Source organism: Rhinolophus sinicus, linkage group LG06, assembly GCF_036562045.2.
Source record: "Rhinolophus sinicus isolate RSC01 linkage group LG06, ASM3656204v1, whole genome shotgun sequence".
Lineage (NCBI taxonomy): Eukaryota > Metazoa > Chordata > Mammalia > Chiroptera > Rhinolophidae > Rhinolophus > Rhinolophus sinicus.
Window position 1 is genome coordinate 68,113,241 of NC_133756.1, and position 144,179 is coordinate 68,257,419.

The window sequence follows — 144,179 nt, forward strand, 5'->3', positions numbered from 1 at the left end:
TATGTGAGGTTCCCATACATATGTATGTAATGAAATTTGGTTATTTTCTCTTGTTACTCTGTCTCATGCGTATTTGATTATTAGATCAGCTGGAAGAAACTTGAGGAAGACTTCCTTCTCCCCCACACAATCAAGGCCCTGTGGACTCAAGAGAAACTTTTACCTCTCCCTGAAAGAATTTAAATTAGGGGCCTTGCTGATAATAAGAGTTATTACCAAAAATGACTCTTTTTGTGAACTATCTATAGGGCAGGGCAAAGATCTAATTACTGAATGTCTGTTCTTCTTATTGTCCTGTGAATGACTTTCCTCCCCTCTGAAGCCCCAAGGTAACTTACCTCATGTTTAGCTCAGAATGTCATATATACCTCATTTTCCCTTTCGATCTCTGAACCTCACATGTATGTGGGGTGGGGTCTCTGACTGTCTCATGCATGTGGGTTTCCCGTATGTATGTATGTAATTAAATTTGGTTATTTTTCTCTTGTTAATCTGTCTCATGCCGATTTAATTATTAGGCTAGCTGAAAGAACCTGGAGGGTAGAAAAAATTTTCTTTGCCACCCACAATGTCAAATCATTTGGTTCAGTTCTTCATTCCAAAGCTTGTTATCTGTGTGACAATGTCAACATCTATAAAGGGAAAATCATAATTGGCCCTGTTGCATGGGATTGTTCTGATGATTAAATGACACGGTCCATAAAAAGCAGTGAGTGCAGTACCTGGCACACACTAAGAATTCAATAAATGATAATTATTGATGTTTTTGCTGATGTTATTACATGGATGCAAATCATTATCTCAAGTCCCTTTAACCTAGCAACAATCTTGGACCTCACAAGTGACTCTTCTGTATATATCCAAAACTCGATCTGGAGTAATTCTAGTTTCTTTCTGAATATGATCATGAATTCTGTGGAGTCATATAGACCTTGTAGTTAATCATAGTTTAAGAGCGTGACATTAAGCTTTTGGATTGTAATATAAGTGCATGACATTAAGCTTTTGATTGCAGAGCATCCATTTCAGAAGACATTCATCTTAAACAAGCATATTGCCAGCTGAGTGACACAGCTACTAGCAAAATAACCAGATGAAGAATCAGGCCACCTCCACCCATGACGTCCCCTCTTTCAGAAAGCCCTGTGTAAACTAGATAACTGACATCTTGAGTGACCCCACTTCTCCCTTCTTGTACCCTAATTCTGCCCTTACACTTTAAATTAGCCAATAAAGAGTGAACCCATGAAACCCGAGACATTCCACTTTTGGATCCTAATAAAGGCAGAGCCCCAGGTCCGTGTTCTTTCTCTACCTGTGACCTCTCTGTGTGCCCTTTGGGCATGCCATGTACCCTCCAAGACTTGTGAGTAATATGTCTGTTGCTCAAAGTTAAATGATGGTTTTTGCAAAAGTGATTCCTGCGATTATAAAAGCAACAAGGGCCAGTCCAGCCACAACATTGGGCCCTGTGAGTAATATGGTTGGGCGAGCACTTTAGCTTTGCTAGCCAATAGCAACATTATCAATAAGCTGGGACTGACACAACAGTAACACTTACTACAAATATTGGCCCAAAGCCTCCTGAGCACCATTGCTCTAATCTGTGAAATACTGGATGGTAAATTTTTCTTATGTCTCACATCAGACTAAGATTATTAGTACAAAACTAAATGTCATATGTTAAACATTTAAATATACTTGAATAAAGAAGAGCTAGAAAAGACAGTACTACTTATTTATAGTTTATTCAAGTGTTTAGTATTACCTATAAGGGAAATTTATTTTACTGTTTAATTTAACTAAGTATAAGGAATTTAGGCATTGAATAAAACTCAATCTCTTCTAAAAGGATTCCACCTGGATATGAAGAGAAATAGCCATGACATTTTTAATGTGATGAAATCCAAACATAAAGGGATAATAAAAGCGATATGGGGCTAGAGGAGGCGGAGCGATTATTCTGCCCGAGAGAGTCAGAGAAATGAACCTGTGTCCTTAGATAGTTTTGTGTATTTAAAACCTGCTCACATAACTCTATTATGGAGGCTTCTCTGGATAAGGCAGTGTGGTGTGAATGAATAGGAGGGGTCTGATGTAAGAAATGTTCCTTGTTTAAAAACTAACTTGAATGTGGAAATCAATGGAAAGGGAAAATTACAGGATGTCTCAGAACATTCTGTCTTGAACAAACATGAATAAAGAAGGAAGGGCGGCTTGGGAGTGTGTGGGTGGATTCTCCACACGGGATATATTCAGGGACAGTTAAAAGAAGTGAATCTGTCTGAAGTCACTTACGCATTTTAGTCTCCCTAAAAGGGAGACAACCAGATATTATATGTATCCTGATTCCATGCGAGAGTGTCCTCTTATCCTCCTGGCCAACTGAAACTTAATCACGCTTTTTGGATCTAATTTCCAGTCTACAAGAAATGTGTGGAATAGAGAAGTAACTTAAAAACAAAACAAAAAGCAATCAGAAAAATCTAGAATGTGGGATTTTTCTACATGACAGAAGAGCTATTCCAGAAGAAACAATTTTTAAAAGAGATTTAAGTGATATTATAAGCAAATTTAACCTGTCCAGATCCTTATTTCAACAATCTAACCACCTGTTTCAATTTTTTAGACAATTATGAAATTTGAATTTGAATTGAGTATTTAATTATATTAAAGGACTATTACTAATTTTGTTACATGTGGTCACTTATGGTGAGTGAGAAAATTGTGAGTGTTTTTTGAGATGCTTACTGGTGTTTCTAAGGGCGAAAGACATAATGGTTCAGGATTTGCTTTGAAACATTGAAGTTAAAGGAAATGTTGAAGGCAATAATTGAATCAAATATAGCATTTTAGGGATGATTGTTAAAGTTGATCGATAGGATTATGGTGATTCATCATATTCTATTTTTAAATTATGTTTGGAAATTTTTATATTAAAACATTAAAAATAATTGCACCAGAAAAATATCTGGACATGGAGCTGAGGAGAGAGTTGGAGCTAGTGACAGAAATACAAATTTGCATGCTGTCTCAGGGAGGAGTTCTTCACATTCATAATATGCTCATGCCACTTAAAGTGGACAGCTGCAGCTTTACAGCACAAATCACGGGTGACCCTGAAGGAGAGTGGTGAAGGAAAACCCTCCAATAGACAGAACTTTGAGTACACTTTGAGTTCACTCTGTCTGGAGGGAGAGATAGCCAGAAGTGTGGACCTGCATTCACTATGTGAACAGTTGTGTAGTTGGGCTAGATGTTAGGGACTTGGAAGAAATAGGATTGGAAGACTGGTGACAAGGAAATCTGGGAAAGGTGTGTGGATGTGTCTCTCCGAATGGGTATAGACTGTGAAGATATTTGTGTCTCACGTAAAAGCTCACAAAGCAGCATGTACTGCACAGGAGGCTCTCTCTCTCTCTCTTTTTTTTAACTATTTGGTCCACTGGTTTTATTTATTTTTTTTTAAATTCATTTTTTATTGGGGAATACTGGGGAACAGTATTTTTTCCAGGACCCGTCAGCTCCAAGTCAAGTTGTTGTTTTCAATCTAGTTGTGGAGGGCGCAACTCACTGGCCCATGTGGGAATAGAACCAGCAACCTTGGTGCCATGAGAACCGTGCTCTAACCAGCTGAGCCAACCAGCTGCCCCTAGAAGACTCTTAACTCTCAGGTGAAGCAAACGACACATTTGTGTATGTCAACCAGCCACTTCCCCAGTCACCCCAGTCCTTCCTCGATGGGCCCACGAACAAGTGGCTGTGGTGGCAGGATGAAAGCTGTGCCTGGGCTCAACAATAAGGCCTTCTCATTGCCGCGGCTGACCTGGCCAGTGTTACTGCTGAATGCCTAGTCTGCTAACAGCAGAGAACAGCACTGAGCTCTGAAATGGTCCTACTCTCTAGGGGACCAGCCAGCCATCCCATGCTAGATTGATTACATTGGATCTCTTTCATCATTGAAGGAGCAGAGATTTGCTCTCATGGAAAAAACACACATTTTGAATGAGAAATATGGATTTGCCTTCTCTGCCCATAATGCTTGTGCTAGCAGCATAATCCATGGACTCAGCGTAACTTATCTATGTTGTACAAAGATGGAGGAACTCATTTTGATTGTTCAAATCAAGAAACTCATCTTATAGCAAAGGATGTTTGGCAATTGGCTCATTGTCCATAGAATTAACTGGTCTCGCCACATACCTTATCAAGTAGAAGCGTCTAGTCTAATTGAAATTTGTCATGGCTTTCTGAAAACCCAGTTCCAGCTGCAGTTGAGAGACAGAACCTTGGAAAAATGGAGTTCTCTAGTACAGGATGCCATATATACTCCAGAAGGAATGAAAAATCTAAATAGACATTACTATGGAAAAAGTAGTGAAAGAAAGCTACCTCTTTCACTAACAATTATGAAATCACCAGACACACACCTAGAATATTTCTTATAAAAGTTAGCAACGTGGTAATTCTCTTACCAATACTATTATTTTTATATTATTCTGGAGGTAGTTGTTAACAACTTAGATAAGATAAAGAAATTAACATAATTGGCAATTTGGTAAATTTATCATTTACTTGCAGATTATGATTGAACAAATGGAAAATCCAAGAGAATCAACTAAAAACTGTTAAATGAAAAAATTTAGTAACATGGCTGCGTTCAAAAAATAATATGCAACAATTAATAGACTTCATAAGTAAAATACACAACATAACTGAAGATACAATCTCATTTACAGTAACTGGAAAAACAATAAAATATCTGGCATTAAAGTTTAAACTCTTTACTTTAGAAAATTTCAAACACATAAAATACACATAAAATAATTAATCTTTGTATAAAAAGAAAACCAATCATGATTTACTTCCCTACTTTCAGATTATTTTGAAACAAATGTGTGCTGTCATATTATTTAATTGTTAAATATTTCGGGATGTATCTTTAAAAGGTAAAAACCTAGATTCTATGGAATATAGGCTAACATTGGAGTGGGGAAGAGTATTCCTAGGCTAAGAGCTTGACAACAGGCTTAAGGGGAGAAATATTTTAATTGGGAGGGAAAAGGAACTGGTAAAGAGTTCAACACTTGAAAGATAATCATATTTACTTGACAGATTAAACATTTTGCAAATATTATATATATATATATATATAATATATATAAAACTGAGGCAATTGTTAACCTCAGGAAAAATAAAATGTTTAAGAGAAAGTAAATGTAATTGTAGTAGATGCTTGTCAGCTGTAAATTATAGCTTCATAGTTATAACATAAATGTTGACTATTGACTTAAAATCATGGTATTAAAAGGATGAGTAAAGAAAATTTGTGGGTAAAGGATGAAAACCTAATTCTCAACAATTATAACAGGACATTGATACTTAATATTAAAATTTGATATGTCAAGAAATGGTAGTATAGGGGCAGCGGCTGGTTAGCTCAGTTGGTTAGAGCGCGGTGCTCTTAACAACAAAGTTGCCAGTTCGATCCCCACGTGGGCCACTGTGAACTGTGCCCTCCACAACTAGATTGAAACAACTACTTGACTTGGAGCTGATGGGTCCTGGAAAAACACAAATAAATAAAAGTTTTGAAAAATAAATAAATAAAAAGAGAAATGTTTGCCAACATTAAAAAAGAAAGAAAGAAAGAAAGAAAGAAAGAAAGAAAGAAAGAAAGAAAGAAAGAAAGAAAGAAAGAAAGAAAGAAAGAGAAATGGTAGTATAAACATTATTTACATAGAGGTAAACAACAGGAAAAACAGCTAAAAATATAGTTAACAGTTGCCTTTGGTAACTGGGACCGCATGTGGGGAGAGGCATGGCCCTCAATTCTTCATTATAATAAGCCTTTTAATATTGATTTTAAAACCATAATGATATATTGCCTTGATTAAAAAATAAAAATTAATAATAAAAGAATGGAAACCACACTCACCTGGAATCTTAAGTGTAATTCAGAAAAGTTTATGGGGACTGTAGGTATATGGGGACCATTGGAGTAACTCAATAGCTATTTTATTTAAAAAGAGCAAAATGGACAAATTCCCTTGTAAGGGCAACATAAGCTGAAACAAAATGGATTTTGAGTTGATTTGGCAGGGGCTCTTCTTTTTACATCTTTTTTGGACAAAAGTGTATGTTTTGGTTCTCTGCTCTCTGTGGCATATTTGATCCTTTCAGTAAATTTCAAAGTGGACACTAAGTGAGAAGTAATGTTTTTTCCCATTCAATGTTTTAAAATACTGCGCTATCTCCTAATTTGTTTTTAGGGGGAAATCATGGCTACACATTTTAATGCTGTATCTCCATTGAACATCTAAAGCTAGATGATCTCTCATGCAGGCCAGGCCAGCCTGGAGTCTGGATAGTCCCCCATGAGTAATATACTCACACTTTAAGGATTTAAAAGTATTTGGGATACAGTTCAATAATTGTCCCATGATTGGTGTCAGATGGGTAGTAGACTTATTGGGGCGAACACATCGTAAGGTATATCAATGTCTAACCACTATGTTGTACACCTGAAACTAATATAATATTACATGTCAACTGTCACTGAAAAACAAATTTTAAAAAATTTCCCCATGACAATTTTAAACTTATTTGTGGTCTTCTTATCTATGTGAATACTGTTGACATTTTGAAGCATGTAAATAGCTTGTAAGAGCCTTTCAAACATATCAAATATCTTGATTGATGGTCATTACATAGGCCTAAGGGAAAGCAGCTTCTTCTCTAGACAAAGGAATTGTGACATAGTGGCTCTCCATCACACAAGGAGAGCAAGGATCTATTCCAAATACTGTGGATGATGCACTTAGCAACATAAGCACTGTCTTCCCATTTAGGGCTGCATTACAGGCTTGTGGGAGGGAAAGAGCTTGACCTTCACCATCAACAGCCTCCCTTGTGACCATGATTGTAGTTTGAGCAGTAATGATACAAAGATAGCATCTCCAAAACTTTTTGTTTTTGACACCATAGGCTGGGGGTGGAGGGATGGAATCCTTCTTAGAGGATTAAAAAAATAATAATAATAACTCCTAAAACATTTCACTTCTCTAGAAGTCTCTAAATTTGGCCACACTATGAGTTGCCAAACTCACTTTCCTAGCTCTAATTTGCCTGTTTCTCTTCTGTGTTTTGATTCCAGGTTATTCCTTGGTTGAGCATCGTTTTGTGATATTTCTAACTTCTTACTCTGTGCATATTCTCATCTCTTTTGGTCAACATGCCCTCGTACAGGCTGAGATACCAAGGCCACACAGCATCACACATCTTCCCTTTCTATTTAATCTGGCTCTAACTGGGGAAAATAGAGTAGAAGGTTAATTTTCATTTCCTGTTTCTATTGCTGAATCAGCTAATTTGTCATAATTGTGTTCAGTTACATACCCTTCTGTATCCTCCTCTTCTTTTTAGCTAACTTCTCCCTGAGTATGCCCATCTGGATATATTTTAGCAATTTTCCATCTATGTTACCTCTTCCAAACTTTTAAGTGAGAGGATCCTTCCAGGTTTCTGTTCTTTTGGGTTAGAGTATGCCAGTAGGCAAGGCTGGGTCTCAAGGGTTTTTATCTAAAGTGCTCAGCATAATACCTGGCATGTTTGGACACTCAACAGATTCTTCTAATGAAAATGTGAATAGGTTGACTCATTCTCCTCATTCATTTAGCTTTGCAGGGTCCCTGGAAACTTTGAATAGCAAAATCTCCCCATAACCTGCTGTGGATTTTGGAGGATTGAGGACTAAGTTTTAACATTATGATATATTATGCATATATATTAATACTGTTGAATATTCATACATTTTCCAATGATTGCATTCACAAGTAATTTCACATATCCTCATTTATTACTCATTACTGAATTTCCTAGATAATTGAAGCACATTTCCAACTCTCTCTTTTGTTAAAAATCAACATGCTGTCTGTCTTCTTTAATAAGCTGTATTAAAAATGATATATGCTTTTTGATGACCCCGAGAATCACATAGGAATATTATTTTGATCATATTATTATAACTTCTGCTCTCTTCCTATCCTTTTCATTTGCAGCCATTTTTATCCCCTTTGTGTGCCTTCTGACCCTTCCGTGATATTGATAATGGCAAAGACAACAACACATTCACTGAGTTATTTCTAGGAGCCAGATACTGTATCAAGGAAGCAGAAACTGGACATGCACAAACAAGGTCATGGGTAAGCTTCAAGGCCTCCATAACCACCTGCTTTGGACTCTGACTTTCATCCCCCAGCCCAGGGTTCGGCAAACTCTGACTCACAGGCTGACTGTCTGTTTTCTGTACATGAAGTGTTACTGAAATACAGCTACACTTATAAGCAATATGTATTTTCTATGACTGCTTCTTTAAAAACCTTTTTGAATATTTTCTTGATTCTCAAAGCTTTGTTTTGACCAGAAGATGCTGATCACTAACTCCATTAACAACCTCATTGATACTCTTTTTTGTTATGGTTGCATATATTTTGTAAAACTTCCCATCTTAACCATTTTTAAGTGTACATTTCCATAGTGTTAAGTATATTTACATTGTTGTGAAACAGATCTCCAGAATGTTTTCATCTTACAAGTCTGAAACTATACCCATTGAAAGAACAACTTACCTTTTCCCCGTCCCCAGCCCCAAGTAGCCACCATTCTACTATCTCTAAGAATTAGCATATTTTAGGTACCTCATATAAGTGGAATCATATAATATTTGTTCTTTTGTGACTGGCTTATTTCACTTGGCATGATGTCCTCAAGATTCACCTATGTCGTACATGAATTTCCTTCCTTTTTAAGGCTGAATAGTATTCCATTATACGTATATACCACATTTTGTGTATCCAGTTATCTGCCAATGGACATTTGGGTTGTTTCCATCTCTTTGAGTATTATGAATAGTGCTGCTATTAACACAGGTGTACAAATATCTCTACTCTAACTGCTTTGGCACCACAGTGGCAGACTTGTAAAGTTACATCAGAAAACCAGAATCTATAGCCTGCAACCCTAAAATGCTTATCTGGACTTTTAAGGAAAAGTTTTCAGAGCTCTACCCTAGCGCAGTCAGACCGCCAAAGCCTCTGATCAGCCTCTCAGCTGTTTTCCCCAGGCTGGAAATCTCTGGATTTCTATTTCTCTGATATCTTGTCTGAGTAATTCCTCACTATCTTGCCAGCTCTTTGATGCTGTCAGGGAGGGTATTTTTATATTTCATCCAGCTTTCTTAGTTGTCTTCAGGACAGGGGTCAGTCTGAATTGCCAAAAGTAAAAGTCAGCTCTATAGTACCTTTTAATAAATCAGCCAGAATCAGTTTCCATTGATTGCTGTTAAGAACTTTGTATGATATATTTTTTTTCTATTGAGAAATAGAAAAACAATTCCACTGAGAAAAATACTCAGCTGTTTTGGATGTTTAATGCGGCTGGGAAAATCAGCAAAAAGAAAGATTGGCTAGATTGATAAGCACTGATTATGCAGGATAAATTAGGTTTTGTCTGCGCTCTGAGAGCAGAGAGGATTATGCTTGGAACTTGGCTTCCACTCCTGCCTTATCCAGGTCCATGTTATAGGAGCTCGGCCCCACCTTGTGCGGCTGTGCCATGAAGCTGAGTTCCTTCAGGAAAGATGGGTTCAGCCACACACAGATGAAGACGCTTAACTGACTGAGGTTTGGGTTGTGCATGTTTGTTTGGTTAGTTGGTTGATATTTTTTTGGTAACTTTTCATATTGATATAATTTCATATTTGCAGAAAAAATAAAATAATAAATAGTACAAGGAACTCCTTTATGCCATTTACCCGGATCCATTAATTGTTTGCATGCATCCCATTTGCTTTACCTCAGTGTGTGTGTGTGTGTGTGTGTGTGTGTGTGTGTGCAGTGTGTGTGGTATGTGTATATGTGGTGTGAATGTGGTGTGTGTGTGCACGGTGTGTGTGGGGTGTGTGCGATGTTTGTGTGATGTGTGTGTGTGTGTGATGTGTGTATATCTGTGTGCAGTGTGTGTGTGCGGTGTGTGTGATGTGTGTGTGTGTTTGTGTGTGGTGTGTGTATACAATTTTTGAAACATTTGAGAGTATGTTGGAGACATCATGGTACCTTACACTCTAAACCCTTTGGAACTTCCTAAGTACAAAAACACTTTCTTATATAATCCTGAAATTTTCCATTGACTCAATAGTATTATCTAATCCATAGTCTGTGGTCTGTATTTTCCTTTTGTTCCAGTACTGTCCTTTATAGCTTTTCTGTGTACCTCCAATTTAGGTCTAGTCCAGCATCATGTATGCATTGATTTCCATTTCTTATTAATCTTCTTTAATCTAAAACAGTTCTCCAGTCTTACTTAATTTTGATAGCCTTGAAGGCTACAGGACAGTTATTTTGTACAATGTTGACCAAGTTTGGTTTGTTCGGTGTTTTCTCATGACACCAATTCCGTCTATGCAATGAGGGTAGGGATGCCAGGAAAGTGATGTTTCTGCTTCTCATCAGGAGGACGAGTCAGTGGGTCCCAGTGTTAGTGATGTAACTTTGATCACTTGATTACAAGATGTCGCAAGGCTTTTTCCACACTGTAAAGTTACAATTGTATGTTTATAATTAGCAAGTAATCTGTGGGGAAATATTTTGAAACTACGTAAATATTCTGTTCCTCATCAAATTTTCACCCACTAGTTTTAGCAACCATGAATGATTTCCTAACTCCATCATTCCTTCTGCACTGATCAGTTGGCCTTTTACTGTAAGAGCTTTTTCTTCTCCTCCATATATGCATGTATGACTCATCTTATACTTTCCGTTCCCACGCTCTGGCACCAGCTTTTTCTCCAAGGAGCTGAATTATGAACAAACCCAGGAGTACGTTGGTAAAGGCGAGTCCTAACATCCACCTACAGCCTTTGTGATGAGTGGCAGATAGCAAACTGTAGTTTCAAAATGTCGCCTCTGCAGAGAGGTTTCCCGGGCAGCCTAATCTGAAGGAGCCCCTCTGCCTCCACACCTGTTGACCTCTATCACCTCTCCTTGTTTTATTTTCTTCACAGCACTTAATCACTATCTGAACTTATCTTGTTTGTTGGTATATTTTTGTAATTTTTCTATCCCTTCAGCTAGCCTACGAAAGATAGACCAGTCTTGAAGCATAGCTATATCCCCAAGACCTGAACCTGTCAGTTTGTTTGTTTGTTAAATATATAAATGAATGAATGGAAACTTTCTGCTCAAATATCCTATGAAAACACATTTCTTTACCCCATTTCATATTTGTGGAAGTTTCTCAAATGACATCTGCCCAGATTGCCACCATTCCTCAGAAAAGTTTCTTGATCACATATCCAGATAGGAAAATTTCCACATATGGTAATGACTACAACATCAGGGTTTTGGCAAACGTTTTACATTTTCAAATATTTCTCTACCAGTCCATAGTGTATTTAAGTCACTCTGCTGCTTTTCTTAACTGTTATCCCAAAAGAATCTCAAGCTATTACTGTGGTCACTCTTTAAACTATTCTTCTTTCCACTGGCTAATCTCTGATGCAATGGTGCCATTGGAAAATCTCATTCAAGTACTTCCTACTAAGTCACCTGTGAAAGCCACCATGTGACTGCTAATTGTGTAATTACCATGCCTCACCCGCTCAGAGGTATGTGGAAGGGGATCACCAAAGGTGTTAAGCACCGGAGTTTAAATATTTAGACATGGCAGTAATCAGTGCTTTTCCTCCTAGCTCGTCATGACCCATTAAATTTATTTAGTAAAATCGTGAGAATATGCATCTAAATTAGAGTTTTCCAACCAGTGATCTGTAAAATGCAAGACACTTTTTGACTGCCATACACCTGCTTTTCCTCCACGACTTTCTTAGTGATACAATTATGAATCTGCTCTCCTCTCTTATCCCTTTCTGTTATCTCATTTCCGCAGACCGAAATAGAGAATGCACAGAATTTTCCTTTCTGTAGTACAGTTTTCATCAGAAAGTATCATTTGAGACCAGTCCCTTGCTGTCATTTGGTCTGATGTGATGGCACTACATGTTATTAGGATTTGTCTTACCCATCTGGTTTGTCATGGACAAAAGTGAAAGGCAGCTGGCCCCAACTCTCAACACACAGCCAGCACAGAAATAAAGACCAAACAAAAATTTTGTGGTTTTTTTTAAAAGAATAAAATGTATGTATTTGTGGGGACAGAGCCAGGAGTACTGTTTCCAGGCTCTCAGCCTCATGTGGAAAGTTGCTCACTCAGGTAGTAAATGGCCATCAACTGTGACTGGATGGCCATCAGCTGTGGCTAGTTGGCCGTCAGCTGTAACCAGTGAGCCATTGGCCACTAATATAACTGCTGTGGCTACACTAGCAGAAAATGGGAGCTAGCAAGAAGATGGTGGCTGAGCTAGCAAGAGCAGATTACAGTTAGCACGGTGTAGTCAGGTTGAGGATTGCAGAGAAGCGGACAGCAGGTTGCAGATAGTGTGGCTCCTGCTTCCTGTGTCTCCAACCCAGCGCCAGTGAGAATACAGTGGTATGACTCCCCTACCTATGGCTCCGTGGGTGTTCCTTTTTGGCCTCACCATATCCTGTGTTCTTATGTGGAGAGCGGGACTAGAGACCCCAGAAGAGACCCCGGCTGAGTCCCTGCATGACAGTATTATTTATTACACAGAAAAGTTCCAACCACTAATAACCATGCCTTTTGGCTTAATCCTATTAAGAACATTAATTTGCATACAACACAGTTTCCTAAATACAACAGATACATTATTTTATATATACATTTTAAACATATTATGTATCTATGATTCCAAAGTAACCTTGAACATTTTTAATCAGTAAATATATACAAAATACTTACAAGTGGAAATAACACTGGTGAAGTGCCCTGTGTTTTTATCCCAGAGACACATCATAGAAATCTCAGGTTTAGAAAACTTCAAAAAATGTTGTGTCGTATATTAAGAATGTATTTTGGGGAGTGGAGAGAATAACAGTGTTCCCTTTGGCTTACAACAGTCAAGAGACTGAACTCATTGAACTTAAAATTGGAAGGCAGCAGCCCCCCAAAGGAGTGAAAATTCTGAGATGTGGAATCCAATATGGGAGCATACTATTGTTTCTTTACTTAACCTGTTCTTCTCAATGCTTGGCTCAGGTTCCCACTTTAAAAGAGCTGCTTAAGTCAATTCTGTTTCAGAAGGGTAATCATTTAATGGTATTGACTTTTTCCTCGTATTAATTACAAGGAATGATAATTTGTGAAATGTTTTTCCACTTTAAAACATAAGATTCTGTATCCCAACAGACGAAGCAGCAGGCATGTTGGGGGTCTGAGGGTAACATCTGCACCCCACCAGTCTGTGTGCCCTCTCTAAGCAGGAAGCATGCAGGGTGTGGAGCAGCCTGGAGTTCAGCGATCAGTGACACCATGGGGTCGATTTTAGTCACCTTTCTACCATTAATTATAATCATAACTGTACCCTTTTTCATTGGAGGCTTTTCACGACCACCTTATTCCTATGAACACATCTGGGGCACAACATATTGTCCTCCAGGTCCAGGGGTGGAAAGTTGCAGGCAGGTAGCAAGAAGAGTATGCACACTCTCCCTTGTATTCCAGAAACCCAGGTTGGCCCAGCGTAAGATGAGCTGGACCCAGCCCTCTGTCTGCAGGGAGACCTCGCCGTGGACCACACACCACCTGACACCAGAGGCCTCTTGTGGTGATTCCACTGTCTCCACGTTCCCAGCCCAGGCTGCAATTCTGGTCCAGGAAGCAAACACAGCATCTGGGGTGGGAGTTGTCACAATGACATTGTCCACTCCCTCAAGGAGAGCAGTAGACCCTTCAAGAGCAGGTGCCCCCTCCTCAGGGGGAGCAGTCACTTCAAGAATATTGGAACTTTCCAGAGTCATTTCCTCCTTTTCCATCTTTAATTTTCTTTGTGATTTTATCAAGATCTTGGCCTCCTTTGTTGCGATAGGAATATCCTTTTGATTAAGGTAAGCATTTTCACAGAGTCTTCTATATGCTTCCAATTCCAAGCCTCTGGGACACAGCTGTAACCGCTGGCACCAGGCCCTGATGATGTCTCAGTGAAGTAGGTTGACTGATGGCAGTTTAGGGAGTAATGAAGGAATTGGTATCTTCTTCCAAAATCCTACTCTTTTATTGTCTTGTGGCATCTTTTGTGGACGGGAAGCTTCAGCATCTTTCATAGATCTTTGCCGTCTGGTCCCCTTCCCTGAGGTTCTTTGTATACTTGGTTCACCAACAGCCGGCTGTCACTTTTCAGCTTCTACTGACACAGGTTGGAAATTGGCAGTCATGTTTTCCTCCCTTGACTTCTTTGTGGAGCTCCACAGACTCTTATCTTTCATTCCAGCTTCTTCTCCATTGTTCTAACAAAACTGATTTTGATCATTGAACTTTGGTTATGTAAGATGTTAACATTAGGAGCAGCTGGGTGAAAGATCTATAAGAACTCTCTGTAATGGTTTTGTAACTTTTCTCTAAGTCTAAAGTTATTTCAAAATAAAACTCTTTTAGAAAGCCCTCTAGAACCCTACATTTTTGCTGTGTACCACTGATGGTCTGAATTTCACTAATAATTTATTTTAACTGAAATAAATAGCCTGAAGTTCATAAATAACTCACTCTAAATCTTGCACTAACTTTTTGAACCAGTTCTCCTAATATCCTCAATTCCTGATCACATTATGCCTGAGATTCACTTCTATCGTTTGACACTTTATGAATTTTGTCTTCTTTTCTTAAGAATCTTTTACTATCAGGTTATTCTAATACAACCATTTAATACAGCCCCCAGGATCTTTCCCAAGAGGTAGGCCAGGCTTCCTGGGCTTACAACAGGACTGGTCAAGGTTAACCTTCCACCGTGGATGCCCACCACTTTTAAAGCTTGTAGGTGTTCCTTGTGGAAAAGCGAATGTAGTCAGCTTCGCCTCTGACCCTCCTCTCAGAGCCATCACTGTTAGTCTTCTTTCCAAGGTCAGAACTTAGCCTTGGGAGGTTGACCTCTAGTGTCTTTCCCATTGACCTGACCGCTTAATCCCTAAGCCATCCTGAGCAGAAGAGGGGTGAGTTACAAGGGGAACATTCCTCACGGGCATTCGTCTTTCCCAACTCCCAACTGTTTGCCAAGTCTGTTCAAAGGGACCCCTGCTCCAGTTTCCCACTTGATAGAGACTGCTAAGCTACATTCCTAGTGTTTAAAATGATTAGGAGTTGTGACCTTTTCCTCTCACTTTCTGAAGTAACATGTGCAAAGAAAAAATTTAAAAACCCAAATCACCCATAATTCCATCAAGCAACAAACAAGAGATAACAACGGATTTTTAAAAAATAGATTCATGATATATTTTGACATATATTTATTTTCTGGTATTCTGATTCTGAACTCAATAAGAGGTATTTACCAGAAACCTACAACAAACTTCCAACACCATGCAGAAGAGTTTAACATGCCCTATAATGTTGGGAACAACTCAAGGATAGCTGCTATCATTGCTACCACTTAAAATTGTATTGTAAATTTATACCAATGTAAGGAAACAGGAAAAAGAAATAAAATGACTAAATATTGAGAAGGAAAAGTCAAAACTTATTTATAGATAAGTACCAGAAAACGTGAGATGTAACACATTGAGAAACTATTAAAAATCATGAAAAAGTTTCATAAAAACCACATACAGGATCAAAACCAATTGTTTCCCTTTACACTATCAATAGTAAAATAAAAATAGTCTTTAAAAATCCCATTCCCAATAAGCACAAAGAAGTCTATAACATACATGACAATAAACATAACATGACATGTGCAAGACTTACATAAGAAAAACTGCATTAGTGAAGGATATAAAAGAGGACCTGAATAAATAGACATATTGACAGCTCGACATTGTCAAGGCTTAATTACCCTAAAATTAATCAACATGAATTCTGTACAAATTCCATAAAAATCCCAATGGGATTTTTCAAAGAATTTAATAAGCTGTTTCTAACATTTGTCTAAAATTAAATGAGCAAAAATAGTCAAGAAAATTTTGAAAAAGAACAGTAAGAGATTCTTTGTCTTGCCACATATCAGAGATCTATAACAATTTTTAAAACATGGTTTTGGCACATGAATAGATCAAAAGATTGATAGTACAGAATAGAGTCTGGAAAAAGCATAAATATATGTAAATTTAGAACATGATCATGTTGGCATTTCAAATCAATAAGGAAAACATGGTATTGGGATAATTGGCTTTCCGTCACAGAATTAAAAATTTACCTCCCTACCTGAAATCATGTGACAAAATAAGTGATAGATGATGTGAATGCTAAAAAGTTAAATATAGGCGGGAAGAAACTATGAAAGTTAAAGAAGAAAATATAGGTGAATTTTTGTATCATCTTTGGGTGGGAAACATGTTACAGGTAAGGTTCTCCAGAAATCAGGCTCGAAAATGGAGATAAACGTACAAGGAAGCACTTCAGATTCAATAATTCTGTGGGAAGAGAAGGAATCAGGATTGAGTAGAGTTGTGCGGCCATGCAATCATGAAAAGGCCTCAGCCCACCCTGCAGAGAGCTCATAAGCTGCGATGGGCCCAACGTAAAGTGAGGACATTGCCTTTATAGGCCCAAATCATTCAGGCATTGGGTGCAGGCTGACCCGAGATGGGATGTGACCTTGGTTGAGTCTCAGGGTAAATTCTTACAGAAGGCTGATGGCCTGAGTCCTGGAGAGATCCCATTTGTGCAGTGCAGCCCCCACTGGAGCAGCTTCCATTTTTTCCTTTAAGTTTAGGAAACAGCTCCTCCAAGATCTGGGATCGAGTTTCCTTGGGGACAGCTTAGTGGAATGACCTACAGCTTCTACCATTGCATGTGGTCTTGAAGTCATAACTGATACCCAGTGTCTCCTTCTTCTCTTCCGCATTTCAGAGTCCCCTTATCCATCACTAGCACCTCTGCTGGCCCAGATGGCTTGCTTGGTAAGGTGACCCAGACCCTCATCTGAGGGTCTGAGCCTCTGATCACCATGTACTTCTCAGGCCATGGCTACTGTCATTTGTCCTCGAAACTGAGTAAGAGACAGCAAGAGACGCTCAAGTGGAGCATTTTGTAATGCCAGAAAATAAGAGTGTTCATTAACCCCCACCATGATGGGAGTAAGCCAAAGAGACTCAGGGGCCAACTGAAAGAGATACCCAAGGCCAAAGCTGGACACTTTGAGGAAAAAAAAAGGATTATAACCCAGAGTATAAAATAAATATCCATGAGTCCACATTGATACAAATAAATGATTGAATAAATAAATACATTGGAGAAAAGAACAAATCTCCTGTAAAAAAGAATTCCAGGTAATTTATGTAGATGCTCTAAAGGAGGGGGAGCATAATTCCTCACTCCTTACGTATGAGCTGTGAATAGTGACTTCCTTCTGAAAAGTACTGTGTGGAAAGGTAAAAAAAGAGCCACTTCACAGTGGAAAATCTTGACAAACACTGCCTAAGAGAGGTGATCAAGGTCAGCATCAACTGTGGTAAGTCATGTTGGTAGTACATAGGTATGAGTACCTTTGATATGTGATGAAAATGGCACTTTCCCTCTGTGGTCTTCTGCCTCCAAACCACAAAATCCAATCTGATCTTGAGAAAAACATCAGACAAAACCAACTGGGGAGCACTTTCTAAAATACCCAACAAGTACCCCTCAAAATTGTCAAGGCTATCAAAAACAAGGAAAGTCTGAGCAATAGTCACAGCCCAGAGAAGCCTGTGGAGATATGATGACTAAACGTAGTGTGGTATCCTATATGGGATCCTGGGGGAGGAGTGGGGGAAGTAAGTAAAAATTAAGGAAATCTAAATGAAGGATGAATATTAGATAATAATGATAATGTATCAATATTGGATCACTAATTATAACAAATGTACCATACTAGTGTAACATTTTGATTATAGTGGAAACCGAGTGTGGAGTGTATGGTACTATACTTGGTAGTACCTGAAATTTTTCTGTAAAACTAAAGCTATTCTAAAATTAAGAATTTGTTTTTAAATGGCCCAGAAAAGCAAGTTGCAAAAATATGTAATTTCTATTATATACCTGTATGATCAACTAATTTTTTTAAAAGTCAGTGTGTTTGTATTTCTACATACACATATATCACTGCATTGAAAAGGCATTTAGAAATATACACCAAATAAGTGGTTACCTCTGGGGAGAGTTCACTTTTTATTCCATAGCCTTCTGTATTAATTCACTTTTTATTCTATATTCTCTATATTCTATTTTCATCATATTTTTTTTTATTATTTGTGGTTTGAAATGTTTTTCGATGGAAGAAGAACTGACTCTGGGTGGTGAACACACAATGGGATTTATAGATGATGTATTACAGAATTGTACACCTGAAATCTATGTAACTTGACTAACAACTGTCACCCCAATAAACTTCAATAAAAAAAAATGTTTTTCACTTTAGTTTTAAAATACATTTTTTTAAATGATGTAGAATATGTCCTTTAAATGAGTTTTTTCCCTTAGTATTTCTACCACTTTCCATTTGTCTAGTAAGGGCAAGATTTGTTTAGCAAAACTTAGCACTGAAAGGCTTCTCCGAAACTTTGGCATTTGATAATCAAGTAATTATGATCATAGTAACATGAGTTACTAACTTTTCCTAAGATGTATCTTGATTTTTTTAAAAAATGAATAAAGCAGGCAAATACAGAAACATAATTTATTCCTAACTCAACTTTTAAAATAGTTGTACCCAATTTAAATAAAACTGATCTTCCATTATACTCTCTTCCCTATCATTCTCAAAACTGTCCCCAACATCCCAAAAAGGGAATGTTTAGTTATTTTTCAGTGGATGGAACTTTTTTAAAACAGGTATGTGTGTATCTATTAATGTGCTTACTCGTATTTTTTTTTTTAATGCTAGGAGAATCATCTTGTTAAACGTGCTCTTTAGTGCATATTAACCAACCATCAAATAAAAATACACAACAGCCCCAAAGGTGGAAAACAATATATTAATTTATTTCCAAGAAAACAATATGGAACATCACGGAAAACAAAGATAGATTCAGTAGTTACCGGGCATCTCCATGGGCTAGCCAAAACCCACTCGCCCAAACACTACACTCTTCCAATATTAAAGTATTTAAGACATAGGAGGGATGACCAGCAATGGACATGTAAACATCTTCTATTCCAAAGGATTTCCCATTCTACATGCGAAAGATCCAGTGTAAAACATTTCTTCTTCACAGGTGGCGTCATTCAAATAAGTTGAAAAATGGCAATTTTTAGACTCTGCCATGAGCTCTTGGTGTGCCCCCTACCCCTGAGCCCTTTACCACCTGATATAGTTCCATCTTTTTCAGTAGCAGAAAAAAAAAACCCAGCTTTATTTCAGAGTCATTCCCTTTAAATATGATTAACATTCAACAGGCACAATTACATAAAAAAAGAAAAGAATGTGTTCATTAAATGCATCATTAGTTATAGTAACTGTTTTCATTTGAATAAATAAATATTAAGGGACTCAGTAGATCAGAGGAATACAAAAGTAGACTTCACATTTTTCTGAGGTGACAGGACTTTTTCTCAGACCATTCTTAAAACCCAACTTCTCGGGTATGCTAAATATGACTTTATTTCACCTTCTCTAATATTACACCTCAGGAAATGAACTGAGACCAGTAGGAGAATGCCAATTGTCAGACAGAGAGCTTGTTTCCTAATGCTTAGTAACAGCCTCTCTAGCCTCACTTACTTCATTTGCAAAATGGGGATAATAATGAGGGTCATGAGTACTGTGAAGTTTGAATGTAGTGAGCTAGCAGAATGCCTAGAACACAACAGGCTTTAGCTTCTGTCTCCTCCTTCCCTTCTCTCTCTAGGATAATCTCTGATTTTAACCTCAACTTGTAATTACTGAGATCCCTGGTCCGATATCACAATCTACAATCCTGCATGTAAATGTATTAAAGTATAACCAATCTCTAAGGTTCTCTAGAGCAGCCTTTCCAATGATAACATCATTACCAAGATTTTTAGAGTACAAAAATCTGTCTTACTTTTCATGCTTTTCTCAGCACGTGTCTCATGTGTAACAAATACTCAAGAAATATTTATTGACGCATACCGAATAAATTGGATGAGTGAACGGACAAAGGGTAAGGACAGAGATGCTCAGCCACAATTGAAAGCTCTTAAAAATCTAGGCATTCTCATCAGCACCAAGCATTATCAAGCCACTCGAGAGCATTATGGAGTTGTGAAAAGCCTCACATGGTAGAATTTGGTCTCCATTTTGCAAGCAAGATAACTGGTTGAGATGGAGGGTGGTGACAGAAGTGGAAAGTGATCCATTCTGAGGTGTTAGAGACTTGAGACTAGATCCATGCAATACCACCTCTTCGAGGAATACCTTCCTTCTGAGAGAACTTTTCAGTGTTCTCAATGAAAAATGATGGAAGAGGGATCAGAGCACATCAGACATAATCGAGAAACATTGTTTCCCCGGGGTCCTTTTTACCGAAGCAGCAGGCAGTGACTGCTGTCTTAAAGCACATCCTGTGTATTCTATACAGATTTCAGACGAATAAACTGAAAAGGTTAGTGTTGAAACTCAGGAACAAGATCTAGTTCTCAGTTCTAGTAGCTCAAGTTTTAAAGGAGACTGATGAGTTACCCAGAAAGCTGCTTGCATGTCTGTGAGGTTGAGCCAAGAAGAGTGGTGTCCATGAATATATGGCTATAGATCTGTTATAGGAGATTCCCTCTTCAAAGAAACCCAGTTCTTCTTTTCCTAAATCACATTATCTATAATTCTCCTTTTCATTTGAACATTTATATATGATGAGTATCTAGCACAAAGATCTGGCGACAGTTAGACTTAAACCATTGATCCGAACAACACACTGACAGAGGTGAGCATCAGGAAATGGCCAGAGTGGCCAAAGTGCTAGGATTGCTCTGTGCAGCCTCCTGGTAATGTACTTCACAGTGTCCAGTGGATTTTTTAACATACAATAGTGTAGCCAGGTCCTGAAGTCATCACCTCAGTCCTGAAGCCGTTATCCAGGGCAAAGTTCTGTCATAAAGAAAGGCTCTTCTTCCCAGCTGCGATATTCCTTCAGTCATGAGTTGCGGTGGATCAAAAATACCAACTGGGCTGTATTGCAGTTTCACTCTGATTTAGGGTCCTTTCTCGGAGTCTCAGTTCTAGGCATTCCACAGTAAGGGGGTACGTAGCAAGCTCAAATTTGTTAGCAAAAAGGCTTTGCGAATTAATCAACCACTTTAAATCTCCGTTTCCATAGATACAAATGCCATGTACGTAGTGGCCTGCAAAGGTGAGAACAAGAAATAGTCAAAACATGCTTGTTTTCAAAAGTCAGGGGTAGTGAACTTGCACAGTGGTAGTTATTGCCTGACTACTGAGTAGCCAAACTCTGCCAAGTGCTACGGGATTCTAACGAAATACGATGGTGTAGGCCTACCCCACAAGGGAGTGCAACTGTTTACAAGAAGACAAAGCATACAAATATGTATTTGAAGAAAATGAGAGTTAAATAATACAAAGCAAGAACACACTAGGCACCACGAGACAATTCATGTAACATCAAATGAGAGTTACGGATGAGAAGTTCTAGAAGTGGACAGGTGGGAGAGGTCTTTATGGGTTACACTGGTCCGTCGTCTCCCCTGAGCTCTGGCCTAGGTATCCAAGTGCCTAGTTTATATGTCTGCTGAGATGAGTAATAAACCCAACCAATATAACATGTCAGCACTTAACTCCTTAATCTTCTCAAAGGCTTCCCCATCGGAATCCATGGCAATTCGATTCCTCAGTGCCCTGCGCACTACTGCCCTGTCTCTCACACTGCACATCCAATCTGTCAGCAATTCTGTCTGCTCACCCTTCAAACTATTCATAGAATTTGACTACTTTCCACCACCTCCACGACTACCATCCTGGTCCAAGCCATCTCCATCTTCCTGTCTGAGTTGTTGCAACAATAACTGGTTTCCACTGCCTTCACCTTTGCCTGTTAGCATATTCGCAGCACAACAGCCAGAGTAATTGTTTTAAAGGTAAGCAGAACATGTCTCCTTTGCTCAAAACCCTCTAATGGCCTCTCATCTCATGTGGAGTAAAAGCCAGAATCCTAGCAATAGCATTCAGGACTCCTCAGAGTTTGGCCTCTTATAACCTGAACTTACCTCCTGCCACTTGCTCATTCACTCATAATCCTTAAGAACCCTTGCTCATTCATTTCGGCCACTGTCCTCCGTGCTGGTCCTAAGCACACCTGCATGCTCTACCTGAGATTCTGTGTTTGCTCTTCCTCCCCTGTACCTCTGCCTTCTCAAGGCTCCCTCTTGGACCACCCCACATCTCTGCTTCAAGGCCATCTTCTCAATGAGGCCATCTTTGACCTCCTTTCCTGATTCATTTTTCTTTTGGCATTTATTACCAACTGACTATATATAGACAGAGGGTGCCAAATATATATATATATATTTAAGAAAGGAAAAAACTGTATTAAAATTGTAATACTCAATATATACCGATAACAAAAGATGAATACAAGTCACACTTGACTTCTGCCATTATAAAAGGTTCTCAAAGTGGTTACCATCAGGGTAATATTAATACAGTTTCTTCCTTCCTTAAAATGTGTATACATTTTTTTGGCACACTCTGTGTATATATCATGAAGGAAAATAATATTCTGCCTTTCTTTCCAGACAACTGTTTATTGTTTTTCTTCCCAGATTAGAATATAAACTCCAGAAGAGCTGGATTTTGAGACCATATTGTTCATGTCTGTGTCCTTGCACCTGGAAGCATGCCTGGTAAATATTAAGTGTTAAATGAATAATTGTTGAATAAAAGGATGGAGAAAGATGAGTAGAGAGTTAGTGAATGGGTAAAGTTAGCAAGCATCAGGTAAAATGCTGCTGGAAAAACTGTAGAGATGGGAATTTTCTGCTAGAATAGGGAGTTTTAGGGGGAAGAAGTTAGAAACAAGAATGGTAAGAAGTTGTAACTCTTTCTCAGAGGTTGCTTGGCATATAGTAGAATTACTATGGATGACTGGCTTAAAATTTATCCTATGATTAGAGTCTTTGAAGATTTTTTAATAGAAGAATCAAATGATAAAATTGATTTCAGCAAAATTAATTTTGCAGAACTTTGCAGGGTACATTAGAAATCAATAAGGAGACTACAGTAAAAACCTAATGTAAACCAAAGAGCTTGTTCAGTTAATGGATGCCATGAGTGGGAAGGGAAGAATATTAGAGACAATACGAAATGACTGACAGAATTTGATGATTAATTTAACATGACTGAGAGGAAGTACAATAGAAGTGAAATCACTGTGGGGGAAAGCCAGATTTATGGGAAGTTAAAGAATAACTGGGTGAGAAGTTTAAGAATAACTGGGTGATGAAAAGAACTGAACACGCAGGCGGCATGCCCACGCTTAAGAAAATGGAAATGAACAGGAGAGAACATTTCGGTCTGGATCAAGCAGATGGTGCGTGGACAACGTGGTCTCCAGGTCAGAGGTAATTTACATGATTGCAGAGAGAAGGAAAAGAACCAGCAGAGGGGAAGACACTGAGAATGTAAATGCAAGGAGCAAGGGGACCATGGGAGAGACCCACACATAACTGAGACCACAGGTGGTGACCTCGGTTGTGAGGATGGGTAACTTTTCCCTTGAAACAGGAAGGAACAATGAGAGAATGTGTCCAAAATATTCTAAGGTGGAGGAATGGGATGACATGAAAAAGGAATTGGTAAGGGGATTTTGATCAAATGTCTTGAAAGTTCTTGCTAGAGTTGAAATTATCATCTTTTGAGAGTAGAAAGGCTGTTTTAGCATAAGATTGAGAGCTTAAACATGAGCAGGAAAGCTGAAAAGGTGTATACTGGGAAGGGCACCAGGAAAATAATGAGGTGAATAATACGTAGGTGGCCGGGAGCATCCAGCTGAAGTTAGGTGGCAGGTCCCTACAGCAGGTGGGTTTAGGACAGTTTTGTAATGACTCTCCAGCAATGTTCTGCTTAGGGAAACACAAATGGCAGAAAGCAGATGGTGGTAATGATTAAGCATAGGAATCAGCCTTGTAGGGTCAGATGGCAAGGGAACCTAAAATGTTAGCATGAAATGGCTGATAGGGTACACAGGCTGGACAAGGACGCCTCGGAAGGAAACTAGTAAAAGGCAGAAGCTGCAAAAGTTAAACCTCTGGAAGCCCCAATTTTAAAAAATCAAACACATTAAAAAACAACAACATATTTTAGGTGGGGGGACATGGCAGCGAACAATTTGGTCAAAAATCCTAGCCCTCTCGGTGCTTCTCTCCTGTTCTCGGGAGACAGTAAATAAATATAGTATATAAAATGATAAAGGAAATTAGTAGTGTGACAAAGAGATTGTAATCAGAGATGGGAGCTCTAAGTTCAAGACCATAGAGCTAGAATGGTGCTCAGTGATTCTAAGTGCTAAGAGGGCTTAGAAAGCAGGTACACTCACATGGGGGAAAGGTGCAGATTGTATGACTGACTTGCAGGTTTGGAGTGCAATGTTCTGCTCCTCTGGATTATGTGTTTTTCTTTTCCCTCTATAGTGGTTGGAGCGGGGGTACAAACAATTTTTATGCTCTGAACCTGGTAAGGCTTTCTGATGTTCATTGGCATAACAGGTACCAAGAGAAGAAAAATGCCACATTTGTCTGAGAGGGGCTTGGGCTCCCCCAAGTTTTTTACCCAATGTAGGTTCCTGGCAAGGGGCTACTGTCATGGGCCACACCTGTCATGTGATCAGTAAAGGTTCCTACAAAAAGGCAGACCTGACTAGCCTATACCTTCTCTACTGGGATAGGGCCTGGATGGAGGTGATCACAAGGAAGCAAAGGTAAGGCTCTACTTGGGATGGTGGGTGGGGGGGCTGCTGCACGGTGGAATGGGACCTTCTGTGGTGAAGGAGGAGGGCTAGAGCTGCAAAGGAATGATGTCGCATGGGTCCCTTTTGTGGACGTCGCTGCTGAAGAGGTGCTGGAGAAACAGATCAAAGGAGAGGGGCAGGTGACAGGGGTTATGGAACGATGTGGAGAAGATGACATATCCCCAATATTGGGACCCTGACTGATGGTGATGGTCTGTTTTCTAAAGAAGACCCAGGAGGTCAAAGAGGAAAGCAACCTCTTCTTCACCGTCCTCCTTCCAGGAGGAGGGCAGGCCATGATAAGAATGCAGGCAGGTACCATGAGCTGTCCCTTGGAGAAAATGTGGGCTGACTAAGGTAAAATAGGAATAAGCTTCAGAATAGATTGAAATTTCTGTACAGTGACGTGAGGATGTTGCCGTCCACAGTGGTAGGGGACTGTCAAGAGGAAGACATGAGAAGGAGAGTGAGCGTCATGGAGAGCTGTAGAGAAGCAGCAATTTGGAGGTTTTCATCTGAAACACTAAGTGTAGACAAGATAGACCAATGAGTGAAGCCGTAGATTGAGTAGAAGAGTGGAGTGAAGAAGCTAAAGCCTTGTTATCACAGGGGAAAAGGTCAAACTCCCATATTCACTCACTCCTTCATTCACTTAATCACTCACTCACTGAATAAATATTAATTGTGTGCTATTATAGGCTGAATTGTGTCCCCCCCAAATTCACATGTTGAAGTCCTAACCCCCAGTACCTCAAACTGTTACTATATTTGAAAGAGAGCCTTTACAGAGGTAATTAAGTTAAAATGGGGTCATTAGGGTGGGCTCTAATCCAATATGACTGGTGTCCTTATAAGAAGAGATTAGGACACAGATGCCCAGAGGGAAGACCATGTGAGGACACAGGGAGAAGACAGCCATCTACAGGCCAAGGAGACAGGTCTCAGAAGAAGTCAAACCTGCTGATACCTTGACTTTGGATTTCCAGCCTCCAGGAAAGTGAGGAAATAAATTTCCTTTATGTAAGCCACCCGGTCTGTGGGACTGTGTCTGCTATGTTAGCCTTAGCAAACAAACACACCTGCCCACTATGAACCAGGCAATAGTTTGAATAAAATGTATACCAGAACTGACAAAACAAACAAATTAAAAAAAAGAAAACCTTCTTCATAAGGTTCTATAGAAATGAAACTCCTTAGGGTTTCTAGTTTTTGTTCACTGGAAAAGAAATCTCTCTTGTTAGCGTGACCTGCCATCATGCCAGAAGTGCAGCAAACACCTCCAAACCGGAAGCCAGTCTGTGGAGGGAGCAGAGGCTGACATGAAGGATGGGGGTCCAGCTTGCTCTGTGGTGAGAACATGACATCCCCTGACCACTTTCCCCTCCACTCCCAAAAAGAACAGAAAGAAGACACAGTAAGAAAGCAGAAACTAGCAAGAAGAAAGTACCTTTATAATTTGAACCTACCTCTACATTTTCCTAGGCTTTTATGAGCTGGAGAATGCCTACGAGATGCTTAAATTTACTTCTCAAGGACTGTACCTTAAAGCCTCTTAACTACTCTATTGAATAACTCACAGATCAATCTAAATATACCAGCACTTCTCTCCGTGAAAATCCTATATTCCACAACTACCTTCATGCCAACACCAACAAGCAGTATGGTCTCAAAATGTAAAATGAATGCCTCACCATGGCAGCCTCCGTGTTTATCTTCCATGTCAATCCACTTTATAGCTCTGAGGTTACCAGTCCATGATGCATTTGGCATGGCGCCAGGAACACCTGCAATGTTGACCAAGAACAAAAGCAGAAATGAGAACCAAGAGAAAATGGTACCAATTTTATCAATTAACCCTCCAAATTATGCTTATTTTCTTCCAGTATATTATCTTTCACATCAGATTTTTCATCATTGATACAAGACCACAAAGGCTTATGGTTTGAATAGTTGGTGGTTATGAGCCTTACCTTGCCACTAAAAAGAATTGGTTGATTTTTTCATAGTGTGTGACTAAGCCTGAAAAGTAGAGCTTAAGACATACCATAGTGTAAAACCATAATGCAGAAGAGAAAGCTGGGGACTTCTGGTCTCTCAACAGCCTTTAATTAAATTTACTTTCACTCTTAACATTAAATATTTTTAGCTCTTTCCAGATGACATCTGTCTTAAAGTGAAAGCTCAGGAAACAGGCTACTCTGGGTTCTTAGTGCTAATAAGTTGAGCGTGATTCCAGGATCGCTCTTATATGAAGTTGCAATATTAGGTATACAGAGGAAAACATCTTATTCACTACATATAGAACTCATAAACAAATCCTTTAACACACTGTACTTTTTGTTAAAATACTTCTTGAGCATTTGGTATTCACAAGCACTGTGCTAGGAACTGGGGACAGAGAGAGAAACCAGACATGCTTCCTGATCACCGGATGAAGATGAATTGTCTACTCCAAGCAGTAGGTTTTTTGTTTTTTTTTAAAGATTTTATTGGGGAAGGGGAACGGGACTTTATTGGGGAACAGTGCGTACTTCCAGGACATTTTTCCAAGTCAAGTTGTTGTCCTTTCTATCTTAGTTGTGGAGGGTGCTGTTCAGCTTCAAGTTGTCCTTTCAGTCTTAGTTGTGGAGGGCGCAGCTCAGCTCCAGGTCCAGTTGCCGTTTTCTAGTTGCAGGGGGCACAGCCCACCATCCCTTGCGGGAGTCAAACCGGCAACCTTGTGGTTGAGAGGATGCGCTCCAACCAACTGAGCCATCCGGGAGCTCAGTGGCAGCTCAGCTCAAGGTGCCGTGTTCAATCTTAGTTGCAGGGGGCGGAGCCCACCATCCCTTGTGGGACTCGAGGAATTGAACTGGCAACCTTGTGGTTGAGAGCCCACTGGCCCATGTGGGAATCGAACCGGCAGCCTTCAGAGTTAGGAGCATGGAGCTCTAACCGCCTGAGCCACCGGGCCAGCCCCAGCAGTAGGTTTTGAGCTTTGAATTTTTCCTAGAAAGATTGGTGTACACTAATCCACTCATCTTCTCTATTTCTTTCGGTTTTTCTTTGACCAAATGCTGCTGCTGATCCATTATCTAATTTGTATATTATCTAATTCACCTTTGAAATGTAAAGAATTAAGGGAGGGGAATTTTAGGTTGTCATCTTGCTAAGCCAAGGTTTCTCTAACGTGACATTATTATTTGTTGTAGGTTCTGTCCTGTGCATTGTATCACGTTTAGCATCACCCCTGGCCCCCACCCACTATATGACAGTGGTACGTACCCTCCATTTGTGATAATCAAAAAAGCTTCAGACATTGCCAAATACAGTGGTAGGCGGAATAATGGCCCCTCTCCTTCCCAACATACTCAAAGAAGTTTGTATCCTAATCCCTGGAACCAGAGAATAAGCTATGTTTTACATGGAAAAGGGGAGTTAAAGTTGCTAATCAACTGACAGTAAAATAGGGAAATAGAGCGAGTGTCCTGACTTATCCAGGTGGGCCCAATGTAATCACAAAGGACTTTAACAGTGAAAGAGGGAGGCAGAAGTGTCCACTGGAGTGGTGGTGAAGTGAGAAGGACTCAACTCATCTTTTCCGTTTAAAGATGGAGGAAGGGGTTAAGGAATGCAAGTGGCCTCTAGGAGCTGGAAAAGGCAAGGAAATAGATCCTGCCCAGACCCTATGGAAAGAACCTTAGCCCCGCCAAAGTGTTGATTTTAGCCTGGTGAGACCCATGTCAAACTTCTGGCCTTCAGAAGTGTAAGACAATACATTTATGTTCATTAAGCTGCTAAATTTGTTGTAAATTGTTATGGTGGCAAGTAGAAAACTAAATACACACTGATGAGAAAAGATTACCCAAGAAGATGGATATTTTTTAATAAGAAAAAAATTGGACAAGACTAATACTTTTAAAGACGTTTAATTGGATTAAGCACATAAAAAATTTCCCTCTTTAAAAACATTAATAAAAACATGTGCATTTTTCAAAACAAAAAGCTCTGTTCTTTTGCCCTGATGTCACACGATAATGATACAATGATCTAAATCAAGAATTGTACCAAGGTTTCCCAACTAAAATTAAATTTTGCACAGCTTTCCTATAAATAGCATGAGTCTTTACCCCCTAAGGACTCTGTATAAGGCAAGATTCTTCTTTTCTTGCTGCCAAACTCGAAAACTTCGCTTACAAATGTTGGATATTCAAGAAAAACACTATTTATTAAGCAATATTTCTTGCTATTGCTTTAATTTGCATTTAACTGCTTTAAATTTTATTTTAGTGCTTGTCTATCCAAAAAGAAGCTTCTTTATTTTGTTCTCAGCACACATTTTAAAAGAATTTAGAATGAAAGTTGCCTGGTTAAGTTGGAGGGTGGGGAGAGGGCAATCTGGGAAGCAAAGAGATGATCTGGTATATTTACTCATGTCAGCAAGATTAGATTAATATTTTGATTAAATAACTACAGCAGAAAAGGGTGAATAAAATATTGCCATGGTGACAAGTTCCTTATCCACCTTTAAATGATTATATGTTTAAAAGGACAAGATGTTTTTCTTCCTCTTTCATTCTCATTAACATTGATCATCACAAACTGATTCTTACTCAGAATCACATCCCATTATTCCAGAGATAAGATCATGACATTTATAATTACTGCTGTCTTTAAAATAAACACATGACACCTATGAACTTCCTGCTAATAAAATTTCAAACATCAACTCCTATGATTTCTGTGATGACAAATCTCAAATATATCTGTTCAACTAGTATTCATGAATCTGCATTAAAAAATGACATTTTAAAAAGCAGAAGCAGGGAGAAGGACAAACACTGACAAAGTTCATTTCTACTTTGTCTCTTTTTGAAAAGAATTCTGAGGCACTGAAATATCTGGCAGAAATGGACAAAAAGCCTTGCTTTTCAAGTGTGGTTCTTGGACTGGGAGCAATCACCTGGGAGCTTGTTAGACATGCAGAATCTCAGGCCCCTCCGGCACCAAAATCAGCATCTTCACACGCCCCCAGAGGATTCCTAGGCAAGATCAAGTCTGAGATGCTCTGGGCTATCATCAACACTGTGAAGAAGACACAGCTTCTTTTTCTCTTCTCCTTTAAGTCCTTTCCTCAGCCTTCATCAAGTTTCCGACTTAGACTCACTCACTCTCCTATTCTCCCTCAAATTCTGCTCTTATGAAGAAATCTGTAAATGCCTTTACATCCTTTGGTTAATGTAACAAACTTGTCCCAACTGTGGGAATATATTTGCATTTTAGTAGATCTCTCAAATCACCTCCTTGAAGACAATCAGCTCACCTGTTGTCGGGAGGAACTTGAGCAGAGGGCCCGTCCTCATGGGGCGCTTAGCATCACAGCCCACAAGAATGAATGAATGAATGTGGTATCCATCCTAGCCTTTAGTGCTGGTGGTGAGGGCTACTTAGCTCCTGTGTGGATCAGACAGGCCTGCTGCTGCCTTGGCTTCCCAATAGGCCACACTAATTTAAGGTGTACTAATGTTCTACTTCTCAGTATCAAAATGTGTTTCTTTTACCCTTTTAGCAAGGGCCAACCTATATCAGGATACCCTACGGCAATAGCCTAGGTGGCCATCAGTCATCTTATCCTCCACATCTGTCCTGCCTGGTACAACCAGCTTAGGGAGGAGATAAACCACTCAAGATTTCTGGTGACCGCTCAATTAGAATACTGTGTAGGCATCACTTGGTTATTATTTTGAAGAGATAACGACAAGCAAAAGATCGAATAGCCTATATGTATAGTGTGCCCACTGTTCAGTAAGTAAGTGAATTTGGCTTGGGTTAATGTACATGGAGACCCCACCGCTACTGATTCCATCATTTTTGCCAACGTTCGGTTGCTGCTACTCCATAAAAGCATCTACTAAGCCCAACTCTGTTTCCTCTTTTTCTCCCAGAGATTGACTTCCAGCGAACCCTCTGATGGAATAGACACTGGCCAAAGAATTGGGGCACTTAGTTCTCATCCCAGCTTTGTCATTACCCAGCTGTGTATCCTAGTGCATTATTTAACATCTCTCAGACTCACCTTTCTAATGAAGTAGGCAGATTAGGTCAGTGGTTTTTCAACCTTTTAGACTGCAATCCACAGAAAAACAATTCTACCCCATCAGACACAAAGACACACATACACACACACACAAATGCTAACAAAAGTTTCACAAAATAACTCTTAGGCTTATTACATGTAACGCACTTGCTTATTTTATGTTACTTTCTGGTCTAGTCTCATGTTAAAAATTCTAGTCAAAACCTACTGAAATGATTTCTGGATCCACTAATGGGATACAACTACTATTATAAAAATACTGGACTAGATGATTGTACTATTGTTGTTGTTGTTATGGTTGTTATTGATTGTCAGGATGCTACGAGTATAGTTATAGGGTATATGGGTAAAAGTCTTCCCTCAGTTCACAGGGATCCAAGGAAGGGTCTGTTTTTCATTCTTTCTAGGATGGGGCAAGAAGAAGACACCAATATTATCAAAGAAAACATTTTTAACTATAAAATCCAATTCTCTCATTTGCTCTTCATAGGCTTATTTAAACAAAAGGTTTGAGATAAAGTTTACAGAGTAACCAGGAATGTTTTTCTTGGGGCTCAGCCTTTATTAGTCAAATAACTGCATTTGTTGAATAAATGAATGTGATTCTTTGAAATACAAGCTTTATTTATACTAACTTGATTTTCTTCTTATTTTTCTTACACAGTGTGGCCCTCATTTGGGGAGACCTATATCCGGTAACAAATTCTGACAATTGCTTATTATTTAAGCTCAGATATATACTTTTAAACTTATTAAATAAATAAGGAATTTTGTTTTTAAATGTCAAAAGTCAACGCTGATGTCTGTGTATTGAAAAGGATTTTCTCACAATTCTTCATGGTGGTGCTGTCAATTGGTACAACTCTGGAAAATCAATTTGGAAACATGTAGGAAAAGCCACCATAATTGCCAATTCCCTTTGGCCCTTTCAACCAATAGTTTCAAAATAAGCTAAGAAAATAATTTTTAACATGTGAAAATCTGTATATGATGTGCATTGTGACATTATTTATACATAATCACTAAATGCACAGGCTTTGAAGTCAGATAGTCAGCATTTCAAATCTCTGCCTTGGCTATTACTGGCTGTGTGACCTTGAACAGTTACATAATCTCTGAGACATAATGTACTAGCCTTCAAAACCTCACAGGATTTTGTTAGTGTGAAATAAGATAACGTATGCATTGTGCTTAGCACAGAGCTTGGCATACATAACTGCTCAGTAAATGGCTGAAAACAATCCCTCTATTAAAATCCTGGGGACATGGAGCTGTAGAAGACACTGGTTTTTTTACTATAATCTAAAGCACGTTTCTCAACCTTGACACTGTGACATCTGGATGGATGGATAATTCTTTGCTGTGGGGTCGCTCTGTGTAGTGTAGGACGTTTATCAGGATCACTGGTCTTTACCCACTAGATGTCAGTAGCCCTTCCACCCTCCATTCCCTCCAACCCAGTTGTGACAATCAAAAATGTTTCCAGATTTTGTTAAATGTCCGCGGGGGACAAAAATCACCTTGTTGCGAACATGAAATCTTACATTATTAATAAAACCATGTACAAATTTCTGTATATGGAACGAAAAATGTTTTAAGTTTATAAAGCTTTTTTTAATGTCATTGTGTTGCTTTTATATTTTTAAAGTTTATTTACATACATCTGAGTCATACTTGCTTCACTGATTTAGCAATTGTGCTTGTGAATATTCTAAGAACAATTCACATTGTTCATTGCTGACTACCTTTGACAATTAAAACAATGGAAAATTACCTTATAACCAGGAAATGCAGTGTTAAGTAACTTGCAGCCTCTTTGTCTCATTGTTAACTGGGGTCACTTTTAGAAATAAAAAGATACCTTATTGTTTTCACCTACCTGTGGTGCATTAATCACTTAGGATTTTTAACAAATGAAACATGCTAAAAGAGACTGTGTTTTGTTAGGTGTGGATTTTTTTTGGAGTTCTGCAGTCCCTGAGATGGTCAATGGCATAACATCCTTAAAATGATATCTCTTCATGCCCCTCTGATAACTGCCAACAAATTCACTTTTCCTTGGTTGTAAAACGAAAAGATGGAGTGAGGAAAGAAAGAATGGGTTTTAGACTCAAGGGGAGTTTAGACATTTTCATGTGTTTTAATATTTTAATATGTTCCCCTCACTGTCAAGCTGTGTAAACTAGAGCCTAGGAAATTTAAGTGAATTGCTCAGGAGTGCGGACATGCTAAATAACTGGCTGATTTTGTTTCCAAATAATTTACTCACTTATTCAAATGGTTTCCCCCATGTTCTAGAGGAGATGCTGGGGTTAAAGTCGTGAATGAGATGTCCTTGGAGCTTTCAGCCTAGTGTATGCAGAAGGGTTTATATTTATCAATATTTTTACTAGCAGCCTGGACACCTCTACTCAAGAATCTTTCCTGGACAGTCTTCCAGTGAAGAACAGGAAAGGTTAGTGGAAGCATTTAGAAAAGAGGGCAGTTCTTATCCTAGAGTAGTTCAGATTCTATTACAATCCTCACCTTGATTCATTGGCCCTCTGCTTGCATTTCTCTGGCCGCTTATCAGTTTTAGCTCTTGGTCAAATACCCCTTAAATTATGGCAAATTTTTCTGAGGCAATGAAGGTCTTCAATTTCACTACTTCCAGACTTGTGGTCTCACAAATTTCCCTTCTTTCCTCCACTAAACCATGACATTCTTTACAATTCTTCACCTTCGTGATTAACCCAAATCTGCTAATTAGTCCCTTCTGTTGAATTTTTGTGCAGTACAGGAGCCCCCACCTCATTTCCAATCTACTGGCACTTCTCCAAGCATACCCTGACTTTTTTATTTTAAAACAATTATATAGCTATTTTTTAAAAATCTACTTTTTAAACTTCAATCTAAAGCGATGAGCATAGAAATCCAATTCCTGAGCGCCATTCCAGGCTGAATCAGAAACTCTGGGCATAAGACCCAGCAGTCTTTATTTCAACAATCCCTTTATTTTAACAAGGCTTTAGAAAAGCCTTCATTGAAAGGTATATGGGTAGAATTTGAGGTGGATCTTAAGTGATGGGTGGCACGTGATTAGCTAAGAGTGTTGCCCAGAAGCCTCACTGTACTGACTATGTGCGGCAGAAATGGTTTTCGGATATGAGAGGGGCGCCCTGGCTTTGACCCAGCCAGTGGGCTGCACCAAAATTATGCTGACAGAGAATGAAAAGAATAAAAATAGCCAACCTTTAAGAACTATTTTCCTTCTAAAAAGTGTTGCTTCTAGTAGTACAATGCAAGTTTCTGAACTCCAGCTCTCTCTCAGAGAACACAGAATTTGTCTTTCAGCATCTTCTCTCTGTACATTCTTTGAAAGAGTTTGATCTGTGTGAGTACATGTTGCACTTTCTGTTTTTAATGTGTCAAAGCAAAGTAAGTTTCTTTCATGTGATTTGCTTGTCTTTAGTGCAAAATTATGCTAATTCAATGTAGAAAAGAAAGAAATATTAAAATGAGCAACTGGGTTATATTTATATGCACTCTTCTGTGTTATTATCTCTCACTGCCCCCGCCCACTAATTCTGTTTCGGGTGTCCTCTACTTGGCATCACACATCTCAAGCAGCCAGAAAATGGCCATTAGTGTCCCTTTGTAAGTTTTCTTAAGTTCCCCTGTTTTCCTGAGAGTGTGAAGTTTCCAGCCTGCCCAGTACACTGGCAACACCACCAGATGGCTCTTTCTATAATCAGAGTTAAAACCCTGTTCCTCTTCTATGTGGGATTACTTTGTATCGTCCACCCTGTGTCTGTTTCCTCAAGCCACTTTGGACGCCCACCAACCACTCACCCTCTGACATGTGAAAGCAAATCAGACTTGTATCATCCCAGACCTCTCCTGCTGGTGCCCATTCCGCCTCTTACTAGAATTCTGACTCCTCACCCCATTTCTCATTTTACATTGCAGCTTCTGCTCCCTCAGGACCCAGCTTAACATTTATTTCCTCCCTCAAAAGCTGCTATAGATCACATTCCAGACAGGAAGATAACAAAATGCTGACCACACACATAAGGATGTTTTGCAATCTTGTCCCCAGACTACAGACAGCTCATAAACCACATCTGATTGGTAGGCCTATTTGGCTTTACCCCCGTGGAAGGGAGTCACTGAAGAAAATGGATTTCCCATGAAAGTCTGGATTGCCAGGGTCCCTCGACAACAATTCACTGGGGCTCTAGGCAGCCAGGGGCTCTCTTCTGCCGCCCTGGTTCCCACCAGGCTTCACTCACTCCTACTGTCTGCCTAACCTGGTTGATGTGTACTTTGCAACACTGGGTTTCCAGGTCTCATCTTTCATCACTGTCTATACACACCCAGGTGTTCTGTCAACCTTTTGGGAATTCCTGAATTGGTCTTCTATTTTCACCTATCTAGTTCCCCATATCTTGGCTTATGCAAATATATGCTATAAGAAAGTAAGTTCAAAATAAATTCTGGAGATATAATGTACAGCATGGTGACTATAGTTAATAATACTGTATCTAATAATAATAATGATATTTGAAAGTTGCTAAAAGAGTAAATCTTAAAAGTTCCCATCACAAGAAAAAGAAATTTGTAACCATATGTGGTGATGGACGTTAACTAGACTTATTGTCGCGATTGTTTTGCCGTATATACAAATCATTATGTTGTACATCTGAAACTAATAACATTATATGTCTATAACTCAATTTAGAAAAAGAAAACAAGCTCAATCTTGTTAAGAATTAAGTTACCAAAGTTTAAATCCTAAAATAGCCTCTCCTCTTTAAAAAAAAGTTTTAAAATAGACTTTATTATTTTTTGTTTAGAGCTGTTATAGGTTCACAGCAAAATTGAGCAGAAGATACAGAGATTTCCCATAGAGCCCCTGCCCCTTTCCTCTTTTCATGCTTATCAAGCTGGCAAAGGTTTAGAAAATGGGGGGAGGGTATAGGGAAATGCATGTCCCAGGCCTGCCAGCGAGAGTGTAAACAGGTGCAGTTTTGGAAAAGCATTATGACACTCTGTATCAAAACCCTTAAATATGTGCATATGCGGGCGGGGCAGCGGTTAGTTCAGTTGGTTAGAGCGCGGTGCTCTAAACAACAAGGTTGCCGGTTCGATCCCCACATGGGCCACTGTGAGCTGCACCCTCCACAACTAGATTGAAACAACTACTTGACTTGGAGTTCAAGGGTCCTGGGAAAACACACTTAAAATAAATAAAAGTTTAAAAAAATATACGTATATCTATGTGTGTGTGTGTGCACGCATGCATCCTTTGACTCAGCAATTCAGGGTATTGGAATTTGTCCTAAGAAAGTTATTTGTAAATTATTATATGAGAGGCAGTGTAATACAGCAGTTAAGAGAGACTCTGATACTAAACTCTGGTCCTCAGTTTCCCTGTCTGTAAATGAGGGTAAAAACAGTGCCCCATTGAGTTGTTGTGGAGTGCACAATATACTTAAAATGCCCTGAATGGCGCTGGGTACATAGTAGGTTGCTGTAAAAGTATGTCATTATTAATTAGCAATTTTATTCATAAAACAATTGATTATTATTACTGGTAAGACCTTGTAAACGCCCATAACTTGAGGCTTTGCTAAATAAATTATAGTGCATTCAAATGATGGTGTGCTACAGAGTTATTAGAAATTACAGTGAAGAATTCTTCATGACATGTAAAAACCATGACATACCTGTTACATGGGGGTAGTCAATTATAAAAACAGTAAAAGCATGTAAAAATATATGCTTTTATATGAAAACAAAGATTGAAAGAAATATACTAACATATTATCTCTGAGTATTGAGTTTATTGATGATTTTTATTTTAATCTGTCATTTTATGTGTTTTTCTCATTTTTTAAATGTTACTTTTATGACAATTGGGGGTAGGTAGCTATTTTAAAAATTACTTAACGACTGTTAAATTTCTTTTAAAATGAAAGTTAAATGTGCATTCCTAAACTTAACTAGAAAAATGTTTTTTTAAAGATCCTAGTAAATATTTTGCTTTATTAAATGTTTTCATTAAAGAATATATTTTGATTTGTTGTGATAGACTGCAAAAAATGCTCATGGATGCATCCCACCGCTATATGCATGCCTTCATTCAATATGACTGCAGCTTTTTCATCAAGGGACAGAGAATATTTCTCTACACCTTGAATGGGGCTTTGGCCATGTGACTTGCTTTGGCCAATGGGACATTAGCAAATGTGACCGAGCAGAGACTTAAATACTATTCATCGACTAGGATTTTACCCTCCCCTGGGGCTGCCAACTGAAGCAGCCTTGGCAAGCCCACTAGGGAATGAGGGACCACATGCCTGGGTCCAGCAAGTGATGCCATCAAGTTCATCCAGCCTTCATGGAGCTGGCGCTGGTAGAACTCAGAATCAGGAAAAACTTTCTTCAAGTCACTGAGTTTTGTAAGTTCTTTTCCTCCCAGCAAAACCTGAACTGATTTTTTTTCCAGTGCAAGTGTTAGCAAATGAATGACGGCAAGTAAACAAGATAATCAGTTCATTCTTCAGTTTTTATCTCTAACGCGAGCCTTCATCTATTTTAGTGTTCCCCACTCTAGCTACACTGCAGAATCACATGTGGAACTTTAAAAAAGTACCCATGACTGTGCCCCATCTCCCAGGTATTCTAATCAACGGGTCAGCGGTGAGGCCCAGGCAGTGTTGTTATTTAAAATGCCCTGCATGTTGGTAATGTGTGGCCAGGGTTGAGAATGCCTGTTCTTCGTAGAATATTCTATTGAACATCCCTTTCATAGGAATAATACTTTTTAGCTTCTAAAACACCATGGATCATGCCTCAGTAAGGAGACATTCTCTATTGTGCCAGATAAAGCAATGTTATTGTTAAGCTTTGGAAGTTTTAAAAGTACAAAAGTTCAAAGAGGAGACCAATTGTTTATTTTCCAACTCCTCCAAATTAGCTAGTGTTAAGCATCTTATAGCACATTTACTTGGTGAATCTTTACTTTTCCTCTTAAAAAACATTATTCTACAATTTGTGAGAAATTGAACACTGTTATTAAAATGGATTCAAATAATGCACAAAAGTATAAAGAACAAAAATGAAAGTTAAAAAAAGGCCAAACACTACAAGATCTTATACCTACAAGTTACAATCATTAAGAGAACATTTCACAAAGCATCTTTTTGTACAAAGAAATACTTCTGTGTTACCTTTAGACTACAATAAAGCTATTAAGTAGTTGACTAACCTGTGTCGAATATAGATTGCAAATAACCTTTCACAACTGGACTTTACCATTGATATATATGGGTTAAGTTTCCTTAAATGTAACCACGTACATCTCTTATGTACATGGTTACCACTTTGATAGGTTTATCAGTTAAAACAACTGTTTCCTTAAGAGTTAAATTTTGTTAGATTACAGAAAGGAGATTCTGAGATTATTTGCAGCACGTGAACATCAAGTAGTCAGTTTTCTTTGTAATCTATTTGTTTAGAGGCGTTTGTTCACAGTTTGAGTTAGGTATTTACATTTCAAGTGGAATTCCCTAGATTTGACTGTTTCAAATAAAAGTATTTACGGTATTGATTTGCCGTCTCACACTGTTACACAGGAAGGGAGACCCTGGCGGCTCCTTCCTTCCTGGAATCCAAAGAACATAACAGGCCCTGTATGTACTGCTTTGTCTGGTGTCTGGGAAAGGTCCTCACTGACTCCATTAGACACATTTTCATCTTGCCCCACATACAGTGCCTTCTTCATCTGCAAAACAAGGCACCGGGCTACATCCAGTTGGGTACAAATCAAAAATCCATTCGCAGCTTGTAAAACATTCCTTCCAAATCCATGTAAAAGCAGCCAAATAAAAATCATGTTTGCTTAGGACTCTTGTCTAAATTTAACCCTTTTACAACCCAAGACAGGTCCAAAGGAGTTAAAGGTCAGTGGTAAATTCCACTTGTTGCTGCATGTACTGGGGTATATATAGGTTGCTAATTCTGGGAAATAAGTGCCTATTTATAGCAAGCCTAATCTTTTATACGGAACAGCAAAAGCTGTTCTTCTGTTTACACTCCTCTTCTGCAAATATGAGAAACATCTAAATAAACTTTGACATACAGGTAAACTACAAAAGAACAGAAGGGAAAAAAAAGTCTAAGAGTACCTGTCCTTGCCGTCCCCCACGGCCTTGGCGGGAGGGAGGGCGGGCCACTCTCAGTGATAAACTCGAGTGCAGGCTGCCGCTGGTCAAGGGGCTGCGATGAAGGGCCTAACTTGGCAAGTCTGGGGTTAGACCTGACCTGTCTTCTTACAAAGTCTTCAGGAAAATCTATTTTAATAAAAATTCATCTGCTACTGCTATAAATAAATAAATAAATAAATAAATAAATAAATAATAAACTTTGAAAAGCGACGCAACATGGGAGAAAGAGCCTAGTGATACGCCCCCGACATGTGGATACTCCCTCCCCGCACACACTCTCCACACCCCCTCCTAGCACCCAACCCTGCCATCTCTGACCCCATGAAGGTTGCAATACTTTTTAGAAATATAGGAAGCCACAGGATCGGCCTAAAATTCCTGAAATATCTATTTAACCTCAACTTTCAGATGAAAAGAACTGGGCTACAATTAGAAGTTACATAACAAAAGCCAAACAAAATAAAAAGACAACCTACTAAACGGGAGAAGATATTCACCAATGATACACTCAATAATATCCAAAATATACAAGAGGTTAATATCCAAAATATATAAGGGGTTAATATCCAAAATATGTAAGAAACTCATACAACACCAAAAAAAACACAAACAATCTGATTCAAAAATGGGCATAGGACTGGAATAGACATTTCTCCAAAGAGGACACACAGATGTCCAATAGACATATGAAAAGATGCTCAATATCACAAATAATCAGGGAACTGCAAATTAAAACCACAGTGAGGTACCACCTCATGCCTGTCAGAATGGCTGTTATCAATAAATCCAAAAAAAAAAAAAAGAAACTGTTGGTGAGAATGTGGAGAAAAGGGAATACACTGTTGTTGGGATTGCAAATTGGTGCAGCCACTGTGGAAAACAGTATGGAGGTCCCTAAAATAATAAAAAATAGAACTACCATATGGCCCAGCAATTCCACTTCTGGGTATTTTTTCAAAGATAACGAAAACATCAATTTGAAAAGATATATGCACCCTTATGTTCACTGCAGAATTATTTACAATAGCCAAGACTGGAAGCAACCTACGTGTCCACCAACAGACAACTGGAAAAAGGAGATGTGGTACGTACAGAGGGTGCCAAAATAAATGTATACACACTTAAGAAAGCAAAAAAAATTGTAATAATATATACAATAACAAAAGATGAATACCAATCACGTGTATACAGTTTTTTGGCACCCCTGGTATATACAAAAGAATATTACGTGGCCATAAAGAATAAAATCTTGTCATTTGCGACAACATGGATGGACCTACAGGATATTATACTAAGTGAAATAAGTCAGACAGAGAAAGACAAATACCACATCATTTCATTTATATGTGGGATTTAAAAAACAAAATAAATGAACAAACAAAACAGAAACAAACTAATAGATATAAGGAACAAACTGATGGTTGCCAGGTGGGAGAAGGGTTGGTGGGGGGGTGACAAAGATAAAGGGATTAAGAACTACAAATTGGCAGTTACAAAATAGTCACAGGATGTAAAGTACAGCATAGGGAATATAGTCGGCAATATTGTGATAACTGTGTATGGTGTCAGATGGTCACCAGACTTTTCAGGTTGATGACTTTTAAGTTATATAAATGTCTAATCACCATGTTGTGCACCTGAAACTAATATAATAGACAGATCCTTTTCTGCATGACTTCTGATAAGAAATCATACTGGGGTGTGGCAGCAAGCTCATTAGGATGCTCTCATACGATCTGATTGATTAAAAGGACTCACGGTGGGAAATTTTGTGAGTGTATCACATGTGTTTTTGGAATAAAAGTGGAACACAGTTTTGGTTATTCTTGTTCTTCCACTTAAGTTTATGAAGTTCCCACTCTTTATTCTGAATGATAGATACTGTCAAATCCAAGGAACCATAAGCATACCAAATCAAGCTGAATAATGATATGATTACATGCTACATTGACTTTTAGTTTATTACCCCAAATGCATATTACTACAAATGACCCTACTTAAAAAAACAACAACAATAAGTCCAACTGATTTATTATTTATGGAGAATAATAAATAACTAACATGAGAAAAGAAAAGTGAGCCAAATGGAACCAATACTCAACAGATAAGAAAGCTGCCAGAGGATCTATATGAAACCACCTTATACACCTTAGAAGACACAAATGAATTCATTAAAAGAAAGGCAGACTAGGAAGCTGCTTTTCCAGACCCCAAAGGCTACATATTCTACGGCAAAACCATAGGGATGGAAAACAGGTCAGGATTTGCCAAGGGTTTGGACTGGGGGTAGGAGCTGACTACACAGAGCAGCGTGAGGGGATTTTCGGTGGGGATTTTTTTCATTTGAGAAATATTAACATTCACTATCTTTTTAAAAATGAATTCTGAACACTTTGTATAGAATCCTGTCATTAAAACCCATTTTTCAATATTAGACTGCTTATAAACCAAAATGCTGTTACTACCCTAGGATATTTCAGAGAGAATTATGAGAAGCACTAAATATATAAAGACTGCTGTATCATGACTTAGAAGTCCCATCTTTGTGACCCAGTTCAGTTGCTAAATCATGCAACCCAAACAATGATTTCACCTTTTTATGCTTGGTTTCTCTAAACTTAAATGATGACAACATGCCTTCCAAGTCCAGTGTGAAATTGCCCATTCCACTTCACAAAATAATTTTGTTATTCTTGAAGTAACTATTCCAAGTTTCTATTCCTTCCAGTATCTTCTACTTAAAAACAACAATAACAACAAAAAAAACCATCATCACATTCAGTGGGCACCGTCTCTGTGTCAGGAGTGGTACTACAAGCTTCAAAGTTACAGTACTAGAGTTCTACGTTACTAGCTATAGAGTTCTAGCATAGAGTTATTACTTCACTCATTTCTCACAACATGTGCTTCCTTTCCCCCCACCACCCAAAGAGTATCAGTCCTTGGCTGAGGAAACTAAGTTTGAGGAGTTGAAGGGACTTGCCCTAGATCACAAGCTAGAAGAAGCCATGATTTGAGCCCCCACCCTACCCGTTCGGGGAGGGGAGGGCGACCCACACTCTTCATTCTACAACAGTTCTCCATTCCACGTCGACCACTGGAGGGCTCTGAAGGTAAATAAGGCACACTCCTTACTGCGCATGTCCCTTTGGGGGCACAAGGGATGGAAGCTGATAGGGAGACAGGCAAGATGCCTCCCGCTGAGGCAGCCTGTTTCAACCTGCTTCACGTGCCTCCTCATTCTGGTGGAAACAATGCTTTTTTTTTTTTTAACTGGGGCAGAGAGAGAAGATTCAGGTTATTTGGAAATTGCTGGTATCTTCAAGAGTCAAGATATCAATACTGATATAAGATTGTTGTTGGCCACTTGTGTTTCCCACTATTTATGTACATGAGTTGGTGCACATGGGATAATCTATCTCACTAATCAGTGTCATATTTTCAGTTACTCTGCTTCTCTCATTTCCCCAAGCAGAATGAGCCTTAGTAGTTTTGGAAGTTGGGGGTACGGAGGATTTCAAGCTGATTTTGTCTGAGTTCTAGAAAACCTTCCAGATCCTTTGTAGTAATTTCAGAAGCCTCTGCATCTTGGGAGATTGCATTTCTCCAGCCCCTGTCGTCCCTCAATGAGGGCAACTGGGTGGAATAAAAACAACTAACAGTTATCGGTACCATGCACCATTCTAGGCACTTGATATATATGATACACGTAAATGGTTTACAATAGTAGGTACTATTGCCATCCCCATTTTACAAATACAGAAACTGAAAGTCAGAGAGATTACATAATTTGCTTCAAATCATATATACTAGGAATCTGCAAAGCTGAACTTGAAGCCAAGTGATCTGGCTCCCATGGACACTCTTCCCTCCAACCCCACCCCCAACCCCACCCCCAGCTAATATACTACACTAGCCTCTGTCCAGCTCAGCACTTATGGGCACATCTAAATGAGGGCAAATGTGTTACATGAAAACAACCAGACAGGAGTGGATACAGCCTGTGGTGACTGGCCTGAGCTCTGAGTCACGGCAGCAGTGGTGGTGGGCATCCAGACTTGACACAGTAACAGTGACAAAGAGGAATTAATTGCCCGGAGGCCATTGTTCCATTAATCCTACTGGTCAGAGTGTAATATAAATAGGAAAATCATGACATTAATATACCATAGAGAGGGAGAGGGGGGAGGGATGGGGATGGTAATAGAATTAACAGTGGCTGGACTGAGAGATATATACCTTTATTGTCATAACAATCCCATGAAGTTGTTGGTGTCTCCACTTTACAGATGACAACACTGAAATCCACGTAGGAGAAATTAATTGCTCAAGATCTGTCTGCCTGTAAAATTTTTGCTCCTTCCATTGTATGCTCTAGAGTTAAAGCAAAATCATGCAGGAAACTTTTTTTGAGATCACCTAGCCCAATTTCCACATTTTACAGACGCAACCAAGATCCAGAAAGGTTACATGATGTGCTCAAGGTCAAACAGCTAGTTAATAACAGGGGCTAGAACAGAGAAAATAATTTTGTAGTGTGCATATCTAGGTCAGTGGCCCCTTTTACACGATCCAGTGGCTGGAGTTTGAAACATTTACAAAAAGGAAAATGAACATTCATACATGGCTCATAATACTTACTACCTGTTTGCTTAATATTCTACTGTTCTTAGCTGTACAGTATGAAGTGTTTAAAAAAATCAAAGTCCACAAACTACTGTTCCAATCCTTGACTGCCTTTTGGGATCATCTGAAACTCACATCCTTAGAGCCACCCATAGATTCTCGGGACTTTCTACAAACGTCTTTGAAAACAAATATTAGCAAGTCATAGTCACTGCCGTGAGACACACTATTCTCCAGACATACACGTTAGGGGGTGAAGCTGAATCAAAAGTGCCTAAACAATTCTTACTTTTTAATAAATTCTTAAATACCTTCCACACTTTCTCTTATGTCCTAAAACCAAAATTAACTGAGGCTCAAGTTTGCTTAAGTAATTTGTCCAGTGTCAGACGAGCTGTTAAATGACAAGGCCAGGCTGCCAAAGTGCATATTCTTCCCTCCACACCACCCTGCAGGATCAGAGAAAACGCATTCAAAGCTACTGAGCTTGATACCCGGGGAATTTCAGATTAAATTACACATGTGAAAAATTAACAAAATGATTGAACCCAACAAAGAAGGCTCTGTGAGAACATGTGGTAATGGAAAATACATTAAGATTTGGCTGAAGGCAAAATATCTTCATGTCAATTACAAAGTCAAACTCAGAGGGGACTCATAAAATAGTAAGACTGCCAATTTGTCCTTTTTTTTTTTAATAGAGGAAGAAGAATATTCAGTAGCGAGAAGAAATGAAAAAAAGATACCACTAAACACTGCACATGGAACAGTTTATCCCACTGATCAATTTACTACTCTTAGTAAGGTACTCTTCCCACCCTCCCTGAGGAAGAGGAAAGGCCAAGAAAATGGAAGTCTTAACAAGCAGAGTTCTGACTCCTGCTTTTAATAAGCTTAAAGAGCTTGTGCTTATAGATTCAGTTTTGTCCATGACAAGGAAAAAAGGAAGACGAAAACTCACGCTGATTGATGTAATATTTCCAAAAAGTGTTAGCTGGGTGAAGAGATCTTCACTTTTGGGAAATTGTCATTACAGGATATGTAGAAAACCTTAGTCTGGAGTATTGAACTTTTGCATTTCCTTTGAAAAGAGGAAGCTACGTATTTCTGAAAATTAGAATGCACGCAAAGATTTGTTATAAACTTCAAGTTGTCTTGCTTTGAGTTTGTTTAGTATGTTGATGGTTATTGAAACTGGCTGATGGGCACAAGAGATTTTGTACTATTCTCAGTGCTGTTGTATATTTGTAAATTTCATAGTAACGGAGTTTAAAAATGGTCCCTGAGTCAGTAGCGAGGAGGGACACTTGTTTTGACATTGAGGAAGTTGCACACCTGAAATGGGAAGGACGTGGCTGGGCCAGCGAAAACCTGGGTGGAATGATCGTGACAAGCTCTCCCCTACTTTCCAGTCTTGGCTGCATTGATTTCCTTTTCCGCAAAATTATATTAGTATTGAACAGACATCTTAAGTCCTTTCTATTACATGGGAGGGTTTAAGGAGATAAAACAACCCATTCATCCCAGTCCTGCTGCTTTCATATGTGATCTCAAAAATGGAGTCCTGAAGACACTATTGTTGTCCTTTGTGATTTAAAGGAAACACTCTTCTAAGGGATAATATGTACTTCACAGCATTATTGTGAGGACTAAGTGAGGCTTTTTAGTAGTTTCAAAAATTACTCCAATAACAAAGGGAAATCAGAATTACAAAGAATAAGTACCCATCACGACACATTAAACTGCTTAAATTTTCCTGTATTTCCTCTTACTCCCCTTTGGGTATAGCTACATCTAGTTTACATGGTTGGGAAGACGCAATGTGGACATCCTTTTGTAGTGAAATGAAATTTAAAATAATTTCATTTCTCACCTTGAGAATCTCATTCGTTTAGGAATACTAGGTCACATTTAGGTTTTCTTAAGATATATTCATGTCAATAAATGGATAAACACTTAACCTCTCAATTTACATCCATTTTTCTTTCACTTAAATTTCAAAACACCCTTACTAAGTAAGTCACACATTGTTAGTGTGACGGTACAGATGAAGAGTTTGAGGTTTGGGGGTACCCAAATCACAAAGCTGACGAGGGTAATGCTGCAATCCGTCATCAGGTTGGTCTCACTCCACAGCCCAGGATGTTTCCTCAATACAAGTACTTCTGAAACATCAGTTATTCATACACTACTTTCATATACCTACTTCATGCAATCAACCCCATAAAGCGTTTCCTTATACAAGCTCACTTTCCTTTTGACTGGGGCTGCCTTTTCTTTTTATCAATCAAGGACAGTCTCTGATGGAAACGAACAGAGCCAAAATTTGCTGCAGATCTATAAACACGCCAGTCTATGTAAAAGATGGTCTAGGCCAGCAGTTCTCAAAGTGTGCTTTCTAAACAGAAGCATCATTACCACCTGGGAACTTGTTAGAAACACAAATTCTGGGGCCTGCTCCACAGCTGCCAAATCAGAAACTTCGGGTGTAGGGCCCAGCGATCTGTGTTTTAACAGGCCCCACAGCAGATTCTGAGGAATGCCTCTGAGTACCACAGAAATATACACATTATCTATTTAATACTCCTAACTTCTCTGTGTTTTCCCGAAAATAAGACCTAGTCGGACAATCAGCTCTAATGCGTCTTTTGGAGCAAAAATTAATATAAAACCTGGTCTTACTTTACTATAAGACCGGGTCTTATCTAACAATATAATATAAAACCGGGTCTTATTTTACTATAATATAAGACCGGGTATAATAATATAATATAATATAATATAATATAATATAATATAATATAATATAATATAATACCGGGTCTTATGTTAATTTTTGCTCCAAAAGACGCATTAGAGCTGATTGTCTGGTTAGGTCTTATTTTCAGGGAAACACAGTAAGTACTATTTATTATTAGCATCATCACAGATGGGTAAACTGAGCCTCAGCGTAGACTAAGGCCACTGTCACGTAGTTAGAGGACAATGGGAGTCAGGACCTAAACTATGCTTGTCCGGTCCCTTTTCCTAGTATCGCATGGACGCAAGTGGGATGGATGAAGATGCTGTTGTCGGAGAAACAGAGTAGAGATATTTACGTTAACGAGATTATTTAGACATTGATTATAGATCTATTAAGGCTTTGATATACACTTAATGTCTTATTTTATTGTTTTAAAGAGTCATTGAAATGTAATCCACGTTTTTGTTTAAAAAAAAACAAACTGCTTCTCTAGAAAAGATTTGTCTTATGCAACTGGTAGAGAATGATGAAACATTGAATGTCAACTGGAGAAACGGTCTTGCCTGTTCTGAAGTGGTAGCTACATGAATCCTTTCCACTAGAATTAAATTCATGTTACTTCAGTGTAGTGGATGCTTATCAATTGTAATGTATTTATATTATACTTGCTTAAATATTCATATGTATGTTGATCCAATTTTTCTTATCTTGCATAGTGTTGCTCTAAAGATTCGGAATTAAAAGCTAGTTAAGAGTAGGGTTTCCAGATTATTTCCTTCACAGAGGTGGGGGGGGGGGCAAAAAATGTTTGGGTAGAGATTCCCCAATGAAGAAGATGATCCAAATATTACAGCACAGCCAACGGCTATAGGTGTCATAAATGATTCTTCAAAAGCTTATAGCTTCAGCATAGTTTAATTATGTCAATACCCTGCAAGCTGTCTAAGGTTTCCCTGTCAATAGCTCAGCATTTTATGATGTAGACTCATCAGTCTAGGTACTCAAGAGCCAGAAGAAATTGTACCTTATAAATCTTCCCCAAATTATTGGCCTGAGAAAAGCCTACAGCCCCTTGACCAAAGAGGAGAAACAAGCCAAACAGGCCCAAATCATTAAAACAATATTTTGAAAATCATGTCCAAATTTATTATGTATATTTAATATTATCTGGCTATATAACAATGATGTCATATTAAAACTCTGTTGAACCCATGGAAATGTCTGTTTTGTATAATTTTTCCTTCAACCAGAATTTATCTCCATGTTGATAAAATAAGTACCAGGGTCGACTGTCATATGGCCACAAAAAAAATAGTTTTATTGTAGGCCAGAATATTCTAAGCACACTCGCTACACCTGATTCTACGATACATCAGTGTTTATAGTTCTCGGTTGTTGGTGCAATCGGTATGACGGAATGCGTCCTCATGCTTCTACAAACTGAATTCTGAATCTGGGCTGATGTACAGAGTACACACTGCATATAGTCATGTGCTGCCTAACAATGTTTTGGCCAACGACACCTAGCGACATGGTAGCCATGCTAATGTCCCGGTGCAAAGGTTGCAAAAGTCAACAAAGCTGTGGTTGAGATGGCAAACAACTTTAACCCGGTGTGGATGAGGACAATATGGAGACACTCCTAGGGGTGGTTCTGACGAAATGACTAATGAGGAGTTGTCAGAACTGGAACAGGAATACATAGCTGAAGAAGAGGCAAGGGAACAGGAAATTGCAGAAGAAAAAGGAGAACCCCCAAGAAAATTCTCAGTGAAGGGTTTAACAGAAGCTTTACAGACCTCAGCAAACTCCTTAAAAGGTTTGAAAATACGGACTTCAATACCGAAAGGTTTTCATTCATAGAGAGGAATGGTCATGGTATATTACCTGCTTATAAGCAAATCTATGACAAAAAGAAACAAACCAAGGAAACCCACCATGGACATATTTCTGAAAAGACTGACACTTCCCCAAAAAGAGCTTCAGGCAGGTCCTTCAGGAGGTGTTCCAGAAGTCATTGTCATCATAGCAGTTGACAGCGTCATGCATGTCATTGTCCCTGAAGACCTTCCAGTGGGACAAGGTGTGGAGGTGGAGACAGTGCTATTGATGGTGGTGACCGTATGTAGGCCTGGGCGCTTGTGTGTGTGTGTGTCTTAGTTTATATATAAATTTAAAAACTAAGAAAAAAAAAGAAAAAGCTCATAGATTAGGGATAGAAAGAAAATATTTTGTACAGCTGTACAATGTATTTGTGCTTTAAGTCTTATTACAGAAGAGTAAAAAGTTAAAAAATAACTTTAAAGTTTATAAAGTAAAAAAGTTACAGTAAGCTAAGGTTAATTGATTACTGAAAAAATAAAAACATATTTAATAAATTTAGTGTAGCCTAATTGTACAATGTTTATATTCACATTCACTCCCCACTCACTCACTGACTCACCCAGAGCAATTTCCAGTCCTGCAGGCTCCATTCATGGTAAGTGCCCTGCACAGGTGTGCCATTGTTTAACTTTTATTCCGTATTCTTAATGCACATTTTCTGTTTAGATATGTTTAAATACACAAATACTTACCACTGTGTTACAGCTGCCAACAGTATTCAGTGCAGCAGCATGTAACCTAGGAACAAGTACCACACAGCCTAGGCGTGTAGTGGGCTGTATACTAAATAGATCTGTGTAAATGCACTCTATGAGGTTCGCACAACTACGACATCACCTAATGACACATTTCTCAGAACATATCCCTGTCGTTAAGTGACGCATGACTGTATTTGAAAAAGACTGGAACTGATCCAGCCGCACCCAGATTTAAGGCCCTAGGAAACTTTCTGTGGAGAACACCTATCTTCTAAACAGCTCAGTGTTTGCATTTGCTGAGAGCTACACCTGGAGAACTTTCAAGTTTCGCTCTATTGTTGTCTTATTTTAACCTTTCGTTTCCTTATCCTCATGTTTTTGTTAAGCCAGTAGCTGAGGAGCAGTCCAGATCAAATTAAGACAGAAGAAGCTCACTACATAAACTGGAAGCAGGCCAGGAATGGTACTAACAGCAGGGGTGGAGAGGTGCCAAGTTGTGGGAAAAACACAAACCAGGTGCAATAAGGCGGAAACTAACTGGAGGCGTCCACATAGAATGCCAGTGTTTTTTCTTGGCATTAGATGCGACTGCACGATGGGCGCAGGCTGGCTACCTGGGAGCCAGAGTTTCTAAGGAAGGACTGCTCTATTAACATTCCAACTGGAACTCTAGAGCTTACTAATGCTACAAGGTCTTTCTGTCATCTTTCTCTTTACTGATAGCATTTGTTGGTCTAGTTATTGTAAAACTATGCTTCCAAGCAGTATGTTACCCACTGTTCTCTAATCCTTACTATCAAAAACTAGTAAAGATTAATTAGTCCCATCCCACCAACCCAGGTACAGGACACTTTTATCCATCTCTCCAATCTTCTCATAGCTATGCAGCCACTCCCCAGACCCAACCCACAACCATCCACAACTCTTTATATCCTCAAACTAGGCACAGTGATAGGTGGTAGTGTGGGACAGTGATGGGGAAGACAAAGATGGATGCCACATTTCTTACCCTTAAGAAACCCAAAAACTGAGGAGGTAGGGCAGAGAAGATATTCACTTAGCAGGTAATTATAATTCAGTACTGGCAGCTGTGGCATTCGGTAGAGGGGAACCAGGAGTTGGAGCACCAACCCTCTGGGATGGCTTCCAGAGAAGGTGACATCCAGGGTGGGTTATAAAGGATGGATGGGAGTTAGTCAGATAGAGATGCTAAGAGGGTATCCCCAGAGAGGACATCTTAAAAAGCTACCAAAAATAAAAATAAAAATCAGGTGAAAATTGCAAAAGTGTGTAAAGCCAAGGGCTTGTTGGAACATAAAGTATGAGGCATCAAGTAAAAAGAAATGAGGGCAGCGAGACAGGGTGGGGAAATGGGGAGGGGGGAGTCAGGTCACGGAGACCATGCCACATTAAGAGCTTCAACCTGACCCTCAAGATAATGAGAAGGCACTGTAAAGTTTTAAGCAAGGGACCAGTATTTGTTCTATCAGCCTATCTGAGAGTTCACTGCTGTTGTACTTGAGGAAGCAAAAGTCCCTGGTACCTTTGTCCCACAAAATTCCTGTGGCCTAGACTGAAAAATCCTTCAAATAAGAAAAAAGTTGAGCTTTTAAAATTAGCTCCCTAAATGTCTGCAGATGATCTATTTTAAAAAAAACAAGCAAAGACATATCTTGTGGTATTTTGTTTCTCCGACTATAATAGAGTGTTTAAAATAAGGACCATTTTTCTTTTTCTGTGCATTTTTGTGGTAAACATATATATATATGTGTATATATATATATATATGTGTGTGTGTCTATATATATATATATATACTACTTTCCACATGTGTTTAATTACTTTTATTGTCTATAAACTTAATAAAATATTTCTGGATGGATATAAGAAAGCAATAATATTAGTCAATGATGGAGTGCAAAACTTAAAAATTTTGAACCTTGTGATATATTTCCTGTTTCTTTAAAAAACCTAACTTAAAAGATGTTTTAAAAATAGGGACAGATATTCAGAGGGGAAAAACCCCAGCTTTTTGAGGGGTTAGAGTATGGGAAAATTAGCCCAATGTAGTAAAATTATACTGAAATTAGCCCAATATACTAAACAGTCACTAAATGTAATACTCAAGCATTCAAATCCTGAAACTTAAGTTCCATGAATCATGTCTGTCCTCTTACAGAGGCACGTACTCTCAGTACACAAACTAGTGCTTGCTACCAAAAAGGGCTAAATAAGTTATTTGTGGATTGCTGAAAATATGAATGTCAAAATGTTCTATTATTTTCTGAAGACCTGTTTTCTATATTGCGTGAAGACAACATCCTTAACACACTTCAGGAGCCAGACCAAAGTGTGTTCCGGGTGGGACTGAGGAAGCTGGCACAGAAGGCTGAGTGGGTGTGGTGGTCAGTCCCAATAACATCATCTTCTCTGACGCAAGCTACACAGTGGCCTCCTAAGCCTCGGCATGCTCACTGTCTTTCAACACACACACACACCCGCTAACCTTATTTCCAGATTTAAGTGGTGACGTGGAGCTTCCACTGCCCTCCTCATTTTTCCCCACCTTTTCCCTTTCTCCTTTCTGGGATTCTGCAGGGAATTTGCTTTAGATATATAGGAAAGAAGAAATGATTACTCCTTCTTTGCCTGGTGCAAGAGACACAGTTAAAGCTTCAGGCCACACAAATCCAGGATTAGATCCCAGCGTTGCCTTAAGCAAGCTGAGTGAACACGAGCATCTTACTTCAATCTCTCTAAGTCTCTTTTTCTTCATCTGTACATGAGGATAACAATGATTATTTCTTATAATTAAAGAAATGATGTAGAACATATCTAGCACAAACAAACTGTATCAACAAAAATAGTATTAGATGCCACATATAGAATATTTACATGTGTTTAAAATAGCTATTTATAAATAATAAGGATGAACACACAGTACACTTTGATAAACGTTGGTTCATTCATCCTCCTACAAATATGGGATCTAACAATTTAGTATCTCTGAAAATAAACTGCTCAGGGGACAGCATAAGTCTCTGTCCCCAGTCACCTTGCTGGTCCTCTTTCTGTCTGTTTCCCTACATAGATTTCTGTGACCACCACTCTAGCTCTTAGAAATGCCGGGTGATTGGGCACCTAATAACTTCTGCGAGTGTGTTTTCAGACACGAAGGTAGCTTCAAACAGCATTCAAATGCATCAGCAATAACAATACTATAACAATACTACATGTAAGAACAGGGAGTTACTTCAAGCATGGCAGGCACAGGGCCACCCTCATACCAGGCTGACACCCACAACCAAGCTGGCATAATAGTGGAAACTACTGTATTGGGACATCAGTAGGAACAGGTGTGCAAGTCACACAGGTAACCCCAGACAGCATATGGGAAACAGTTTTGAAAACAAACCCAGTTCTGAATCAAAGAGGGAGTTTAGTGCTGGGTTTTGTTTTGTTTTGTTTTGTTTGCCATCAGTTTACTGGCATACATTGGACCCCTTTCCAAATTATCATAAACAATAGAAAAGACTTCACAGCATATAAACCCAAGAGGCTGACAACTGGAATTTCTAATAAAACTCTGTAACTTAATATTTGGTCATTTACTTTGGATCAACTCCAGCTAGAATCTCTCTGTGTGTGTTTCAACTCATTGTTACCCATTCTTCTAGGCAATAAAATATCATACTAGATTTATTGAACTACGTCACTTGAGACCTGAGTATTTTTCCAGGTCTTAGAGACAGTTCAGCCAGAGTGATAATTTGTAAACTATCCAAAGAGGATTCAGATTCTAAAAACAGCCCCATGAACTCTGAGCAATGATTTGGAGCATCAATGTAATACTGTGTAACATCCTCTGAATGAAATACTACCTATTTCAACTCATAAGTTTTAGAATGCTTATGAAAAATATCAGTCTCGTTACGTTATAGCCGTGCTTACAGAGGACTAGAAAAGCATTCATTCCAAAGAGTAAATGTTGGTAACTATGTGATGTATGATCAAAGGTTGTTTTGCCAGAGCTCCTATAGGTCAGCATATTTCTCAGATCACTGCATTGCATATAGTTATAAGACCACCAGAGCTGGCACTAAACTGGCACTAATAAGCAACCAGACTAATAGTTTTCTAAGCATTTACATTTTTTTTCCAAATGAGTCAGTTCTCTAGAAGAGTTGAATGGAAGCAAACTCAATCTATGAATAACAAAAAATGGTAACAGAAATGGGTACCTACCAGGAATCCTATTAAGTGTCACCCAGAAATGTTCATCAGGACTGTAGGTGTCTTTTGACCACTGTAGTAAATCAATGGCCCTTTTGTCATAGAAGATAAAGTTGACAAACTCTCTGGTAAGGGCCACATAGGCAGTGCCAAAGTAGATGGTCAGCTGATGTGGAGGTGAGGTTTTCAAAATATTAGTATTTTGCACAAAAGAGCCATCTTTGCCCAGGTGCTCGCGATGGACGTATTTGGTCCGACCTATTGCGTGAGCTGGAGGCAGCACCCCAGGGGTAATGTTTTTCCCTTTAAATCCTTTCAGATACTGAACTATTTCCTTGTTGGTTTTCAGGGGGAAATCTTGCCCACAGGTGTTGACAGCGTACTTCCACGGAACCACGGAGGCCACCAGGTCTTTAAGGCAGTTCAGGTCGGCCTGGAGCCTGGAAATCCCTGCGTAGACCACAGCCTCTATCTTCGAAGCAATAAAAGCATTTTGGAAGCAACTCAGTAACTGCCACACTGATTTCTTAAACTCAGCTGTGGCTTTCTCATCCACATGAACACAGTAGACATTTTGGGGCATGTAGATAGCTCTGAAGAGCCTTTCAAAAGTATCAAAGTCCTTATGGATGACCATGACATATGCCAATGGGAACACCACTTCTTCTTCTGACAGGGGGCTTGTGATGTAGTGATTCTGGATCAGGTACTCCTCACATGGGACGCTTCCCAAAGGTGATGTCAATGTCTTGTCCCACAAAAAAGGTGACTTATCTTCTAACGCGTCCTTACAGGCATGTATTCCAGGATACCTTTCACTGGAGCTATTCAGCTTCTTTTTTGGCAGGCTTAATTGGGTATTGTAATGCATCACAAAAATAACCACACTGAGCACAGTGAAAGCAAAAAGGCAATACTTCCAAAAGTTCATTATTTTCACTTCTTCGGGGGAAGGAACTTCTCTCCAGGGACTCAGAAATGATCTGTTCCTGAAGCCACGAGTGTGGAGAGGTTGAATGGACTTCTTCGGGCAGTCTTCAATTTCGACAGCTTCTCAAGCGGGCTTCCTTTTCCCGAGTCCTTTAATCCTCATTTATTTTCTGCTTCAATGCTGTGTCCATCCTCTTTGGCGGCGGCGGGAGAGGACATGCTTCTCTAACACGCACCGGTCTCAGGCCCCAGCGCTGGATCCTGGCAGGGCGCAGAGCGCGGCGCGGGCGTGCAAGCCCAGCCCAGCCCAGCCCAGCGCAGCGCAGCCCAGCCCAGCCCAGCCCAGCCCAGCCCTTCGGGAAGCCCGGCTTATTTGCATATGAAACGCAAGTGGTGGATCTTAGCAAATTACGTTCTGGAAATGGGATGACGAGTCCTTTTCTCTGGGGTTGAGTTTCTCTTCCTTAACCCCAACCCCCTTCCATCTAATCAATTCCGATCTGATCTCCCTTCTCTCCTCAGGCTTTCCCCCGCCTTTTAGAATAAGTGGTTGTACTTTCTCACGTCAGCCCCGCAACTTGCAAGCAGCCTTTGGAAACCACAGCACTTGAGACTAATGCTCCTCCAGTATACACTCTTCCTGTTTCTCGGCCACCTCTGTTCATGTCATTGTTATCTCTACCTCTGAGCACATACACAGATAAGGATAAAGCGCACTTGCAACATGTCTTAAGTACAAGATTATCAGCCACAGAAAGTCTGGTGTTGAGGTAAGTGTTCCCTGGATTAAATCAGACAGTGTCTGATGGTGTTACATAGCATATACGTGTGCGTGCAAGCTATGGGAAGAGGGAAATAAAAGTTACAATCTTAGGGGCCTGGGATGAGGGCAGAAAGAACCTAGGAGTGACTTGTAACATTAAAGGGTTGGTGTGGATGACATAAATGAAATAAACACACCTTAGTTTGCCCGCCAGAGAGAAAGGTGATAGTCATTGTTCCCAGAGAGCAAAAGTTGGTTCTCATTTCACACAGAGCTTCAGATAACTTGAGCTGTTGACACAGTATTATCTACAATATGTGAAGTGACTAGCCACTGGGTCTCTATATAAACATGAAATCTTTAGATTTGAGGTCATTTCATAGAACCCAAAGGATTCTACTTCCCTCCCAATGTCCTCTCCCACTTCCTTACTCTGAAGAAAGAACAAAAACTTCTGGCTGCAGTAAAATTCCTGGAAGTATCAGTCAGTGAAATTCTGGGGAGCCAGGAAGAGAAGCCCAGCAGGTCTGGTCACATTACAGAGGGGTTCTCATAGCTCAGGTGTGCCAGGTGCCCTCCAGCGCTCAGCAAATGTGGAGCACAGTGCAGACTGATGCAGGTGGTAAGGATGCTTCTGGGGGAAAGTCACCAGTCCAACTAAAAGATAAACAGTGGCAGCCACAGTGGGTGTGTTAAAAATGGCCTGCTCCCATCTCATTGCTACAGTCACTGCGCTATCCTACCTGTCTGGACATGGTGTGGCAATTGGAGCAGCTGCCCCTGTTAGGAAAACATCTGGTGTATAATGCAGCAATCTCCTTGCCCCTTCCTAAGGCAAACCACCCCTTAACTTCCTATAGTTCCCTGGATGGATGAATGGCAACAGTAGCATGAATGTGACATATTGATTTGGAGATAGACCCAAAGAATTGGCAGGGATCTTATAGATCACCTAATACAACACTTTATTTACAGATGGGGAAATTAAGGCCAATAAAGATACTTTTTTTCAAAGTCATTCAGCTGGATGGAAGCCAGAGCCTTAATTCTACAGTTCCCATAGTCCAGATTCTGGAGCCAGTCTAATTGACTTGCTATTTCATATGGTTAAGAACATTAAATAAGCATTAGCAATTTGTATCATTGTCATTTCTCTTTTGAAAAACATCCAACATCTCTGACCCTGTTAATGAACAGATATTTTGATTTGTGTTCTTAGTAATGGAAAAGAAAAACATGTACTTTCTTAAGGCTTTCAAATGGGTTGAACTGGGTTATTCCCTCCTGGGTTATTTCCCAGGGGGGGAAATAGTAGGAATGTGGTTATATAAAGAGAAGAACTGAATAGTCCATTTTGATGCCTTCCCTTCAGTATTACTAGAGCCACACCCTTTTCTGCAAAATACATCCTTGGCAGGATTTGTGGAGAGCAGGAGAGGGAAAGGCTGATGTGAGGCAAAGGGCTTTCAGTGCAGGTTCAGTCTGGGGGGGGGGGGGGGGGGCACGTTTCCCTTGAGCCTTGATCCTACAAGAGGGAGCTCCGGTGGAATGCCACTGCAAAGCAAAATCAACAAATCTTTAATCATGAGATTTAGTCAAAGCAGATTGCAGATGGGAGGGGTAGAGTGTATCATGATTTACAGTTCAAAACAGCAGTATCAAAAAAACCCCAATACTTCTATAGTTTGTTCTGCCTTATTTACAAAGGTTTAGATGAACAGCCTGAGATTAGAATATGATGGCTTTTTAGCAGTTGGCCCAGCAGGAGGTTTGTTTGCCTGGTATCTGTGGTAACTGAACAGGCACTGCCTTCCAGCAAATAATTGGGCAGGCTTAGCTATTATCTTCCAACCAGGACATTATTTCTGCTCTGTTCACTTCAGTTGCTTAACATATTGAAAACTGTCCTCAAGTGGAAATTTTGTATCACTCTCTGCCTCTCTGCCCCAGGATTACGTTTATTGTCCAAACAAGGAGACAGCACAAGGAGAGCAGCTAGCAACACATAATCAGCTCAGCTCAACATTAAAATAAAAGGCTCTGCTATCTGGGGGCTTTCCAAGACCTCGGTGGGATCTTTTTTCCCTCACAATCAGTTTTCATTAACCTTACATCCACACCAGCTGGGCCATCACACACAAAAATGAATGCTGGTTCTCTCAGAGGCACGGTTGGAACCTGGCCTGACTTGTTCCCAAGTCCTTATAGTTCTCCTCTATCTCAGGTTGCTTCTTTTTGCATAATTATTAGCTACTGAATCAAGGCAATGCTTTTGATGGGTCTCTCATGCCCATCAACTTTACACCATTCTGCTCCCCATTTAAGGCTTTGGTTGCTTCAGTCTAGCAATCTGGCCACAAGCGAGACACAGAAAGTAAATAAGAAAAGATCTCCCAGCAACCAAAACAGTGATCACATGTTGTAGGCTGGATTCACACACTAAAATGTGTACAGGCAGGTAAGTGAAAAAGTAAGTGAAGCTAGTTAGAGGGAATGAAAAACAGGGCTGGTTAGTTCACAAGCTAACACTTGGCCAAGGTGTCATGGGCATGGAGGGAGAGTGGGGACCCTGGTGAAGAACCTGTGTCCCCCTAAAGCAAGCAGCTCCTTCTCAACGCCATGCTGTACCATAGGGCCAGTGCTGCCAGCTTTTCAGATATTTTAAGAGAAGTGAGAAATCTGAATTTTATTTTAAAAAAAACCCCAAACTCCTAAAATGTTATCAAGTAATTAAAAAAATTTAAGACAGGAGCACACGCACCTACTTGCATCCTGAAGACTGTACCTTTGGTGTAAGCATCAAAGGCTTACACTTCTTTTGAGGCTTAGCCTATTAACTCTTAGTTTAGACACACACAATCTTAAACCGTCTCAGACCTAAGAAGGTAAGAAGTCACAGATCAGAAGAGGGAGGTAGAACTAGGAGATTCAGGCGCCATATTGTCAGCAATAGGTGATGGGCTGAGAATGAAATAAGCTCAAGAAAAACTCCAAAAGCAGATCAGTGCATGATCACTCAATGAAAGGATAACCGTCATTCGTACAGCCTAATATTTTATTACTGTCGATCAATACCTCTAGCATCTGTAATTATCAAATAAGTTAACATCTATGAAAGTGCTTGAAGACGAGCAAGGCAAACACTGGGTCAATCAGACCTTCTTGGAAAACAAGCAGAGTCCTAACGTTTAGTGAAATAGAAATATGAACGTATGAATAAGTATCTTCTCCATATATTCTGCATATTCTATTTAAAAAGGCATTCCTGAAATGTTTATTCAAAATAGTTTTTTAAGTTAACCATTTCGTGTACAAAAGGGTAGGCTTTCAGTTATCCAGAAAATTCACAATTATGACAAAAATTTTTCCTAAAAAATATTAGGCAAATATGTGTACCACATGATTCACATCAGGAGTGAATAGCACCTCTGTCAAGAGCCAGATAGTAAATATTTTAGACTTCTGTGCCATTTGGTTTCTGAGGCAACCACTCAAGTCTGCTACTGTCGCATGAAAGTAGACATAACAATATGCCCTGTTAAAACTGTTTATGGGCATCAATGTCTCAATGTCATATCATTGTCGTGTCATGAAATAGTCTGCTTTTGACTTTTTTCCAGCCATTTAAAAATGTAAAATCATTCTTAACTTATGAGCAGTACAAAAAAAGACTAGCGTTAGCCCATGGACTGTATATAGTTTGCTGATCTCTGTTCTAGATTATAACCATGTTCCTCCAGGCCTAAATTTTGCAATATCAGAGTCTTTGCAATCACCTGTAATTTCTGTATCTTTCCCAACGAAGAAATGTGAAATGAGGGAAAACAGTAATGGTGATCATCCTTCTATAACCATCTGGGTTATAGTGCAGAACCCTGAACAATATGCCTGGGTGTCTTTTCTTCTATAAAATGGAGCTATTAAGAACAACGACTTCATAGAGTTCTTAAGATTTAGATTGGTTAGTACACAAAAAGGAGCTTAGGACAATGCCTTGCACATAGAAAGTACTCAACAAATCTTAAGGCGTCTCTCTGCGTTGCCAATCTCAGCTTATCTAGGACCCAAACACTGCGTCCACCTTCCTAAGTAGGTTTAGAGAGGAACAGCTATGCTTCATTATTCAGAGTGGCCAAGACATGGAAACAACCAGTGTCCTTCGATATGGATGACTAGATAAAGAAGATGTGGTACATATATACCATGGAATACTACTCAGCCATAAGAAAAGATGAAATACTGCCATTTGCGATAATATGGATGGACCTTGAGATTATCATGCTAAGTGAAATAAGTCAGACGGAAAAAGTCAAGAACTGTATGATTTCACTGATATGTGGGATATAAAACTGAAAGCAATAAATGAACAAACAAGACAAATAAGCAAGCAAAAACTCATACTAGACACAGACAACAGGATGGTGGTTATCAGAGAGAAGGGAGGTAGAGGGAGAGGTAGAAAGCATAAAGGGGTCAAATATATGGTGACAGAAAGAGAGTTGACTTCGGGTGGGGAACACACAACGCAATATAAAGCTGATATAGAACTGTACACTTGAAACCTATATAATTTTATTAACCAATGTCACCCCAATAAATTTAATAAAATTAAAATAAATTTTTAAAAAAGGAACAGCTGTGCTTGAGGGGTCATTCTGTCCTGAAAAGATCCCCAAGCCCAGACAAGAGGCCTTCAGGCCGTCCTTCTCATTGCAGCATCAGCCTCTGCTGCCTCTCCCCTCCACAGAGCGGGAAGTTGCCCTTCATTCACAACTGCAGCCTCTTGAGCCTGTTTCTAATTGCATCCAACTTGGTTATCTCCTCTTCAGAGAGCCAGGCTGCTGGGGCACCCTACGGAAAGCTAATGGTACAGACAATTCACAGTATGGTGGTGATGTTCAAGGCTTTGGAGTAGGTTTTAAGATCTGGCTCTGCTGTTACTACCATGTTTCCCTGAAAAGACCTAGCTGGACTAACAGCTCTAATGCGTCTTTTGGAGCAAAAATTAATGTAAGACCTGGTCTTATTTTAAAATAATATAAGACCAGGTCCAATATAATATAATATAGTATAATATAATATAATGCCGGGTCTTATATTAATTTTTGCTCCAAAAGACGCATTAGAGCTGACGGTCCGGCTAGGTCTTATTTTTGGGGAAACACAGTATGTGACCCTGAGAACGTTTCTTGGGATCACTGTGTCTTAGTTTCCCAATGTTTAAAAAGGAATAGTTTCTAGTCTCCCGAGTGGTGGAAAGTAAACCGGGTGAAGAAGTCTTCTGTGTCTTCTCACCCTCCTATTCTACATGCTGCCACCCATGTCACCCCATTCTTCCAGGGTTACATTGCTTTTTCCTGCTTCCCTAGCAGCCTCCTTGGGGTAGCATGTTTCTTTCCCTCTTGTAGTTGATTGCCCAGATTTAACTCTAATTGCTCAAACAAAAACAGACAAACCAACCACCACAAAAATTTTACCTTTGGCTGTATTCTGTTAGATTTCCAGGAAAAGAAGAAGTGATTCTTAGTCTTTCTATACAACTTTTCTGTTTCCAAATGTCTCTTCTGAGAAAAATGATTGCAAATTTATTTGCATGTCCAAGGTCTATCCAAATCTGGATATTCTTCTGGTATCCTTCTCATACCCAATACCTCCAAACTCCTCCACCCCCATATTTTTGAATGTTGAGTTGAAGTTGCAAGTGGATTGCGCCGTATTTCTACTAAGAGACAGTATTTTATAATTCAGCTGTTGGCAGAGATGAATATCTTGAAGATACTCTTTATCTTCTGAACATTTTCAAATAAATGAAAACAAAACCATCTTAATAGGCCGGCCCAGTGGCTCAGGCCATGAGAGCTCCATGCTCCTAACTCCGAAGGCTGCCGGTTCGATTCCCACATGGGCCAGTTGGCTCTCAACCACAAGGTTGCCAGTTCAATTCCTCGAGTCCCACATGAGGATGGTGGGCTCTGCCCCCTGCAACTAAGATTGAACACGGCACCTTGAGCTGAGCTGCCGCTGAGCTCCCGGATGGCTCAGTTGCTTGGAGCGCATCCTCTCAACCACAAGGTTGCCGGTTTGACTCCCGCAATGGGTGGTGGGCTGTGCCCCCTGCACTAGTAACGGCAACTGGACCTGGAGCTGAGCTGCACCCTCCACAACTAAGATTGAAAAGACAACAACTTGACTTGGAAAAAAGTTCTGGAAGTACACACTGTTCCCCAATAAAGTCCTGTTCCCCTTCCCCAATAAAATCTTTAAAAAAAAAAAAAAGTCTTAAAATAGAATGGTTTCCTTCAACTTCTAATTTTAATAGCTCTGTTAAAGTCTTGACTCATTTTCAGTTTATTCAATCCACTGTCAAACTAGCTTCTTTCCCATAGAATCTGTCATTTACTTGAGTTTAGACAGTTTGTTAGGGCAGAAAGTACTTGGATAAATCCCAAAAAGCAGATGTTTCTTCCGCTTTCTTAGAAATTAAAGCTAGAACAAATTTGCTGCCAAAATGTGTCCTGTGTTTGTACTTTGAAGAAAATCTTTGCATTTGATTTTCCCACTGCTTAAAGTGGCTTTCAATTCAGATTTTATATTTACCAATCCTTCCTTTTAGATGACATCTTTAAACTCTATCCTTTCTCTGCAAAAACAATGGAAACAGACCAGGCTCAGTCCTGGTCTGCTGTGGGTAGGGCCCTCAGGGCTGATTGTGTAGTTTTGATCACTATCCTTCAACGTGTCTTCAATGAGTTATAACCTACGTAATTGAGTGGTTTTGATTATAATGTTTTCCAGTTCATTGATCTGTGCTGTTCTGTGAGACATAAATGTCTAGGGCACTAATTCTGATCCTGAGATGCGCTGGACGTTGGGAAGCTGAGCAGGAATGTGTGGCAGTGGAACTTAGGGTGACCAACTGTCCCGGTTTGCCCAGGAGTGAAGGGTTCCCCAGGACGTGGGATTTTCAGTGTTAATACTGGAGGGTCCTGGGCAAACCAGGAAGAATTGGTCACCTTAGACACCATCGGTCCTACCCACTCATTGCTGAAAGATATACTGTCTAGAGGGGATTCAATAAATGATCAGTGTGGAAGGAAAATAAATGTTTAAACCTGTGGTGACCTGCTGATCATCAAAAGTCTGCAAACTGTAGTGCATGAAAACTCTACATGACCCTTCCCCAAACCACCGAGACATGGGGACAAAATAGCTAACATTTGTGGTGTAGCTCTTCGTGAGCCTAAAAGAGTGCACTTAAACCATTCTAACTACACAGATGTTCACCAGTATATGTAAGAATGCCTTGGCAACAACCTATGTAATAATGGGAGAAGCTAAAAGGAGAATAACTGTATTATTACAATGTTAAGTGTGTCTAAAATCCCCTCCCTCCACACCACATGTGACTGGAGAGATCTTATTTCTGCAGAGGGGGGATTAATAGAAAAATATGGGGGCTCATGAATGGAAGTACTTATTTTAACATCTATAATAAAGGAAGCTAGAAAATGTTAACTGATTTTATGGGAACAGCATAATCAACCAGCCGTTTGATCTCTCTGACTCTCAGTTTCCGAATTTATGGAACGTTAGGATCGGAACTAGACGCTCCCTTAGGCTCCTTTCAGCACTAAGTGCTGTTATTACTACATCTTCCGCACAGGATAAAGAGCAGGCTGTTATTACAGGAAAACTGCACTGAGGAGTGATGTTGAGATGGAGTAAGTGCATGGGAAAGTCCAAAATGTGGCAGGGTAATTGACCAGAGATAAATCAGAAGGGATGGAGGTGAAGTGGCAGGCAGTTAGCTGACAGACCGCAGTCCTGAGAGAGCAGGAACCAGGTGGGGAGGTTTGCAGCCTCTGCAGGACACCACCCAGCACCTAGCCAGGACCTTGGGGTCCGGGGTGGGCAGTTTTTCCATGGGATGCAGGAGGGCATTTGGAGTCCTAGGCAGGAGGCCTTCACTCTGTGGAACCACAAGAAGCTCAAAGAAGGAGTCCTGGCTTAACTGAGGAGAACATTACAGAATTTCAATGAAAGAGGAATTGTTCAGGGCTTGGAGCTAAGGAAGGGGTGATTAAAGAGGAGATAAGTAGGAGAGAGGACTGGTGAGGACACCTGAGTATCTCCAGCTTGCTTAGTGAGGATGACAGTTTTACCCTCGGATGTCTTCATGGTTAAGTTCTGATGTTTTAAATCTGGCTAAAGAGGAAGATTATGGGGAATGGGTATCATCCACCCATTCTCTGAAAATATGGCACTAAAGTAGATACAGCGTAAATCTATTTGGGGACAACCTTCTGCCACTCTCGGTTTTGTTCAAAAGCATCTCAAAAAAGAAAGCCACATACCGCGTGGGTCAGAAGATGAGAGAAAGAGAGGCCTGTAAGTGGCTCTGGTATTGAGAAATCCCCTTAAGAAATTGTTAGTTAGGGAATTAATCAGTATTATTACCTGCTGCTTTGGATTTAGCTTTCGAAGTTTACAAGTTGTCCACTCTGAGTCTCAGGGGGAAAAAAAAATCACCAAAAATCTTAGCAGGGTCATCTGCTTCACCAAATGATAGATGAATTCCATCAAAGAAGCAGCCTTATAAAAACCCAGATTGTTTTTTAAGCGGGCGTCTCTGCTGTTGGGCTGTTCTTTTCCTTCACTGGTGCAGTCAGACACCAGTTTGGTAAGCTCACGGATGGTGGGCCTCAGCCTGAAGCACAGTCTGGTTTGAGCTGGTGCTGCCCCCAAAATTGAGAACCCCAAGATGAGCCAGATGCTTTGGAAAAACTGGGGGAAAGAGGATAATCCCATTGCTGTTGACCTGAAGCAGAAAGGTCTTCGGGAAATATCCTGGGAAAACTGAGCATGGTTAGAAGATGCTGGCTGAAGCAGACCCCTCAGGACTTGGCAGGGGAATTGGGGCTCTGTGTGTGTGTGTGTGTGTGTGTGTGTGTGTGTGTGTGTATGTGTGTGTGGTGATGGAGGTGGTGGTGGAGGAGGAGGTGGTGATTTGCAGCTGACTGCTGCCCAGTGCTGAGGAGCACGTTAAAATTTATTTCCATCTGACTCAATTCAGTAAAGATTTATTCTTATCCCACTGGATGCTCACTATGCTGCTAAAAATACAAAAGACCCCGAAGAGATTATAGTCCAGTCAGGGTAATGTGATATTTACCATCATAATTATAATGCAGAGAAGATTATAGAATGACATAAAGGAGTTACAACAAAGGTTTACAAGGGTATACAGTTCAGGAAAAACAAAGGGTCAGGAAAAGCTCCATAAATGACCACCCTTGAATGAGGTCTATTGAAGTTGTCATTTAAATCAGAGAGATGGAGGGGATTGGCCGAAGTAAAGAGAATGACATGCAGAAAAGTACCAAAAGTAGGAACACAGGCATGCTTTTTTTTCTGGAATGTTGCTTTCAGGGAAAGCAGCAGTGGGGATTGATAGTGAGGTATTATCAGTGATATACGACAGGGATATGTTGATATCCGACATGCTATGTGGATATCGCTAAATAATTCACTAAACTGTTGAAACTCACTGAAGCTTTTGGAATTGAGAAGTTATTCTTAGAGCTATGCCTTAAAAAGAAAAATATGTCAAGAGTGTTAGAACGGTTTGAACAGAGAGAGCTGGGCCAGAAAGACCACTTGGAAGGGTCCAACAATCCACTTGAGAAGCACGATGGCTGGAATTAGAGCAGTGGTGATGGGAACAGGGAGGGTGATATGCGCTAGAAATCTATCTCAGACAGAATGTGCAGAATGTGCTGATTAGATATGAGGGCTGCACGAGGAGAAGCTGGCTGAGAGGATGGCAGTGCCAGTCGCGGAGATCCTGGATAAATGTGCTGGTGAGGAGTAGGGAGGTGGCAGGGGGAGTACGTCAGCAAGTGCAAGGGGAGCCTCAGGAGACGATATCCGAAAGACAGGGAGGAATGTGGGAGAGGGCCTGAGAGCAAGATGGAGCGTTGTTATTCATCAGGACAAAAACAGGGCTGAGCTGTGGACGTAAGTGAGATCACCAAGGGAGAAAGAACAGTAAGAGCCATAAAACAAACTGAGGAAAGACTCAAGGGCGGGGGCGAGGGTGGAAATGGGGGGGACGGTGTTCACTGAAAACTTAATTTCCTTAATTCTGATTTTCACTGAGAAGAGTGGCTCTAAAATCAACTTTTACTCAAGTCTTTCAATTCAATAGTTGGTAACCAAGAATATGAAAAGAACAGAATTATCTATTTAAAAACAAGTTTCTCAAAGAGGGATTATATAATAAAAGCAATGGCCTTTAGCAGATTTGGCAACATGACAGCCTTTTCATAATGCTGGAAGTTGTAGCTGAAACTCCTAAGACAAAGTCAAAGTTCTACGACAAAGTGTTGCTCAAAGGCTTCAGTCTTTGATAATTATGTCTTTGTAGCACGTTGAACCTCTCTGCTCTCTAAGGAAAAACTATTTTTAAAAAAGAGAGATTCTATGCATTGCATTATGGATAAGGGACAGAACACTGAATCAGAAGTAAAATGATCTGAATTTGTGCACTGACTTGGCCAATTACTAGCCATTTTCAAAATTCAACACATATTTAGAGGTCAGGTTGCAAGGTCAGTGTATAAAAGAAAACAACATACAGTCAAAATTCCTCTGGAGAAAACTCTTGGGAATGTGCCATGTTAAAATGACACAGTTTCCAAATTTCCAACACGGCCAATTTTCCCTTTAATCTTAGTCCAGATGGTGATTTCCTCTAATGAGCACCAGATGAAATAGTTGGCTCATACTAAGCAGCTATGTTATGAGATGCACACTGTATCTTTACATTCATGATCTGTGGGAGCCAAGACCCAGCATGGGAAATGGCAGGATCCACTTCACGCTTACTCCAGACTCCAGACTTGTTGGATGGAGCAGAGGGCAGGGTGGGATGGCCGACACCATTCGAACTTACATACAGTGTGCGTGTGTGGGTATGTATGTATACAGTTGAGTTTGTGCAAGTTAAATGAAAATAAGCTGAGACTCTGTTGTATTGAGCCCTGCTCATGTGCCCGGGGTTGTGCTGGGTCTAAGGAACACAAAAATTAGCAGGTCCAGGTGCTCCCCTTGAAGCTCAGCCTGGAAGCCACGAGGAACACAAGCACAGCATCGCAAGACTAAGAATAGGACAGTGAGATGCAAGTGGAGCGAGTCCACAGGAGCAAGATTTAGGAAAGACTTTTTGAAGAATGTGACTCTAAGCTGAATCTTAAAAGAAAAGCACATATTCACCAGATGAGAGAGGAAGAGCACTCCAGAGCATCCTGGCAGAGGACTGCCATGCCTCGAGGCAGGGAGGGTGGAAGTGGCACATTTGGAACCCACAAGCCACGCAGTAGAGCTGGAGTGCAGTAGGGGGTGGGGTACATAGTGAGAGAAGGTGCTGGGAAGGCCAAGGAGCCAGATCATGGGGAGCTCCCTGAGCCTGGTGAAGGGGCTCAGATGCTGCGTTGGGGGTGATAGGGATCCATAAAGGTTTCCAAGAAGGAGAGAGATGTGATCACGAAATCAAGGTGCATTTTTACACAGGTCATCCTGTCACTGTGGAGAGTGGGTTTAAGCAGGCTGAGAATGGAGCCCGGAAAGTAGTCAGAAAGAAATCAGACCATTATAGGAGAGAGATGAAGAGAGATGGATGGCGGCACCAGAAATGGAGGGGAGGCCCAGAGCCTGATCCAGTTTATTGACGATTTACTCTGTACCTGGCACTGTGCCAAACACTTGCACACATTGTCTTGCAGCGTCTGCCAATAACCCTCTAAACAAGGGGCTGCCAGATCATGTCACCCCATGGCCTTCACACAAGGGTCTTGCCTACCTCATGCCAGGTCCAGCCCTCACCCTCACTCACTCAGCCACAGCCACAGGGCTGCTTTTCTGGCTCCTGAACACAGGGGCTCTGGCTCACCTCAGGGCCTTTGCACGCCCTCGTTCCTCTGCCTGGAACTCTTTCCCAGGTGGATGGCTGGCTGGTTCTCACACAGGAAGTGCAGTTTGTGTGCTACTTTCACCAAGAAGCGTCTCTCGACCCACCGCCATTTAAAGTAGGTCCCTTCCTGTATCAGCCTGCGTTTTCTTTTTTTCTGCCTACATTTTCTTCATAGCTACTTACCATAATTTTTAATTATCTTATCTGTCTACTTTTCATTATCTGTCTCCCACTTCTAGAATATATGCTCCATGACAGTTGGGGCCTTATTTGTCATATTCACTACTATAACCCAGTACCTACAGCCGTGTCTAGTGATTCATACATATTTATTAAATAATGACAACAATAATGACAATAGTAAAAACTAACACTTAAAATATGTGTCAGGCATGGGTCCAACTCATTTCAACCTCACGTATGTGATATAAATATTATTTTCTTCATTTTGTGGATGGAAAACTGAGGCCCCCAAATTTAGGTAACTTGTCCAAGGTCACACAGCTTGTAAATGGCAGAGGAGGGATTCAAATTCAGGCAATCTGGCTCCAGGATCCATGCTTTCAACATCTATGCCACACCACTACTCTAAAGCTGAGCTTTACAAAGGTTAGGTCACGTGGCTGTTGTTGGAAGAGTTTGGGTTGCAATCTTGTTCTCTCTGACTCTGGAAGCCAAGCTCCAGGGAAGGGCAAATCAACAGGGATTGGATGGTGAGAAATAGGAAGTGAGAGAAGCCAGCCTAGAGGTCTGAGCTAACAGAGGATGGTGTTGAATTCAGGGACACATGAGCTGAGTTTTGAGTGTGTAGGATTTGAGGTGTCCATTGCCCACACTCTCTACTGTGCTTCATATTTGTAAAATGTGGAATTATGTACCAACCGGATAAAATATTTGTGAAGATTAAACTGAGATAATGCAGACCCACAGGCAAATGTTCAGTAAACATTAGTTCCCTCATCTTTCCTGTACCTTCTGCTCACATGAAAAAGCCAAAAGTTTGGGGGAAATGGGCTAAATATCAAGACGGCATAAGGAACAAGAGAGAACATTCTTGGGTGGGTCCAATTATAGAATCGTTCCATAAACTTAATAAGTCTTAGAATTAGCTAAGTTTCATCTTCTGAACACTTGTGTTGCAATAATTAAATGAAGAACTTGTAAAACTAGGTCAATTTAACCTAAATGTATAAGTCTTAACTCTTCTTCCCCTAGATATTTCTTTTTATTCTTACTTCTTGCTGGGGACATGTAATATTTGTCTTTGGACAAGTCACATATTTTAATCTTAAATTTTCTCATCTGCAAAATTAGAACAATAGTCCTCCTCTTACAGGGTTCTTATAAGGATTAAAGGAGCTAATGTATAAGAAATCCTTTTGCAAACTAAATACTATCCAAAAATAATAAAGGAACATTATTAAAAATGTTTTTATGAGGGAAAAGCGGTAGGCTTGTTGAGATCATGCCACTTTCCACAAAGATAATTCAATTAGTATTCTCCAAGTTAAAATAACTCAAGTGCTTAAAGCTATATATCACATTAAATCTTGCCTCTCTGATATCATGTGGAGATGGTCAAAGCCACTCTGCCTGCAGGACAAGGAACCATCTTGCAGTGAGCCTTTGCTTTCATCTACCCAGCATCACTCCACCGCAGCCGTCCCCTAACCCCTAGCTCTAGTGTGGGAAAGCAGCCCGAAAAAGGCTAGTCAACATTCTTCATCCCCCTGATTTGTTTAGGGATAGGGCTGTGAGCCAAGCAGAACCAATCTGAGGACTCCCCCGAGCTGTTGCTGGAACTATTAGGCAAAAGACTTTCTTACCCCCCAGGAGTGCCAGCTGTCAGAACCAAACACCTGGAGCTACTTCTGACCTTCTCTGACACCATATGGGGAGCACCTGCCTCAATGAGGCCAACACAGAGGCAGAGAGATAGAGTGACCAAGTCCCAGCTTGCCTGGGATGTTCCTGGTTTTAGCACTAAGAGGCCCATTCCCAGGATCTACCCTCAGACCTGGGCAAACAGGGATTGTCAATCTCCCTACAGAGAGACAACCTGGCAAAAAAGAGTCCTGAATATATTGTTCCAACCCTTGATTCAGCTTCATTTGGAGGCCCTCCTTGAAAATCTTAATTCCGTGACTAAGTTCTAGTCTGTTTAAGCAACTTTGAGTTGCATTTCTGTCACTTGCAACTTACAGAGTCGTAACACACTCCCAAAGAATGTGCATATATAAATAAAACTCCAAGTTAAAAAAGCAAAATAAAATAAAGTAGGAAACATGCTATTTTTAGAATTCAAAAAGGAGGAAATGTGATCTTGTGGTCACTTCTGAGGTTGAGATAATTTGTTTGACAAAGGAGCTCTGAAAAAATATATACGAAAATGGAAAAAGGAAGAGAAGCAAATGAAAACATTCTTATGGAAGAAAAATATCATGGCATGAGAAAGGTCAGAGTACTGCGTGAGTGAAAATTCAAAAGAACAAACTTGTGCAGTGAGAGGGGGAAAAAAGCAGCTGAAGCCAAAGCATGTAGCAGCTTGGCCTTTTCATTAGAGATGGCCCTGACCTGAAGTGGGACAACAGGACAGTTTAGCCATAGGAACGGACTGCACAAAAACTAGACCACCAGCAGCTTCTGCAGATGCTAAACAATTTGACAAGATTTAAAGCAAAAATCTAAATGGCCTCTGGCACTCCTCCCTAGGGCAGGTAGGCAAAAGAAAATGCTAGAGGAATAATCAAAAAAGCTAGAGACAATGGGCTTTTCTTAAGGTGCCACAGTAGCAATGATTACAAAGATCTGAGAAGCTAAAAAATATAAGCGGGCACCAGAATTCGGGGTGAGGCACTGCTAGCAGAGCCTCGTGCTCTGTAGTATGAGGCAAAGAAATGTGTGCTCCTAGACAGTGTCCTTTGAGAATATGGCCAGAGGGGGAGGTGTAGACAATCTGTCTGTACAAAAAAGCCACAGAGGATGGAATGACAGCCACTCTGTCTGGCCTCCCCTGAAAAAGGATATGAGACTGGGGCCCCCAAGGGACTCCTTCTGGCCCCTCCATTTCTTTTTTGAATGCAGTATGGAAAAAGCCTAAGGGTAGAAAACCAAGAGAGAAGTCATTTCCTTAATAGAAAGACATTTAAAAAAAAATTGTGAAGACATGTGATTTAGTGCTAGCTCTATAAATATACTTTCTATGGAGTCCCACCAATTTTAAGCTATTTTCACTTTGTTCTCTGGTATCTCATCATAGGGTTCTAATCATTGCTTTGGTCATATTACTCTTGTGGATGTTGGGGGAACCTGATATGCCGACGCAGGGTCTTTCTAACAAAAACACTTTAGGATATTTAGGAGAAAGAGAGAAGGAAGGTTTGAGGAAGGAAGGTATGGCACACACTAGCCTTGCCTATTTGCAAAAAAAAAAAAAAAAAATGTTTATGCTATATTTACTGAAGAACCTTTCCCCTTAAAACATGGTGTTGAAAATAGAAGAGCTGATCTAGTTAAAGTGTGTCTGGTAATAAAGAAGCAGATTCACACACCAAATCTTAAGTCACAGAGAATGCTCAAGTGTAGAACCACTGGACTCCCTTGATTTTACATTGCTTTGAAGATGAGAGAGTCAACACTGGGGCTAGCGTGTTTGATGATTTATTTTCTTTAACTCACTTGTAATACCGGAAAGCCCCACCTATAAGCAGGATATCCTGATGCTGCTGTCTCCCTGAACCAGGACGGCCTCCAAAGTCTAAGAAAGTTAAGAGGCAAAGCCCCAGGAAATGTCACGTTATCCTGAAAAGCTTGCCTTCCGGAATCAGACCTGACAGCCCACTGACATGGCCAGGCCGTGCTCACCTGCCTCCCAGGAGAGATGCTCTCTTGGCAGAGCGCTCACCTCCAGTTTCTTACAAGGGAAATGGAATGCATTCGCCAGAACTAATTGGCATCTCGGAGTCCAGACTCACCAGCATTTCCACCATTCTATAAATTCCAGGTAGTCATGTGCTGGGTATTTATGTGCTTCTGGGCATTATGTCTTCTGCAAAGAAAAGCATGTGTAGGAATTAAAAGGGTCTTCCTACCTGTGCCCTCATTTTGTGGCTAGAAGATTTGAGGTTTCAAGAGATTACGTGATTTACATGGGGTCATACTGTTGCTATGACAGGGCAGAAGCCAGTGTGCCATACTGCAAACCTATAACAAAAATGGTTTTCTCTCCTGCACTGATCTAAGTACCATTCTCAGTCTCCCACCTTGTCTATTTGACTAAGTCTGGAAAGGAGAAGGAGGGTAAGGAAAAAAAGAGGGCGGCTGAAGGTTTGTTTTTTCCTTGATTTTCTTACACTGATTTGACATTGATGAGACTGACAGTCCTTTTTTCAAAGTAACCACAGACACTTAACACTAACCAAAACCCAGGTTTTTCTTTTTTTTTTAAACCAACAATCCAAGCTTTTGATAAATTATGAAAATATCTTTGTCTCAATACAATATTTAAGGAACCACATGGCTAGACCCAAACATTTACAAATCTTAAGGGAATAGTGAAAAGAGGGAGGAAATAAATATTTAACTATGAAAATCAGCCTCTAAGTACCTAAGACTCACCAATGAGAAGCCAGTGATGGAAATAATAGACAAAAAGTAAAAAAATGGTGGTCGTGGGGAGAGGAAAGTCAGGAAAGAGAGAGTGCACAGGACAGGAGCCAGTCCTGTTCCTCAGGCCAGTAACCCTGGGATTCAGAGCCCAAACACAATATTTTCCAGAGAAAGCTGGTGTGTTTATCGCCCAGCAGGCCCTGCCCTGCAGCCTGAGAGCACCTACCAGTGTTTCCAACTTGGCAGTCCCCCAACAACCAGAACAATGATTGCTTTTCTCTTGCTATAATAATGCCGTCCAGTTCATCAGAGATCCATTTTGTATTTTTCATTGAGTCCAAAGCCTGTATTTCCTTCAGAAGAAATCCTATCGTGTTTTATATAGTTTTAAAATAATAGAGCTGCTCCATTAGTAAAGGTAGAAACGTTTTGATGAAAAAGAACGGAGTATCTCCTAGAATCTCATTATTTATCTGAAGTAAAAAAATACCTGTGAGTATATATGTATATATATACATATATATATACACATATATACACATATATATAAAATTCTACACCTATGATATGGTATATGCATGAGTCCAAATATTTCTTAGCTCACTGAGTCAGGGAGACTGCTGTGGTGCCATAGTAAAGCCCTATGCTTTGCCATTCATTCATTCATCCGTTCATTCACGCACCTAACATATATTTATTGAGCATTTACTATGTGTTCTGAGCATTGAAGGTACATCAGTTAACAACACAGAAAATGACCCAACTTCATTGTGCTAATGCAGAGATGGCCAAGAACAAACCCATGCAAATAAGTTAATTTGATAATTCCAAGTGAATGTAACCTCTTTGAAAGGAAAACTAGGTGGGGTGGTCAGCTGAGACGACATCTGGCTGATAAGAAGGAGCCTCTGAAGGTAGGCAGGAGAATGGACAATGCAAAGGCCCTGGGGTAGGAGCAAGTTTGACAAATTTAGGGGAAAGAAGGAACTCCAGTGGGAATTGAGACAATAATATCTATTGTGGGTAAGATTTAATATGATGATAAATGAAAAGAACATGATGAACTACAAAGCAATACCACTGAAAGGTACTGTATGGCTGTGCTGGAAATCACAGTATCACATAGAAAACATCATTCTGCGTTTAGAAAGGATTAGGGTGAAAACTACATATTTCAGTTTTCATCTTCTACTTCACATAAAAAGGAGCAGGCTCTCAAAAAGCCCTTTCAAGTATGGCACATGGTCATCCTGTGAAATAAGGGATCTCACATACCTGGGATCCTGTTGAGCGTCACCCAGAAATGTTCATCAGGACTGAAGGTGTCTTTGGACCACTGGAGCAAATCAACAGCCCGTGGGTCCTGGAGAACAAACTTGGCAAACTCTCTTGATAGAGCCACATAGGCAGAGCCAAAGTAAATGGTGAGATTGTGGGGAGGAGGCGGCTTCAGAGCTGTGGTTTTGATCACGTAGGACAGCTCTTTGCCCAGGTGCTCACGATGGACGTATTTGGTCCGACCTATTGCATGAGCTGGAGGCAGCACCCCTGGGGTAATGTTTTTCCCTTTAAATCCTTTCAGGTAATGAACTATTTCCTTGTTGGTTTTCAGGGGGAAATCTTGCCCACAGGTGTTGATGACGTACTTCCATGGGATCTCCGAGGCCACAAGATCTTTGATGCAGTTCAGGTCGGCCTGGAGCCTGGAAATCCCACCGTAGACAACTGGCTCCATCTTGGAAGCCAGAAATGCATTTGGGAAGCAGCTCAGTAATTGCTCCACTGCCTCTTTAAATTCAACTGTTGCTTTTTCATCCACATGCACGCAGTAGACATTCTGGGGCATGTAAATTGCCCTGAAGAGCCTTGCAAATGTATCGAAATTGTGATGGATGACCATTATATATGCCAAAGGAAATTCAACTTCTTCTTTAGATAAGGGGGACATGATATAGTGGCTTTGGGTCAGGTATTCTTTGCAAGAAGACTTCTCATATATCATTAGTTTGTTTCTCCACAGGAAAGGTGTTTTGCCTTTGATAAAGGATGTGCAAACTTGAGTCAGCATCAAAGCGTCTGAATTATTCAGCCTCTGGAAGCTTTGCTCACCCCCAAAACTGAACACACAGAACACGATAAAAATGATTACACAAGAGACAGAAACTATAAAGAGGTAACGCATCGATGAAGACATGCCTCGAAGAGGAGCGAGATTTCAAAGACCGTGAAAATCCGTGAGTCCTTTCCCAAACTTACTTTTTTCTCTGAATTCTTATTTTGGTACATGCTCCAGCCATTCCTACCCTGAAGGAGACGCTGTGAATTTATTCTGTTTCATGCGGAGAGTCCAGCTGCTGGCTCTGTCCCCATGCTGATATTAGCAACTGATCCCGCCTTGTTCTCTGCCTCTCTCAACCCTCCTTTGTCTAAATCCCAGTAGCAGGTTGCTTAAGCCCAGCCTTTATCCCTCCCTCTGCCTCCCTGCTTGCATCTGAGAGCTGTTTCACTTAAACTCTGGTAACTGCGTTTCCCCTGCAGATTTAGTTTCTCCCATCTCTTTTCTTTCATGCCCCATGCTTCCCGCCACACCACGCCCCCTCCTTGTTATTGTCATTCAGGGAATTTGTACAGTGAAAGCCAAAGTTGAAATAATGTGTTCTGGCAGACAAGCATTTCCTGCCAGTCATCCGACAGGCTGTGACACTCACTCCCTCTCGTCATCATGGCAGTGATCCACAGCCTGGTCCCTCGACTCTTCCAGTACAATCCACTGGCTATAACATAGCTTTACTCTCAAATATGCTGCTTTAATGAAAAGAAATGACTGAAGTGACTAGTAAAATGAACCTGGCTCCTTTGTGAAGCTTTGCTGCCCCACCCTACCCTGTTCTAAAACAAGAGGTTGCAGGAGTTCCAGTCCTAGGGGATCTGAAATGGCAGCGATCCTGGTCTTGTGACTTTGAGATTAGGTGGCAGCCCCTCTCCTCTCATTTCCAGCATCCACTGTGGGGCCTGTCATAGAATATTGGAGTCACAGGAACAAGTTCCTAGCTATATCCCCGGATTTAGATGAGACCTTAAGGTTTCACTGCAAAGAATTTGAACCCTGGCCATAAATGATGTTTAGATTAGGAGATCTTGGGAACATTCAGGTCTTAACCACCCAAAGAACATCATCTAATACTCAGGGAGGTGCTTTATACCTGCCCAGTTAAGCTTATCAACCACCCAGGAAATAAATGTCGTTTTCCCCTATTTATAAATCATACTGTTTTGACTAAGGAATACTAAGCTCTTCCACTTAGAAGATTCTCTTCTTCAACTTTTCACTTTTCCACCAGCTCCTTTTTAATAGATTAACATATTTTATTTAAAATATACCAAGTACTGAATGCCTTCCCATGTCTCTCCACTATCTATCTGAACTTAACACTCCACCCTATGGCAATTAACTCACACGGGAGAATGAGCCCCACTTCACCCCATGAAGAAATAATGTTCTCTCTCCTTCCTTTTGAACAGTCTCTACCCTGTTATTAATGGACTAGAACAATACAGGTGTGCTGACTCCTTGCTTTCAGCACAGGTAGGCAAAGCAGGGCTACCTGCTGTGATTCTAGGCAGCCCATTCCACCCAAATGGCGTACAGCTTCCTGAGCGCACTTCAGGTTTTCATTCTTCTCGTTTGCATTGTTCCCGTTGTCCATTATTACAGGTTGGATATTATTTTCCTCTCTCCCTTACAAAATTCTCCTCATTCTTCAAGACCCATCAGAAATAAACTCTATGTAGAACCCACCTTTGGATTTGTTGGCAAAGTGGAAAAAGAAAATGCAGCCATTACATAGATAAAGCAGATCAGTCTTGTTCTTAGTGTTTCTGGGCAGTACAGCAAAGAAAATGATCATGGAAAGTTCATTACCAAGCTTCTTTTTTTTTCCAGGTAATACCTTCAAATGTTAGGTTATTATATATTCTGTTTCAAAACAACAGGGTAGTTTCAGTATCGAATTTGGCAATGCCTTTTTGCTTGAATGAATATTAAAATATTTACAGTTTGACAAAATGTTTAGTGTACAGATACATAATTAGGCCAACAGAGGCTGTTTATATGATTATTTCCAACTTGCTAATAACACAGGGGTTCCAATTTACACAGGCTTAGTGTAATTAATAGGACAGGTATTAATAATGTTACTGTATAAGAAATACAGATACTAGCCAAATTAGGAACTTCCATAATACTTCTGTATTCAATCCATTAATACAAATGGCATTGCTTGTGTACTGAAAATATAGCTGTTTTTTCCTCTCTGCCCTAGTGGCTGTTCTTGGGCCAACTTTCTCCACCTTCAGGTTTTGTTTTTAAGAAATCCCTATAGGAGAACTTTAAAAAAGGAAAATTGTTTGTTGCACTAGAGGCAGGCTGTCCCCTGTTATATCTTCCCTTCCTCATAGGCATACAGCCTGCTTAGCTGGAACAGACACCGCATGTTTTTTGCTACGAAGACTGAACAGCTTGGCCTTCCCAACCCACCTCTGACTGCAGGCAAGGACAGCGTTGGTTCTTGCAGGCCTAACAACTGTGACTTGTTACTCACTTTGTAGGCAATTACTCCCAAACTAGCCAATTATTCTGGCTAGACATGTTGATTCTCCCCTAGGGCTACCTTAAAGCTTTCTTTTCATTCCATTCAGAAGTCTTAATTTTTGTACATTATTTATGAATTTTCCCAGTTGTGAAGCTGTCTAGAACACAGCTCCAAAATGAAGAGGGTATCCTTTCTTTGAAATGATGGAAGACTCAGAACCTCAATGAAATAAAGACCTAATCAAAGAGGGAAAAGAATGCCTGACGCCGTGGCACTTCTAGGCTTTCCGTGTGAAGGGACAAGGAAGCCCCCGCCTGATGCTGCAAGACCTAGAGAAGAAGGAAGAGAAGGGAGTGTGCTGCTTGCCAGGCTAAGGGAAATCTGTGACGAAGGTGGCAGACGGTGGTAACAGACCTTGCATGTTGTGCTGAAAAACTTGGCCTTCATCTTGCTACCTAAGGAGCACGACCAAAGACTTGAGGTGGAGCAGTGCTCCCAGGCAACATGTGCCAACTGGGGGAAGAACAGGAACAAAATAAAACATGGTGCGAAAGTACCCATCAGCTCACGTATGCATAATGCACACATGAATAATAATACTATTAGATGTAAATAAAGCCTTTTAAACTATGAGGAAAAGGTGCTACTACTTAGCTACGCCTTCATTCACAAGGTTTCCTAGAAACAATTTCCAGGCTCTAACAAGGCTTTAGGTCTGTAGATATCCACAGAACATCAAATATTGCATCAGTTGAGGTTTTTCTTAAATAAAGAAATGAAGACGGGGGAAGGATTTAAAGTCCCAAGGTCACTAAGGAATTAATGGACTGGGAATCCGTGGAAAGTCTAGACTTATTTTTCTATCACTTAAACCTTGTAATGTAGACCTTTGTACACTACCTTATTTATAGTATTTATTTACCTGTATGTATATATATATATATATATATATATATATATATATATATATATTACACATATATAATTGAATGAATGAATGATTGAGGTCCACATCCCTCATGGCTTCAGGTGCCCATAGGTAAATGAGCTCTTAACCACAACTGGAAAAACAGCAACTGTAACTTTTATTTTGACAAACAAAAACTGACCAGATTGATTGACCAGATAGATTAAATGATGTTAAAAAAAACAACACAACTTTTAATCAAATTTCTGGGAGAAACGATGCAAGATGTGTTTTTTCTTGGGTGTCAAAGGGTTGTCCATGAACTCCCACACTATTACTCACAGGGCATGGTGCAAAAATAAGGACACTGATCATGTGATCTTAGGCCCTCACTTACTTCACCTCTAAAAAGGATGCTCTCTATGGTTCCTTCCAACTAAAACGAGCTATAATTCAGTATGTATGGAGTGAATCCACTAAGTGCAGTGACGGAATCCAGGCTGTGTGAGTATGGCTCCTGTCCTGTAGGAGATTATATCTTCCCTAGGATTCAAAATACATATAGCTGAAAATATAACAAACAAAACAGGGAAGACTAAGGACCCATTCCAAACAAACTTAACATCGTGGGAGCTCAGAGGACAGAAAGTTCCCCTGGAGCTTGAATAGTTAGAAAGGGCTTCCAGTGGTTAGATTCAGACACTTAGAGCGTGGAGAAGGCATTCTAGTTGGAGAAACAATAAGAAAGAGCAAGAACACAAAACAAGAAAGCCTGAAAATCTTCCCAGGAACAACTATGAATCTAGAACTTCTCTGGCATGGCTGCACATAAAAACCTTCAATTCAGGGAACCATGACCTCAAAGCACCAGTCAGGTTAGAAGGTGAACTCTAGCAGAATGGGGACTTGTGCTTCCTCTTCCGATTACAGCCCCGCAACTCCACCAGGGCTTGGCACACACGGTGTTCAATGCTTGTTGAATGGGTCCAGAATCACCTGGACATTTGGAAAGTGCAGTTTTTAACTATGAAAAAAGGAGTGTTGAAACCCATGTTTACCCAGTGTTTTAGTTTATATATTAGAATAGCACGTGAAAAAAAAATCCATGATTTTTTTCTTTAAGCCAATTTCGTTACCGGAGGTATGATTTTAACGAATGAGGAGTGCTTTTTCCTCTCTTCTCTGTCAGCATACGCCTACCCAGAGACCTAACTATAAATGAACCACAACAGCACTCGACTCCATACACACCTTCTCATGTATCTGACTTTTGTTTAATTGCATGTACTAATTCAAACTTCATTTTACTTTCATAATTGTTCTGGGACTTGTTTTTCCATTCTTAATTACTACTATCCTTTCATTGGGAAAGAAACTGAGGAGACACAGGCTCAAGCAGAAACACTAAATCTATAATGTTAAATAATAGCCAAAAGGGCACTTAAAGGACTGGTTCTGATAAAGTTTGTTGAAGTAGCAATGAGAGGCTAAGTTATATTGGCAGAAAAGGTTAGGTAAATGAGGTGAGATGTTATCAACTCTTGGGCTCACTGATGGCTGTTCTTTGGAAGGTCATTTCTTTGAGGTTTGCTTTATTATTGCAGTAGGTCAAATGACTCAGGGATTCATTCTTAATTATAAAATATTGGGATTTATTTTTTTCCCTTACACTAAGAGGAATTCACTAGAAAGTAGAGAATGGTGACAATCCAATTCACTTTGGACAGTCAACTAAATAATACTGTTTTGCGTGGCTAGATGGTTTGTAAATGGAGCCTTTTTTTTTTTTTTCAAATGATCACGACGTTAAAGAAAAGAAGAAAGAAGACATTTCCAAACACATCTTTAACTAAAATAACAATTCTCCCATAACTGAGAGTCTTCCAGTGGGGTTTACTGGGGAAAAGCCACCTTCTCCTGGGACCCAATCATTTCACTTTCTATACCATTTGACTAATTAGCAACAGAAGAAACTGTTGTCTAGATCACAGAACCCAAAGTATTATTTCAAACTCTCATCTCAGAGAGGGAGAACAAGTTTAATGCAGAGAATTTTAATGGCCTCGGGGCAGGTCCAGAAGGTGGTCACACTAGACCACACCAAGGTCATGCGAGCTGAAGTGATCTGCATCTCTTTTGATGTAGCAAAGGTACCATGGAAACACTTCCTGATGCTAACAGATGCTAAGCAATACTTCCAAAAGACAGTATATACAAATTCAAATAGGTAAATGTCAAAGCATGCACAGATATGCGGCCATCTTCTGGTAGCATGAATGTAGCAACTAGAAATATGAAGAGCCTGAAATGTGGGGGCTTAGAAAATGAAAAATAAATTACCCAAAGTAAGTCACAGAGAATTAGCATTTCAAGAGGAAATTTACCACTGAATTTATAGGCGAAAGTTAATTGCTTAACCCCAGAAGAGTAATGACTCAATTGTTTCACCAAGACATTTGTTTTCAAAAGTATTCAGTCAAACTAGGGGTGTTTGTGGCTTGAGGATAACGATAGTGTAGATCAAAGGTTTTCAAATGTCTCATCATCAGGAAGGTTTGTTATAACACAGGTTGCGGAACCCCAACCCCAAGCTGTCAGTAAATTCCAGGTGGAACTTAATAATTTCCTTTTCTAACTAGGTACTGGAACCAAAGTTTGAGAACCAATGGATCAGAGACCAAAATTCTTTGGGGTTTTTTTTCCCCTTAATGACCCCACTGGATCTATTTTCCTATGACTAAACAATTTACTGTAAAACAAAACAAAACAACAAATGTTTTGGAATTAACTATACTGTACAATTCGGAAATGCTTAATAAACATGAACTCAAGTGGTGAACAATCTGATCTCTGGAGTAAAATTTACTATGAAAAGCAATCTGTACCCCTAAGAAAGGAGAGAACATGGATATACAGAAAGATGCTAGTGCTGTAATTTAAATAGGAGAAACCCTAGCTCCAAGTTGTCCTGCCCCAAATGTGGTCTCTAATTTACTGTTCACAGCAAGCACGCCAGTGCATAATTCCAGTCTTTCACAAAATGTGGGTGTGGAGACAGACCCAGGAGAGCAGTTTCCAGGTTCTCGGCCTCACATGGAAAGTTGTTGGCTCAGTTATTAGATGGCCATCAGCTGTAATCAGATGGCCATCCACTGTGGCTGGGTGGCCATCAGCTGTTGCTGCTTAGCAATTAACCACTAATATAACTGCGGTGGCTACACTGGCAAGAGAGAGAGGGTTGGCAGAGAAGCAGACTGCGGAGTGCCGTTAGCAGATTGTGGATTGTGTTGCTCCTACTTCCTGTGTCTTGCTCAGCCTCCCACGAGATGGGGGTGCAGGAAGACTCCTCCTTGGGGTACTGTCGGATGTTTGTTTTTGTGTCTCGATCAGCCACCATCAAGAATATAGTGGTATGACTCCCCTATCTATGGCTCCGTGGGTGTTCCTTTTTGGCCTCACCGTGTCCTGCATTCTTGAGTGGGGACCGGGAGCTAAGACCCTGCATTACAGTGGGATAGGATTATCTACTGACAAACACTGATGTCTGAGGAATCTAGTACTCCATAAGCTGAATAAGAGGAGGGTGTAGGAAAAGAATACAAAATAAACGAGAAAAAGGCAGAAAATACCAAATGTTGGTACAGCTCTGGAAAACTGACAATATGTACTAAAGCTGAGCACAGGCCTAACCTATGACCCAGAAGTTCCAGTCTCGGGTATTTATTCAACAGAACTGTATACATGTTTATAAAAGAACATATAGCTCAATATTCACTGCAGCCATATTCATGACAGACCCAAACACCCACCAACAGCTTAATAGCTGGGTTTCTCAGCCTTGGCACTAATGCCATTTTGGGCTGAATGTGCCTGTGTGGGGGCTTTCCTGGGCACTCTAGGATTTTAGGGAGGGCCCCCCTGGCCTCTACCACGAAATGCCAGTAGCATCCCTTGCCCGCCAACCATCCCCCCACCGAGCTGTGACAACCTAAAAGGTCTCCAGATATCGCCAAATGTTACCTGGAGGCAAAAATCACCACTTCCCACCTCACACACCTTCTCTACACAGCAATAAGAATGAATAAATACTATCACTACCTGCAACAACAAAAAGTGAATCTCACAAGCATAACATTGAGCAGGAAAAGAAAAGAAAAACAGACAGAAAAGGACTACAGGCTGTATATTTCCACTTCCATAAAGGACAACAACGGGGCAAAGTAACCTATGCTGTTAGACATCGGGGCAGTGACTGGGATGCTGTTCGTGTTCTGTATCTTGATGCTGGTTACATGGTCCGTTCAATTTATGAAACTGCATCAAGTTGAACACTAATGGTATGGGCACTTTTCTACGTTATACAATACTTCACCAAAAATGGAGGAATGAATGAATGAATGAGTCATGGTCCTTCTCTTACAAAAAACTCTTCCAGGGGAGTCTTAAGGTGAGTGGGGATCAGGGTTCCTTCTTGAGTAACTAATATTTATGGGTATTACTTATAATAGATACTCTGCAATACCACATACAAGAGCCCACATCACCTCTTTCTTAAGCAAACTACTGGCTAAAGGTGTCTCCACTCTGGTTCCTGACACCAGCCACCCTCAGTCATGACCCAACCCCTCTTCTTCCTACCAGTGAGCAATGTCCAGAAGAAAAGGAGCCAAGAGAAAAGAGAACAGGACTTTAAAACTTACTTCAGAAACTCTTTGTGCTCATCAACACAGACCTGAGTGCCAGTCCTTAAGGCACTTGTAATCTAGATTAGAGAAGGGCGGAGGGGGCACCTGGACTGACAAACAGAATTATAACAGGGTACAAAGAAGTATGGATGACAAAGCTGATAGCTGGCTTTAGAGGCTATCACCCCCACTTGCCCAGTGTAGAGACAGAGACTCAGAAGGTCACTGGTCTCCCAGGGGCCTCCCAGCCCGGGGTCACTCAGTTGGGAGGGGCTGACCAAAGACGTGAATGTGAGCAGCTCTGCTCCAGAGCTCTAGCTGTCAGTCAGTGTGCCAGCCTGTGCCCTTGCAGGCAGTCCCAGAAATGTCTTGGCATCAGCACCCAGATCAGCTTCATGGAGAAATCAAGAGAAGTAAGGAGAACTATGTTCACTTTCAGTAAGACACATGCATTCCTTTTCCCAACACTCCTTTTCATTCTCTCACATTCAGTCAACCGATGTGTTAAGAATGCACCTAAGCCTAAAGCACTATGAAATTTCTTGTCTTTTTCTTCCAACATCTTTTTTCTTTTTTTTGGTTCCGAAAACCATCTGGACAAATCTTTTCCTTCCAGCTCATCAGATGACTGACTTCCAGTTCTGTCACTCCAGCCCCCTTTTCAGGTGGTCACTTTTCTGCTTGGTCTGATCAATCACAAGCAGAAGGCCTAACCCAGGGAATACTTGGCCCCAGAAACAACTGGGTTGCCGAGGCCTGGCCCTTGAACTAATTAACCAGGCACCTGGTAATAGTCTCCAGGGACAGAGGCTCTGTGAGTCATCCCTGTTTCTTTCTGCAGAGAGCAGTTCACCAAATCCAAAGTACTTCTTCCTCTGTTCTGACTTGGGACTTCACATGCTCAGATCTCACCCTCATACTTCCTAGACTCCAAGCCGTTTGCAATCCTCAGAATACCAGCTCTCCGGATCACTTTTGCTAAGTTTGTTTTTAAGCTTTCCTTTCGTCTGGAGACTATGTCTGAGACTTCCCAGAGACCACCAATATATTGACAGGAGTCTGATATACTAATACAAGAATTCCATTAGAATCAGTTACCAGTTTTACAAAAATATACCACCAAAAATTTGAATAATTGAGCTCAATAGATTCCATTTGGCCGTTTTGATCCCTCCCCTCTGCTCTCCCCCTGTAGGAGAGCTGACCTATGTGAAATGTATCAGTGGGCTCTGGCTCTGGTTGGGTTTGTTAATGAGAAGAACGGAGAGGGATCAAGGCATTTACACCCTGATTCCCTTCTTGCTAGTCACAGCAGGATAGATGCCTCCTTTGACTGCAGTTATTCTCAAAGGGGCCTGGTCCACAGCACTTTTTCTAACCATTCATCTTTTCAAGTCTAGAAATGGTAACAGTGCCACTATTACTGTTCCTGGGTATTACAACAGCTCTCCTAGTTTCTCTCCACTCTGCCCACATCTTCAAAAATAGTCCCTTTTAGTAAGCCTTTCTTGATTAGCCTAATTGAAGTGTGCTGTCTGTTTTCCTGCTGGGGCCCTGACTGATACAATAATAAAAGATAACATTGAGAAAATACTCATCAGGTGCCAGGAACTTATTGAACATTTCATGTAGATTACCATTTAATGCTCACAACAACCCTATGAAGTAAGCATAATTATCCCTGTTTTATAGATAAGCACGACTTAGAGAGGTCCAATATATTACCCAAGGTCATGAAGTCAGATAGCACTGGAACAGGACTTTGAATTTACATATTTATATACTTAACCACCTCCTAATACAAATAGACTTATAAAGGTATCAAAATTCATTCAGAACTCCTTTGCTCTTTCCAGAGACCAAGGGTACAGATGCTGGGAGGTGGGTCAGCATGTCCTGCCTGGTCCAGGACTTCAGCTAAGCCCTGTGGGGAGGACTGATTACACAGAATAGGACTGAGAAAATAAGTGAATATACTGAGCTTCATAGGAACCAGGTTTCTCACTGCTGGAGAAGAAAGTGGAGAGAATAAACCCCATGTTGTTGGATTGGAATTGAAGATATCAGTGTGAAATGTGGTTTTTAATATATATTTTTAAAAATCAAAATATAGTTGGGTATGTATGTGTGAATGTGTGAGCTGAGACCATATGTGAGTTGGAGTATGTATTTGAGAATGCACATGTGTATATGTGTGTGTGTGTGATTGTGTATACAAACATTACATGTACACCTACATATATATTTTTTCCTAGCTCTGACCCCTGAAAGAACATAGAAATAATAATGCCCTTGAATGTCCAGACTTGGTTTCTAAATACTATTTTTTATTAAATAGAACGAGTATTCCTTAAAGAAAATGGCTGATTCCAAGACTAGGGCAGGTTAAGTACAAGATTAACAGAACATCTCCTTCTGAAAGTACTCAAAGAATAACGGGGACATACTGAAAAGACACAGGAGACAGATTGAAGGGGCTCCCACTAGCCAGATCTGGAATAATATGAGCAGCAAAATAAGTAAAAATAGTAATGGATTGTAACTCATTGAATAAAATGGGAATTCATGTCCATAGGGATATAAACAAATGAATGGATGAATGAATGAGCAAATGGGTGGATGAATGAATGAATAAGCAATCAAGCACATGGGGAGAAGGCTGTACCTTATAGGTAAATGTCAACTAATAAACATAAATGGATGGAGAAAAAAATCACAATTTGGTAGCTACACAGTAATAATTGAGTCAGGCAAGAACCATCAGTTGATGGTAGAACTGGAGAGTGAACATTTGACGAAGAACAGGATATCTAAATATTGTCAAACTGTCTCCCCACAAAATACTTAGTAATTACTTAATCATAAATACAAAATGCAAATTTGTCAGCTACCATCTCAACCAAGTGACAAAAGTTAACATCACCACTATCAGAACAAATCAACACGGCGGGCTTCTACAGTATTATTTCTCTTGTATCTTTGCCCAAAAGGCATAACTTGAATTTGATCATGAGGAAATATCAGACCTACATTCTTCAAAAATTATGAGAACTTGGAAGACACAGATACACTGAGAAATTGTTCCAGACCAGAGGAGACTAAAGAGATATGACAGCTAAGTATAGGTTGAGATCCTTAATCAGATCCTAGTTTTATGAAGGACTTTATTGGTAAAACCAGTGATACCAGAATAGGGTGTGTGGGTTAAAGAGAACTAACGTATCACTTGATGATTGTACTGTGGTTACATAAGAAAGTATCTTTGTTGTTAGGAAATATACTGTGAAATAGTAAAGCGTAATTTGCAAATGTTTTAGGAAAAATATATAAAGGAGAGAGAGAGAAGACGAGAGAGAGGAACAGGAAGGAGGACAAGGGGTTCTTGAGAAGGAAAAGAAGAAGAGGGAAGAGGAAGAGGAGGGCGGCAGAGGAGAAGGAGAAGACAGGGAAGAAAAGGTCAATGTGGTAAAACATATGGGCTGGGGCATGTGGGTGAAGGGTATAGGAGAGTTGTTTATAATCTTCTTGTAAGTATAGTAATTTTGAAATCAGTGTAAAACAGAAGGTTGAAAAGCTATTAAGATCTTTTAACATTTTCTAGATATTCAAAGAGCAGTATTTTTATTAAATACATTGCTTCAGCCACAGGAACTTCTGAAAGGCAGCATGGTGGATTAGATTGATCATAAATTATAGGTCAAGCAAACCTAGATTAAGTCATTCTACCTTCTGGAGCCCAGGTTTCTGCATTTGAAAATTGTAGATGATAATATCTACCTTCTTCAGAGGATTTCTGTGAGGTTTAAATAACTTATCAAATGAAGCATCAATGTTGAGTCTTTTTGCTCTCGCCTTGAGAAAACAGCTATGCTATAAGATTCCTTCCTATATCAACAAAACAAAAATAGTCACTGGGATATAAAGTGCAGCATAGAGAATAAAGTCAATAATGTTGCAACAACTATGTATAGTGCCAGCTGGGAACTAAACTAATCAAGCAGATCACTGCATAAATTTATTTTTATTTTTATTTTTTTGTTAAGGAGGGTGCAGCTCACAGTGGCCCATGTGGAGATCGAACTGGCAACCTTGGTGTTATTAGCACCACGCTCCAACCAATTGAGCTAACCAGCCACCCCTGTAAATTATATAAATGTCTAACCACTATGCTGTACACTTGAAACTAATAAAAAATAATATTGAATGTCAACTATAACTGAGATAAGCAAATAAATAAATAGATAGATAGATAAATAAATAAATAAATAAATAAATAAATAAATAACAGTGGCAGTGTTGGAGCCATCTAGGATGTGGAAACAGTCCCATTCTTTAGCATTAACACAGGACATTCATTAAAATATGATTCGACTAAAGATTGATGCCCCATTATAAGGTTTAGCTCTTCCCGACATTTTATGACAAAAATGGAAGCTTGGCCCCTCTGAGATATTGAAATCTAGTTTTAAATTTGGGATGGTACGTTAAAAAGTACTTTTCAACAGTTTCTCACCATGACACATATGGAAAACAATCACTTGCCTGACACCTATTTTTTTAAAAAATTGGACAAAACTCTCTCAGCCAGAGGTGTCTGGCGAAGGGGCTCCAACGGCCCTGGACCTTGTGTGCCATACGTGCTGCCCAAGTCGGTAGGTAGCCAGTCTGCAACCACTGCCAGCACATCAGCATGCACGGCCACAGCCGGAAAGGTCAGCAATGGGCACAAAGAACAATAAGGAAAGAGGCTGCCATTACAGGAAACAGTTCAGAAACAAGCTGAAAGCACTCCACGCACTTTGGAAGTAGACCAAGTCCTTTCTAGCTGCACTATGAACAAGTATGTGCTAGGTCCTACGACCTTTGGAATAAGCTCATGTTTCTCTTCTCAGGCTCCACATAGTGGCATATTGCAATAGCCTACCATTGCAATTAACTTCATTCCCAATCCTGCCTTATCCTTGATTCATTTCCCCTCCTATCTTAACTTTCCCTTTTATGGCTTAGAATTTGGAAATCAAGGAGAACCTTAAACCCCATCCCTCGCCTAGCTCTAGCCTGATTCCTGAGACTAAAGGCACTGGGGACTCACAGGGAAGAACTCAGCTCTGTAATGTCTCAAGAGCAGCTAAAAACAGCTGCGCACAGCTCAGCATTTGAATGGAAAATTCTACAAGGGTGGCTGATTTACCTTCCATAAAAAAAATGTTAGGATTTTTCACCAAGGCTAGATGGAGGTTAGTTAGCATTGCAAAGATTACAGGAATTTGAAGTTTGCTTCATTCCTAATAAGGAGAAAACTAGACATATTTATGAATCCTCTGAAGTAAAAACAAATGATTGTGAAACTGTCTCACACACTGCCTAAATTTGTCAAGTTCAGTAACACAAGAATTTGTATTTGCAGCAACAAACTGATGTGGATTTAAATGAGACCCATCCTAAGTTTCTAGGTGGTCAAATGTAGCTAGCACAGACCAAGGCACACACACAAATGGAGACCACAGCCAAGAGGCAAATCTTGTGAAATGAAAGAAACAAAAAGTAAAAGCCACAAAAACACTTACTAGGACTCCAATCACTTTTAGCACAAACCCTTCGTCTCACTGCAAAAGAGCTGGGAGGATGAGGACTGTGGATGAAAAAAGAGGCACTGTAATCCATCTCACTGAAAATAACCTCAGAGGGTGATCTGATCATAAATTCTTAACTGGGCAGGTCATGGTGGGTAGTCATGCCCCAGGCATGTAATTTCTTTAGTAAAAGGTTTATCTTTACCATAAACAAGAAGCCCTGTCAATTTTTTCTGTGCACCTAGGCTAACACACTTTTGAAATGCCTCATTTTCAGACTCCTTGGAAGCCTGACCACCCTCGAGAGAGCATATAATCTTGTTGACTATCCTGTACTCCAATTTTTGCCTTGCTTTCTCCCACTTTCATGTAATCTTCCTTCTGTTCCCTCAATTCCGAATGCATAAAAGGAAGTGCAAACTGTCATTCTCCAGTGCATTTGAGATCTTGTTAACCAACAGTTGTCATCAGTGTTGCTTAAATAAACTTATAAAAATTCTCTATGGGTTTAGATGGTTTTATTATGGACAGGACATAGACTAAAAATAGTTGACACAATTTTATTAGAAAGAAGGGACTTGCAGCCATTTGAATCTTAAATGGAGGGGAGAATTACAGTACTTCTGTCAGTCTATTGTAAGCTGTCAGTGACTTGGACAGCAAAAAAATTCTGGATTTGCATGACAGCAATACCATATTTATTTTATATTAGCAACATAAGGTGAATCACATTCAATTTGACACCAAGCCAGTGCCAGTTGAGGTTTGAGAAAACATAAAGCTCATGGGACCCTCCAGGACTCTGTATTCTGCAGTACGCACAGATGCCCAAACAACAAACCCTAACAAGAAGATAAGGGCTATCAGTGAGGTGAAAATCCGGGGCACAGAAGACAGAGGTCAATTCTGGGTGTGGGGGGAAAATCTTACAACTCAGCTGGGCCCTAAAAGATAACCAGGCTTTCTCCAGGCAAAGAAAGGCCTGGGGGGAAATTGGCATAATGGCTGAGGTCTGTTTGGAGCCTAGCGATTATACAGGGAATTTAATTGTTGCAGCCAAATAAACCGCTTTAACTACATTTTCTAGATATCTTCAATCAAAGCCTGTCAGGGCTAAAATGACTCTTGCAAATTCCCTTACCTGTTCATTTTACTTTTCTAGACCTGAACTAAAACGTACAATGACAATCTTTCAAATGCATAAAGATGTTAATTTATACTGACCCTAGTGACCAGGTGATTAATAACTCCCACAGGCCAATGACACCCCCAAAGTATTTGCTAATGCATTTAGCATAGGTAACAAAGGATGTCTACCCTTTAGAAAAGTAGGTAGGGGTCTGTGCACTGTGCAAAAGCTGAACCAGAATTGACAAGGAAGAAAATACACTCCCTGCAAAGCTGCAGGAGAATTTTCTTCATTTGTAGAAAATACTATATTAAGCACGCAGAATAGTAATCTTTTCTCTTCCATTCATTTGCTCCTCATTCAACATATATTGGAACCCCACAAAATGATGAGTCTAGGCAAATGTCTAGGTCCTACCTCCAATCATTCAGTTCATTCTCACATTTGGGGTGTGTGTGATGGGGAGGGGGAAGAGACCTACGGTAGAGGGGAACCAAGATCCACACAAGTAGTTAAGCTGCAATGGAGGAGGTGCCATTACCCAAGAGGGAGTAAAGTGAATGGGGGGAGGGGTGGCTGCTTCGCTGGGAGAGGAAAGGAGCAGGGAAGACTTCTTTGAGGAAGTGACATTTCAAGCAGATCTTGAGAAATGATTAGAATGAGCAACAAAAGTGAAATGGACAGCACGCCCAACAATGCGAGACCATTTTCAGACCAGTCTACAGTCTACAGTGACAGAAGCTGGCAGAGTGAGAAACTTTCAACCAGTCACAGAATGCTGCTCCCCATAAGAGGAAAGAGAAACCAACTACTTAAGACTCTACTCCTGTGACATTTGCTAAGTAAAGCTATAGTTGAGGGGTAACCCCTGTGGACCACATATCTGATTTCCTGCCAAAAACAATGATCTTTGTACCTGCAAAGCCAAAAATATTCATCGGGTTCTTTTTTGGGTTATACACAGAAGTTTTAAAATAGTAATACTAAAGCCTTAAAAATCAATATGTAATAAGTTAGTCGGTACCACCTCTCTTTGAACATTTAAAGAGTTCCTACAATATACCCGGTACAATTCATGTACTCTAATCCTTCTGACAGTTCAACAGAATGATATTTTATCCTCAAAATGTAGATGAAGCATCAAGCTCAGAGAAATGCGGCATCTTGCCCAAAGTTACACAGACTATTGGTAGCAATGTTAACAGAGCCAAGATTGTCTGATTTTCAATCCCACCAGCAAATGGGAGCAACCATCTGACTCTACACATCTTTAGATCATTTGTTCACTACACTCTAGTCTGCGTAAGTCTGCAATGCATTCTAATTGATGACCACTGACTCTAGTTCAGTTGAGCTTAACTCTTGTTTTTTTCTTTTTTCACTTCAATCTACTTTTAGCTTCCTTAGTATAAAATTAAGATAGGTCACGACAAAAAGAAATGTCATTCTAAATACCCTGTTTCCCCAAAAATAAGACCTATTTGGACAATCAGCTCTAATGCATCTTTTGGAGCAAAAATTAATATAAGACCGGGTATTATATTATATTATATTATATATTATATTATACTACATTATATTATATTATATAAGACCCAGTCTTATATTATAGTAAAATAAGATCGGGTCTTATTTTTTTTTTTTTTGCTCCAGAAGACGCATTAGAACTGATTGTCCGGCTAGGTCTTATTTTCGGAAAACACAGTAAGTATTAATAGTTGTTTCATTAAATTAATTAAATGATTAATTATTAATATCTTAATGTAATTAACTTGATATTAATGTTAAAACAGGGTCATGTCTCTGATTAGTCCTCAGAAATCCCAGATAGTGTAATTAATAAAGAAATGTATTCACATACATCATTATTATTATGCAAACCATTTTTGATGGTAACATATGTGGATATCTAAAATGCACATAAATCAACTAAACTACATTTTAGGGCAATTTCAGCACTTGGCACCTTAGCTTTGTATTTTTACATATATAGGCATACAAGTGATTAGTCAGTCTCAAATAATGACAGAGTCAGGCCAGTATGAACTCTGCAGCAAATGGAAATGCAATGAACCTCTCTTATCAAGCGCATAGGGATATGTACTATGTGACACGGAATACCCACAGGGCCGTCCAGAGGCTGGCTGCAGGGGGGAAATGAGAAGCAGGTAGAGTCTGTATCCAGGCCCACGATCTCCAGTGTTCTTCCTTTCTCTAGCCCTTCCCCTTCAGGCACCTTGGCATTCCTTCTTCCTCCCATCTGCAACAAAACCTGCTCTCAGGAAATGCTCTGTTCTCATTCATTCAGATTTTTAACAGGAATTTGAAATAAACTCCCACAGAATCATATTAGAAATACTGTAGCAAGGGAAGCAGAAATCATGGTCAGTTTTATTTTTAAATCTGAGGAGCACAGGTGAATGAAACAAACCCACTGATAGTTCCTATCACAGGCAGAAAAGCACATGATCAATAACTCAGAAGGAAAGTAGCAGCTGTACTTTGGGCCTATAAATGGATTTTTTTCCTAACTAGGAATCAACCACAGCTGAGTCAGATGATAAACTAAAAGGATGCCATCTTGTTTTGGACTAGAATAGGGAAAATAATTGAGGAGGGAGAGAGTTGGGAGGAAACTGGGAAGAAAATGGGGTGAGGGGGAAGAAAGGAGGACAAGAAGCCCCAATTTCACAAAAGCTAGTGAAATTCGCTGGGTAACCTCTTAAAAGTCGTATGTGAACTCCCTTTCTGTAACACTTTTGTCCTCATGGGAACCTTCGCCAGAGTAGACCATGCAGAAATGCTTTTCTTCTGAGAGGCTTCCAGAAGACCTGCCATTGCTTCAAGGACTTATTATGTATAGGTGACCATGTTTTGTTTTGTGCTTTAAACCACTTAATGCTGACGTCCTGGCCACAGCTGACCAGAACAACTTGGGGCCTAAAGGAAGGGCAGCCACCTATAGAGAGGTAGGTCAGCAGCAGCCTGTGAAGTGGTGTGAAATGAGAACAGGGATTCTCATTGTACAGTGACTACATGACCCAAAGTAAGATTCTCTCGGTACATCTGAGACACAAAGGAATTGTTGTCAACAGAGCAGCACAAAATGTAGATAGTAGAAACCACAAGACCATGAGCCCCGGGCCCCATAGCGAGTGGAAGCTCTGAAGCAGAGTTAGGACTTTCAGATAAGGAAGAAACAAGTGAAGCAAAAGAAGCAAAGACGAAGATGCTGAGACATGGACATGGCTGACTTCTCAGTGCTGCTGGGACGGCCCTGCTGTTGTCTGACCATTCTACCCAGAGCAGGGACAATGCCTGGCCTACCTGCCCCATCCATTACAGCAATCACCAGCCATATGTATAAATGGTATTTCATATTGGGTTAAGTCCAATACATGATTTAAATTAATTTCACCTATTTATTTTTGTTTCTTTTAGTGTTGCTACTAGAAAATCCAAACTTACACATGTGGCTCACATTATATTTCTATTTGGTGGTGTTTCTCTAGTCCCCCACGAGGTCATTCTATTTTGGGTTTTGTTTTGTTTTTTCTGGCCTATTACTTCTTTGAGAATCCTAATAAGCTCCCCCCAATCACTGCAGTCAACTAGAACAATCTTAAAATATCCGAAACAAACAATCAACTCATACATCAACAAGAAGGGCCCTCAAAAGAGAAATATCCCAGATTTCTACATAGGAGGAGTTAACAGTTAAACAAGGCAGCCACCTGAGTTTCTAGTTCCTTCACCTCCTCATGGCCAAGTTCTACACTCAGTCCACCCCAGGTCCCTCAAGGGTCAGCTGCACCAGTGAGGCAGCCCCGGCCTCTAACAAGGATCCTTCATACACATAACACAGAGGCTATTTCAAGGGCTGGCTCTTCTAAGTTTTTGAAAAGCGTGGAGTAATACATTTGTTTTGCATTACTTTGCTGACCTCTAACTGCAAAGCAGAGGTGTAAAAACCTAGTTCCAATAGATAAATCATGTTGAGAAGTCAGAGTGTTAACCTTCAATTTCTGATTAGATGTAGAATCATGGACTCAGAGAAGAAGAGACTCGCTGCCCATTTTATCCAACATTTGATGAATGAGTTTCCTTCACAGTGTTTCTCCAACGTCTGCTTCCACATATTCCTTGGGCTTATTCACCACTGAAGAAGCTATCCATTCTAATCCCAGATCAATAGGTTCTTATATCTCCCACCACTGACCCTAGTTCTTCTTCTTCAACTAGAGTTAATTCAATTTCTCTCACAAGCAAATCATTATGTGAAGGCAGTAATACCTCTTTAAGTATCCTTTTTTTGTTTTGTTGGTCCTTTCTTTAAAAAATGAGGTTTGGCCTTTTATCCTTCTTGGCTGTTCTCTTTGGAACCTGCTTTGTCAATATCTCCCCTTAAAGTATGGTGCCCAGGCTGGAACAATAGACATCATACTTGGTCCAAGAAATACATAAGACAGAAGTGGGACTTTTACCTCCCTTATTCTGGACACTACAATACCATATGAACAGCTGTATGGTCATGCCTCCCCTACCTCCCTTTCTTGAGCCAGGATTTCTTTTATCGCTATAATATTACCCCTCCAGCTCTGGGAAAACCACAGATTTAAAAGGAAACTAGGGCCGGCCTGGTGACTCAGGCGGTTAGAGCTCCATGCTCCTAACTCTGAAGGCTGCCGGTTCCATTCCTACATGGGCCAGTGGGCTCTCAACCACAAGGTTGCCAGTTCGACTCCCGCAAGGGATGGTGGGCTGCGCCCCCTGCAACTAACAATGGGCAACTAGCCCCCTGCAACTAGCAATGGTCCTGGAGCTGAGCTGCGCCCTCCACAACTAAGACTGAAAAGATAACAACTTGAAGCTGAACGGCACCCTCCACAACTAAGATTGAAAGGACAACAGCTTGACTTGGAAAAAAAAAAAAAAAGGCCTGGAAGTACACACTGCTCCCCAGTAAAATCCCCAATAAAGTCCTGTTCCCCTTCCCCAATAAAAATCTAAAAAAAAACCAAACAAACAAACAAACAAAAAAAAACCACACTAACTTGAAAAAGTACATGCACTCCCTGTTCATAGAAGCATTATTTACAATAGCCAAGGCACGGAAACCACCCATGTGTCCATTGAGGGATGAATGGATAAAGAAAATGTGATTATACACACACACGCACACACCCACACACACACAAGAATATTATTAAGCCATAAAAAGGAAATATTGACATTTACAACAGCATGGATGGACCTTGAGGACATTATGCTAAGTTAAATACCCATACTCATAGGCCGTAGAAAGACAAATACCGTATAATCTCACTTATATGTGAAATCTGCGGATTGGGGATTGGGGGGGCGAAGCCAAAGCGAACTCATAGATATAAAGAACAGCTGGGTGGTTGTCAAAGTGGGGGTAAATGGGGAGGTTAGACAGGGAGGATAGGGTGGGAGAAATGGGTGAAGATGTTCAAAAGATACAGATTTCCTGGGGATATAAGATACAGCATGGTGACTATAGTTAATAATACTATATTGTATATTTGAAAGTTGCTAAGAGAATAGTTCTTAAAAGATCAGATCACAAGAAAGAAAATGTAACCATGTGCGGTAATGGATGTTACCTAGACTTAATGTGGTGATCATTTTGTAATATATACAGATATCAAATTATTAGGTTGTATACCTGAAACTAATATAATGTTATACGTCGATTATAGCTCAAGGAAAGAAGGAAGGAAGGGAGGGAGGGAGGGAGGGAGGGACGGAGGGAGGGAGGAAGGAGAGAGAGAGAGAAAGAGAAAGAAGAAACAAAGAGGAAGAAAAAGAGAGAGGAAGGGAGTAAGAAAGAAAGAGACAGAGAGACAGAGAAAGACAGAGAAAGAAAGAAAGGAAGGAAGGAAGGAAGGAAGGAAGGAAGGAAGGAAGGAAGGAAGGAAGGAAGGGAAGGAAAGAAGGAAAGAAGGAAAGAAGGAAAGAAAGAAAGAAAGAAAGCTAGGTTGTTTTCAAGTGTTTGAAGAAAATTTTTAAAAGCATTGCAAGTCTATGAAGCTTTGTATACCAACATCTAAAACAGCTATAAGGAATAGTTCACAGCCCTGGCTGTGAGAATCACCTGGAGACTGAACAAATACAGAAGAATAATCCACCCAGGAAGCCAGGCTCTCTGGGAAATGGGGCCTGGCCTTACGTATTTTTAAAAGCTCTAGGTGATTGTACTGTGTTTCTCTGAAAATAAAACCTAGCCAGACAATCATCTCTAATGCGTCTTTTGGAGCAAAAATTAATATAAGACCTGGTATTATATTAATTATATTATATTACATTATATTACATTATATTATATTATATTATATTATATTATATTACACCCAGTCTTATATTATAGTAAAATAAGATCGGGTCTTATATTAATTTTTGCTCCAAAAGATGCATTAGAGCTGATGGTCCGGCTAGGTCTTATTTTCGGGGAAACAAGATAGTACACACCTAGAGTTGAACCATTAATCTCAAGAAACCATGAAGCTGATCCTCATATTAATTCAAGCTACTTTTCCCTTGAACTATTCCTCTGAATTTTTCTTTTCTTTTATTCCCCCCCTTCTTCCTCCTCCCCCTCACACTCAGGTTCAAGCGTTGTTTCTCAGTCTAGTTGTGTAGGACACAGCTCTCTGACCCATGCTGGTACTATGAGCCTTGCACTCCCCCCGGCTGAGGCAGTCGGTCACCAGCCGATCATGGCAGCTCTCACTGGCTGCTAGCCACTCACTATGGCTGCTGGCCACCGGCCGCTCCTGGCAGCACATGGTAGCCCATGGCAACACAGTAGCTCATGCCAACCTCCAGCTGCTCACAGCAGCCCAGCTCCAGGGAGAGCCGTTGTTCACAATCTTAGCTGTAGAGGGTGCAGCTTACTGGCCCATATGGGAATCGAACCGGTGACCTAGGCGTTAGGAGCATGGTTCTCCAACCACCTGAGCTACTGGGGCCGGCCCTGAATTTTTATTTTCAATCGAACTAGCAGAACTCAACTGGTTCACTGTAAACAACTTGAGACCACATTATTTGGAAGTTGGGCTAAAAGGGAAGTGGAGTTAATTGAAAATCAAGTTAAAAATAACATCAGGTTTAGGAGACCTGGTTTATAATTGGCTGTGCACTTACTAGCTGGGTAATTTAAGCACATCGTGTAACCACACTGAAGTTTCTTTGTCTATAAAATGAAGGCACTGGTTTAGAAATCTTTCAGGTGCTCTAAATTCTGGTTCAATTTCAGGAAAGAAATTACAAATGAAAAATTTTAAGTTGTACACTGCTGGTTAATATCCAAAATATATACGAACTCATACAACTCAATAACAACAACAACAACAACAAAAACCCAACAATCCAATTATAAAAGGGCAGAGGACCTAAATAAACATTTCTACAAAGAGGACATACAAATGGCCAATAGACATTTGAAAAGATGCTCAACATCACTAATCATCAGAGAAATGCAAATCAAAACCACAATGAGATATCACCTCACCCCAGTCAGAATGGCTATCATCAACAAGACAAATAGTAACAAGTGCTGCAGAGGCTGTGGAGAAAAAAAGAACTCTCATACACTGTTGGTGGGAATGCAGACTGGTGCAGCTGCTATGGAAGGCCATGTGGAGGCTCCTTTAAAAATTAAGACTAGAATTACCATATGACTCAGCCATCTGCCTGCTAATCACTATGCCTTGTTTCCTTACCTGTACAATGCAGATGAGTTATACCACCCACTCTGTGAGCAGAGGTGCTATAAAAAAAATTTTTAATTAACATTTGAAACAGTAAAAATCTTCAAAACCTTCATTTTTTAGTATATTTTTAAGCAATTCATTCAATATTGACCATGCAATGTTTATTCATAAAAACGAAAATTAAGACTTACCAGGAATCCTATTGAGTGTCACCCAGAAATGTTCATCAGGACTGTAGGTGTCCTTGGACCAGGACAGTAAGTCAAGTGCATGCTGGTCTTGGAGGACAAAGTTAGTGAATTCCCTTGTGAGGGCCACATAGGCAGTGCCAAAGTAAATGGTCATGTTGTGAGGAGGAGACGTTTTCAACTTTGTTGTTTTAAGCATGCGGGAATTTTGGGTGTGTACTATTTCTTGGTGGACGTATTTGGTCCGATCTATTGCGTGAGCTGGAGGCAGCACCCCTGGGGTAATGTTTTTCCCTTTAAATCCTTTCAGGTACTGAACTATTTCCTTGTTGGTTTTCAGGGGGAAATCTTGCCCACAGGTATTGATGGCATACTTCCATGGGATCTCCGAGGTCACAAGATCTTTGATGCAGTTCAGGTCGGCCTGGAGCCTGGAAATCCCACCATAGACAACTGTCTCCATCTTGGAAGCCAGAAAAGCATTTGGGAAGCAGCTCAGTAATTGCTCCACTGCCTCTTTAAATTCAGTTGGTGCTTTTTCATCCACATGCACGCAGTAGACATTCTGGGGCATGTATATTGCCCTGAAGAGTCTCTCAAAAGTGCTAAAGTCTTTGTGGATGGTCATTGTGTAAGCCAAAGGGAACCCAGCCTCTTCTTCAGAGAGTGTTTGTGTTATATAGTGATTTTGAGCCATGTATTCATAACAGGTAGATTCGCTGATGGTAGTTTTCAATGCGTTCTCTGTTAAGTAAAAAACCTTCCCCTGAAAAATCTGATGACAGCATTCTGCTAACACCGAAGCATTGGAAAGAGATGGCCTCAGAAAATGTTTCTTCTCCCATAACTTGTTATTGTAAACAAATACAAAAATCAGGGCAGTGATAACAGACACACTAAAAAGACAATGCTTCCAAGAGCCCATTATTCAAAACCAGGAAATGAGAAAGTCTCTTGAGATCTGACCAAAGTGGAGATATATTTAACTTACATTTTCTCCAGAATCCATAGTCATCCTTTTGGTACATGCAGTTCTGATTGGCTGTTTCGTGCCCTTCCAATTGACCATTCTCGTCCTTTTTCTTTCTTCCTTCCCTCCTCATTTACCGCTGTGTTGCATTTCCAATGTTCTTTGACACATTTCTGAAGTAATTCCTTTGGATTTGCTTTGCTCAGTCTCCCCTTAATCTGAAACCTGTTACTATACAAAAATAAGTTTCCTCAGGGAAGGTATGATTCCAGTGTGTCCACCTAGCCCCACAGTAAAATCATTACGAGGTGAAGGGACCATTCTGCAAGTCATGGCTCTAAGACTTCAAACCCAGCCTCTTGGCCAAAGGTTGTCATCTGGGTCAGCTCTCCAACTTCCTGTTAATCATTGCGCTCAGCTAACTGAGTTTGTTTGCTTAACAGCACTGCCAAGTAAAAAGCGTCAGTTCTAAGCATGTGACCACTGCCTGAAGAGATATTCTGTCAATAAATACTTAATGCTTAAAAATAAAACGCCTAACCCTGTCTTTTTCCACACACACACCCCTCTCAGTGATGACTGTGTGTGCCATAAAGTGAGGCATATGACTGGCTGTTTAGTCAAATTCTTTCCGGGATTTAATTTTCTTTGCTGTTAGGTAAGTTCCTTTACAACACACATTAACAAGCTTACCTCACCACCTAACTTACTCCACTAAGTGTCTGGGGCACTCTGACAAATAAAGACTTTTTTTTTCCTAAGGCCAAAAAAATCAGCCCATCATCACTAGCTAATGCTGAATGTCAAGTTTATTTCACCCTAGCCCAAGTAAGATGCAGGGGAAGCTGAGGAAGTCTGATGCCTGGAGAGGTAGGAGAGAGGAGCCATCTCAGTTTGGGACCATCCAGAATTTAAGAAGAGAGGGTCCTTAGATTCAGATATATAAACCTTTCAAAGGAGTTTCCTTACTGTGAAAAATGAGAATATGTAATTTTACCACCTTGATCGGTCAGTCATGAGACTATAAATCACATATAAAGAGTTTATAACCATGGTCAGCCATAAATGGGGCTGCTAGAGAAGTAAACAAGAGCCCCTGCCCCCACAACCACATGTCAAGAAAATGACACAATTATCACCTCTCCTTTGAAATCTTCTTACTCCTCCTTTACTTCTTCCTCTGTGAGCCCATGCCAATGAGATTACACATCTAGAATAGCACTGATCAATTTTGTTTTATTTGGTAGTTAGCTGCACACGAGTGTGAGAGTGTGCTGTGTGTGCCTAAAGAAGGGGCATGTTAACGCCCACCATTGACTGCACATATTAGACAATCAAATATTTATTGATCGAATGCTCAAGTTTTCATTTCCCTGTTTCCCTGATCACATTAGTGTGTGATTCCGAGCATTGATATGTAATCTATAATTATATTTGTGGATATGGGTACATTCAACTATTTTTTTCCAATACATCTTGATTACAAAGACGACATAGTATGACAGACAGTTTGTAAACACATGTTTTCATGCCCTGAACTCTCATTTAGCTCTTGCCCAGAAACATACACATTTTGATTTTACCAAGAACCCAGGGGACATGCAAATTTGGATCCCACATTTTCTACTTCATATCTTAGCATAGCATTTCCATAGTGTTACTGAGTCTTTGTTGTCTTTGTTGGGCATTGTCTTCACAGTCATTACTTCAGAACATAAGACTGAAGTTATTATTTGTTGTTGCTTATTCCCACCCCAGCTTAATGAATTAATGAGCTGGCTGCCAACTCTGTTCCATAAGCATTGGGAGCACAGGAAATGATAAGAAAATACCCAGGGATATTCTCCAAAACTAGGTGAGTCAATCTTTACTTGTGTTAGGAAAAAGAATCTATATCACAATTTAGGTGCATGCATTCTTAGTTATATGACCCAAAATGGAATTCAATCAATCCAAATATCTATTTACTTAACTGTCTTTCATATATCTATCTAGAATTCTTTTGAACAAATCATTTATTTAATATCGTAGTCATATAAGACCAAACTTTTCAGAAATGTCAACTATCAAAACATTAATTCAAAAGACACATGCATCCATATGTTCATTGCAGCATCATTTACAACAGTGAAGATGTGGAAGCAACCTAAGCATCCATCAATAGATAATTGGATAAAGAAGATGTGGTACATATATACAATAGAATATTATTTGGCCATAAAAAAGAATGAAATCTTGTCATTTGTGACAACATGGATGGACATGGACGATATTATGCTAAGTGAACTAAGTCAGACAGAGAAAGACAAATACCATGATTTCATTTATATGTGGACTCTAAAAAATAAAATAAGTGAACAAACAAAGCAGAAACAAACTCATGGATACAGAGGACAAACTGATGGTTGCCAGGTAGGAGGGGGATTGAGGGGAAGGGTGAAAAAGGTAAAAGGATTAAGTTCAAATTGGCAGTTACAAAATAGTCACAGGGATGTAAAGTACAGCATAGGGAATATAGTAAATAATGTTGTAATAACTATGCACAATGTCAGGTGGGTACCAAGTCTAGTCAGGAGGAGTCACTTCATAAGTTATATAAATGTCTAACCATATGCTGCATACCTGAAACTAATATAATATTGAGTGTCAACTATAATTGAAAAAGAAAAAAAGATGTCTAAAATTTCCCTAATGTTTATTTTATTTTTAATATCCCTTTAGGTAGCCACTGCCCGTTTCAAATGAAATTGACTAGGGCTGATTAAATAAAGTGGTCAATACCTAATTAAGCTTGTCTAAACTAGTCAAATGATTTTTACGGCTTTTTCTCCTAATATATTCAGATAATCACATCAACTCTTTATTTTGGCTGTCACCTCATTCTTGGCACAGCTCCAGCCCTCCACACGTTTTATGCATAAAATTATGTCTAGTAATTTGCCTGTACTTCTCTGAATTTACAGTTACGGGATAAAGAGCATTTGCATTTTAGCACTTTGCTGTTGTGGAGTCCTTAGTTATACCTCACCTGAAATGCTATGAGGGTCCCTTGATTTTGAGCTCTAGAAACAATAGTATCTTTGACAATGCTAGACAAACATTTTTGAAAGAATTGAGACAGGTTAGTGAGCATGTCGTTAAGTAGACAGGATGGTCCCTGGTGGAACAAACAAAAAAGCAGCCATATCCTGAAACTCCAGGTTCTGGAATGGCTCCTTCACTCCAGGACAAAGATATGAGACCGCTCCTTGAGGTTAATAAATTATCTCAAATCCCTTCTGGTGGGACAAAGGAGCAGATCTGATAGATAGGAATGGGTTATTTCGTTAATCCCTTCAGGATGGGCAAACAGGACAAACGTGATAGATGAATTCAATTAGAAACCTCCAGCCCCCTTCCCCAAACAGGCAAGGGAAGGTATAAAAGTAAGAGCGTTTGCCTCAGTCACTGGGCACCCGCACTCGGAACCCCCTCCCGCTCGGGAGCTGTTACCCTTTGCTTTCAATAACCTATCTTCCTCTACAACTCTTTGTCTCTCCCTCGTCCATGTTTCCATTCTTTGGTCTCATGAGACAGGATCCCGGCCCACGCCCAGAAACTGCCAGCAGATCCAACATCATTTACATCAGAATTAGTATCAAATATTTTTTTCTATCAACCCAGTGCTATCTGATGCTTATTCAATTGGTGGTCATGTGGGAAATGTGAGACACTCTGGTTTTCCTGACTCACCTGGCTTTCCCGAGGTCCTTTTACATTATCACTAATCGTTCTTCTAGATCTGGGCTCTATGCTCTTGCATTTGTGCAAAATAATAGAAGGGGATGGTAGTGAGTGACCAAAAAGAACAGCATGATTCTTCATCCCAGCATGAGCATCAAATCAAAACGAATACCCCAAATACTAAGTTGGAGGCCGTGATCAGGTAGGATAGAGTTCTGAAGAAATTGGGAACCAGTATAAACTTGTGGCTTGGTCACTCAGTAAATGGCAGGATGTATATTTATACCCCAGAGTTAAACCTATACTTGCTTATTTCTATATAACATATGCTCTCATAAATTCTCATTCCAGGACATAAACTAAGTTTTATTTCATTAAAATAACTGCACTTAGAGTTTCATCTCAACAGCTGGCTGTAGATAAGAGAGCAGAAGCGCTTCATTTCTATGGATGCTGATATGCCGCCCATCGTTCTCATCTTATTTTGGGGGTCATATGAGGCCCAAAGCACCTTTCCCATTTTCATTTCATCATGACATCACCTCTGTGCCCAACTTAGGGACAAGGAAAGCCAAATGGAAACTCAGAGTCTGCAAAAAGCCTGGTGAGTTCGTAGAGAAGGAACAGCTTGGATTAAATTGATTTTAAGTGCACTTGAGGTTTTGTCCTTTTTCACTATTCCAGCTGTTTCCCTACTCTGGCTCTCTTCTTTTTCCCTCTTCTTTCTTTCTCTGTTTATTTATATATTTACTATTGTTAAATTTGGTACCCAGTTTTACCTTCATCAATGTTTTTTTACAACCACAGGTAATAGACTGAAGCAACAGGGCTTATAATAGCCAAGAAGTGAGGCAGAAAGAGCCCTGGACTCTTGTGTCCTAAAGTCTCCAGTTGACCAAAGCTAGTCTTGACAGCTTGGAGACCTTGAACAAATCATTTGATCTCACACCTCACTGCTTCCTCTTGGGTAAATTGAAGAAAACAGCCCCTACAGTTACTTGGGGACCTCCAACCCCTGGTGGCAGCTTCCTTCTTAGCCAGGTCACCCACACCAGTGAATCTTGATGTTTCAATTCCAAAATCAAGACAAGATCAGTCTCCTGGTGGAATCGGGAGAATTCCAGAATATACAGAAAGCACTCAGCTCAGGGCTGGCCAGAGACCTCAAAGCTAATTTGAGACCTTGAGAGAAAGCCATAGGGAAGAAAAGAGCATAGGGAGTGAGTGGGGAGCGTTGCCACAGTTTAACATAAAATAACTGGAAATAAGATAGTAGGAAAATGCACAAAGAAGCTGGTTCTTTCCAGTCAATTAAATCTCCTTGGGGCAGAGTGAAGCTGAGGCAAAGAGCTGAAAGAGGAACAGCACCTGGGGATTGGCTAGGGTCTGTGCCCAGAAGGCACTTTCCAGCCGCATTTGCACCTGAAACCATACCTGACAACCTTCGGTTTAAATGCCAATGGCTAAAAGAGTCAGAGCCCAAGGACCTCAGATGTTTTAAAGCTAACTTATCCCTGCTCAGAAAGTCCTCAAATTATTAGAGTTTTGGCTGGATTTTAAAGGTTGGGTATCTCAGGAAGAATGTAGACCACAGGTCCAATCCCAGGGCCAGTTTGGCATTTTCCCTTTCTGTCATCCCTTTCCTTCCCCTGCTCTGTTCCTCAAAAGGTCCTTGATTTGACTGTGAAGTTACAGGAACTTATGATCACCGCTGCAGCACGTGTTCCTCCGACCTGCAGCTTCTGATCACTGAGAATAACTTGCTAAAATAGTGTAGTCTCCCTTCTTTCAATTGCAATACGCTGTTCAGTCAAAACAGAGTGCAAAAGAACAGCCCCCAATCTTTAAGGTCCCAGGGTGCTGGAATTGCAGTGTCCCCATTTCTTCCCAAAGTCCATGGTCTCCAAGGAATTCATTGGTACCCACTCTCTACTTGGCCAATTCACCACTGGCTGGGGAAAGACATTTATAAGAGATGATGATCAATGGCCCAAAATGAAAATAAGGAAAATGGAAAAGTAGCTTTGTGTTTGGCAAAACCTGAAGTTACTTAGTAAATCTGTCTTTCATTGTGGAAGATAGATTTTACTAGAATTGTAAAACTACTTCATTTCTCTTTTTAGATAGTCCAGGACTTCATTTTCAGTCTTATCTATTATCAAAGGAAGTTCCTACCTCACAGGAATGTTGTGGAGGATGACTAATCAAATAAAGTATGTTTTAAACACCAGACAGTGCCAAGTACTTTATTAAATTCTGGAAATATTTTCCCTTGCCTGAAGGGAATGGAGGAACATAATGCAAACCAGTAAGTTAGAAATGAACATGGCCCTTTCATAAAAAGTTAAAAGTTGTAGCTAAGATTTATATGGATTCTAATGACTTAATGAGACAAATGAAAAGTCATAGTCCCCAGTAAGTACATCACGAAATGAAAATACTAAACTAACATGCGCTATTCTTTGAAAAAACTTTAGAAGTAGAAATTGCACGACCATGATCAAATGATTCATTCACTCATTCAACAAACATTGTTTGTGTACTTACTTTATGCCAGGCACGGTGCTAGATTCTGGAAATACAAAACGTACATGTAACCCAAATGCGTACAAGCCTACTGGATCTTTAACTGCTATGAGGGATTAAACAGAGGTCATTTTACAGGAAGACCATCTCCCTCCAGTAGTTTTCCAGAAAGTTGGCTCCTACATACCTCTCTCCCTGGGTTCCCAGGAGGATAAAGTTGCCCAGAAGCGTCCTGCAGTGAATACTCTCCTTCTCTTTAAGGTAAAGGCAGGATAACCAAGTTAATTGTAGTGTTTACAAATGGAATAACAAAAGCTGGAATGTGGAAATGCAAAGTTCGGTTGGCCTTTAGTCCCACCCCCAAAGGCCTGCCCTTTAGAGTCTCAGGAAACCTTATCTTGACATCTCAAGTTACTGAGGTTTAAGTGCAACCAATTCCAGCTTATCCCTCCCTACAGAACCCTGGAGGAGTTTGAATCTAATGTTTCCACCTCCAGAAATGTCATAAAAAGTTACACAAGGAGCTAGCTGCCATTAACGTAACTGGATTGCTCCTAGGACACTCCCATATAGATAAGGCACATGGTTTTTCTGTTGCAGAAAAAACGGCAAAGACCGAGAAACTCAAGCGGCACTCAGAGATCAAGGGAGAACACAGCTTTATTTGGCTGGCGGGCTCAGCGGGATCCTTCCCAAAAGACTGAGCCCCCAGCAAGGTTTTGAGCAGGTTTTTATGGGTTGAGGACTTCTCTCTCCACTGGGGCCACCATTTTAGTTCAGTTCCACGTGGCAGGGAACCATTTTAAGGTCAGTTTCGCCATCAATTCTCTGGTATTTTCTTGAGACTAATCTCCAGTTTACCCACGCAGAGGTTGCTTTTCCCAGAGAAAAAACTTTTGAATTCCCTTCACAGACCCTTTGTGCTTAAGGTTCACCCTTCAATTTAGTTCCAGGTGGGAAATCCTATAGCTCTAGATCCAGAGTGACCTTTAACAGATTTAGATCTGCCAGGAGAGAAGAGAAATACCAGATGGCAACAGGATTTAGTAGGAAATGCCCTGTGCTGGGAGTTAGAAGGCTCGACTCTAGTCTCCATAATGCAGGTTGTATGCCTTGGGCAAATCACCTCTCCCTGAAGCTCAGGTTCTTCCTTTGCCAGGCAAACAGGAGAGCTTACGTGCTCCCATCCTCTTCTGGGAATGAATTATGATTCATGTTCCAGGGAACAAGCTAAGTGCCAATATGCATTTGTGGGGGGTCAGAGCTAGTCACCCCAAGATGTGCCTCTGTGGTATGTGGATAGTTTTGAGCTAAGGGCAATTTTTGGTTCAGGCTCAAGAGAAACTTCTGTACCTCCCTTTAACTACATAGAAGAACTTGAATTAGGGGCTTTGTCCATAAGAGATTATCAGTGATAATCTCTTTTTGAACCAACAAGGTATATCTATTTACTAAATATCTGCTCTTCTTACCATCCTACAACGACCCTTGGAAGTGCCCAGGGCACCTTACCTCCTCCCTAGCTCAGAATGTCTTATATACTCATGTTCCCTTTCTGTCTCTAAACCTCTCGTGCATGTGGAGTCTCTGACTCCCTCGTGTATGTGGGGTTTCCATACATGCATATGTAAAGAATTTGGTTATTTTCTCTTGCTAATCTGTCTCATACCTATTTGATTATTATACCAGCCAAAAGAACCTTGAGGGTAAAGGGATGTTTCTTTTCCCCACACACATTTATCCAAGTTCCTCTTTCCCATAAATAGTTTGAAGCAATTGTATAAAATTCAAGTGTTAAAATTTTTTTTTGCAAGAGTAGAGCTAAGAAAAGCCAAAAGAACAGCAAATCAACAATTCTTAAAATTACTTATTGCTGAAAAGACTAAAAGAAGCCCGACTGTTTTAACAGTGTTGTAAACATGCAGAAAAAATTTTTAAGAGTTTATTAGAGTTCATTTGAGCCAAACAAAGGATATGCCTGGGAGCAAGATCTCAACAGACTGAGAAGAATGCTTCATAGAATGACAGTTTACAGTTTCTTTTATGCATTTGAAATTAAGGAGAAAAACGTAAGAAAAACGTAAGAAAGGTGAGAGAAAGTAAGGTGGAGACTGGTTCACGGGATAGTTAACAAGATTATGTGCTCTCTGGAGGGGGGTTAACTTCAGGGGTCTGAAATAGAGGATTACTCTGGGTTTCAAAGGTGTGTTAACATAAATGTACGAGAACAATGGACAGGACTAACTAAAACTATTCACTAAAGAAATTATAGGCCTGAGGTGTGACTACCCACCTTACCTACCTAGTTAGGAATTCACTTTCCATCCATCACTGGACTTGTCAGTTTTATTACAGAACCCCATTTTTGACCACAAGTTTTCTTTTGAGTGTTGGAATTATGAGAAATTACTGTCTCTTATATACTTTACCTTGTTTTCTATATTTTCTAAAATACTCATGAATTATTTTTCTAATTGGAAAAGAAAACATTTAATGGCCTTGACTGACTATCTTTTCCCTCATCCTATGCTGTGCTGCATGTGTTAGGCCCAGATCTACAATTCAACTTCCTCATTAGTATTCAACTTCCTCAATTTCTTCAGGAGAGGCATTCTGTACCATTTGCAAAAGTATTTTAAACAAATGGACACCAGCCTATAGGAATTTTGCTAGAGAGTTAAATAAAATGCTCAATATGATTTTCACATCTTTTACCAACCTAGGAATAAAATCATCGAATATCTATATTGTATACATCCCTGCTTTACAAACCCTTCCAGAATTTGAAGATGGAGGTAGGGGAACAGAAGCAGCTGTTCTGAAGATTAAAGATTCGGTCGTCTCATTTGGAAAAGCCAGTTAAGCCAAATCATGTCAGCACAAGGTGATTTTTCCATTCCTTGTCAATTACCTAATTAAGTCACTGTACCCATTAACCAAAAGTGTCCATTCAAATTAGCTCAGTCTTTCTCTGCTCCTTATTGGCAGGCTCCATTCTGTTCTCTAAATACCCTAATCTTTTCTGCTACTGACTGACCCAATCTACTCTTCTCCATAATTAACAAAGGGGCATTTAAATTCCACCAGAGAAAACTGGCAACCCACAAAGACAAATAAAAATTGTTAATATACATTTTAAACTATTCATCTTCAACGAATTGCAAATAAAAACAATGCGATCTTTTTCTCTTTAATTCAAGTAGCTTTAATAAAGAAATACAGTAAGTCCTCACTTAATGTGGTGAATAGGTTCTTGGAACTGTGGCAAAACAACCTATAATGAAACTAATTTTCCCATAGACTAATTGATATAAACAAGAGTTAAATCCCTATGGCATCTCATCAACGTTATAATGAAATGACATTATTCAAGAACCTGCTGTATATCAGAATATCCACTGTTGGCAGAGTTGTGATGAAATAAGCCCTCTCATACACTGGTGGACTGCCTGACTATTAGAACATATTGTGGAAAGCAATTGAAGGAGTACAGAGTATGCTATTCAAAAGATGCTACTTTGACGTAAGGATTATTTTTGAGCTGAAGGCAATTGAGAAGAAGCAAACATAAGAAAACTCTCCGCCCTCCCCCTCTCTATCAGGAAGGGCAGTAGGATTCCTGATCACCTGAGACACTATAGATCCTTCTGGAGACCTCACCAGAGGAATCTACGTAACAATCCTTACTAACTAGCCCTTACCTTCCATTAGTTCCCCACCCCCATATACTTACCTTCCTACAGTTTGCTACCCCTAAAAGCCTAAACAACTTCTTTTGTCTTGTCACTTCTCTACAAATTTATTGTTCTTTGTTAATGTTGATGAAAAAACATCCAGCCTAAGAGAAAACTTAAAAGAGTTTATTGGAGCCAAACTGACGACAATTACCGGGAAGCAAAATCTCAACAGATTGAGAAAATGATCCAGAAAATGGCGATTTGCAGCATATTTTATATGTAGAATCAAAGGAGGGGGTTACATGAAATCTATTGGTGGTAGATTAAGGGGGTGGGAGAAAGCAAAGTGGGGAAATCTCTGGGATTGGATAAAAGTAAATTGGAGAGACAGGTACTTCTTTCACATAGGTGGGAACAGGATAGTTAATAGTTCACTTTTTACCACACGTAGAGATGGTAATCAGGGGACAAGAATAATAATGAGGGATTCTGTAGCTTCCTGTTCTGGTTCAGAAAAAGGGATTACTGACATTCCAAGGGCATGTTATCCTAGATGCAAAAAAGACAATAAACAAGGGGCCAGCCCGGTGGCTCAGGCGGTTAGAGCTCCATGCTCCTAACTCCGAAGGCTGCCGGTTCTATTCCCACATGGGCCAGTGTAGTGGGCTCTCAACCACAAGGTTGCTTGTTCAATTCCGAGTCCCGCAAGGGATGGTGGGCTGTGCCCCCAGCAACTGGACCTGGAGCTGAGCTGTGCCCTCCACAACTAAGACAGGACAACAACTTGACTTAGAAAAAAGTCCTGGAAGTACAGTGTTCCCCAATAAAGTCCTATTCCCTTTCCCCAATAAAAATCTTAAATAAAAAAAAAGACAATAAACAGGCTCATTTAAGGTAAAGATTAAACTTTGTCAAGGAAGCTACAGACTAGAGATGTGACTTCCTGCCATGACCCACCTTAGTTAGGAATTTTTACGCTCACGCCATCGTATGCTTGTCAGGTTTAATCTGTGGCCCCTTTTTCATCTACATTAAGATGTTGTGAAAGCCCCAAGTTTTAACCATCCCTTTGTGTTACTCATCACTGAGTTTCTCCTGTGTGTATGTGCACTGCATGTGATAATAAACGCTGTTGGTTTTTCTCTTGTTAATTTGTCTTTCGTCAGTTTAATTTCCGGGGTCCTAGCTGCAGAACCTAAAAGGGTAAAGGAAAAAGTATTCTTTTTCCTTCCCTACACAATTTTGCAATATGGATCAAGAAATTAAAATGTTCCAATCTTTCTATTTATTAAGTTTTCATTCCAAAGGCAGTAACGCTAAAATGTGACAAAACTTTATGTGAAAAGTTGTTGCCTGTTTTTGATGTTATTCATCATTGATTACAACAGCACTTCACAAAGTAAAAAACTGGAAACAAATTCTCAACAATAGAGGAATTGGTAAGCAAATGATGGTGTATCCATACCATGAAAAAGAATGCGGTTATTTTGTATTTTCAAGATGGTAGGGACATTATTCTGATATATTGTTAAGTGAAAGTAGCAGGATACAAAATTAAGTAAATCAACATGACCTAACTACGTAAAGCAATACATGGAGAAGGAGATAAATCATGCATATGTATTCACAGCAATTACTTAGCAATTTGTATAATGTATAATCTTTTCTTTCTTACTTTTACTTTCTTACAGTTTCTACTTACTAATTTTACTTTGTACTTTTCTTTATTTCTAAGATTTTCTACAATAGGACACTATTTTATATTAAGAAAAAAATGTTTTTAAATTTTCTGCTCATCAATAACTAGTACAAATTTTACATGAAGGGTTTTCAAATTTTACATGAAGAAAGAGTTTCTGAAGACTCAAGAAAGCATAGTATATAGGATTTCTATTCACCAAAGTGAGGCTGCCCTGTGCCAGGCCTAAGCATAATCTACTGTTCACCTGGCTGACACATGCTGAATATTTAAAATTGTTGACTTTAAAAAGAAAATTAAATTGGAGAGATTTGCATTATTTCAAACTGTTCTTATGGAGATTTTACTGATATTTTTCAGATCTTACACTTTAGAAGCCTGCACAATTCAAATTCACGTAAAATGAGACCACAATGAATAATCCATGTGAAAAATAACTGAATTCCTGAACAACGTACTATAATTGCTTTAAAATAGTTTCATGTGTCATATCAAAGGTTTGTGACACACAATGCAGGAAAAATTTAAGAAGCATGTTTACAAGCAAATAGTATATTTATTGATACAGTATGTAAGAAATATAATTTATTTTATGTGAATTCTACTGAAGCAGACACACCAAACAGTTTATAGGAGATCCATAAAGTCTGGGAACATAGGTGAATATATATGATACCATCAAGGACATTTTCAAAGAGTAAAATGCACACACACACACACACACACACACACACTGCTTCCAGACTTCATGTAGAAGGGAAATCAAGTCCCACACGTCTGGAATCTTATTGCATGTCACCCAGAAACATTCATCAGGAGAATAGGTATCCTTTGACCACCCAAGTAAATTAGTGGCCCTCTGGCAAACTGTCTCATAAGGGCCATATAGGCAGATTATGGGGAGGAGGCGTGTTTCTCATCCAAGTCCACAGCATGACGGAAATCAGATGGTATGTCTGCTCCAAGTACATGTAATCGGTCCTTCTGCTAACACGTGCAGGAGGCAGCACCCCTGGGGTAATGTTTTTCCCTTTAAATTCTTTCAGGTACTGAAACTATTTCCTCATTGGTTTTTCAGGGGAAGCTTGCCCATAGGTGTTAACAGTGTACTTCCATGGAATTTTGGAAACTCTGAGGTCTGTCAGTCGTTCAGGTCAGCCTGGAGCCTGGAAATACCTGCTGGGACCACAGACTCCCTTTTGGAAGCTAGAAAGGCATTTGTAAAGAAGCTCAATAACCTTCCCACTGCATCTTTGAAAGCAGAGGTGGCTTTCTCACCCACATGAACACAGGGTGCATTTAGAGGCATGTAAATAACCCTGAAGAGCCCTTCAAATGTATCAACATCTTTGTGGATGACCATGACATGTACGAAGAGAAGTCAGCTTCCTCTAGAGGTTTCATTATGTAGTGCTTTTGGATCAAGAATTGTTGGCAACTTATGTTTCTTAATGGTGTCATTGGTATATTTTCATCCAAGAAGATTTTCTTCTCTGTCACAACCATGTTACAGACTTCTGCAAGGACTGAAGAGTTTGAGATATTCCCCATGTGCCTGTATTTTTGCAGGACGAAATTGTTGGTATACAGGAACAAAGAGTTATAAAAACAATGGAGAGCCCCACAATAAACCTGGACATCAGATTCAGCTTCATTTTTCCTACCATCTTTTCCTTATCTGTCACTTGCCTGACTTCATACCACTGCTGACATCAGTCCATTCCCAGACTGTTGGGACATCTACTCCAACTTCTTATTTTAAGCAAGAGAAATATTGCCACTCATTTAAAGACAGGGATCAACAGCAAGCCTACAGTTCTCTTACACTGGAGGGACTGAGTAGATCTGAGAATACGAGACACTGAGGCCACCCAACCAAGAGCTGAACACAGTGGGGTACCTTCCTCTAAGGCAACCTCAAGTGAAGACCCTAACACATTGGCCACAGCTGCCAACTCAGGGTGCTCTTCCTATGTGAGGGAGGAAAGAATGTGTGTCCACTGTCACAATCACTGATACCATCCTTGAATACATCAGCAATATATTTCTTCAACTTTGGGCGGTCTCAGTTGTCAGGAGGCAGGTCCGCACTGACATAGACATCAACAGCACACAGAATTGCTCAATAGCAGTGTTTCTCTTTAAGCAAAAATGAAGAATTCATAGAACTTAGGGCTGGAAAGAATCTTGCAGATTATTCAAACCAACTCATTCGAGTCACAAATGGAGAACACGGAAAATGAACTATCACTAGCATTCGAGCACACTCAGTGTCTGTTACTGCACTGACAACGTGTGAGGTAAGCATTGACATTATATCCATTCTGCACCTGAGGAAACCAAAGCCCTCATTTACACAGACTTGCCTGAGGGCCAACAAGGAGTGAATGGTAGAGTTGGGTCTTGAACCCAACTCTTCTGATTCCACAGGCCTTCTACCTGGAATATTCTCTCCCCAAGAACTCATCTTTCTTGATGAGTTCCTCCCATCCTTTACGTCCCCATGTGGCACCCCTCTCCTGGTGTCCCTTCCCTTCCCTCCCAAGTCCGGGTCAGGAGCCCTGCCACCTGCCCTCATAGGACCTCATGTGCTTCTAATTGCTTGTTTGCTTTCCTACTAGCCCCTGGAGGATTATTTACGTCTACTGATCACTGTTTTTTTAGCTCCTGGCTTACAGTAGGCACTCATCATTGCATTAAGTCCCGTAGTCTCCTGCCCTCTATACCAGGGGTCAGCAAACTATGGTGGGAAGTGGGGAAAGAGGGGTGGGGGTGGGGGTGGCAGGGCAGCCCATCTAGCCTGCCACATGGTTTTGTACAGTCTGTGAGCTAAGAATGGTTTTACATTTTTAAATGTTTGACAGAAAATCTGAAGCAGAAAAATATTTTGTGACCTAAAAATTATATGAAATTCAAATTTGAGTCCATAAGCATCGTTTTCTTGGAACATGACCACACTCATTTGTTAACAAATTATTTATGGCAGCTTTCACATTTTGAAGGCAGAGTTGACTAGGGGCCCCAGAAACCATCTGGCCACCAAAACATAATATATTTACTCTTTGGCCCTTGACAGAAAAGGTTTGCTGCAGTTACTGATGCCTCTGTAAACCATGTTTTTGCTCCATTAAGGTGACTATTGTGGCCTTGGTACAGTTTTATAACTGTTTTATTTTCTAGATTTCCTTGTGAATGTTGGAATAACATCATATTTGGTAGCAGGGCATGGGTTTTAAAGACAGACTTGTGTGAGTTTGAATCCTGGTTTTGCTGGTTCCTAGCTGCCTGACCTTGGTCAAGTTGCTTAACCTTTCTGCTTCAGTTTCATTGTCCGTAAAATAAAGATAATACCCGTGGGTCCTGTTTTGTGAATTAATATGAGTTAATAAGTGGAATGCACTTTGAGCACTCTGACACACAGAACATACTCTTAAATGCTGGCTATTGTTGTTGTCTACACGTGGTCACTTTTAGTTTACTTGCCCACTAGAGAATTGGATATTCAGCTCTGCATTTTGCCTGACTTCCCTGTGGCCCAAGCTTTGGCAAGATGTGGTGCTGCCACCTAGTTGCTCCGTACGGCACAGCTTGACATGTCCTCCCTTTGTTTAGGTGGTTAAAAATCTTGTGAATAAGAGGTAGGAAGAATTTTCATGGCATTATAGCATTTTATTCTCCACAAGACTAAGAGCTACTTGAAGGGAAGAATGCATCTGTGAAGACATAAGGAGTGCTCGCTCCATGTGGCATTTGAGGGTCACTGAAAAACCTGCCTCTCTCAAGGTCTCAACCCCACCAATAAGCCACAGTATTCTCAATGACATTGAAGAGGTCTCATAAGGAGGCAAATAGTTTGAGTTATTCAAGAAGGATGACAGTATCTCATTAAGCCGTTAGCAACGAATGACACTCAATAGAGGTTCTGAAAAAATGGGACAAGAGACAGGTTAAATTAGATGGAAAAAAAGCAAGCAAGGTCTGAAGTATGGGGTGCTATTGGGGATCCTTTGGAATGTGTTGGCAGGGAGGGCAGCCAGGAGAGAATAAGAAGGCAGTAAGAGGCACCCAGGGTTATGTACCATCACTTACATGATTCATTTTCAGAATTAGACATAAGGTTTAAAAACCAAATTTTCTCAAATATATGGTGATGGAAAGAGAACTGACTCTGGGTGATGAACGTATAAAGTGATATATAGAGATGATGTGCCCCGACCAGCGGGGCATTCAACAGGGACCGAAGAGAGACACCCTGAAAAGAGAAAATAGGAGGCGCGAAGAAATGGAGGCAAGACAAAGTTCTGATCAAGCCTCAAATTTTTTATTGCAGCTACAAGATTATATGGGTTAGGGTAAACTGGGCGGGGAGTGAATGAGGAAGGAGAGAGCGGAATGAGGAAGGGGCTTTACTTATCAGAGACGTGACCTTCTAAGGGCAAACTGACTGTTCCAGGAATTAGGTCATGTGCTGCCGGATAGCATAGTTTCTCTGAGTCAGGCTCCTACAATGATGTATTACAGAATTGTACACATGAAATCTATGTAACTTCACTAACAATTGTCACCCCAATAAACTTTTTTTTTAAATCAAAATTTCCCCAATGTCCTAGGCACACTCACATCAAAATTAAATAGTTTCATTTGAATCCCTTTCATGTTATTTGAGTATCAAATTTTAAATTCGCACCATTTTTTTTCCCAGAAAAGTTAAATTGTTACATAAGAGAACAGTCCACTGCTAGAACTGCAAAGAAGCTCAGAGATCATCTTGCCCCACGCTGTCGTTTTACAGAGAAAAGCAAAATGGAACGTGACTTGCCTAAAGTCACGCAGCTATGAAGCACCAGACCTGGGCGTAGCAGCTGGTCATTGTTGATCCAATGCAATGGATCCAAAAAATGTTTTCTTCCTTTGTCTGAGAGAGAGAGAAGACTTCAGGAAACAAAATTTTATAAGGGCTTCTCCAGGCCTAACTCACTATTGAACTGAAGGACAAATTAAACAAAGGATGCAATTATTAGAACTTCATGAGATTTGTTCCTATAATCAGTTCCTGCCCTCAGAAACCTAAACTAAAGATAATATTTGTGCTTTTAAAAGAGACTGGTAAAATATTTGCACTTTGAAGCATAGCGTGATAACACTTACTTGGGCTAGTCTTATCAGGATTAGGCAAATACATCCAAAGTAAAACAAACATGATTTTGAAAACTTTGTGACCAAAGCCAACAGATATAGTCAAACTCCTATTAAAGGCACTGAATTCTAATGCCATTTATATTTATGAATGTCCTCTAAGTTCTTAGTTATCTTCTCTAAAGAGATTATTTCTCATAAAAATAAGAGTTAATCCAACACATCAGCTTATTTTTCAAGCACCTACTCGCTGTCTCCAGTACGAGGTCCCATTGCTGACTCTGCACCCCTCTTCCCTCCCCCCACCCCGACCCATGTCCTTCCATATTCGACATATTCTTGCATTTCTGTCAAATTAGCTGGAATGGAAGAATTGCTGTTACTGGGGTGCACATAGTGCCACAGGAAAATGTGACACAGAATCCTTTTCTAGTCCCTACTGCTGAAATCTAAAACCTGGTAGCATTCAAATTCTACCCCTAATCACTGGCGTTAAAGGCTTACTCACCCCACCCTTTTTTTTACAGTGGTAAAAAAACACATAACGTAAAATTTACCATCTTAACCATCTTTAGCGCAGTAAACTACGTATATTGTTGTGCAACAACGATCTAGAACTTTTTCATCTTGCATAACTCAAATTTCATACCCATTGAACAACAACCCCACATCTCCCTCCCCCTCCCCGCCACCACACCCCATCTCCTTCCCCGGGAATCACATTCTACTTATTCTTTCTAGGAGTTTGACTACTGTAGATGCCTCATATAAGTGAAATATTTGTCTTTTTGTGACTATTTCACTCAACATAACATTTGCTGAAATATTTTTGACATACCCTGATCTATTCAACAAATGTGAGCTGAGGGCCACATACTGTATAACATTCCCAGGAAATCTATTTGTAAAACAACAAAAATAGCGGTTTGGATTTTGTAGAGTGTTTTCACATCTATTATTTCATTATCATTTAAAGCAGGGTTTCTCAGCCTCAGCACTACTGATATTTTGGACCAGATAATTCTTGGTTTTGGGGCTGTCCTGAGCCATATAAGATGTTTAGCAGCATCTCTGGTCTCTACCTACTGGATACCCATAGCACAACCCCAGTTGTGAAACCAAAAATGTCTCCAGACAATGCCAAATGTCCCCTGTGGGGCAACCTTGGACCAATAAGCTAACTTCTAAAAGCAGTAAAAGGAAGCTAACTCTATATACTTTATGAGGTTTTCATAATCACTAGTAAATATTGTATAACGCTACCTGGCACACAGTAGGCACTTAAATAAGATATTAAACAATAATATTATACCAAAGATATAAAATTGATTAGCTAGATAATGATTATGACTCATTAATGTGACGGTGAACTAGAAAGGTTCACTGGATGGAAACTGTAATATTTTTATTCTAAATCTGGTTCCACATCCAACTTGTTGTGTGATGTTGGCAAAATCACTGAGTCAGTCTTTCTGGATCTCAGTTTCACCAACTGTTAAGGAGAATTAAATAAACTTGCCCTGTGTACTTCATAAGGTTATAGTGAGATTAAAATGATATAATAAAATGAAGGTAATTTGAAAGTATGAACATATTACAACTGCAAGTCATTGTTACTGTGATATAAATTTTTGTAGTATCTTTAATGAGATATTCATATACCATACAACTTACCTATTTCTTTTTTTTTTAGAGATTTTATTGGGGAAGGGGAACAGGACTTTATTGGGGAACAGTGTGTACTTCTAGGTCTTTTTCCAAGTCAAGTTGTTGTCCTTTCAATCTTAGTTGTGGAGGGCGCAGCTCAGCTCCAGGTTCAGTTGCCGTTATTAGTTGCAGGGGGTGCAGCCCACCATCCCTTGCAGGAGTCGAACCAGCAACCTTGTGGTTGAGAGGACACACTCCAACCAACTGAGCCATCCGGGAGCTCAGCAGCAGCTCAGCAGCAGCTCAGCAGCAGCTCAGCAGCAGCTCAGCAGCAGCTCAGCAGCAGCTCAGCTCAAGGTGCCGTGTTCAATCTTAGTTGCAGGAGGCGGAGCTCACCATCCCTTGTGGGAGTCGAAGAATCCAACTGGCAACCTTGTGGTTGAGAGCCCACTGGCCCATGTGGGAATTGAACCGGCAGCCTTTGGAGTTAGGACCACAGAGCTCCAACCACCTGAGCCCCTGGGCCGGTCCACTATTCACCTATTTCAAATGCGCTGTTCAGTGGTTTTTACTATTTTCATAAAGGTATGCAACCATCACCACTATCTAATTCCCCAATATTTTTATTATCCCCCCGAAGCCTAGCAACCATTGATCTACTTTTTGATTCTACAAATTTGTCTATTCTGCACATTTCATACAAATGAAATATATAAAACTTAATGTATAATTTTATAATCATTTATGCAAGAATATTTATCTCTATTTATTGAATGACTTCTCTATACCAGGGATTGAGCTTGACATGTGCTAAGTGCTAGGGACACAGGAGTAACAGACAGACTTGTTTCTTGCCACACACAGACACTCACACAGGCACACACACACACTCACACAGAAAAAAAAAACACTGGGAAGCGTACACCAGTATGTTAACAGTGGTTATCTCCATGTTGTAGGATTATGGATTATGTTTGTAACTTTCACTCCATTACATAGTATTCATTGCTTTTATTCATAGGGAAATAGTTTTTGTCTCTCTCTCTCTCTCTCTTTAATTTTATTGGGGAATATTGCGGAACACTGTGTTTCTCCAGGGCCCATCAGCTCCAAGTCATTGTCCCTTCAATCTAGTTGTGGAGGGCACAGCTCAGCTCCAAGTCTTTAGTTGCAGGGGGTGCAGCCCACCATCCCATGTGGGAATTGAACCGGCAACCTTGTTGTTGAGAGCTCGCGCTCTATCCAGCTGAGCCATCCAGCCACCCCTCCAGAGGCTCAGTGGCAGCTTGTTGTCTTCAATCTAGCTGTGGAGGGCACAGCTCACTGGCACATGTGGGAATCGAACCTGCAACCCTGTTGTCCAGAACTCATGCTCTAACCAACTGAGTCATCCAGCCGCCCCTCGTCTCATTTTTAAGAGCTAAATATTGAAATAAAAAAATGTTAAAATGCAAGCCACTTATTCTCCTGGAGTATAGCAGTGCACTAAGTGTGGGCATCCTGAGAAAGAACACTGTTTCAAAACTACTGTAGATCTGAAATTCCTAAGAGAATTACCCAGAGACTTCTGGATGGCATATGTTAATGAAAGAAAAAAAAAAGAAAGAAAGAAATACTATTTTCATTAAGTTATTTTCTGTGTCCTGGATAATTTGACTCAGTTTAATGAAATTAAGAGATTAGTTAGGAAGAAATTAAGCTCTGCCTTTCTACATATCCTCTCCAGAACCAGGAAAGATTAGTGGGGGGAGAAGCAATCATTTTCTCCCAATTCCTCCATCTGCCCTCTCCTTGACCTTGACCTCCTGGCTCTTGAGTGAGGAGGCACATAGGCCACCACCACATTTAACATCCTTCCTGGGCCAGACATTTATGAAGTAGAGCTGTGAATTAATTAATTAAAATAGTGCTCAAGATTGGTGCTTTGTTTTATTTTATTTTACTGTCTTATATTTCAAGTTGAAATGTTTACTAGTTATTGACCAACTTTTACAATGGATTTACTCTGCAAAAAAAGGTGACTTGAAAAATACTAATCTCTCATCGCTTAAAGACTGACAGTTCTAACTAGCCCATTAAAGATTCTGAGATGCCATGCAGTAAAGAAAGCCAGTTGGCTTTATTTAATACAATATTGTCCAAACTCATTTTTCAGCATTTTATTTTTGTTTTATTAGGTAAAATATACATCACATTTTTGTGTACCAGTCAGTGGCATTAAGCACACTCATAATGTTGTGCAACCATCACCACTATCTACTTCCAGAACTTTGTCATTATCCCAAACCGAAATCTGTACCATTAACCAATATCTCCTCATACCACCACCACCCGTCATCACCTGATAACCTCTATTCTACGTCTCGTCTCTATGGATTTACCCATTCTAGGTACGTCATATAAATACAATCATGTACTTGTCATAGTGTGCTGGCTTATTTCCTTAGTATAACATCTCAAAGTTCATCCATGTTACAGCATATGTCAGAATTTCATTCCGTTTTATGGCTGACTAATATTCCACTGTATGTACATTACACATTTTGTCTATTCATTCATTACTGGTGGATACTTGGGATGTTTCAATGTGTTGGCTATTGTGAATAATGTTGCTAGAATATTGGTGTACAAGTATCTGTTCAAGATCCTGATTTCAGTTCTTTTGGGTATGTTCCTAGGACTGGACTTGCTAGGTCATATGGTAATTCTATGTTTAACTTTTTGAGGAACTGCCAAACTGTTTTCCACAGTGACTGTACCATTTTACAATCCCGACAGTAATACACCAATTTCTCTCCATTCTCATCAACACCTGCTATTTTGTTTTTTTGAAATTAGCCATCCTAATGGGTGTGTGTCTAAAGTCATTTTTGCACACAACGCTTCCCTTATCTGAGTCCTATTAGTAACCCAAGGAACCAGCAGATGTTCCAAGGAAGGAACAAGTTAGTGTTCCATGGAAGAAACTAGTTAGTGTTTCATGGAAAGAACTAGTTAACGTGCCAGTGCTGGGTGGTCCATTCAGCACATGTCATATAGTACATTCCTACAAAGGAAGTGAGTATATTGGAAAATGTCAAACACACTTGTTTCTATTTTTTTTTCAATTAAAGTTTATTGGGGTGACAATTGTTAGTAAAGTCGCATAGATTTCAGGTGTAAAATTCTGTAATACATCATCTATATATCACAGAGTCATTTCTCTTTCTAACACTATATATTGGATCCCCTTTTACCTGCCTCCCCACTTACCCTCTGGTAATCACTAAACTATTGTCTGTATCTGTGAGTTTTTGTTTCTTCACTTGTTTGTCTTGTTCTTTTGTTGTTTTCAGTTTTATATATCACATATCAGTGAAATCATATGGTTCCACACTTGTTTTTTTAAAGAATTCTCAATAAGAGTTTTGCCTCATTTCTACCAGGATGATTAATACCACCAACATATTCAATATCCTGCTTCCTTTCTTTTTATTACATGTTACTTTTAAAAATATGTTCTAGGCTTCTCTCTCATCATGCTATAGCCCTGTCTAGCATAAAGGGCAGAGGTCACACAGGTGAAAATGCATGCATGTGCTCACATATGCACATGTGTGTGTCCACATATAATCACGGGTCCTATTCTTCACTCAGAGAAATGAAAAACATATTTTTCAAAAGTCAGGCATTTGATTTTGAGAAAAGTTTAATTTTTTAATTTATGCATTTTGAATTTTTTATAACGAGCAATTGTCTTTGAAATATTGAGGTTTTAAAAAGAGATAAAATACTATTAAAATATAAACATGTTAACAGAAATTTAAAGAGTAGATGAGGTCTAGGCTTGGGAGGAAAAAAGAAACAACAAACGGAACAATAATTTGCATCAAATTTCAGTCCAGGGACAAGTTTTTGTAACAATTAAAAATAAAGAGATAAGAGTAACAAGAATACAATAATGGTGAGTTTGAAACTCAGAAGAAATCAGGCTAAGAGAGCTTAAAGCAGGAGTGGATAAGCAGAAAGAAGAATAAACTATGCAGAATTCTTATTTTGGGATAAATTTTACACCCTCCCTCCCCCAATTCATGTGTTGAAGTCTTAACCTTCAGTACCTCAGAATGTAACTGTATTTAGAGATAAGGTATGTAAAGAGGTAATTAAGGTTAAATGAGGTCACTGGGGTGGACCCTAATCCAATATGACCAGTGTCTTTATCAGAAAAAGAGGTTAGGACACAGATAAATACAGCGGGATGACCATGTGAAAACTCAGGGAGAAGACGGCCATCTGTCTACAAGCCAAGAAGAGAGGCCTCAGATAAAACCAACCCTGCTGACACAACACCTTGATATAGGACTGCTAGCCTCCAGAACTGTGAGGAAATAGATTTCTGTTGTTTGAAACATCCAGTCTGTGAGAGTTTGTCCATGGCAGTCCTAGCAAATAAATATGATACCTAATCAGCAAGAACAAAGCCACTACAATGACCAGAGGACTGTGATAACAAGAATGAAGGACTCCCAGGGTCAGAGTTGGGTCACAACCCCAGTCAGGGTCTTGGGAATCACATGGTTGCAAAGGATAGAAAACCACTCAAAGAAGTTGCCACAGAAGGAGTTGCTCAACTGCGAGAGTGTAGCTGGATTTCATGGACAACTGTTCTCTCCCCTTCTCTGAGCATCTGTACACCACCTTCTCTGCTCACTCATCCACTTGCACAAGGTGTCCCCTGGCTGCTCCCAAATCACAGGCTCCTCAAGCAAGTCTTCTTGGCCTTCCAGCTCAGCTCCCCACAGCTCACCAACTAACGAAGAAGAAATTACTGCTTTGAATAGAAATTACTGGGGAGAAGTCCCAGATTAGCCTAATTCGGGTCAGATTTCCATCCTAAAATCTGAGATTGGGGGTGCCGGAGGAATGGGGAGGACAGAGGGTATAGTTCTAAGTCACAGGTCTTCGTGGAAAGAACAGGTTGTTAATATAAATGGGGGAGAAAATGATATCTCAGGTTTGGAGAGAAAGGTTGCCAGTATATCAGGTTCAAGTAAAATCCAGAAGAATGGATATGGCACCCAAACTTTAAAGAACCTCACTCTTGTAGAGAACAAGTATAGGTCTAATAGTTGAGCCAGGCCTAGAAAGTGAAGTGTATAAATTAGAAGATCTTGAATTCAAACAATTCAGTAGGTAGAGAGGCCTGTGGACTATAAGAAAATGCAAACCCATTGTCTTTGGAAGGAACTGCTGAGTCATTTACAGTAAGTCCTGGAGGAAGAGGCTGTAGCTTTTTGACTGTCCCCCGTACCATGTATTTCTTCTGAGGTTACAATTCCCAGTAGCCTTCTCTTGTCACACGGCTAGGACGTCTAAGTTCAGAATCAAGACATAGTCTAGTGTATACCATATCAGAAATAATTCAAATAAGTTATTAAACCAAAAGGAAATCTCATGAGAGCAATTCAGCGATCAGGACACGCTTACCTTTATCATGACAACTGGCCACAGTTTTCCAGCGTAGTCCTTCAGACAGCACAGGACAGGAAACCTTGAGAGAGGAGAAATACAGGAAGTGAGCCCTACAATTGCTCCTGCTTACTGACTGGAGGGGTTTCCCAACCCCCACACAGGGAGGAGGAATCCAGGTGGAGCCTGGCTGTCTTCCTGAGTCGAGCAAACAGATCGTGGAGTTTGACAAGGTCAAGAGGCTGAGGTTCACAGGGGACAGTACTGAAAAGGAGAGAGGACAGAGGCACAGAAATCTGGACACACACAGAGGGTCTCCCTCAAGTCTCAAGCTGAATACTGGTCAGGAAAACTGTGTAAAAAAAAACTATCCAATGCCAGGGAAAGAAAGACCTGGAAGGATTAAAGCTTATACAGGGTTTGCAATAGCTGTGTTGCTACCAGCCAGAGTAGAAGAACCTTGTCATTCAAAGCACATCAGGTAGAGTACTCAGAAAGGGGTTTTCTCATTAGTACAGCAAAATTAGAGGTAGACTAAAGATTGCTGCAAAATTAGTAAAGATTTGTAAGGAATACATATTCTTTTCATGTGCACAAAGATCATTTACCAAAATAGACCATGTTCTGGGCCATAACATAAAGCGCAATAAACATAACAGGATTTAAGTCACATAACAAATGTTCTCTGACCACGTTGAATTAAGTTGGAAATCAATAACAGAAAGATATTTGGAAAATCCTAAAACATTTGGAATTCATGGGTAGAAATGGGACTCTGAAGAAAAACAAAATCCAAAATAGTTGGAATTTAAGAACACACTTCTAAGTAATGCACAGTCTAAAACAGAAATCAAAAAGGGAATTAGAAAGTTCTACTTTGAACTTAATGAAAACAACATATAAAAATTTATGGGATTTACCTAAAGTGCTTAGAGAAAAATTTATAGCACAAAACACCTAAATTAAAAAAAAAGTCTCGGGCCGGCCCGGTGGCTCAGGAGGTTAGAGCTCCATGCTCCTAACTCCGAAGGCTGCCAGTTCGATTCCCACATGGGCCAGTGGGCTCTCAATCACAAGGTTGCCGGTTCAATTCCTCGAGTCCCACAAGGGATGGTGGGCAGCACCCCTGCAACTAAGATTGAACACAGCAACTTGAGCTGAGCTGCTGCTGAGCTCCCGGATGGCTCAGTTGGTTGGAGCGCGTCCTCTCAATCACAAGACTCCCAGTTCAACTCCCCCAAGGAATGGTGGGCTATGCCTGCAACTAGCAATGGCAACTGGACCTGGAGCTGAGCTGTGCTCTCCACAACTAAGACTGAAAGGACAACAACTTGACTTGGAACAACTTGACTTGGAAAAAAGTCCTGGAAGTACACACTGTTCCCCAATAAAGCCCTGTTCCCCTTCCCCAATAAAATCTTTAAAAAAAAAAAAAAGTCTCTAATCAATGGTCTTTGGTTTCAACTTTAACAACCTAAGAAAAAAAGTCATATTAAATCCAAAACATGTAAAATAAAGAGTAGAAATCAATAGAGTAAGAAAAAAAAAATAGAGAAAATCAGTGAAGTCAGAGACATGTGCTTAGAAAGGATTAATAAAATTGATAAATCTCTAGATAGACTGGTATTTTAAAATGGGCAAAAGAGTTGAGCAATTTACCATGAAAAGATGTCCAAAATCATTATCCACTGCAACTTAATACCAAAAAAAATCACAATGAGTTATTATTATACTCCCACTAAAATAGTTAAAACTAAGACGACTGATTACAACAGGTGTTGGTGAGGATGTGAATCAAATGGAACGTCCACATACGGCTGCAAATGTAAAACCATACAAGCACTTTGGACAATCGTTTGGTAGTTTCTTAAAATGTTAAATATACACGTTCCATAAGACCCAGCCATCCCACTCCTAGGTCCAGTAGATTCTCATTAGTCCAGGTACTTACTTCTATAGTCTCCACAAACTCTGAATTAGCTAATACTGAACTATTGCTCCTAGGGGAAATAAACATATGTAAATATAATATTATTATAAAAATATAGAGAGATATAGGAGATATATAAGTACATGTGATATACGAGATATATATGTGCATATATATATATCACTTGGATTATAATCTTAAATCCTAAAAATGACTCATCCTGGTGGATTCTATTTTCTTTATTTTACAAAAGAGAAAACAAGGTTCAGAAGTGTTAAGTGACTTTCCTGAGGCCGCCTACTGACGGTTGGGGTTCAAACCCCATCCAGCTGGCCCCAGAGCCCCAGCCTTTTGAACTACACTGCCCCTCCATCTCGGCTTTCAGGTCATCTCTCGGTGACAGCAGAAACAGAAGGCAGAGCATCATCTTGTTCCACCTCGGCCGGGAACACACAAGTCCAGAGACTCAAATTTTTAGCAGTTCTGCACATGTAAGCAAATGACCACAAGTATTGATGTTGGGGTTACAAATTTTACAAGGTAAACGAATTTGCAAATGCAGAGTGGGTGAATGGTGAGGATCAATTATATTTACTAAGGAGAAATCAAAGCATATGTTCACGGACAGTCTTGCACAGCGCTGTTTGGGGCGTGTTTATTTGCAATAGCAAAAAATCTGGAAATGAAACAAACGTCCATCAACAAATGACTGGATAAAAATAATTGCAGTATAGCCATACAATGGAATCCTTCTCCGAATAAAAAGGAATGAACTGTTGATACCTACAACAACATGGACGAAGCTCAAAATATTTATGTTAAAAAAAGCCATACCAAAAAAAGGGAAAATGCTTACTATACGATTCCATTAATAAAAAAAGTCTAGAAAATAAAAACTAATCTATAGTGACAGAAAACAGATTAATGGTTTCCTGGGAATGGGAGGCTAAGAAGGGAGGGATTATAAAGAGACACAAGGAAATATTGGGGCCTAATAGATATGTTCAGTATTTTGATGGTGGTGATGGTTTTATGGATAAATTTGTTAATCGTGCACCATTGTATCTCTGTGATACCTCAATAATGCTGAGGGGGAATCTGACAGAAAAAAAAAACTGGATATAGTAATTCATAAAATGGTTAAATATAAAAATAATGCTTATTGCATTTTTCTACCAATTCTCAAGCTATGCGTGTATTGAATGATCTGGAATATTTGCAAACGTGCTGGGCACTGCTCTATGCCTTTTACATACAATAAATCATCTAACGCTCACAACAACCCCATGAGAGGGATACTAGTATTATTTCCCTTTCACCCAAGAAAAAGCTGAGGCACTGTGAGGTTAAGTAACTGGCCTAAGATCACACAGGTGAAAGAAGGAGAACCAGTTCTCAGAGCAGGCAGTGCAGTGCCAGGATCCATGCTCTTGGCAGCTAAGCTACGTCATTTTTTTCTTGAAGGAAGGCAACTAATATTTACCAAGTGTCTACTACATACCAAACATTATGTCCAGTACTTCTGCATTCATTGTACAACTCAATTCTCACAATTACTCAAGGAGATATTATCATTCCAATCTTTTTAGATGAAACAGCTTAAATTCAGACCATGTCTCACAGTGATTTTATACATGAGCATAAACCTCATTTCGTCTGCCTCACCCTCCTTGTCTTTTCACCATCTTATTTCTTGTTCACCTTTATGTCCCCAATTTAATCCCTAAATCAACTGTGAAATGATAGACACATACTCCCTAACACATATAAAGAAATAGCAGATTATAATCATGGTAAGACATACCAGAGTGAGCCACAGTTCTCCAAAAAAAAAAAAAAAAAAAAAAATCTGATCTAATTACTCCCACCTCAGGCAATTGAGTTTAACCCCCCATCCCTGAAGGTAGGCTGGATATAGTAACTCACTTCCAAATAGTAGCATATGGAAAGAGAAAAATCATCACTTTACTGTGAAGAAACTTGGCAAACATTACCTTGACCCAGTGATCAAAATTAACACCTCAGTGACATCATGTAGGTATCAGCGATCCCCTGACAGAATATTACACCTCTGTGGTATTCTTCCCCCAAAACTCATGATTGCAATATAATCTTGAGAAAATACATCAGATAAACATAAATTGAGGGCCATTCTAGAAAATATCTGGCAGTACCTCTCAAAACTGTCAAGGTCATGTAAAACATAAAACAAATCATCTAAAGCTCAAGCCAAGACAGAAACTGTCATAGACCAGAGGAGACTAAGGACAAATGACAACGAAATGCATGAGTTGAATATGTATTATAAGTTGAATCTGGAGTGTAAAAGGACATTAATGGAAAAACGGTGAAATCTGAATAAAGCCTGGAGTTAGCAGTAATGTACCAATGTTAATTTCTTAGTTTTGATCAATGTACCACAAATGTAACAGAAGATGATAACATTAGGCAAAACAAAAACTGGGTGGTAGATATATAGGAACTCTCTGTAATACTTTTGCCACTTTTCCATAAATTTAAAATTATTCCAAAATTAAATGTATTTTTAAAAATCTGATTAGCAGCTCTTGTTCAGGCAAAAACAGAGTTTAGCCCTTTATAGTAAGAAATGTTAGAGGAGCCATGGATTCAGCCTGGGTTTCAGACATCCCAGCATTGTGGATGGAGCCTCTGGTCCTCCAGCCAGTTGCCAGCACAAACCCTGAGTTCAGAGAACACCATCTGGCTAAGTTTAACACTCTGTTAGGGGAGCTTAAACACTGACAGCTTAACCTCCTTCTAAATAGAAAACTGACCTCAGGTCCTCTGTGTCCATGAAAAGAATAAGGTAAGTAAGTGTTCTTTCATTGATTATGCTGTCCATCAATAATCCGATTTGATAACAACTGGGCACTATAATCTAGTCATGCTGACACATAAAATTAACCATCATACTCTGTAAAGTAATCTTTACTCCTTCAGAAGGTCTGTGTAAGAATTGAATAATTGCACATAAAACCACAACAGTGTTGTACACATACTAGATACTGGAAAAGAGATGAATACAATTATCATCATCTCTAATGTATATGACTTTAAATATGAAGTTAGCCTAATGCAGTATAATTGTATGATCTTTCAGACAATTCTAGTGAGAATTCTGACTCTGCCCCCTAATGATGTGGCTTTGGGCAAGACATTCTTTCTCTTTGAGTTTCAGTTCCTTCTTTTAGAAAACAGAGATCAAATGCTCATCTCGTAAAGCTGCTGAAGATTAGAGAGAATATGTGTGAAGAGCATGGTACACAGTGCCTGCCACACAGCTGCGGCTGAAATTGGCCTGCCGTGGGGTCCGTCCCAGGAGGCCCCAGGGCTGACATAGCCGGTGGCCAGTCTTGGAGCCAGCCAGAGTATCACCCTGCAACCTCTGGGGATGACACACCCAAAGGGTGACTGACCAGTTACCAGAGCCCTGCTAAATTGAATCCTGCTCCATAGGGTCAGCCCCTGCTCAACAGCTCCTCCACTGCAGTCATGGCCAGTCCTTACAACCAATTAGCATGAGGGTCAATCCCTCCCACTGATGTGCAAACAGCTACCAAGACTTAACTACAAAAGGGGGCTTACGGAACCCACACAAAGGACACACATGGCTCAGGTGACCAGAAAGACTGTGCCACTGAGCCCCGCACCACACCTACTACATAAGGCCACTTTATTAAGACTGGGAGACATAGCAGCCCTACCTAATACATAGAGTCAAACACAGGAAGACAGCCAAAATGGGAAGACAAAGAAATATGTCACAAATAAAAGAACAGAACAAAGCTCCAGAGAAAAAACTAAGCAAAACGGAGATAAGCAACGGAGATGCAGAGTTCAAAACACTGGTTATAAGGATGCTCAATGATCTCAGGGAGAACTTTAACACAGATATAGGAAACATAAAAATGGAGATAGAAAACATAAAAAAGAACCAGTCAGAAATGAAGACTACAATAATAGAAATGAAAAATACATTAGAGGGAATCAGCAGTAGATTAGATGAAGCAGAGGATCGAATCAGCAATTTAGAAGGTAGAGTAGCAGAAAACAGCCAAACAGAACAGCAAAAAGAAAAAAGAATCCAAAAATATGAGAATAGTTTAAGGGGGCCTCTGGGACAACATCAAGAGTACCAACATTCACATCATAGGGGTGCCAGCAAGACAAGAGAGAGCAAGGAATTGAAAAACTATTTAAAGAAATAATGACAGGAAACTTCCCTAACCAGGCAAAGAAAGTAAACATACGAGACCAGGAAGCTCAGAGCGTCACAAACAAGATGAACCCAAAGAGGCCCACACCAAAATACATCATAATTAAAAGGTCAAAGGTTAAAGATGAAGAGAGAATCTTAAAAGCAGCAAGAGAAAAGCAGTAATTATACAAGGGAGTTCCCATAAGACTGTCAGCTGATTTCTCAACAGAAACTTTGCAGGCCAGAAGTGATTGGCAGGAAATATTCAAAGTGATGAAAAGCAAGGACCTACAACCAATATTACTCTACCCATAAAAGCTATCATTTAGAGTCAAAGGAGAGATAAAGAGCTTCCCATATAAGAAAAAGCTAAAGGAATTTATCACCACCAAACCAGTATTACAAGGAATGTTAGAGGGACTTCTTTAAGACCGTGTATGTGTGTAATATATATTATATTTTATATATATTTTACATATATATTAAAATGGCAATAACTACATATCTAGCAACAATTACTTTCAGTGAAAACGGATTAAATGTTCCAATCAAAAACAGGGTAGCTGAATGGATAAGAAAACAGGACCCTTACATAGGCTGCCTGCAAAAGACTCACTTCAGGTCAAAAGACAAACACAGACTGAAAATAAAAGGATGGGAAAAAGATATCTCATGAAAATAGAAACAAACAAACAAAAAATCTGGGGTAGCAATACTTATTGTGACCAGACAAAATAGACTTTTTAAAAAGTCTATAACAATAGACAATGAAGGACCCAGTAAACTTACTTCAGGATATTTATCTGAAGAAACCCAAAACACTACTTTGAGGGGACCTGTGCATCCATATCTTCATTGCAGTATTGTTTACAATGGCCAAGATGTGGAGGCAGCCTGGGTGTCTGTTGATGGATGAATGGATAAAGGAGAGATGGTACATATATACAATGGAATATTGCTTGGTCGTAGAAGGGAATGGGTTCTTGTCATCTGCAGCAGCATTGATGTGCCTGGAAGGTGTGCTGAGTGGAGTGTAAGACACAGAAAGACAGATGCAATGTGATTTCAGTTATACGTGGAATCTAAAGAACAACAACAACAACAAAAACAGAAACATACTCGTAGATACAGAGAACATTTTGATGGTTGCAAGATGGGAGGGTAGCTAAGGGAGTGGGTAAAAAAGGGGAAAGGATTAAGAAATACATGTTGGTTGTTACAAAGTAGTCACAGGGATATAGAGTACACATAAGGAATATAGTCGATAATATTGTAAAAACTATGTATGGTATCAAATGGGTACTAGATTTATTGGCGTGATAGATGGGAGAGAAATTGGCGGGGGCAGGATGAAAAATATGAAAGCATTAAGAATTACAAATTGGGGCCGGCCCGTGGCTCAGGCGGTTAGAGCTCCATGCTCCTAACTCCGAAGGCTGCTGGTTCAATTCCCACATGGGCCAGTGGGCTCTCAGCCACAAGGTTGCCAGTTCGATTCCTCGAGTCCCGCAAGGGATGGTGGGCTCCGCCCCCTGCAACTAAAATTGAACATGGCACCTTGAGCTGAGCTGCCGCTGAGCTCCCAGATGGCTCAGTTGGTTGGAGCGCATCCTCTCAACCACAAGGTTGCCAGTTCGACTCCTGCAAGGGATGGTGGGCTGTGACCCCTGCAACTAGAAAACGGCAACTGGACCTGGAGCTGAGCTGCGCCCTCCACAACTAAGACTGAAAGGACAACAACTTGAAGCTGAACGGCACCCTCCACAATTAAGATTGAAAGGACAACAACTTGACTTGGAAAAAAGGCCTGGAAGTACACACTGTTCCCCAATAAAGTCCTGTTCCCTTTCCCCAATAAAAATCTTTAAAAAAAAAAAAAAGAAAAGAAGTACAAATTGGTAGTTATAAAATAGTCATGGGGATGTGAAGCAAAGCATAGGGAATATAGTCAATAATATGGTAATAACTACAGATAGTGCCAGGTGGGTACTAGCCTACTCTGGGAAATCACTTCTTAAATCATATAAATGTCTAATAACCACTATGCTGTACACCTGAAATTAATATAAAATAATATTGAATGTCAACTATAATTGAAAAATTTAAAGGGGGGGAGGTGAATGGAAATAAGAGGCTCAAATTTCCAGGTATAAAACAAATAAATCATGGGGATGTAACGTACTGCACAGGGAATATAGTCAGTAATATTGTGATAGCATGGTATGGTGTCAGATGGTTGCTGGACTTACATTGGTGATCATTTCTTTAGGTATGTAAATATTTCAGGTGTACATCTAAAACTAATATAATATTATATGTTAGCTATATTTTAATAAAAATCTTTTTTTGGAAAAAGGGTCTTTTCCATGGAGATATAGTTGATAAACATGTACCAACACACCAAGGAATATGTAAAAGTATTTTGAATATAGTTGGGCTGATTTTCTTCATCCATCCTCACAACCAGTCAATGGGGAAGATACTTTTCATTTTACCCACTTCACAGATGGAGGAAACTAAGGCTCAGAGAGTGGCCACACAACTAGCAGATGACGGTGTCAGGATTAGAGGTAGGCAGCCTGGCTCTAACACTGTGGGGTTAACCATAACACTGCCACAGACAATCATTTGTAAAAGTAGATATCAAAACAAAAGCTCCAAACATAAATGTTCATTAATAGGGCAAAGATTAAACAAGTTATGGCGTATCCATTCTGTAGAATCCAAGCAGACATATTTTTAAAAATGAGGTAGATTTATATGTATTAACATAGAAGGAGTTCTGCAATATGTTTTTGAATGCAAAAAGGAAGTTCCAGAAATTATCTATGTCTATACATATACATCTGTAATTTATATGGTTTGTTTGTAAATACCTCTTTTCTCTCTTTCCCCCTGTGGTGAGCGTGTATGTGTTTGTGGCAGGGGGAGGGGGTGTGTGGAGGGTGCTAGTATCTACGTTATTAGCTAGAATCATACCCACCCAAACTATTCAGAGTAGTTCTCTATTTTACAACTTTATATGTTTTGATATTTGAGGGTTTTTTTTGACGAGCATGTTTTAATTTAAAAATTGATTTAATTTTTTGTAAGTAATATAGTCACATGTTTTTAAAACACTCAAACTGAAAAGATATACAGTGAAAAAAAATTCCTTCCAGCACTTCTTCTCATCTATTCAACCTCCCCCACCATAAATATCAGTATCCTTCCTATATGAGATACAAGTAAATATTAGTACTTTTTTTTTTTTTTTTTTTTAAGGAGGGTGCCCATGCGGGGATTGAATGGGCAACCTTGGTGTTATCAGCCCCATTCTCTAACCGACTGAGCTAACCAGCTGCCCCACGTACATATTTTTATATCACCTCTTTTACATAAAGGTAACATTACAGAATTCTGTATCTTGCCTTTTTCACTAACAATATCTCTTAAAGATGTTTTTATATCAGTATAAAGAGAATGTCCTTATTCCCATTTCCATCATAAGTAGTAGACAATTATATTACCAATGTACTATCCTGTTGATGGACGTTTGGGTTATTTCTAATCTTTAGCTATTTCGCATAATGCTGAAATAAAGTGCCTTTTACACATATCATTCTCCATGCGTACAGGCAATTTGAGGGTGTGTACATTTGTAATTTTGATAGATATTGCCTTATTTCACTCCCGAAGGAGTTGTACCAAAATGCATTTCTCCTGGAAGGTTTAAAAGTGATGATTTCCCCATCGATTCACCCAGCAGACATTACAATATTACCAAAAGTTATCCTCTTGGATTTTGCCAATCTGATAGATGAGAAATGAGATCTCAGTGCAGTTTTAATTTGCATTGCTCTTATCATGAGTGATGCTGAGCAACTTTTTTATATGTTTAAGGGACATTTATATTCCTTTCATATGAACTACCTGGTCACATCCTCCCCCAGATCAAGCCATTATAATGTACTTTCTTCCCTTTGTAATGTAATAGTTTAAAACAATTAACATTAAAAAGTTTTCAGGCCTATCCACAACCGATAGACTGTCAGACTTATTCCATACCAGGTAGCTGAAACAACATTAAAGAGTTTTCTGACACCAAGGGAGTCTGCAACATCCTTTAAGGAGATCAACGAGATTTAACTTTTTAAATTATAATATTATAACTTTATTTGCCATTTAAATTCTTACTTTCTCACATTGTCATTCTCTCAAGTGTGTACAGTGGAATTTTTCCAAAGCTACTGGACATGATGTCATTGTTCTGACAACAAATGTGATGTGTACTAGTATGCCCTTTTTTTAAGTTTTTCAATTATGGTTGATATTCAATATTAGTTTATATTGGTTTTTGTACTTGTGTGTTCCTGTATTTTAAAAACTTCTCAGTTTTAATGTCTAATATGGTAGCTATCGATGGATATAGCCCACAGAGCTCTTTGGGGTGCTTAATAATTTTCAGGATCACAAAGTGTTCTTATAAACAAAAAGTATGAGAACCTGTCTTGGAGTCACATCTCACCAGTCCCCACTTCGTACCCAAGAACCTACATCTTGATAAGCTTTACTGATACCATGATGGGTATAAAAACTTAAATTCAACTTAAGATCACATGATTCAGGAAGACTTTCGGTGCTCTTGAGACCACATTATGTATTTCCCTGTTCACACTGCCAATTGATGTGATTAATTATATCTGTCATCTCCCCAGAAATGTGTACAATTCTACAGAAAGCAAAACTACATTAATCATGCCACTATCACCACCCTTACACATCTCTTAACCCTCCTTCCCATTTCTTAGTCATAAATACTCTCTGATTTCCTAAATTTGTCATTCCATTTTTAATCTTAGTCTGTAGACTTGCTAGAAAACTAAAACCTAAAAATTCCATTTTAGTTTTGCTGTAATCAAGCAATGACATATCCGTGTGTTGTTTATACAATCTATTGCCCCTCCAAGGGAAATGATTATTGCCAACCAGGATTTACAAAGTATCTCCAATAAGGATATTCTCAAATTCTTGAAGTAATATTTATCCTAACCCATGAGATGGCACTAATGGAGTATAAGGACTAACTTTTAACTTGGGAATGAAGGTTACAAGCAAAGTCTTGACTTTGACACTTACTGGCTATGTTGAGGAAATAACTTTCTTATCTGAAAATGATGGAATTAGACGAAAGGCTCCCTAAATTCCATTACCATCTACCATTCTATGATCAGTTTTAATTTTATTAGTGATAGCATAGTAATAGCACCTAATTCTTTTTTTTTTTTTGAAGGAAGGTTGCACATCATACAGTATTAGTATAAAATCAACTCCAAATGTTTTGAGAATCAGTGACTGCTGCCTTTCTTCATGGAGTTTACAACAACCAGATGGATATAGATCCATAGTGGTTAGGGCAATATTAAAAAATGAAGAAAAGCAAAGGGAAAATGAAAAAAAGCAGTGATATGGCACCATCTGGAGGTTATCCTGTGAATTACAACAATTTATTTTAAATTTAATGAAATTGTTCTCTGCTTTTGCTTTGCTACTGGACTGCCATTTCAGATCACCATCAAAAGCTAACAAACTGGAAATATTAGAGGACAATCCTAGCCCTTTGTTTCTGCTTCAATATACTTGAAACACTTTGTAATGACGGAAAGGGCAGAGTGTATTTCACAGGTTGAAGGACAATATCCAGCCCTTGCAGGATGTCACCCGAAGCTGGAATCTTGGCTGCACCCCAGGAATCCATCTTAACCTTCTACCAGGACAGTGGATTTTGGGTGGCATAGGGACAGCAGATCCCATGGTTGTGCTGACCTCGTGTATTATTGAGTGGATTCCTGGGTCCAGAGTGCTGTTATTCTAGATCCCATAACAGTAACTCAGATACTCAGTGATCTCTAGGAAAGGGTATTGACATAGTGGCTCAGTGGGATAATCTCATGATGTCCTGCAGGGTTCAGATCGCCTCAGGCACAGTTAGCATAGCCCTGGGACAAAAACGTGAATAGCAAAGAAATGCATAATGCAAATGGAAACTGTTTCTGATCTTCTTTTCTGACAGGGATAGAAAAAGACACGTGTGCCAAACCAGTGGCTGCATACTGCGTACCTGACGCTATGTGGACCTGCTCTAACAGACCTACCACGTCTGGTCTGGCGCACTTTAGGCCTGCTCCTTGCCTGAGTTGCAGTAGTCTACTGTTCCCCTCCAGGACCCACCTGACTCTACAGGAGACACACAAGTGAATTAAATGGAGATGGAACAGGGAACACCAACTCACCATTTTTTAGCTCCCTAAGGGTAGCCATCTCCTTCCAGCTCCTCCTATGCATCCCATTAGCCTCTCTCCTCACTATCCCCATATTTCCCTCCTCACCCAGGATAAGCTAAAGTATATATATATATATATATATATATATATATATATATATATATATATATGCAGTGTATATACTTTATTTGCTTTATTTGCTGTCTTGACTAGGTGGAAGGGGGCAGTTTCAAAAAAATTCCACTTGGCTTCCTCCCATTAAAATCTCTCATCCCACAGGCTGAATGTGAGGGTTGTGTCAACTTCTGAGATTATCTACTCCAATAATACATTTGGAGATTGGGGGAGTGACCACGGGTTGTGTCTGTGGACCTACTGACCCTGCTGTGAACTGCCAGACTGTGGGAAAGATTCCATTTACTACTAGGCTGCCACGTGCCCCTCACCAAAAGAGGGAGGAGCAATGACAATCTTCAGGCCTCCATGTAGCAACATCAGTTCCAACAGCTCTCCAAATACTTGCGTATTCCTCCTTCCAGGTGAACAGTGCCCTGAGTTCTTAGGTCCCTTTGTGAAAGGACTCAGAGTGTCACGGCTCTGACCGTTTTTCCCGGTGTTGCAAGATCCTTCCTCTTGGAGATCCAGCCCTCCTCCCAGTCAGGGTTTCAGGGTTTTCTAACCCTGGCTCGTATTTGGAAACTAGGCGAGTGATCCTGACTTTTATGGGGGTACACACCATCAGCCTCCTGATCATCCATCTTTGATTTCTCCCAATGGTACAAGTTGCCTGGTGACCTTGTTGACATGTGTTTTGCCTCTAGGGATGTGGTCTTCTAATAACCATTTCCATAGCTCTCTGTGGTCCAGGCTTCTTTGGCTGCCACTCTGAGTTTCTCACTGATTATGATCATCATGCTCCCCTGAATTCTGAGGGTTAGCCACTCTTGTTCCAGAGTCCCACCATGCCTCTTGCTATCAGTGAGCCCAATTCTGTAAAAGCTCTCCTACTGTCTACAGAGGAGAGCCACCACAGGGCTTTCTGGTGATGCAGCGCTCTATGGCCTTGGTGAATGGAATTTTCTCTGAGTGTTCCTGTGGAACATAAAGATCTGGTCAGTTTTCTGGCCTTACATCGTATATATGGTCCCTCCAGTATGTACACTTTTAAGCCGTTAGTCCACTGTCTGCCATGGCAGTGCTGGCATGTTGACACTAATTAGCACGGGCATCCCCTTTTCCATACAGATGGAAGCCATCCGTATTAGATTTCTACGGCTGCTGTAACAAATTACCACAAATCAGTTAGCTTGAAAACAACAGAAATTGTTCTCTCATAGTTCTGGAGGCCAGAATTCTGAACTCAAGGTGTCAGCAGGGCCACACTCCTTCCAGAAGCTCTAAGGGAGAATCCGGTCCTCACCTCTTCCAGCTTTTGGTGGCTCCAGACATTTCTCCACTTGTGGCTGCATCATTATGATCTCGGTCTTGGTCTTCACATGGTCTTCCCCTCTTCGCTATGTGTCTCTTATAAGGACATTTGTCACTAAATTTATGGCCCACCAACAGTGCACAAATTTTTGCACATCCTCACACCAACATTTGTTGTTTTCTGGTTTTTTTCTTTTGTTTTGAGGTATAATTGACATACAACATTATATTAGTTTCAGGTGTACAATATAATGATTCAATATTTGTATATATTGCAAAATGACCACTACAATAAGTCTAGTTAACATCCATCATATACATAGTTACAAAAAATTCTTTTTCTTGTGATGGGGACTTTAAGATCTACTGCCTTAGCAACTTTCAAACATGCAATACAGTATTATTAACTATAGTCACCATTTTGTACATTACAATTATTTTCAGGGTTTTTTTTTATAGTAGTCATACTAATGGGTGTGAAGTGTATCTCATTGTGGTTTTAATTTGCATTTCCCTAATGATTAATGATGTTGAACATTTTTTCATGTGTTCATTGGCCATTTGTATATCTTTTTTGGACAATTGTTCAAGTCTTTTACACCAATTTTAAAATTGGGTTGTGTTATTGTTGAGTTATAGGAGTTTTTAAAATGTATTCTAAATATTAATCTCTTATAAGGTATATGATTTGCAAATATTTCCTCCCATTCCATGGATTACCTTATCATTATATTGTGTCTTTTGATGAACGGAAATTTTTAATTTTGATATAGTCCAATTTATCTATTTTGGTTTTGTTGCCATGCTTTTGGTGTTACATCCAAGAAATCAGTGCCAAATTCAAGGTCATGAATTTTTCCCACTATATTTTCTTCTAGGGGTTTTATAGTTTAGCTCTTATTTTTAGGTCATTGACCCATTTTATGTAAATTTTTATATATGGTATAAGATAAAGATATCCCATTTCCCAACACCATGTATTGAAAGGACTGTCCTTTCCCTACTGAATAGACTTGGAACCCTTGTCAGAAATCATTTGATTATATACACAAGGATTTATTTCTGTATTCTCTATCCTATTCCTTTGGTCTATATGACTATCTTTATGTCAGAACCACACTGCTTTGATTTCTGTTGCTTTCTAAGAAATTTTGAAATCAGGTAGTGTGACACCTCCAACTTTGTTCTTTTTCAAGTTTGTTTTGGCTATTTGGGGTTTCTTGAGAGTCCATGATGAATTTTAGGATAAATTTTTCTATTTCTGCAAAGAAATGCCATTGGGATTTTAGTAGGAATTGCATTAAATCTATAAATGGCTGTGGGTAGTATCAACATCTTAACTATGTTAAGTCTTCCAATCCATGAACACGCCATGTCTTTCCAATTATTTGTGTCTTCTTTCATTTCTTTCAGCAACATTTTATTGTTGCTGAACAGTTTTTTGTCTTCGAGTCTTTTGCCTCCTTATTTAAGTTATGTAGATATTTTATTCTTTCTGATGATATTGTAAATGGAATTGTTTTCTTAATTTCCTGAAACATCGCCCTCCATTCTCCAAGCCGCCCTGCATAATACAGGAGGGATTACCCAAACTTTAGTAATAAAGTAAAATATACTAAAACCACAACATAAAAAAAGTTTTGTTTGTTTTGATGTTTTGGCAGATAATGCAGTCAAATAAATAAAAAGAAACAGAATTTCTGAGTGTGTGTGTGTGTGTGTGTGTGTGTGCAATGTACTGCCTTGTTTCTGCTAGATCAGTATCTCATACTTTGAGGAAAAGCTCATTCTTATTCACATGACTTGCTTTAACTAACAGGACACTAGAATCATTATTCAAGCAGTAGCTTGATTAGTGTTTGCACATTGCATTTGTTCTTTTCAAATCCACCTGCTATGCTATAAAGCTATCCTCCTGCAGAGGGAGGTCATGTAAAGAGGCCCTGGAGGATGAGACACCTGTGAAGAGAAAATCCATATGGAGTACCAGGGTGCTCCAGCTGAACCCACAACTGAAAGCAGCCACATGAATGAGCAGAAAATCTACTTCCAATGCTGATTTAGCCACGGCTTCTGTGGAATGTCAAAACTTCCAGCAATGAAGACCACTGCAGATTTATTGATATGCGTCATTCCTCAAGAAGACTAATTGGTGACGTGGTGGAAAGTTAGACTACATTGACTTCCATTCTGGAAGGGCAGAGCTTTGTTCTAACAGGAACAGACACATGTTTCAAGTATGACTTTGCTTGTCCTGCCCACAGACCCTCCTCCAGAACCACTATCTGAAGCTAAAGGAATGTTTGATTCACTGGCCTGGGATTCCACACAGCATTGTGTCAGACCAGGAGGCCCCATGACAATGATAGCAACTGACTGTATTATATATTGCACCACCCAGAAACTTTGGCCTAGAAGGGCATTGGGATAGCTTGCAGAAGGCACACTTAAAGCACCAACTTAGAGGCAATACCCTATGAGAATGGGGCACTGTTCTCCAGGATGCTGTATTTACATTGAATCAATGATCTTTTATATGGAGCTGTCTCATCAGTAGGAAGAATATATTAATCTGTGAACCAAGGAATGGAGTAGTAGGTGTGTTCCACTTACATCATTTCCAATGACCCACTGGAGGACTCTGTGCTTTCTGTCCCTGAAACTAGTTTCTGCAGAGCTAGAGATCCTGGTCCTCAAAAGGGACACACTTTTTTCAGGGGACACAGCAAGAGGCCCACTGAATTACAAGCTATGCCAGTTGCCTGGGCTTTGGGCTTCTTGTAACCAGGGACCAGCAATAAAAGAGGAGTCATCACCGTGCTGGGGTAACTGACCCTGATCATCAGGAGGAAGAAAAACTGTGGTTATACTATGGGGACAGGAAAGAAGATGTGTGGCACCACTTGGGCAACTCGTGGTACTCTCTTGCTCAGTTGTGATGATAAATGGACAGGTGCAGCAGCCCTTTTGAAACGGGCATGGTGACTCCACAAGGAGAGGGATCAGGGTCACAACATGAGGTAAGCCACCTAGGCCTGCAGAGGTGAGGGGGAATCTTGGACGAATGGTGGAGGAACAGAAGGATGTATACCAGTTATGATCCTGAGGCCAGCTCAGCAACAGAGGTTGTAATTCATGCTTCTAAACCTTCTTCTATTAAGTTTCCCCCAGGAAGAGTGGCCCCCTGGAATGCTGGAGGAGCTGCTCCCCAAACGTAGATGAAGAAGTGAATTTGGGCAACACAGTGGTGGAGCAAGTGGAGGTGAACATGAATATTCACTTCTAGAAAAGATTGTTGTCCCAGCTGCTGGAAATGCTGTGAGCAGACAGCCTACAACCCTTAGCTCCTTCAGAGTTTTCCTGCAGAAAGCTGCCTTGATCAAGGTCATGGCCTTTGTGATGCATCTCACTTCCAGTGGCTGATGGCTCCATGGGCATAAAAGCCCAACCACTTTGGCCAAATGTTGGACAACTCTGAAAGGCTATATGAGAACCAGATTTCACCATGGGATTGGTCAAGGCTTTTTTGGACCTGCAATACACTTTGACTTCTCCCTCTGCTCAATCCTACTTTCTTCCCGTTCCTTCTGGAATAAATAAATATCCTAATGAATGTCCTGCTTGACAAACTCTCTCAGTGTCTGCTTCAAAAGACATAGCTGCAGCCCCCACTTCATAACTGGTAATGAGATTATAGTTGTTAGCTTTAATCTTGTTTTTCCATTAGCATTCAGTGTCTCCTTTGCCTTCAGCCAGCTCCTCAGCTTGTGGAGGCCATTTACCTAGTGGGGTGACCCAAACATTTATTCTTGAACCTTTGATAGTTTAGCCTTTTTTGGTTACTGTAGTTTTTCATTAACTTTTTCTATTGGACATGGAATTATTAAGAGGCACCCTAGAGAATCTCCTGGGTTTCAGAAACAGTCCTCTGTGGCAGACTGCATTTTTCAGACACGGCTACAATTGCATCTTCAATAGGCCATTCCACCATTTTATTTGGCTCATCTTATGAGATAAAAGCAGTGAATTCCATGTGCACGAATCTATTGCTGTATCTTGTGTGTGTTGTTTTTGTGTGTGTGTTAGACTCTCCCAAGTCTATACTGTTTTTTGTGTTGCCTCCCAATTGCCATCATAACTAGGTCTTCAGTAGGTCATTCCACCATTTAATCAGGCTTCTCATGGTAAAGCCAGTGAATTTCATTTGTATGAACCTACTGCTGCTTTTTTTTTTTTTTTTGCTATTAAATTATTTACTGATCAGAGGCAAAGCTATGAAGAATACCATAATGGTAAGTAAAGCAGTCTTTGAATCAAGGATAGCAATGTTAGGAGAAACATTGCATGTAGGAAAGGCAAATTTATACCCCAAAATACAAATCATTTATATCCATGAGGACAAATCACTGCAGCCTCCATAATATTTACACTGGTGATATGACCAAGTGATTCCTCGCGTTTTTAGTGGTAGGCATCTTTCACTTTGGAGGAGTTATTTTAACATGCTAAAAATACTGAACCTCCAGAAACTTCAAGTTGTTGGGCCTTGAATTTTATAGGGTTTGCCTCCCACCTTATGGCACCGAGGTGTTTCAGTGCCTGCTAGGTGCAAGAGGTCCTTACACTTTGCTAATCGGAAAACAGCATTTTCTAGATCAATAGCTGCATACTCAATGTCACATGCTGAATTGCTCCAGTAAAAATACCACACCTAGAATAGCAGCTGCAACGGGAGTCGCCACTTGATTACATTTCTAATGAATAACAATCATTCTCCCAACTCTATCTGCCTTCTATGCTGGCTAACTAGGCAAGTTAAATGGATGTGTGTTAGGAATCTTCAAATGTGCATCTTTTGAATCTTTGATGTTGGCACTGATCCCTGCAATTCCCTCAGGGAAGCAGTATTGTTTACAGGTTTTTTATTTACCATTCTAGCAGAAAGGAAACATTCCAGGGTCTTCCTCTTGCCTCTTTCTAGCATAACAGCCATCGTTTAATGGATCAGAGATAAAGTGAGGATGCTTCCAGGTGCTGATAAGTCTATATCAATTATACTAGGGGTTGGCAAGCTATGGTTGTGGTTCAAATCTGGCCCACTGCCTGCTTCTGTAGATGTAGTTTTATTGGAACATAACTATGCTCATTCATTTACATACTGTCTATGGCTGCTTTCATGATACGACAAAGTTGAATAGTTGCCACAGAGACCATATGGCCTGCAAAGCCTAAAATATTTACTCTCTGAGCATTTATAGAAGGTTTGCCAATCCCTGAATTATACATTCAAAAACTAGAGTAATAACGACAAGGTTGGTCCATGGACCCACTGTGCCCACAGTGAGATGGACCTGGTCACAAACTCCATTTATCCCCCTAAGCCCACACTTAGAACTGTGGAGCATAGTAGTACATTAGATCTCCTAGAATTAGCAGCAAGTCAGAGTCAGTATCTATCTAGCAATCTACAAAAGATCCAGGTAATGGAGCCAAGTATTTCTCTTTCTCTATGTACACTTGTAATACCCCTCGTAATGATCATAGATCTATCTATTGGAGGAAGGATTGAAGGAAGAAATACAGCGTTTACTTATGGCAGTATTTTTAGGTCTTTCTCAATGTGGCCCAGCCTCTTCTTCATCAAGGGCTCCCAGTCTAATAACTGGCTTGGTTTTAGAAATTGGGTGAGAGACTGTGCCACTCCATTGTGGCAGCTTGAGTCAGGTTTCTGGTTACCAGACCTAGAGTTTTTTCTTTTGTTGTAATATAGATTAAGTAATGTTTAAGTAAGCCATCATTTCTTTTATTCCTAGGAACAATGTGAACAATTATCTCTGTGGGTCCAAACATTCTGACTAACACTTCATCCCTGTTGTCTATCATGCCATCTGTACCCACTTTGACTCTGGTAGTAAGGTTGGCTCTCAGACCCCATGTTCCATTGAAAGCAGGAAGCCCATCTCAACGGCAACATTTCCCACTATCATTGCTCTATGGAAAATATTCATCCTCTTTTTAGACAGCTGTTCAAAAACGCTGATGTTCCCACTCACATTTCTCAATGACATACTGTAGAAAATAAAATGTCCTTGGATTTCTCAGTGCTTCTGCAAAATGCCCAGAATACTGCATGATATAAAGATAAAGCTTTTTCACTTCCTTCAGAAATATTTCACTTTTCACATACCATGAGCATTAGGTCTGTAGTCATTTATCTGTTATCTGCTCTGATCTGAAAGGGTAATAAAACTCTTATCTCCCCAAGGTGATTACAGCCCAGACTCTATCCCCTGGCTAAGCCCCAAGGTGCTAACAAAACTGAACCACTACCTCCCTAGGAATTTACATGTCAAAAGGGATGAAGCCTAGAATTTGGAGCCATCTCTGGGTTGTAACAGTGAGGTTCACCTAGATAAGTACGGTGCTAGGAGAGACAGATTTACATTCCAAAAGGTTAGGATGAGAACCCAGGACCCTTTCTGTCCAGTCTCAAAGGTATAAGAGTTGTTCCCTCCCTTCCTTTGGAAGGGAAAGGAATAGCTGCCTCTCTCCTTGTATCTACCAAGAGAAAACACATTGTTCACCATTCTTTGTCTATGGGGTATAATCTGTCACCCACATAAAGAGCATCCATCGGCTCTCACTACAGCACCTGCAGGCCGCTGATCTGGTGCATCAATAAAGAGCTGTTTTTCCCTCACCCAGCTGCTATGTGTTCCTGCTGTATTCACATACATCAAGTACATAACTGTGCAAGTGGGGTAACAAGTGAGACCTTCCACAGTTCACAATAAAACACATAGTGAAGGGAGGGTCCTCTGGGCCCTCTCGGGGTGTGTGTTTGGGGAGGAGGGATGTGGTGGCCCATGATTAACCTTCCTGTCCATTCCAACACTCCTTTTTCCCTTAACCTTTCAATCCCTTTCTCTGGATTACACCAGGAAGGTTTGACATCTCAATTTTATTGGATATAAACTACCATTGAATCCAAATTTTACCCAATTAACCAATTAGATTGTTAAAGCCACTTCCATTTGCTCAAGATAACACACTAAATCCAGAAACCCCAATCAGTGCACCCATTTCATAAACTGACCTCAAGTAATGCCATAGTTTATTCTAACATTCTTAGAATCCAGTTCCAAACTTATTTCCCAGGCTTCTACCAATACAGCAGGTGCCAAAAAAAAAAAATAAAAATGTATACACATTTTAAGAAAATAAAAAACTGTATTAAAATTATGCTGATGGTAACCACTTTGAGAGCCTCTTATAATTGCAGAAGTCAAATGTGACTTGTATTCATTGTTTGTTATCGGTAAATATTGAGTATTACAATTTTAATACAGTTTTTCCCTTTCTTAAAATGTGTGTACATTTTTTTGGCACCCTCTCTATATACTAGTAAAACCTTGCAAATTTTTTTTAGAGTTTAAGCTATCTCTTCCTAGGATACACTTTGGGCTTTTCTCCTTGAAATATGCTCAGCTCTGACTCCAGTTAGAAGTCTAAAAGCAAAAAGGAGTGCAGAGGCAGATATTGGGGAGAATAAGCATCTTCTTACAAGGTAACTGCCTCAGGTGAGGTTATTACAAGGTTTCTAAAGCAAGGGAAAGCTAATCTCCTCACACATATGAGGAAGTGTTGCTTCTGCTGGCAAAAAAAGACTTGGGGATTTAAAGTTCTCAGCTTTATCTAAGCTTACCCAGATATCTCACTCTTTCCCAATCAATGCATTTTCATATAAGAGACTTGGCAAGTCTGTGAAGCCAACTTGTAATTCTGCAACCTGCACAATTAAAATTTTATTTTCAGAGAGGTCTGTCTGCAGCTATAAAAAGCTAAGAGATTTTTCTAGGGCTGCTGTAGATATTCTCTGGTTCTCTGATTCTGACTTGAACTGGGTGTTCAGTGGTCTCAACTTGTCTTTTTTACCCCCTGGAAACTCTCCAGGGCAGTCAGAAAGAGTCACTCCATCTGTGGTTGGCAGAATTCTAAGACGGCCCACAGCATTCCCACCCCCTGGTGTACATGCCTTCTATAATTTCTTCCCCTTGAATATGGGTGGGACCTGTGAATATGATAGGATATTAGTATCATGATTGTGTTATATTACTGGCCCAAAGAACTTTACAGATGCAATAAAGGATACCAATCAGTGGACATTGAACTTATCAAAAGGGACATATTCCAGGTGGACCTGACCTCATCGTATCAACCTTCTAAATCTGGGTCTAGAGTTCAGAGAAAGAGGGAGTCGGAGATTTGAAGCCTGAGAGAGATTTGATGTAAAGGAGACTCCCCGTTGCTGGCTTGAAGATGGAAGGGGCCACATGGCAAGGAGTGTGGGTGGACTGTGAGAGCTGAAGATGGCTCCTAGTCCACACCTTGAATTTAGCCTTGTGAGACTGTGAGCAGAGATCCCAGCTATGCCATGTCTCAGCTTCTGACCTACCGAATCCTGAGCTAATAAATGAGTATTATAAGCTGCTAAGCATGTGGGACTTTGTTATTTAGCAAAAGAAAACTAACATAGCAGCCCACAGCCCTTTTAGAGGTCATGGCTAACAAAGCGATGAGTCCAGCAGCTACTCAGTCACCCAACGCTTGCTTCATTAGGCATCACTGTTACAAGAAGTGATAATGTAATTAGTCGTGAGGCCACTCATGAATTACTGTCATTCCAGTTTTTAAGGAACTCAGTACTGTGTTCAAGGCAAGGGATATTTCCAAGCTAACCCCAGAATCTCACTTTTTTTTTTTTTAAGATTTTATTGGGGAAGGGGAACAGGACTTTATTGGGGAACAGTGTGTACTTCCAGGACTTTGTTTTTTCCCCAAGTCAAGTTGTTGTCCTTTCAATCTTAGTTGTGGAGGGCTCAGCTCCAGGTCCAGTTGCCGTTGCAAGTTGCAGGGGGCGCAGCCCACCATCCCTTGTGGGAGTT

General features: G+C 40.0%; 2 protein-coding genes, 1 long non-coding RNA gene and 2 pseudogenes across 3 annotated transcripts; 1 reads left to right on the forward strand and 4 right to left on the reverse strand.

Moving 5' to 3' along the window:
• Positions 1-12,997: 12,997 nt before the first annotated feature.
• Positions 12,998-14,769, reverse strand: LOC109458558 (developmental pluripotency-associated protein 4; annotated as a pseudogene).
• Positions 14,770-19,060: 4,291 nt separating this feature from the next.
• Positions 19,061-54,417, reverse strand: GCNT2 (glucosaminyl (N-acetyl) transferase 2 (I blood group)). Its single transcript, XM_019752340.2, has 3 exons — positions 53,499-54,417; positions 26,708-26,800; positions 19,061-21,399 (listed from the first exon to the last, which is right to left on the reverse strand). Exons 1-3 carry the CDS (start codon positions 54,415-54,417, stop codon positions 21,209-21,211), a joined length of 1,203 nt encoding a protein of 400 aa, XP_019607899.1. The 3' UTR covers positions 19,061-21,208.
• On the reverse strand, positions 54,347-98,309 carry LOC109458561 (N-acetyllactosaminide beta-1,6-N-acetylglucosaminyl-transferase). Its single transcript, XM_074335239.1, has 3 exons — positions 96,572-98,309; positions 73,034-73,792; positions 54,347-71,198 (listed from the first exon to the last, which is right to left on the reverse strand). Exons 1-3 carry the CDS (start codon positions 97,491-97,493, stop codon positions 71,173-71,175), a joined length of 1,707 nt encoding a protein of 568 aa, XP_074191340.1. The 5' UTR covers positions 97,494-98,309; the 3' UTR covers positions 54,347-71,172.
• On the forward strand, positions 65,060-76,983 carry LOC141572151 (uncharacterized). Its single transcript, XR_012497327.1, has 3 exons — positions 65,060-65,196; positions 73,779-73,992; positions 76,496-76,983. It is a non-coding gene; the product is annotated as an uncharacterized LOC141572151 (long non-coding RNA).
• Positions 98,310-108,626: 10,317 nt separating the features above from the next.
• On the reverse strand, positions 108,627-111,868 carry LOC109458554 (N-acetyllactosaminide beta-1,6-N-acetylglucosaminyl-transferase; annotated as a pseudogene).
• Between the last annotated feature and the right edge of the window lie 32,311 nt (positions 111,869-144,179).

What these genes read in the sequence shown, in the direction of transcription:
- GCNT2 (XM_019752340.2), bottom strand. Translation starts at nt 54,417, where the DNA reads ATGAACTTTTGGAAGTATTGCCTTTTTGCTTTCACTGTGCTCAGTGTG. An exon ending in GACACTTAATAGGATTCCTG is followed by an intron (nt 26,801 to 53,498) that starts GTAGGTACCCAT and finishes TCAACATTGCAG; the next exon opens with GTGTTCCTGGCGCCATGCCA. An exon ending in TAAACACGGAGGCTGCCATG is followed by an intron (nt 21,400 to 26,707) that starts GTGAGGCATTCA and finishes TCACCTTTGCAG; the next exon opens with GCCACTACGTACATGGCATT.
- LOC109458561 (XM_074335239.1), bottom strand. Translation starts at nt 97,493, where the DNA reads ATGGGCTCTTGGAAGCATTGTCTTTTTAGTGTGTCTGTTATCACTGCC. An exon ending in GACACTCAATAGGATTCCTG is followed by an intron (nt 73,793 to 96,571) that starts GTAAGTCTTAAT and finishes CCTTTATCAAAG; the next exon opens with GCAAAACACCTTTCCTGTGG. An exon ending in GACGCTCAACAGGATCCCAG is followed by an intron (nt 71,199 to 73,033) that starts GTATGTGAGATC and finishes TTTTCTTTGCAG; the next exon opens with AAGACATAATGCCCAGAAGC.